Raw genomic sequence first — 144,179 nt, 5'->3', positions numbered from 1 at the left:
AAAATACCATGTGATTATGCAAGTAGAGATGGTGTTGCAATATCAGAAAGTGCTGAAATAAGTTTCTTTCAAGCAGTTCTTTCAGACAGCCTTTGAACTCTTTACTTCTTTTTTTTTTTGACATGGGCTGATGTGAATGGAAAATTCTAGGTAAATTTACAATGGAAAAAATTAAATGCTGACATGTAAGAAGGAGTATATTTAAGGGTGGGGGAGAGAGAGGACAATGAGATGGGGCTAAAGGCATGAAAGCTGTGCCATGTTTCCTCTCAATAGCCCTTCTTTTAGCAGAACAGCTGAGCCAGCTGTGGTGCAAGTCAGGCTGCTCCTGCACCCTCCGCTGGCTCTGGACTCTGGATGTTCTGAGCTCTGGCTGCAGCACTGATCACCTGCTCAAGAAAGTTTCAAAGGTCTGGAGGAAGATGCTATTAGAAGCCTTGTTTAACTATTACAAGATTAGTTAAGGATTTTGTGATACATAGTGAGTCTGGGTTATGTTTACCACAGCCACCCTGAGGAGTATATCTTTTAAACACGTACATGTGGATGTATAGAATTAAAGGAACAGTGGATATATTAATGCTTCCCCACTGACACTTGGTACAGTGCAGACCAGAAAGTGAGTCCCATGATTGTGGAGGCAGGGACTATATGCCTGTTTGCCTTTCTGTGCATATTTGCATCTTTTCTCATTGTAGAGTCTGGATTTGGAAAAGTACAAACCCACACTCAGCAAGTGGGATGTGCTTTTAAGTTTTCCGGTTTAGACTTGCCCATTGTGAATGTCTTATGATTTCTTGCATAATCCAGGATATAGAACTTCTCTGAATTACTTCCTGCATCATGTCTAATAGCTGTGGTTGTTAGCACAGTTTACAGCTTGCAGGGATGAAAAGTCTAGTAGGGCAGTTCGAAAGTTGGTCAAGGGGTTAAGTCTCCTCACAGCTAATATGCATTTGATTTTTAATATAAATTTCTCTAGTATTAACTTTCAGTGACTGGAGTTTTGTATAGCAGATTGAAGAGACAAGTTTATTTCTGCTTCTCTGGGATTGTCTCCAAACAAGTCCAAGTTTGTCTTGGTACTAGTCTATATTTAAAGCTAGTAGTGAGCTATCTTAACCCTGCAATGCTTCAAGTTGCTCTAGAATTTTATGTTCCAGGAAGTTTACATATTTAGACTCATGAAAACTCAGAAATGACTCAGTGCTTTGTCATACAATAATATGTGAAGCAGGGATATAGTTGCAGTCTTGAATGAACCAAGTTAGGTGTGTAATTCTGTTGAGGTCACTCAGCATGAGGTTTCATTTCCAAAGCACCTCTGCCAGATTTGTCAGGCATTTTTCATCAATGACATGACCATAAATGGATAACCTAATTAAATAATTTATCAAGACTGTGGAATTCAGACATTTATTAGGGCAGCATTAACACTGTCTGTAACCACTGCTAGCTTAGAACTTCAGAGGAAACAGCTTGCCCCAAGTGGGAGGTTCTGATTTAGAGGAGACCAACCCAGAGGAGTGTGGCTCCAACGGCATCTGAGGGATCGCTTTGGGTTCCAGCAGGCTGTGACTCTGTCCTGTCAGTCCATAGCTAAGCAGAACAGAGGAGGACCTTGGGAATATCCAAATGCAGATAGTAAATGAGCTGAATTATTATTTTTCATCTGTTTTCCAAATTCAGTAGTTATTTTCTTAGTAATTTGGTCAGATAAAACTGATTTTACTTTTTGTCTAAATCTCAGCTGGTATTGAGAGTGATTTCAGGTTATCACAGCAAATGGAGTGCTTCAGTATGGACAAACAGAACAAAGGTACATTGAGCTATTCCAAAAGTTTCTGAAATCCAGCCCTGCAGACTGCAATGTTGTCTTTTGTTATGCTGCAAGGAGTTAGCTTGAGATAGATTATACTGAATTCCAAATAGTCTCACTTATTAATATTAAGTGTTGGACAGCCTCCATGGCATATACTAGGGCTACAGAAAGAGAATATGACATTTAGAGATCACCTGTACCTTTAATACTGTAAAATGTGTGTGGATTATGATAAAAATAATTCCCTACCATTGTTATAATACAGAATCCTTGGAACTTAATACAGATTGTGTTTCTGATCCACTAATATGCTTACTGGGCTGCTCTGAACACCAAATAACGCAAGTCTTCCAGAATCTGTTTCAACAGATGTGTGTGTTCAGCTTATTCATATGCCTTCTAAATTTCTGAGTCATAATTACCTATGCAATAGTCAGCTGCTTATTTATAAGACTGTATTTCTTTCTTCCTCAGTGTACAACCTTATATTTGGCCATGTTGAAATTGTAAGTCTGGAAAGCTGATTTCTTGTACTGATTTTAAAATAAGTAGACAGCTATTGTGACACCTAGCATCAGACATTTCTGTTACATTTTAGAGGTTTTTCGTTTTTATACTCTTAAACACAAAAGAAAGCAAAGACAAATAGTAAAATAGCCAAAGGCCTAATGGTACAAAGTTAAAATAACTGCACCTTCAATAAGTAGAACCGAGATCTAGGAAGATGGCTGTCTTTAGAACAGGCTAATTCTTCGAGGAGGGCCTCTGACTTGAGTCCTCTAAATGGCAGATTTAGTAATATTAGACAACAGATAACAAGCCCCCCAAATGCCTTTAAGCAGCAGAGAAGACCCTGGAGATATTTAGTAGTATTTGCTTCCTTCTTTATACCGTTGTAGGCCAGCTGTCCTCTCAGCTTAAACCAATCCGAATAAATGTCTAATAGTTCATAATGAGGTATTAGCGGGTATTTACTTTCCAGGACTCTCTTAATCTCATGTCACACCAATTTGTAACCTAAGAGAGAGCCTATAAGAATGAAATGCATGATCACAGACCAGTTCATTTTCACCAATTAGCAAGAGACACCAGAATTAGACCTTAACATGACTCGTGCTCTAATGTTAGCCTGTCCTGGCATTATTTTAGTTGAGCTTTTACAATGGCAGAAAGCCTGTGGAACATGATCCTAAATTTTGCTTAAGGTATGCCGTGCTCTTAGAAGGGATACGGTATAAATGCATCTTCCCTGCTCCTGCCTGCATTACCTTGCACCTTGCCTGTCATCTGGTCCGCAATCCCAGCAAAGCCCTTCCCACGGCATTTACGCAGCTCCAGACTGGACTCATACAGCTCCTTTGTACCTGGGGCCATTCCGTGACCACTGGCTTGTGCAGCTGCACAATTGAGTGTCTTCTCCATAAGGCATTTATCTCTTTTGTTGAAACTGGGATTTCTAGAGAGCTGCCCATCAATAAAGTAAACCTAGTGATTTTCTGCAACTCACCAGCAACACTAAAATAGTTTATTTTTATTAGGGGGATCAGCAAATCTCTAAGACAGTTAAAGGACACATGAGATAATTTTAGTTAAGAACGTTCTACTGCCTTGTTTGGCATTAGGTTTTTCTGCAGCACCAGAAGTCAAATCACACTCAGGCCTGAAGCAACATCATCCCATCTGACACAATACCTACTAAAATCTGGTCATTTCTGTGTTACACTGAGTTCAAAGTTGCACAGAGATTCACAGCTGGGCTTAAAACAAGGTTAAAATGTGCTGGGAATGCCCTAGTCTGCTGTCCATAAATGGAGGAAATCTCTTTTACTTTCAGCTACACATTGTTTTCTATTCCTTAATACAAAAGTAGCCCCCTATATGTATCAGAATGTTAAGAGATTACCAAAATGCCTAAGTGACTTAGGACCCTGAATCATGTTGGCTTCCAATTAAATACTTAAAAGGCCTTTGAATGCCTATATCTGCGTTCATACCAGGGGAGTTATGCCCTGGTGTCACCGCTGCCCTTTGTTGCACACGTGAGTACAAGATGCTCTGCAGTTCCAGGATCTTCATTGCTCCAAACACAGAAATGTTTGAATAATGTGGTCATCACAAAATTATCTGAAGGTCCTATAAAGTAGTATCCCCTTAACTGCTGATCAAACTCTACAGAATAATACGTTATTCCTGGCTATTGAACTGCAAGGATGGTGAAAGGATAGGCTTTATTGAATTGGTGTAGCAAGAGTGCCCCTCCTGTGTTAGATCCACACAGAGACACAGCAGAAGGATAGATAAACCTGACTTCAGACTTCGGCTGCATCAATTTCGCTACATTTCCATAACCAGAGTACTAAGCCCTTAGTGACTGGCTGCGGTGATTAGATGCTCAGCAGTCTCTGACATCAGTTATGAGGAATCACAGAGGAGAGAACCTCTTGGTCAGACTTTTCTACCACAGAAGCTTGATGGCCATCCTGTGGTGCCTTTTTCTTTTGTTCTGAACAAGTGAATTTTTTTTCTAAGGACCTAATGAAGGCAGAATTAGGCTGAGAGCCTCATTCTCTGAACGCCTGAGGGCACATGAAGCAGGGATATAACAGGCGGGAAAGGTAGCCAAAAGCTGTTTTTGTGTCCTGTACTCAAAGGCCGAAGGTTAGAGCAGTCCCAAGTTCACCCTGGATGGCCTTTGGAAGCAAGGATTACTTATTACACAGGGATGTCTTGCCACATCATTTTCATCTTCCAAGCAGGCCTTGCACAGAGAATGCAAATGTGCCTACTTACACTGCTCAGGGGGTGTAAAGAGTGTAGTGTAAATGAGAGTGAGTCCCTGGGCGTTCAGAAAGGAATCTCCAGAGACATCTTCTGTCACACAGGCTTTTTACAGGGGAGTACACAGTCTGTTAAAACCCTCAAACTCTGCTGGCAGCGTAAAAGAAACTCCAAGCTGATTTCTTGTGCAGCAACCTAAAATGCACATCAGGTCAGTATATTTCACATTGCTATCACCATTCCAGCCATAGCAAAGCATTCGTATTGATCAGGATGAGTTGTACTAGCTGTTGACATTAACACAACTCTCACATAAGGATCCACAAGCAAATACGGAGCATAAGATGCCGTGGAAAACATTTTTGGCTCTGGCTTTTCACCCAACAAGGTGTCAATAATGTAACATTTCCTACTGTTGATTTATCCTGCTCCCAAATCACCACTAACCCAGGCAGGTGGGATCTCACCATCATAAAACCCGGTGTGACTGGCAAGCTATCTAAGCAGCAGAAGGAATGTGAACATTTTAGCAGACCCTGTTTTACATCTGAAGCATGGTGCAAAGTGTTAAAGAATATATTTTTCTTATGACTAAGTACTTGTCTTAGCTAAGTGTGTTGAGAAATCCTGGTAGGACTGAGCCATCAGTGTAGGTATGATTGCTTAAATTATGAAGGATCCTGAAGTGACTGCCTCCCAAGGGCCAGGTTGCAGAGCTGTCTGGAAGCAGGGGCAAGACAGAAGTGTCCTTGAGGAGGCCAGATACCAGCACTGTCACTGAATCATCTTCAGGAGTTTTATATCACACAGAGTCCATGAGGCTGGTTCTACACAACAAGCCCCAGTGCTCGTAGAGAGCAAGGAGCTTTCCCAGGGCTCTGTGCACACATCTGCACCAGAAGGATCAGCAGAGGCTCCAGGGCTTCTGCAAACAGAATCTACATGAGCAGATAACTCCATCTTGCCCATACTGGGAGGGGAGAGACTGCCAGTTCTTGATGATATTGGTAAAATAATTTAGGATCTAATATGATGCATCTTAGATGAAGTACGTGAGTGGCGAGGTCAGTTTGCATGTACTCGCACGTCAGCTGCCTGGGTGCCAGCAATGAAGCTCCGTGAGTCTGTGGCTACAGAGTTTGGCTATGGATGGTGAAGGCTACTAAATATTTGATAAACTTACTGTATTGGGGAAACACAATTCACAGATTTAACTGGAGTAACAGATGATACTCATGTACAACATCAACCCCATGTGCCCCATGCCATGGCTGTGCCAATCACAAAACATATTCCTTATTCATTATAGAGGGTTTGACTGACTACAGACATTAGGTTAGTGGACATCCATGTAAGACACACCAGTAAGGCTGTTACTCTGTGCAAACTTTTGAGACACCAGCATTATTGAACTTAGACAAAAAAGAGACTCGACTTTCAGACTCATGAACAACAGTTGGTGGTCTGTTATTTGAAGTGTTGCTCTTACTGTCCTTGGCCTTCTGAGCACCAGCTGAAAAGTCACAGAAGTGCAGGTCAGACATAAACTGAGCAGCTGCAGGAGGACACTTTGCTTCAAAGTATATGGATGGAAGGTTAAAGAGAAATAGATGTGCTACTTCATACCTTTAGGTTATCAAGACTGATGAAAATTGTGTTCTGTGGTAAAAGGATTTAGGATCATAAATTAAAATCCCATCAGAAGCATCACTTGCCCTACACACAAAGAATGTGCCATATTACAAGACCCTGAAAGAAATGCAAATGGCAGTGAAAAACAAATTTTAAAATATTAGGAAAATATTAATAATTATATTTCACATGGGTGGACCAGGTAGAAAATTGTTGAGGTTTTGTTCCTAAATCATTGTGAATCTCTTTCAATTAGTCCCTGAGTTTTGTTGCAAGAGCTGAAGAGCTAGATTCACAATTTTGGAATTGATCCAAGCCGTAGGTCTGGAAAAGCCGACTCCATGGCTTGTCCTGTGGAGATAGGCTGCTCTCACAAAAACTCGAGATGACTCTGTTGCAGCATCGATAAATTTTAAAGAACAACTAGAAGAAGGAAGACATTCCCCCCTCTAGCAAAAAAAAAAAAAAAAAAAAAAGTATTAGATGAAACAGTTTTAAGCTCTTTTCCTTCTTTCTTCATTCTTAGTTTCCAAATACTGCTGTTTGTGGAGGCGAGATGCTGTTTCCAGCAACAGCAAATGCCAATTTCAGACAGCATCCCTGTAGATGCCATGTGATGGTGGGGGAAAGGGATCTGTACTTGGCCAATACCAAACCGGGCTTGAAAATCTTCACCGGAAAGCTTTCAGGTAAGGTGTTCTGCAGTAGCGATCCCGTATTTTTATTCAATGGAGAATTTCACGTTTGGTGCCCACTTCTTTTCTTGCCCGTGTTACTTTAACAACGCGGGCGGCCGCTGGGAGCCCCGGGAGTGGCTCAGGTGAGCAGAGGTGCCGCACACGCCGCCGTGCCGTGCCGTGCCGTGCCGTGCCGTGCCGTGCCGTGCCGTGCCGTGCCGTGCCGTGCCGTGCCGGAGTCTGCCGTCTCCCTTCCCCCCCTCAATGTCCCGCTCTGCGCCCCGGGCCTGGCCGCGGTCCCCCCGTGCCCCTTCCCTGGCGGCGTGGGCGGGGAGCGCCCTCCCCCGGCGGGGCGGGGAGGTGCCGTCCCGCCGCTGCCGTCCCGGCTGGCGGGGGCGGACCGCGGCTGCCCCCCGCCTCCCGACCTCCCGCCGGGCGCCGGCTTTAAATGCGGGCGCGGCGCGGCGGCAGCGGCGCTCTCCGTCACCTCACGGTACCGGCCTCTGCCCCCGTAGCCGGCCGCCATGGTCGAGGCTTTCTGCGCCACCTGGAAGCTGGTGGACAGCCAGAACTTCGACGAGTATATGAAGGCTCTGGGTAGGTACGGCCGGGCGGCAGCCGCACGCTTAGGGGACCGGAATTTTGCACCCGCCTTAAAAAAAATAAAAAAAGAAAAAGCACCCCCACCCCCCCAGCCCCCCCCAGAGGTGTAGGAAAAGCATTCGCGTTAGTGGGGGAGGTTTGGGCGGCTGTGTCTCTATCAATAGAGTTAATTTGATGGGGGTCATTCAGCCGGGGGAGCCGGGGTGTGTTTGTCTGAGAGCCGTCCTGCTGGGGCGAGGCTCTGGGAGATGCCCCCGGGTTAGGGCAAGCGTATGAATGAAATGCTGCCTGCAGATAAACTGGAAATAAACGAGAAATCGTTATACTGGAATGATGAGGAATCGCAGAAGCGATTGTCACCCGTTCCGCGGCGCTGCTTGGGCTTGCCCGGGTTCCGTGTCACGGTCCTCGGAGGTAAGAGAGGACACGGAGCTACATCTCTCTGGGGAGAGTACCTATGGATACTTTAGGTATAAGGGCACAAGCGAAGCAGAAAGTAGCATTTCACTCTGACAGCTTAAAGCTGTAGAGCGGGAGAAGAGATTTCTGTACCTCAATGTGTGGGGAAAAGGATGTAAAAACCCGAATGTCTAATGGGTTTCTTTTTTCCCTTGATGGTCCAGGAGTGGGGTTTGCAACACGACAGGTGGGGAATGTGACTAAACCCACTGTGATCATCAGCAGCGAGGGGGACAAAGTAGTGATCAAGACTCAAAGCACTTTCAAAAACACAGAAATCTGCTTTAAACTTGGAGAGGAATTTGATGAAATTAGCCCCGATGACAGAAACTGCAAAGTAAGTGAACTCTCGGGCTGCAATGGTGTCTTTTTTACTCCTCTTCCACCCCATCCCCACGGCTATAATCTTTGGTAGGGTCAAAGGGAAAAAAAAGGTAACTTCTGCTACTGCCAGTTGTAGCACTGTGAAGGACAGGGGGAAAATAAAAACAAAGATGAGATTCCATCTTATTTGCACACTTACACCACATTTGTCTAAAGCCACATATCTGCCTTCCAATGTCAAAGAATTGTGTTAGCTGCCAGCTTCTTTCAAGCTAAATATCATTTGGCATAACTTTGTTTCCAGCTGAAATGGGGAAGTGCCTTCTTCCCTGCATCTTTAGGGGCTTAACATAAATGTTACCCCAAAGCATATCTGAAACAGTGGTTCTTGTAAAACTAGAACTCAAAGGAGACTACTTTTTTAATCCTCTGACACAAACAAGAATTGTATGGAGTTCATACTTAAAATAAGGATGATTCATGGACTTGGCTTTAAAATGGCGGGGACTACTTTATCATTCCAGATCCACATCCATCTATTGAAGAGAATTCAATAGAATAGTGCATGCTGAATGTGTGAGTAGAATCCCAAATACCCCAAATAAATGCAAGTCTTTGTGTTTCTTGGTATCTCACAGTCAGTTGTGACCCTGGATGGAGACAAGCTAGTGCACGTACAGAAGTGGGATGGCAAAGAGACAAACTTTGTGAGAGAAATAAAGGATGGCAAAATGGTAATGGTAAGTATAAAGCTCACTGAGCATTCACATACACTGCTAATACTCCTCACATTTATCTCAGGCTTTATCAACCGTGTTATTTATGCACAAACCCTTAAACTAATTGGTGGGGAAAACTAGCAGAGATTCTTCAAATATTTGTTTTGTATCTTGTTTTACTGACAGCTAAAGAATTGCTAGTAGTTTTAGGGAGCCCAGCTTGTGGATTCCCAGAGTGTATATGTTCTTTCTAGAATTTGTCTAAATACCCAAGCAAAATAAAGTCCTGGTAAGCTTGAAAAGATACAAAGTTCTTGATTATATAGGCAATGATCTGCTGCCAGTGCTAATTTAGATTGCTTTAGAAACTTGTTTTATATATGCAAGCATAAATAATATTTACACAGAATAGGTATTTCCATAGGAAAATAAAATTACAATACAGCAGGAGGTAATAGCATTTTCATATTTAATAATAAAGGGTTTATTCCTCCTATCTTGTTAAAAACTACAATAAACAGCAATTGTGTGAAGAAAAGTCTTGTTTTAAATTATTTTCCTGACTTTTCAGGAACAGGAGTATGGGGTGAATAGATGGTGTAAGTTATTATATTTGATGTCTAGGGTGGCCCTTCTCATGCTTGTTTTTGGGACAGAGATGTAACTTTAAAAAATAAAACTTCTCCAGCTATACTAATTTATGTGACTTGGCTGCTGGAGAAAACAAGTGAGCTTGTTTTCTAAGTACTTCAGAGAGTATGGATGGAGGCTTCCAAATAATTAAAACCTTGAAGTACACAGTCAGTGCAACACAATGTGACAAGCGATTCAAGGGAAAATGCATGCTTTGTTTTTGGGAACAGCAACACACATATATAGAAAACCTTTTCCTTTGGAATTTGAACACAGTGAGATGCCCTGTTCCACTTCAGGAAATATCTCCAAAGCTCACACACTGTAGTTACTGTTCTGCACAACTGCAGTTAATTAAAATATTTGGTAGTTCTAGCTATGTAACTGCACAGAATGCATTTATTTTAAGACAAGGTTCTCCTAAAGTATATGTCTATGCATAATGTTATAGTATAGAATATGGGTACAGAGGACTTGGACTTTGCACATTTTGCAATGCAATCAGCTTTGGGAAAATAAGTGTTAAAACTGTGTTTTTAAAATGCTATATTTAAGAAAATACTTTCATAAAATTAGAAAAATTAAACTGTCATTTCTAGTCTCATTTTGGTTGCCTTGTACATTGGCATTATGTGCTTCTTGGGTCTGAAAGAAGGAAGTTATGTTTATTACGGGCTCCATAACTTTGAGGGTTTGCATCTTGTTAATTTCAAACAGCAATAATCAAGACATACTTGTTTTTCTTTAAATTTCATAACATAAACCAACCTTGCTCTAGCATGGACTTTGGAATATGTGTTGTTATAGAAAATGGTCCAGCATCTAACATGTCTGTCTTTTCCTTGGACTTGCAGACTCTCACCTTTGGTGATGTGGTTGCTGTTCGTCACTATGAGAAAGCGTAGAGTTTACCTGACCTCTGTCCAGTTGTTACTTCTGCTGGATGGATTAATGGACCGTCCAGAATCGAACGTAGCTAAAGTGCACATTTCTGGCATGAAAAGTTAATAAAGAATTGTGGAGGGAGTGTGTTTTTTTAAAAAAACTTTATGCCATCAAATTGGCAAGGTTGTGCTGTATAGTGAAACACGTTAAACTTGGCATTAAATTTCTGAAACACTTGCCTCTTTTTTTTTACAGTAAATGGAGCATATTTGAATTGTTTTGGAATGCAGATAAAACAGAAATTAAAAAGTTTTTTAAACCTCTGCTCCTTTTGCGTTTAATCAGCTAATATTACAGTGTTCTGGAGGGAGTTATTGAAAGTTCCTTTTTCTGAGTTAACAGAAAAGCATCTGGTACACAACGCTGCAGCAGCCTCCCTCTGTCATGCAGAGCACATGGGAAATGAAAAATTACCTTCACTCTACTTCAGTGGCTTCTTTTTGCTGGAGAAATCTGAAGCCACTGTCTTCATATATGTAGGCAGAGAAGACAGAGGCTTAAGAAAATTTGAGCTCCCCTCTTCACTGGGAACTTGTTATCCAGTGCATGCTAAAGCCAATAGAGAGACAGCCTCTGTTGCGGGTGACCTCTAGTTTTGGTTTTAATAGTTATGAGAGTTTTTCATTTGTTTTGCCTTTTTTTTTTTTTTTTTTTTTTTTGCTAATATACAAAAGACTGAAGTAAAAAAACAAAGTGCAAAGGTTGAGGTGTTTCACAGGATGGGAAGAAAGGACCAATATGACAAAGGGCAGTACTGGGGGAACCTAAAGTACAAAACTTATCTTTCATCAGTCTCCACAGGGGTGGGAGGAAAACAAACAGAAAACAGTACAAGACAAACCTTCTGAGATTCCCCTCCCTGAGCTGTAGTTTCATAGCTAGTATGTATGGAGACAACAGTTTGTATTGTGAACAATTTAAAATAAAATTCTGCTTAAAAGAGAGAAATCAAAACCTTATTCCTGAAGAATATTCCTTAAAAGACCAGAGTGGGGAAAAACTGCCTTCACATAATTAGGAAAATTGGAACAAGTTGCTGGCAGCATGAAAGAGATTGTTTGGGAAGTCCATGTTTTCTGACACACTGACTCAGTAAGGGGACATGGAGATGCATCTACCAACAACCTTTCAAACAAAGGCAGAACTGAGCTTTGGCTTTTGTTGGTCTGTGGGCTGTGTGGCTGCAGAGGGTGGTTGGTGCAAGAAGGGTGTCCTGCCCAACTTTCCAGGCGTAACACTGCACTGTGCCATCCTTCAGATCTGCTATGTGGGATCACAGGCAGTAGCTTCTTGCTTCCCTGGATAGCTAGGCTAACACGGGTGGCTCACCTCACCTATCTGATAAAAGTTCAGGCACAAGTATGGCACCTAACCAACACAAATACAAAATTAAATGTTGCTAGCTTTCACAAAGAAGCGGCCTGAAAGGAACATCCAAGTCTGTTTTCTTAACTATGAGCCATTACAAATACATTTTATTTGGTGGATATTCATAGTTTTTAAAACCAGGAGCTAACTTTTTTCATCAGAGAAATGAAAAGTGGAATGTGTTCCAGTGGTATGGGGAGCTGCAGTCTCTGGGGCTGCTTCAGCTGCTATAGTGCAAGTGATGTTTAAACAGAATTTTCTACCCTTCAGTTTCATTAGCTTATTTAATCCTCAACTTCAGTACCTAATACAGCTTTCATCTGTCTCCCCTCCCTTGCTGCCTGTTTGCCCATGGGTGCATTTGCCACACAACTGTCCTTCCCAGCCACCTCTTCTCAGAAACATGAGCAGCTGTTTTTCTTTTGTCACTGAGGAAAACAGACGTGAGTCTCCAGTACTGGCATTCACCTTCATGAGAATTGATTTGTAGGGTCATTAATTAAAAAAAAAAACCAAAACCACAACTATTAAATATGAGGAAAGTAACTTAGAGACAGATTGTTAAGACTCGATTGACAAATAAACCTTAAATGGTAAATATTTTACATGACAGTCACTTCTAGACTAAGGTTACTTTTCCTACATACGGTTGTTCTGTAAGTCACATGAAACCATCATGAAGCTTATTGGTGAAGACTTTTGCTATTCTAAAGATGAACAACATTGATGTCAAATTAAATAAGGGAGAGAAAAAATGGTAAGTGGTACCTGCAAAGTGCCTGTGGCACAGCTCAGAGGACTGAAAAAATGAGGAAACTACTGACACATGGGACTGTCAGCTGCTCGTTAAATGGCTTTGCAAAGCCCTAGAAAGCAGATCTGAACAAAACAGCACAGTGAGCAGCGGGATGTTCAGGGGCAGCAACGGGATCCACATCATTATTCTGGTCTGCTCCTAAATCTGACAGGGAGTCCACTTCTTTCACTGGAAACTACCCTGACTTCAGCAATAAACAGCAGCTCCGTGACGATAAGGCCTTTAGCAATGGAGACCGGTATTTATGACACACCTCAGCATTTTGCTTAAGCTGTATTAAAGGTGTACTTGATGGCATATTTCACCACGTGTGTGTTCGTTTTGTGTGTGTGTGGTGGTGGTTGTTGTTTTTTTTTTTAATTTTAAAGCGAGTTAAGTATCCAGGATCCATTTTTGCAGGTATACTGTGAGAAACCTTCCTTCCTGAAGAAGCTTGAGACTCCTGTGGAGGCGGCCGAGCGCAGGTTGCTCGGGGCAGAGTCGGGCTGTGTGCGCCCCGGGGCCGCAGGCACAGCCCGGCCGGGGCGGGCAGCTGCGCTTCACGCTCCGGCTCTGCCGGTCGGTAGCACCAGCGGGGCCACGGCTGGCTCTGGTGGGAAGGATTCTTCAGCCACAGGTCCCGGCCTCTTCGGAAAGCCGCAACTCCCTTCTGGGTGCCCAGGGCTCGAAGGGACAGGCACCCGGCCACGGGTGCACCAGGCCACCGGCCTCAAAGCTGCCGGTGCCGTGAAGTCAGCCCTGCCCGCGGCCAGGCTGCCTCCTCAGCGCTGATCGGGGGCTGGCACCTCCTAAAGGCCACCCCGACTCCCGGCACGGCCGGTTGAAGGGGCAGCAGCTGCCCCCGCCGCCCCCCTCAGGCGTCGCTGCCCGGCAGCAAGCGAGGGGCCCCGGCTAAAAGTGGCTTTTGGCCTCCGGTGGTGCGGGCGGGGCGCGGTGGCGGTTTCCGGCAGTCCCGGAGAGGCAGCGAACGGCCGGGGCTTGCACAAGCCACCGCGGGCTGGCTCCTTTCCTCCGCGCTGGGACGGTCACATGAGCAGCCGTCGGCGGGCAGGGCGCTCCCGGGACGGCCAACATGGAGCTGCGGGGGGGACGCGCCGGCCGCTTGGCCCTCGGCCTGGCGCTGCTCTGCTCCGCGCTGGAGGCGCCGCCGGCCGGCCCGCAGCCCCGCTCCGCTGTGGGTGAGTCCGCCGGGAGCAGCGGCTGAGCGGGGCCGCCCCCGCACGGGGGTGACGGCGGGCAAGGGCCCGGCTGGGGCCGCCCGTGGAGAGGGGGGGAGGTGGGTGAAGGGCAGCCCGGCCCCGCTCGGCACCCGCGGTGCTTCCCCGGTCGCCGCCCGCCCCTCTGTGCTGCGAGCGCGGGGGAGCCCCGGTCTACGTGCTCCCCTCCGGCGCCTCCCTTCCCTCCGCTTCTCACTGCTGCCCGCACATAAACTGGTGCCATCGTGTTCCCCGTCCCAACTGGCTTCGGCTGCACGTGACTTTTAGATAACTAAATCCATCGCTGTTCAGGTGTGGGGGAGTGCCACGGGATCTAATTTGGTTAGCCAGGGTAGACCTGGCGCTCTGCCGGTGGCAGATGGGGTGAACCCTGCCCTGCCCTGGGCACAGTGTCCGCACTGCAAACAGTCAGGGTGGCTTCTGTGCTGTCAGCAAACACATGGTCTGCGTGGCGTGATCCCCCGTACTGTAGTGTACACAGGTGAGTGCTCCGAAATGGTTTCCACAGGATTTTCATTCCCTGTGTCTCATGTGCCCTGGACCAAACATGCCACGGAGTCCAGGCGTTTCCCTGTCGCCTGTTGGTAGGAGTCACAGTTTTGCAGATTTTGAAGGTTGCTGCTGGCTTTTGCTTCCTGAAATAAAACTCCTCGGGGTCCAGTCGTGTGCTCTGCCACAGGCTGAGCATGTGACCTTGGGAAAAACCAATTTATATCTGCCCCAGTTTCACAACCACTACTCCACTTTCCCAAGTGCTTTGAAACTGACATAAATAAATAAAACAATCTTATTTTACATAAAACCTGAAGGCTGTTAGTCTAATACAAGCTTAATCCATTTTGTTCACCATATTCCTGTACTTCTCAGCTGATCTTTCCCTGCAGTGCTAAGTACCAGTGGCTGAGAAGGTGTCAGCCTGGAGAGCAGTGAGTAAGTAGGCCTGACACACCTCTGTCTGGTGAGAAGCCTCATCTCTGCTACTGTGACTGCTGGGGAGAGAAACAGCTTTGAAATGTTTACACACGTGTTGTTTCTTGCCTTTCTTTCTAGATTGTGATCTTTTATGTTAGCTTCCAGCCAGGGAAAGTCTGGAAAAATAGTTAAAATGCAATTACCTCTCTTTTCAGGTGGAGTGGAGAAATCTTTCTGTCACCTCCTCTGCTCTCCAGTTTCCAGATTGGCATTAATGAAAAGGAGCTGATTTTCCAGTCCCTACCAACTGTCTGTTTTTTTTTTTTTTTTTTTTTTTTCCCCCCCTGCTGAATAGCTTAAACCTATGCCTCTGCTTCTGTTTTCAGTTTTTCTAAGTAGACTATGTGGATTGACTCTCATCGGGAAAGCAGAATTCACCCACACTTATCAGACAGGCTAATCGTCAATTTGTTGAATTTATGCTCCTTTACAAAACTTGAAAAAGGAATAGCAGTAGACAAACTGGAGCAAACTTGGCATTACCCATGTATATCCAGCTCATATGCAAATAATGCATTTTCTTTAATCTTTGTTTTCTGAAAACAGGGCAGTTCTGGCACGTATCTGACCTACATTTAGATCCGACTTACCACATTACCCCTGATCGCACCAAAGTTTGTTCTTCTTCCAAAGGAGCCAATGCCACTGACCCAGGCCCTTTTGGAGACTTTTTGTGTGATTCTCCATATGAACTTATTTTGTCAGCATTTGCATTCATGAAGGATTCAAAACAGCAGGTTTCATTCATGATTTGGACGGGGTAAGCGTTCAAGTGACTCTGCAGTTAAAGTTTTTAACAGCTGGACAACCATACAGTGCAGTAATTCACAAGGTTGTATTTACACCAACAGATCTGACTTTAGTATCTCACAAAGGCTACTTTTAAAATAGTCCCTTTAGCTGTCCAAATGGCCAAAAAGTGGAAGACTGAGTGAGAATATAAGGCCTCAGGAACAGATTTTGATCTCTGTAATAATCTCTGAACATTGTTGGACTGTTCATTGGGACTTTTACCACATGACTGTATTAGTGTAAGCTAATAGAAATGGTACTGGGAGGGTGGAACATGGAAAAAGCAAAAAGAAAAGTCAGAGGAATAACTGACTGGAATTAATTATGATGTGATGTATTGTATTTTGTAGGTCTTAAGTTTGTTAAATCTAAAGTGCATCCCTTTTTAGAAGATACCATTTAACTATCTTTTATTTGGTTCTGTGAGGTAACTAGAATCAAAATCAAATGTATGTGTATGAAGTTACCCTTCAGGTTCGGTGCCTGGATGAATTCTAGATCAGGGGCTAGTGGTGGAAGGATAGTGGTGTCATAGATGCTGTCTCCATTACTATCACTCATAGCTGCATGTGCTTCTAAAGAAAGTGTGGTTTCACAGCCCCTCATTGCAGTAGTTTGGATGTGTGTAGTCCCCTCTTGAGTAAAATATTTACCTTTTCTTTGCCCATGTTCCTTATTAGAAAATGGGCATAATAATTCTCTCTCACAGATGTGTTATCTGTGAGGCTTTGTGTGCTTTAGCAGTGCGACTGGAGAAAGAAGTGTGAAAGGGAGGCATATGAGTAGCTTGATAGTGCCATGCCTTGTTATTTCTAGATATTCGTGAAAGATAGCATTAATTTATGCTTTTGCCTTAGCAAAATTCTCCATTCTACCATCACATAATTTTTTATAGATCAACAGATAATTTATCAAAGAGATTAGTATCTTTGAGCGTTTATGAGAACTAGTTTGTTTGTCAATGACAGGGTCTTCTTTGCTGGGAAGTTTATGTATGTTGTGTCAATTTTGCTGGGGGAAATATGTGAAGACAAGTGATTAACTTATTTCACTTACATTATTATATTTCATTTTCAACAGGATGTTGTTAAAAGGGGAAAAAAGAACTTACAAGGTTGTGCAGATGACAGAAGATGTATAACCCAAACTGCACAGTAGCTCCAAATGATGGAGTTGAATTAAATTAATTTCTAAGAAATCTTAGTTATGTGAATCATAGGATAAACATTAGTCTACTTGGGGTTTTTTTTGTTTGTTTTAAAGCCTTTTCAGAAAGCTTTTCAGGCAATTCTGTGATTTAATTAACAAGGATATAGTTCATAGTATTACATGCTAGAATGTAGATGTGTTTGCGGAATTTTCTGCCTCATGTTGCTAATAAACCTGTGTTAATAAAACGTTTTCATTTTTCAGAGATAGCCCTCCTCATGTTCCTGTAAAAGAGCTCTCCACAAAATTGGTCATTAGCATCATTGGCAATATGAGCTCTACAATTCGTAATTTCTTTCCAGATCTTCAGGTTTTCCCAGCCTTGGGCAATCATGACTATTGGCCACAGGTAAAACACATTAGAAATTTGTTTCTAGATCATATTCAGTGTGTTTCTAACACTCAGAAAGCAGGTGTGAAAAAGAAGAGTTAAATCTGTGTAACTGTTATTCTGGAAACAGTATTCTACAATTCTCCAGTTAGTATTTAAAATTGTAGATAGTTCCAATCTAGAACAGAAAGTGCCTCTCTCTCTGTGTTAAGTTACCTAAGTAAACCTTGATGCCAGGTAAAATCTGTACATTGCCTGAGGCAATGCTGATCCTGCTAATCGTTCCCAATGGATTAGAACCACCAGGTCTCATCATAGTTAATACACACTTTATTTCTTGCTATGTAAGTCATGCATATGTGTACAATAACTTAATCTAACAGAAATTACTTCCTTAATAGATCTGAGAACATGTGTTAAGATTCAAGACCTACTGAAAATCTGTCTATTGAAATCACTGAAGTTTTTTTCATCAGACTAATGGCAGAATTTTTGTAATATACCCATCGTTTTGCTGCTTTTATTAAAAATATGTCTTTTTTTCTTTCCTTATTGGACACTTAGAAATATTTGCATTGGTGATTTACTGGATATGTGTGCCATTGCAGCTGAGGACAGTGCTTTTTTACTTTCAGTGTTCTGCGAATTATTTTTCTTGGCATAGCTCAAAAGTAAACAATTGCTTCATGTGTCCTTTAAAACATACTGTGGGTTGGTCTGTCAGCACGCAGAACTGAGAAGCAAATTCTGTCATTGGATCTGAGAGGATCAGAAGGAGCGGGTCAGCTAAAATATTTTGTTTGAAATGTGTAATGGGAATTCTGTAACACCCCTTCTTACCCCCAATGACTTTCGTTCCAGTTTGCTGTGGTGTTCATTAGACCTATCAGGGTATACCCTGGTGTAGTAGGTGATTGTATCATTGCTGGAGTTAGTGATTCCCATATCAGGGAGGTGCTCAAAGGGGACAAAGGGAAATGTGAGAGACAAAATAAGAGCTGAACATACCTTGGAAACAGGAGTGCACAAATAATGCTGAGACTTGAGTCTCTTTGCATTCATAGAATGGCAATATAGCTTCAGCTTGTTGTATACCCTGTCAGGCTGCCACATTGGTTCACCAGAAACCACCGGTATTTTGGTAAATAATACCTTAACTGAAGTCTCACTTAGTGTTTTGTTTTAATTTTGTTTTGTTTTTAGGAAGTCTTAACAGGCAATAGTTTGATATAGAAGAAAAAACTGTATACAGTAACCTTGTAGACAAAGAATATAATGACTTTTCCAACAAATATGAGTTTTGTTTTTAAAATTTAATCTGGAGATAGAAAAAAGATGGTCAAGAGAGGCAGATGGGCAGCAGATATTATTTTGAGACAGGCTGCTGACTGGAATAGCTGTTATAGTTCTCTCTGCACAAAGCCACACAGCAGTGTTTTTGTGATACTTGGCTTTGAAATGGCAGGTTTCACCGATGTGCAGAGCTGACACTTCTCTGTTACTGTTTGAAAAGGACCCCGGTATCAGAATTTCACCTCTATGGGGTCATTTCAGGTGGTTGGGTATTTTTTTTGGCTGTTGACAACATTTCTGTTTCTCATATGGACATAGTTGGCAAATGTCCCGTGGACTGGAAGCGATGTGGAGCAAGCCACACGCTAGAGGCTGTTCCAGAGCAAGTGTGAAAGCTGTGCACTCGCCATGCCCTGAAGAATTTTATTGCTCTCTGTTGTGTTCTAACCTGTCAGTCTTAAAAATTTAACAGTGTTGGGTGATTTTTCTTGCAGAACCTATTAAAAATACTACTCAAGTTAATCAAGCATTGGTGTACCTTTCAGGTCGTATATTGTGACCTAGGTCTTTCTCCATAGTCTTATTTGTTCCACATCCTTGCCTCTGCTTAAAACAAATTCTCAAACTGCTTTCTAATCCCCAAGTTCACAGAGCACTGACTTGCCTGGGTCCAAACTACCTTCAGTCCTTAACATAGCATCTTATCTAAGATCAGGTTTTGCTCTGCCTGTTAGTGTCTATTAGCTCTGGCTGAACTGGTATGGCTCAGAGCGTTCTGGATAACTCATATCTGTGCACTGCAAGCAAGAAATGTCTGAACAGGCTTCTGATTGCACTGCTCCTAGACAGAGATTTTGTGCCTAAGCCTCTAATAACATAGATTTAGTTTCAAAGATCTTAAAAAGGTCAAATTTTATGTTTAAGAAAACATGCACTGTAATACTGTGCCTATTTTTTGACCTTTGGTTGTTTTGTTTTGATCCAAGCAGGTATTTTAGGAAAGGCAAAGACAGGCTGGAATCGTCCTGTCAGGGTTAGACAAGAGCGTGGCTCTTCTCAGGCTGTGGCGCTTGGACATTGCTTGGCTCAGGCTGAAGAGTGCTACAGTCCTAATTAGAGCCCGTGGGAGAAAACATTGACAGAACTTTCTTTTGTGTTTTAAATGCTGTGTTACTAGGTTACAGGTTATCACGGAAATAGTTGTGAATTTCACCAGAATGTTTCCGAGAGCTGTAGTGGAGTTTTGAGGCGCTGCTATGAGCCCCAGTTTGCTTGAAAAATTAACCTGCTGTAAAGAAGCTTATGTTCAAGATTTTCTGCCAAGGCTCTTCATTTTTAGACTTCGAATCTTCAGTTTATATATTTATTAATTTTGCAGAATGTATGATTTTCTACTCTGCTGGGCTCCTAAAGCTTCAAATATTTCTGGCATTGGTATATCAATGCATTAACAAGGCCATACAGTCAGTTCTGACCAACTTTAGGCATTCGTTCCTGATCAGCAATACTGGATGTTCAAAAGTTTTTTTTTTTCCCTTTCCTGAGTTCCTCCTGGTGATGAATGGATACACTTTTGTGTTATGTGAGAGGGCAGGTGGGATAATTTAGTAATTTTTTTTGTCTGTGTGTCTGAATGGTAAAACTTAGGCAGGTTCTGCTCTCTGACAGGATCAGCTTCCTGTAACCACCAGTGAAGTTTACAATGCTGTAGCAGATTTCTGGAAACCTTGGCTGACTGATGAAGCGATCAATACCTTCAGAAAAGGTAAAAATATACCAGTAATGCATTATAAAGCTAGGACTTAGAGTACTGAGGTTTCTATTGATTTATCCCATTTGTTTAGCTAAGTCTCGTAGGATGAATTGGCACAATGGATTATTGTAATGCTTCTCCTGGAAGAGCTCACTTGTCTTTTTGAATAGCAATACTTACCGTCATGGTACATTTATTCTCTTCTGATGCAATAACTATTGCTTCTTGTAATGTGTACAGTATTATTTGGTTTGTACCAATGCATGTGAAATATTTATTTATTTATGATCTTATATCTTTTTAGCAAAGGACTGAAAAGTTCAGCACAATTTCCAATCCACTCAGACATCAGGGATGTGAAAGTTTAATTTATGGTTTTTGTGTCGTGAATGAGAATGAACTTTGGGTATAAGTGGAAGTAGAAACCCTAATAGGAAAAATAAAACTCGAAGGGGAAGTCCTTAAGTTAAGGGATATTGTTATAGCTCTGTTGCCATGGCTACGCTGAAGCCCATGATTTATGGAACTGCATCCACTGAAGAAGCTCTGTATGCCATGGAGGGTTTTTATGAGCTTGGATTGAAAAAAATGTGATCTTTGCTTTTCATCTTATTCCAGTCTGAAGTTAAATGACTTTCAAAATACAAGGCTACTAAACTCAAGCAGTTCTTCCTGGAGTAACCTATATGTTTGCACTATTTCCAGAAATGTGGACTTTTTAACAGTTACTTCATCTCTCAGTGTTGAAGAAATGTTAAAGGGCACTTCTTGTGTGTCAGTTGGATAATTGCATCTGAAAACTTTCAAGTAAAACACAAAGGCAATTACAAGAAAGAATTCATAAAAAAATTTAGTGTCAAGCTCTCCTACTAAAATGTTGCTAAAACCGAATCCTTAAGATGTTCTGTTGTGATAAGGTGCTGCATGGCTTGAATAAGCATGCCATTTTCCATTTTATTAGAAAGGTAAGGATGGGTATTTTGTCAGTGCTGGACTTTCATTCTGAAGTCACGCTTTGAAGCCTTTCATTTTTCAGATGATGTTCATCTCATTTTCACAGGTGGCTTCTACACACAGCTGTTTGAATCCAGTGATAGCTCTCAATCACTCAGGATAATCAGTCTGAACACAAATTTATATTACGGCCCCAACAGTGTAACTGTGAATATCACTGACCCAGCCGACCAGTTTGCCTGGCTGGAGGGAATATTAGAAACCTCTTCACAAAAGAAGGAAAAGGTAAGGGCTGTGAACAGAACCCATCAGCGTTATCTGTTTATACCTTGAAAAGAAAAAAAAGAGAAGTGAGTAGAGACAATGAAAATATAAACATTATTTTTTTCCCCAAGAATATGCTGAATTCACACACACAAACAAAATTCTACTTTTTTCACAGTATGATTTGAAACATTTTTACTGTTTTTATTTTGTATATGAAAACTGTCATGATTTATAGCTTTCAAAATGCCATTTCTAAGATATCATTATTATGAAATTGTAGTAACCATTTCCAAGTTATAGATGAAAGTATAAATTTCAAATGAAGGTGCTGATTGTGCTTTCTGTGTATAATTCCTTAGGTATATATAATAGGACATGTACCAATAGGATACTTGCCGTATGCAAGGAATACTACAGCTATCAGGGAGCATTACAATGAGAGACTGGTAAAGATTTTTCGCAAATACAGTAATGTTATTGTGGGGCAGTTTTTTGGACATACACATAGAGACAGTATCATGGTCCTGCTGGATGAAGAAGGTAATGATGCTACTTCATCTTTTTCTTCTTGATTAAAAGCAAATTAATACTTCCTTGCATGTTCTTACTGGTCAGCCTCTGTTATAAGTAACTGAAAACGGAAAGTGGGAAATATTGCTATTTATCTACAAGAGTTCAAGCCTCACACACTCCCAATTTTTCTCCAAAGAGAACCTTGCGTGGCAGACTGTCCTTTTCTGTTGAAGTCAGAAGAGACTCTCCAAGATTCTTGCTTTTTAAAATGAATGCTCATGGCTAGACAAGAATTTCTACTCTTTCCTCTCCGCTCCCTCAGTGACATGGGCAAATTATACTGGCCAGTTGCTATTGTGTAATGTGTCAAAGGGAATGTTCTCAGGCCAGCTAGACATGCTCTATGTTCTTGTGTTTCCTGCATCATTACTGTGCCTCTCTGCTGAGTTCCCTGCTGCTTCAAAGTTAATTAAGATAAGGGTAAGCAGGAGGCAGGGGAAAAAAAAAAGTCTCTGCCTGTTGCATCTCTTAGATCAGCTAATTTCCCTTCAAGAAAAGCACCCGGGTTTGAAACTTTTGTTTATTGCTTTGAAATCCCTTAGTGTTAAGCATGGGCATGGCCATATGGAGAACTCTAACACCTCTAACAGAGGAACTCTTAACGAGTAACTGGTTAAATATTTGTGTCTTTACCATAGAATAGTGGGAGGTGTGTTGCTTTGGTTTATGTAAAATACCCAAATATTAATTGGCTATTTTTTTTTTTTTTTTTTAATGAACTCATAAAAGCAATACACAGAACGCAAACCGGGGTAACAGTATTCTGAATAATTTACCTTTTTACATGGCATTATCATTAAATTAATCTTCAGTAAAAAGGAATCCAGCCATAGTGAAGGAACCTTGTTTTTATATTTTTTAAATGGTGTTCAAGGTAGTCTTATACCTGTGTATTTTGTACCTTTGCCCATTTGTGCATGAAACCAGCATCTCTACTGCAAATTTCACTGAGGACAGACTGATCTTGGTGCCTTGTCAAACTTGCATGTAGCTAAATACAGTTTGTGTTTATCTGTACTGTATTAGGCTGTCTCGTATTCATGCCATTTTCCTCTTGACAAAATTCCAGAGAATTCAAGATAAATGTAACAAACATTGTAGCCAACAGCAGTGTACTGAGATACAGAGCACAGTTTTATCTTCTCCAGAATAATCTATGAATTTCCAAGCTTTCAAAGCTTCTGCTCATACGTGGAGACTGATCTTGTGATCTCACTGCTGTGATGTTGTCAGAGAAAGGAATAGTTAGGGCTTCTTTTTTTTGTTCCACAGAGAACCTCTCAATATACTATGCATATGCTGTCTAATTAAAGCCTGTGTACATCCTCTTGTTTTGGTTGCTGTAAAGTTCTGTTTTCACGTACTAGGGGCTGGGCTAGTTGAGATGAGTGAAGTCAGGGTCAGGTGATGATACCGTGGTGTTTCAAATAACATCATAAATACATAAAGAAAAAAAAAAACTAACAACACGCAAAGTATAGCATGGAGACAGCAACCAAAAATTTTGAACATTTCTTCAGTAGAAATATGCAAAATACGGAGACCTTACATATAGGCAAGATCATTTTGCACAGCTAGTTGAATTGGTGGGAAGTCTCTAGTATAGAAAAATTTAAGTGGTACACATGGAATGTGTACTGTGGTATTTTACACAGATTTGGGTCTATCCAGTGAAACACAGTGATATAGCTAACCCAGGAAAAAAAGTGCTAATGTACTTAAGCCAGTTACTCTGGTTCTTGCTGTGTTGGTTCTTGCTGTGTTGGTTCTCTACAAAAAACATTTGCTTGAGAAAGAAGTGATTAGAAGGGAACAGTTTCCTCACCTTCCCTCTTGCTGCAGAAAAGCCAGTAAATTCCTTGTTTGTGGCACCTGCTGTAACCCCAGTGAAGAATGTGTGGCAACTGGAGTCCAATAACCCTGGTGTCAGATTGTATCAATATGATCTTCTTGATTACAGCTTGCTGGTAAGTAAAGATTTTAAAGCATTGTTTAAGACTTCAAATATAATGCCATTAAAAATTACAGCAAGATGTCAGTCTTTTTAGTATTATGTACATTGGTGGAACTTTGGTGCTTACTCTTTATTTTTCTTCTTGGGCAAAGGAAAGAAAATCTTGGTCAGTCTTTCTGTGCCTGCAGGACTACCCAATACTTTCTGTTCTGTATGAAATATTCTTACGTCATAGAATCAAAGAGTCAGAAATTTTCTGGGCAGAATCCTGAAACTATTTACAGGGAGCTCTGCAACAGTGAAAAAGGTTCACCGAAATCCTGGCCTTGTTTACATACCAATGTTTGCTGGTGAATCATTTTTAACCCTGTGATGTCTTTTGTAATCATGCACCTTTCTATATAGAGTTTATACTTTTTAAAGATAAATTTAGAAGCAAAAAAGTAGAATATTCTGTAGTCTCATGTGATTTTTTTGAAATAAATTAAATCCTGTATAATTGTTTTGGCTCTGAATGACTCGGATATTCTCTCTAATTCAGGGTAAAATCTTGACCTCACTGAGTTCAGTGACAACACATCCTGCAGCTTGACTGGTTTCTTTCTAGAGACCTGTGCTAATACAGGCTGCTCCTTTCTTCTGCACATTTCACTCCTGCATCTCCATCTCTCCCTTTCCCTTAAATTCTCCCTGGGCCATTATTTTTCTTTCCATTCCACCCCTCCAGCAGTGCCGGCAGAAGAGAGACTTCTAGTTCTCACCTTTCTGCCCCACTTCTAAAGCAGACATGAGCACAGTGGAGGATGGTTTCCAGTTGGGACAGGAAAGACCCCTAACACAGCCACTGCTGCCTTTTGTGGCTCCTTTTTGTTCTCCTCCCCATCCCCCCCCATTACTGCACTGCAAGTACCAGCTTTGGGTGTAAGCCCAGCTCTTGGGGTGGGACGTGACCTTCTATTCAGTTGTGAATAATGAGGAGTGACAGCTTCCTAATCAATAGGTCACTCTAGAGACTTAATGAAGCAGGGAAGAAAGCAATACAGCCGTGCCTATTTTTGTTTCCTCTTTATTTTATTTTATTTTATTTTTTTTTTAACTGTAGGATCTTTGGCAGTTTTACTTGGACCTCAGAGATGCCAACAAGAAAAATGAATCAAACTGGAAATTAGAATACATCCTGACTGAAGCTTACGGCATTGAAGATTTGAAGCCAGAAAGCCTATATGAAATGGCCAAGCAGTTGTCTCTGCCACACAGCATACTGTTTGAGCGGTATTACAGTAATTTCATTGTGAGTTACGACAAAACCCTTGTCTGTGAAGAGGGGTGCAAGGCCTGCCAGATATGTGCCATCCAATATTTGGATTACTCCTCGTACACAGATTGTATCAATCGTGAAGCAACATGGAGATGAAATCTCCGTGCAATTTATGCTGATAGTGACTTTAGCCTGTGATTTAAAGAACCTGCTTATCCTTTGCCTCAAGCAGGGACATGCTGAGAGGTAGCCTGTGGGACTTCTCTGAATTTCAAGGGTGCAATAAGTCTCCCCAGATCTTTCTTCTTGTAAACACATTTTCCTTCCACATCTAGATAAAAATTTATTTGCTGTGTAATAGTGGCCAGATACTTCGTTGTTGTTTCAGGTGTTCTTTGGAAATCCAAGTCTGTTCTCAGGGTGTGTAAACGTAGGCAATGCAATTTCAGGCAGGGGTTTGTATGGGGGCAGGCTTCAACCATCTGCTGTCACAATTTGCAAACTGAAATCTGCAAAACCCGCATTTGCGGAGATTGCAGTGCAGTTATGTTGTTGATACGATGCCAGTATTGGGCACCTTCCTGTGCCAAGTTTCCTTCTTAACCCCTTAAGCCCACCTCTGTTGAGGAGCATTTTCTAACAACAGCATAAAAGTAACTTAATGGAACACAAACTTCTGTCCTGTAAATACTAAATGCATTTTTTTCAAAAGTGTGTGTTTGCCCAGCACAAAGTGCTTTTTTCTTATAGGGCTATGTACATTGGTACTGCTATCAGGCAGTCTCCTGGTATGAGATTTTGCAGCAGGCCATGAATCAGGTTTAAATTGATCAACATCACTAGACATAGCATGTATGTTTCTGTGCAGCACAGGTAAACATGTACTTGCCATGGTGTTTCTCGCGTTTCTTTTTTCACAGAGCAGTCTAATACTTAATCTGAAGATTATCACAGGTATGAATTTACAATTGCACAGACCTGTTATTATTCTTCTTGTGGTTAAATGTGTGAATGAGAATATTAAGTAGGGCATTTATCTAGTGTATATAACCAAGAAGGACTTTTACTCATTTTTCTGTCACATCAAGAGCTATACTTTTGGAACCTTTGGTCAATGTACTGCCATACAGACCCTTCACTAGGTAATAGTATTCCAGGGTAACTGGAGCTGTAGAAGTGGTTATGAGAGAAATCCGATTGCTAACTGCTTATTTTTGTGAGAGTCAAGCCTTTACTGTAGCTGTTGAAGAATTTTCTGGTTTTGTTTTCACTCAAGGTTGAAAAACTTAGCAGAATATTTCCTGACAAATCTTCTAAGTCTGTAGTATTCATAACTGTAGAGGCAGACCCCTCAGGTTTGTCGTGCATCAGTCAACCACAGCGGTAATGGTTGGTTTGCTAAATATGCATTCAGAAACAAATCCTCTAGTGGCAGTAATGTTTAGAAATGCCATTAATAATGCACAGTAGGCAGTACTGTATTTTAAATTCTGTGCTTGGAGAGGGCATGGTGGGCACGTAAACTCTTCAGAGCTATCTGCTCTGGCTAATTTTGAATATATCTGGATATGTAAATAACCTGAGTTAAAGTGAGTTCTGTGCAGACTGTGACTGTGAGGATGTACCAGGAAGTTTCAGCCCTGAAAGCTGATGATTCTCTCTGTGTTGGATGTGTTTCTTCATTGGGTTTCTCAGGGTTTTTTTCATTACAAAATCCCTGTGTTACCAGTATCTGTTCTCCAAGGGCAAGCAAGGAAAGTTGTGGGCGGATAGCATAAGGGCAATTGCAGCTGATCGGATTGCTGAGCTTCCTACAATTTGCCAGATGGGTTTTGTTCAGTTCAGTCTTGTGCTTTGAACAACTGTCTCTTTTCTCATACTGGCTTGTTCCTGTGAGTTTTGTGACTTCTGTTTAAATTTAATACCTACAAGACATCATGGAAACTCTATGAAAATTATCTAGTTGTATTTTTCCATTAAGGAGTTCTTTATTACTGAACTTTAGGGAAAGCTGAAGCACAAGGCAGATTGGTAGCTGCAGAACCCTAGGAAAAGTCATATGCTGCTAAGGAGTTGTTGGGCATCTTGCTTCCTAGATTTCTTTTTTTGTGCATGTGTGTCAGTAGATGTTATTTAGTGAGCATGAACAAATAAATGCCTACAAATATCTAAATAGCAAACTATGATCCAGACATACCATTTTTTAATCTGGACTTCAATTGAAGCCAAGAGTTGGATGGCATCAGCCAAGGAGGTTTGTTTGTTTGTTTGTTTTAGCCAGAGATATATGTCCACTAGGGTTACATTTAGCCAGGGTATATCCTCCAAGATGCACCTGGTTGTGCAGGCTAGCATTCTCTGCTTCTCCTGTATGTAACTGTACTCATGCAAATGCAAGCCTAACTTGGCCAAGAAAGATCCAGGAATGTGTTTGACTGCATCATCTTGTAACACAGACATAAACCAAGGGGAAGGCTTCTAGGAATGTTACACTGTAAAAAACCAAGAGATAAATCACATGAACAATTTAGATGACACCTGGGTGTAAGGGGAAGTAGAAGGAGACCATCATATTTTTATTTCAGGTTCCAACTCCATGTATCTTCATTTCTTCATGTATCTATGAATGTTATAATGGTAAGTTATTCTTCCGTGACAGAAGCTTTTTGTAAAGAATCATGGAAAATGCCAAAGAGACATGACATGATAAAGTTGCTGACTCCTGTAAACCAGATTCCTGTTTCACTTTTCACATGATACTTTTTGGCCCCATCTTGCATGAAGGATTAGGGGGAATATTTGTAAGGTCGCATTTGACAGAAAGACAAATTACTCCCCTTAGTGAGTTAAAAAGCTTTTAATTTATCTACAATTAAACTTGAGGCAAATGAACAAGGAGAGTAATTTCTCAAATATTCTAGGATTTAATTTCCAGTTTTTGAAGGTAAGTAGTTTCCAAAGGAAGTACTCCTACTTCTTCATAGCAGTACTGCCATGTAGCACATCTTCTCTGGGTTTTAAATGGTTACTGGCTCTTGGAGATCATGTCACCTGATGAATCTGGAACCTTGTGGTAGATGCAGGTCTCAGCCCACATCCAGGGAATAACTGGAGCCTATGGAAGGAATCTTCAGAGTCCAGCTCAGCTAGCCAGCAGAAAAGGGATGTGATGGAAACAAAAGATCTATCCTTAAGCAGGCTGGTGTCTCCTTCCAGTTAGTTTCTGTGCTTTACTTCTCTGCTGGAGTTAACTGTCTGAGCTTATGTCTACATGAACAGGCACTGCAGCCTAATAGGAGTGCCTTCCTTAACAGGAGAGTTGGTTCTGAGGAACTGATGTGACTGCTGCACATTTCATTAGCAATTGGAGGATGTTAGATGTACCCTTGAAGTGCAGCTGCCAGCTGCCTTGCATCTGAAAGAGCATTGTCCAAGAGCACTCTGCAATACAAATGAAAGCACATTAAGTGGGGATGATCAGTAAAGTCTGTTCAAAGGTGTGCTCCCGATCCAAACTCAAGTGAAGGTGTGCTCAGAGGCCTGTGTTAATTGCTTTAGTTTGGGGCACTCAGTAGTGCCGGGATGTGATCTCATAATTTCTGTTGTTTGTCACTTGCCAGCCTGAAGAAATTGAAATGATTGGAGGAGATGGCCAGTAACTGAACATACTGTTAGTAAAATTTAAGTGGTGAATTTAAGTTGTCTAAAGACAGAAATAGGTAACTAAGTACATGTAGTCCCTTGTGGTCCATTTCCGGTATGGACAAATGCTGAGCACATAGCACCTTCAAGGGTAAGTATCTAGTTTAACACTATCATATAAGTTCCCTCTGTGGAAACACCACTCTCAAGAAGATGAGTTGTCACATCAGTCTAAGAATAAAACTTCTTGGAAGTCCCTCTTGTGCCCAGTCAAGAGGAATTATGACACTTTCAATGAAGAAGGGGACTGTAACTGTCTAAACAAGACTAGTTGCTTTCCTTCCTTGTTTTCTAAAAGCTGAAGACTAGCTTTTATGTGCTTACCACTACAGTTTTCAACAAGAAACTAGTGTTTTAGATAATTCACTTGTCATCTGTCAGCCACAGCTTTCTTGTTTTGCTGGAGGAAGGTCCTACCTCAGAATTCTACCAGTTTTGTTATTTGCTGGCCTGCAAAGAAGCCTAGTGTACAACGAATGTGGTGGGTTTTTTTTTCTTTTATACTGTGTGTGAAATATCACAGCTGTAGAAATTAAAAGCAAACATACAGAGGAAAAATAACTGAAAATGTTAACCATCTGTGTATGCTTTCTTAGTTTCTGATGGTTGTGGGAATGGCAAAGGCACCGTACTGAATAAACATTGCCAGTGTGCTACTGAACATGATACATCAATTCTTATGAAAATAGGTATCAGGAGAGTGGTCACAAGTAGGATGGAACATGCAGTAGGCAGATGACTGAAATTGTAACAAGGGAATCACTTAAAACCAAAAATGTTGAAAGCAAAACCACTGGAAATGTGGCAAAACCCAGCCCTAAGCACTTAGTGAAGCAGTGACAAGAGCACTGATGTGCTTACAGATGTGGCCAAATTATAGCTCTTTAAGTGCAACTTATATTGCCTTCAGTGGTAAAGCTATATTGAAAGACTGTCTGGAAAATGCCTTCTATTATCTGCATTTCTATCAAGTTGTGATCTGAATCTACCTGTCAAATGTGTTACAGGTAATTACAGAAATATTCCTCCATCATGTCTTCCAGTTTGCATTGGGTAAGAAAACTGGACATGCTGTTCTCATACCCTATAAACTATTTGTTAGATTTTAAAGCAACCACTCAGACATCATTAATAATTAAGCTGGACGAGTTTCAAGTGTGGAGCTGGGCAAAAAAAAAGTTCTTCCCATCCTCAAAAGCATCTTGAGACCTCAATATTTCCCACTGGAATAGAACCAAGATCTTGCTGAGGTATTAGGCAGGGAGATAAACGAACTGGGGATCTGCGCCTGAGCCTTCCACCTTCCCCTTCAAGCACTTGCTGTGCTTCTGTCATGGTGTTTAGGCTTTCTCCTTCTTCCTTGGAACTGAAAAAAATTCTAAATTAAAATTCTGATTGGAACTGTTGCATTTATATACAAAATTCTGATATTGTTACAGCATTTTCCACTGAAAACTGTTAAGCAGTTCTCAAGAATTTTTCCCACATGCTATGAAGTTTATTGGACACTTTGCCTGTCCAACGTGGTACATGCCAATGGATACACTCCAACAACATTTTTTGTACTATATAATGTATGACTTTTGATAGTTAATGTAGGCCAGGTGATCAGTTGGTAAAAACTGGCTTTGGAGCACTGGAATTAGTAGAGTGATGGATTAATGAATAAAGTAATGAATAAGCCTACTTCAGATTCAGGAATGGGTTTTCAAAAATACCTAAAAAATATTTCTGTGTGACATAATGCAGTCCCACCTGGAACTGAACAAGCAGACTTGGGTAGTGGCCGTAGAGGAGCTGTATCAGCACTGTGCTCTTCCTGAAATGATTCCCCCTGTAGCCCAGAGTGATGTGATAACACAGGTATCCTCTTTCCCCCTTCAAATCTACACTGGATATTTGCCTGTATAGTGTTGATTTATGGCATGTAAATATATACATACAGACTTACGTGTACAAATCCAAATGAATTGTGCTGCCAGGCCTTCTGGTTTGATGTTTGTGGACTATACATGGACAACCCTTCTGCTGTATTTCTAGGGATGTTGGGGCACTCCACATCTTGCGGATTCTAAAGTTTACAAGACAATTTAGAAATGCCCAAGGCTGCTAAAGGATGGCAATTTCTTCAGGCTCTTGTGTGAGCATTGAACCCAACATCTCCAATGTTCAGCCTAGCAGGATCTTCCTTCAAGCGGGGATGGTGATAAAAGCTGGTAGTTGTATCCCTCACATGCAGAAAGACTCTTCTTCCAGATGGATAGGGTATCTTAAAATGCTTGCATGCTGCTCTGGCTTTTTAATGCCTTATAAAAGGGGAACTATCAATTTTTAGATACTTTGAAAAGCTTTCCCTGGCCACTTTCTCATTCATATTTTGTTGGACATTTCTGGTAGAACTTGTCTCGTATATTGGTATATTTTACACCTATGAAAACTTCTATGTGCCACAGAACATTTTTAAACCAGTTGAAACTTAAGACTTTGGTAAAGTATCCATCTAAAAGATTCTGATGTTGTTGCAGCTGATTGCAATGAAGTGTGCATTTTACATAGCCTTGATTGAGTCACTGAAAAGGACGTTTAACTTAGTCTCACAGGAGGGAATATTTGATGTTGTTTTTACATCAACCCAGCTGAAACCTTCCAACATTTCTTACAGACTTTGTTGATAGCTAACAAGACATGTTTCAAGCTGTCTGTTCTTAAGAAATAAGAAAGTGGAAGTCTCTCTAAAAAAAAAAAAATCTAAATGAAAGTATTTATACAGAACTTGAAATTCTAGACAGGCACAGGATTTTGCTTAGAATAATTGCCAGTGTACAATGAAGGACTTTTCTATAGTATATTTTGTGTTTCTCCCCTCCTCCAATCCCCGTGGCCAAAGCAAATTTCTGCTGAGTGGTGTCAGAATACCATAGCAACTATCTTGTGACAGAGCTGAGGATGTTTTGTTCTGCAGAGGGCCCATTAATCACTTACATTGCCCCCAGCCCACAGTCCCATCCAATGTGATTCTGGGAATTTTCTGCTGAAAACTGTTGCTGAATATTTGTATGGATGAAGCAGTCCCCTCAGACAGGCCCATGGGGGAAGGGGACTGTGTTAATTGTCGTGTGTGAGGCTCTAGGGATGGACAGAGGGATTCCTATTGCCAGGAGACAGGAGTTTTCCCTTCGTCCCGTCGGGGGAAGGAGGAGCAGGGGAAGGGGAGTTTGCCTGGGAGCGCATCCGAGGCTGGTGGTGGGGCAGCTGAGGAGAGCACAACATGTCCTGTGGGCTAGTTTGGGTGTCCATCTGGGTGGTTTTCCATTGGGTGTGGGCACTGATGCTGGAGACCTGTGATTGTTCCACGCTGCCTCTGCTCCTTGCAGCCACACAAGCTCCCCACTCTCAGCAGCCACCACCCCTTTCCTCAGCCCATCTCTCTACTCGGGGTTTTTAAGTTACTCCTCTGAGGTGTCATGTTTTTCCCTGTCACCAAATCATATTTCCTCTTTTATTTAACTGCTAAATGCTATGACCTTTTTTTTTTTTCTTTTTTTTTTTTTTTTTTTTTTTGGTATCAGTTCAAATCAAATTTACAGTGGAGCCCATGGTTCAGAATATGCCAGCAATTAAGCTTTGACCCATCAAAACAGTCAAAAAGTTCCCACTTGCTCACTGCATTTACTTACTCACTGAGTTCATAAGACCTTCCAGCTAGAGCAGAAATTCAGCCTGTTGGAGTTTGTATTCTTGAATATATTTGCTGCTTGTGTCACAAACGGTGCCTCAAATAATTTTGAGAACTGAGAGTCCTGAAAAATGAATAATTAGGAAATCTGAATGTGGCTCATCCTGTATCCTGATTGTCAGTACTTACTCCAGATACGTAAACAATAAAAGCCTTAGAACAGAAAGTGTTTCTATACCTGAATCGTATTTGCTACTTTCATATAATTGTACAGAAAAACAATTGCTGTGTGATCAGTTGGGTAGATGCAAAAGTGGTTGGTTGTGCATGGAAGAGGGGTGGCCCTCAGCTGCCCCTGTCTTTTGGAGCACTGTTTGGATGGAAAATAGGATCCTATCTTACCTAATGATTTATGTGAAAACATGTCAGTGCTTCTCAATGCCTCGGAGGGGAAGTTTTCCCACAGAAATTTGCATATCTGCCCTAGCACTGTTTCGTGCCAGGCCACGTTTTTCTGCCACCTTTCTCTTTTGGTACAAAGATAACATGAGCAGTCAGGCCCTCACACTGCGCCATTTCCTTTGCAGATATACTGATTTCCTTTTGAGTCCCCTAACTGCATTCAGGGTCTCTTTGCTTTGCTTTCCCTCCCCAGCAGAGCTGAGGCTGTTTGAGAGAAACCCTGCCCCTTTGCCTCTAAGCTAGGGTATCATGCCCAGGAGAGGTGAAAATCTCTTGCTTCAGCTGCTGTTATTATACTACTGCTAAACAAAACTTCATGATAGGTGTGGTTTGTTTTTTATTGGACTGTGTCTCTGAAGCCCCTCTTCTTAGGTTTCTTTTCAGGTGGTACATTTTTCTAACACTTTGTATGTGTGTAGATAGGGTGACAAACCAGTGTCCTATCCTTAAATTGCAAAGGGTTTAGCTCTGTGTAGTGCCTTGCACATTCAGCTTGAAGAATAATTTCCATGCATGTCCTTTATTTAGTTATAAAAACCTTCTCTCAGTTTGTGCCAACATAAGGAGTGTTTAGTGTCTTTTTAGAAACCTGACTTCAGGAATTTTGTTTTGTTCACATATATGAGTGATGAGAGTGTACTCCTGAAGACATAGTTACTGGAAAAGAAAGCAAGGTATAGTAAAAATGCGAATTAACTGGTGTTAGTTGGCTAGGTGGACACATAGCTTGACATACTTAGAATTCAATGCAACTCCAGTGGAGTCAGGATGAAGTCTGCCTCTACATAATTTAACCCAGGCTTTGAGAGCACAAATAATACATAGACTGCAAACTATATTATCCATTCATTTTTTAGGGTGAAAAAAAGCCTTCAAATGCGAAACGTAGAACTAGAAATAGCAGTTTTATTTTAAACTTATTCTTTGTGTAACTAGACAGGTCCTATACTTGTTATATTCATTGCTTCAGTCAGTGCCTGCCCTTGTGGTTTTTGGTGTCTGGCCAATTTCTGTTTAAGAACATCCTCTTATTTTTGTTTGTCCAAACTTAATGAGGCATTGCCATTCGCTGGTATGCAAAATTATAAACCATTTGAATTTAGTGGTTAGAGAATAGCTTCTAAACTTTATATATACTATATGCAGTGCATGTAAAATCATGAAAAAAATCCTTTTTTTCCCCATTGCATGTCTCAGGGTGCTCAGAATCAGTTAAGAATTTCAGTTTCCCTGTACAGCTGTTACTAGTTACCTGATCTTTCTTTTTTACTGTTGCTCTCTCTGTTCTGCCTTCATTCATCTCCCTGTTATGAATTACTGGTGTTATGAAGAAGACACACTTTTAGTTTTGTTCAATGTTGTAAAATATTCACTAGTCATACAAGAATTTGTCCTGCTGCTAGCAGAAAGCAGCTCTATAAACAATGTGCTCCTTTGTTTGCCCTAAGCGTAGTAACAAATGGATTATGTGTAACAGCCATCTATAGGGCTTTTATTTCATCTCCATTCAGGCTCTGCGTGTTTTGCACTGCTTTTAATGAGGCTGCCTGAACTATGGTAACCCCACAGTACATTTGTAAGCAAGAGATATTAGATGAATCAGCCCCTTCCAGGACTGCATTATGAGGTGATCTGCTTTCATTACAGGATTTGTTTTATAGGTGGTAAAGCTCAGCAAGAGGACGCTGCAGGCACAAGCAGCGCTTACATGCTCTGTAAGGCCAAGTTCAGGGTCTGCATGAATGCGAATCTCCTTTCCCACAGTCAAATCTCCATTCCTTGTGTGGCTTGAAGCACAACCTTTCTTGTGCATGACCTCCCCTTCTGCTTGAGACTCATACTGGAATGATTGATAGTCTTTTATAAAATACTCCATAAAGAACTATTTTACTTCCCCATCAGCATGAAAGCTTGGGTCCCCACACACAAAACAAGCACGAAACCTAGCATCTCACAGCAGAATGAAAAGCCTCTTCTTCCTTCTGCCTTTCTGAAGTGTGAAGGTTTCCTCTCTGGAACTGGAAATGTTTATTCCCTGGCAATAGACAAAAACAACCAAACACATATTTATACAAGTACAGATATACACCTTCTTTTTCTCTCTGGAGGCCTGAGAGAGTTCTACTTTTTCTCCTTTGTTATTATTTTTTTTAACAATGTTTACATTTTTACCAGAGCAAACCAGGATTCACAAGTGTCATAGTGCCCTATTTAAGTATTTTATGGTTTCTTTGAATGTAATCTGTTCTCAAGATCTTCTGTTTATTCTGCTGCTCTTCAGTCACTATCAGAATCAAAACTGGGTAGTTTTTGCGTAGGCAATATTGTTACAATACAGAAGACAATTGTATTGCACAAAGTAGATAAAATAAAGGCCTTGTGGCAGCATACAGGCCTCATCTTCCTCCTCTCTGAACACATTTTTTGTATGTTGCTTGAAGTGTTTAATTTAAAAAAACAAAACAAAACAAACCATAGCTCAAGGAATTCTTGGCTTAGTAAATAGGGGACCTGGTGAAAAACTGGGGATGAGGGAATACATATATTAGATGCCATTACTTTGGATAACGCCCAGAACAGTACTAGAGATTCAAGCCTTGAAGAAGTCACTGTTGTTAAGTTTTTGGGTATTTAATGGCTGGGCAGTGGTTTTGGCAAGCAGTTTCTGGCAGTGAGGTAAAATCAAGCTGAAGTGTGACTTGCTAAATCTCAATGAGAATCCTGACAGCATAGGGTTACAGGTAACATCTTTTTCTCGTTGTAGTCTTTTCTAACTAGCAGCAGTGAGGAGCAAAGCCCTGAGATTAAAAATACCAAGAGAGGTCTTTACAGAATCACAGAATGTTAGGAATTGGAAGGGACCTCAAAAGATCATCTAGTCCAATCCCCCTGCCAGAGCAGGAACACTTAGATGAGGTTACACAGGACTGTGTTCAGGGGGGTTTTGAATGTCTTCAGAGAAAGAGACTCCACAACCCCCCTGGGCAGCCTGTTCCAGTGCTCTGTCACCCTCACTGAGAAGAAGTTACTTCTCAAATTTAAGTGGAACCTCTTGTGTTCCAGTTTGAACCCATTACCCCTTGTCTTACCATTGGTTGTCATCGAGAAGAGCCTGGCTCCATCCTCATGACACTCACATTTACAAACATTAATGAGGTCACCCCTCAGTCTCTTCTTCTCCAAACTAAAGAGCCCCAGCTCCCTCAGCCTTTCCTCATAAGGCAGATGCTCCACTCCCTTCATCATCTTTGTTGCCCTGCGCTGGACTCTCTCCAGCAGTTCCCCGTCCTTCTTGAACTGAGGGGCCCAGAACTGGACACAGCATTCCAGATGTGGTCTCACCAGGGCAGAGTAGGGGGGTAGGAGAACCTCTCTTGACCTACTAATCACCTCCCTTCTAATACACCCCAGGATGCCGTTGGCCTTCCTGGCCACAAGGGCACAGTGCTGGCTCATGGTCCTCCTGCTGTCCACCAGGACCCCCAGGTCCCTTTCCCCTACGCTGCTCTCTAATAGGTCATTCCCCAACTTATACTGGAACCTGCGGTTGTTCCTACCCAGATGCAAGACGCTACACTTGCCCTTGTTATATATCATTAAATTTTTCCCTGCCCAACTCTCCAGCCTGTCCAGGTCCTGCTGGATGGCAGCACAGCCTTCTGGCATGTCAGCCACTCCTCCCACCTTGGTGTCATCAGCAAAATTGCTGATAGTACACTCTATTCCCTCATCCAAATCGCTGATGAATATATTGAGTAATACTGGTCCCAGTACTGACCCTTGAGACACTCCACTAGATACAGGCCTCCAACTGGATTCTGCCCCAATGACCACGACTCTCTGGCTTCTTTCCTTCGGCCAGTTCACAGTCCACCTCACTACCCGATCATCCAGACCACACTTCCTCAGTTTAGCAGCAAGGATGCTGTGGGAGACTGTGTCAAATGCTTTGCTGAAGTCAAGGTAGACCACATCCACTGCTTTGCTGAGATTCTTTAATAATTCACAGAATCACAGCTCGCTATTAAAGAATCACAGCTTGTTATTTAAGGAAAATAAAACAGTCTAATGATGAAGATAAATTCACTAGCAAAGAAAACTGTTTGGGGAAAGACTTACCAATTTTCTAGGTGTTTTGGGGTTTTTTTGTTTCCTTTCAATAAAAAATCAACCCTAAATATTTCTTTTCCCAGCTCCATTTTGTGTAAAAGCATACAGTGGCAGGCTTATGGAATTCTCCAGCTAGGCTGAACAACCCAGAAAGCAACTTCTGTTCTCTTGAAGGAAAATGTTCATTACACTTCATGTGCATGCACTTTGTGCCTCTGAGCTGCAGAAACAGACAGCAGCTGCGTACTCTTGGGAAATGGCCTGAAATAGGAATAAGATTACAAATGTATTTGGAAGCACTTAAAAAGGCTGATGAAAAACTTGAGGGGAAGGTTTTTTTTAAATGAGTATCTGTGTTGCTGGGTGATAAGCATGGCTTTACTTAGTAGGGCTTTACTGTTTATTTGTACTTTCACTCTATGTTTTAATGAGTATAAAGGCATGCAGATCAAGTATCTGGGCACTTATTTCCATTATAATTAACAATTAATGAATTAATTTCCAACCTTTAATTAGATTTAATTTAAATACAGCACGTTTCAAACTCCAGACTCTGGAAGGCATTTAAAAGGAGAAAACTGCATGCTGACAGACACCTATTATGCAAGTTTAATTGACACCCTGTTTTGGGAAGTTGCATCTGAAAGGTAAATTGACTAGTACTTTGGAAGTCAATCAAGTTTTAAGGTGAGAGATGTTTCAGATAACATGGAGTGCTTAATCCTTTCCACTCCTTCTCTCCTTTCACTTAAAGTCTAGTATTTTCTTGGAAAAATCTGGTTATGTGCTTTCAGCATCTTGCCCCTCTGAAAATGAGCTGCAAATTTCCGTCGCTTTTCATTCCCCTGAATCTGTCAAGAGGCTGCAACTATTGTGAGCAACAAAGTGTTCGGATGTGTCACCCCAGGAGTCAGTCTTTGATGGGCTGAGTGAAGGCAGAATGAACACTGAAAATGTAAAGCTAGTTAACAAACACAAATCCTGTATTTACTACCCTCTACTGTGAAGGAACCTCAAATATTTAATAAGACCTTTCTATATCAGGTGTCTGGTGAGATCACACAACAAGCGTGAGAACTATTGTCTTTCTGTGGCAATCTATTAGTTATAAGAATGTAACTCATTTTCAAAATTAAAACTGAAAAGTCAATCATAAGCAATCACCAAATTTTGACTGAGGATTTTTTTTTTTTTTTTTTTTGCATTTGAAAATAGTATTTTTAGGCAAAATGAAATGTCAAAAGATGACAAAACCCACTGAATAAATGTTTCTCTTTAAATAGTAGGCATTTAGCTTGCTAACGAGGAACTTCCAACGAGGAACTGTGGAACAGTTGTAATGTTAAACTCCCTTCAGTTATCTGACATCATGGACCAACTTTCATGCTGATATTTATTTTAATATATCTGCCACTGAAGGCAACGAGACTGTGCTGATTTACATTAGTTGAGACCTGTTCCTCTATCCTCTGAAACAAAACCAATTTTGTTTTCTTCCTTCTCTGCTTATTTTTCTCGCCAGTTCCAATTTCACAAACCCATGTTCCACCAGATAATAGTCACCATCATCATCATCATCTCTGTGGGTCCAGGCAGGTGCCCCCCGGATGAGACGGGAAGCACGAGAGCTCTGGGCAGGCACTGGGGTGAGGGCTGGGAGCCATCTCTGTGCCGAGGGGGAGATCCCCTCAAGTTTCACGCTTGGCTGGCGCTTTGTTCACCCTTGAATGCTCCCGCTCAGAGCCTTTGTGCGGCGGCGGGGCCGAGGTGTGAGGCGGGCGGCAGCGAGGGCCGCGCCATGCCTGGACAGAGCATGACCAGTTTGGCTGCAGCCAGTCACCGCCGGGCTCGGCGTTACATCACCCTCAGCCCACAGCTTGGCCAGACGGAGCCAAACAGGCTCCTTGTTGTTTTTTCTCTTTTCATTAGCAAGAAGAAAGCCTGGGAAAAGAGCAGGGATCCCAGACCTTCCTTGAGAACAGCTGAATATTGTCTGCATGGTAATGAAGGGAACAAAACCACCAAACTCACAGGGCTCTCTGACCCTCCACAAGCTGGGAGGCACAAAAGCGGGGTGTGTAATTGGGATGAGTGGGCAAGGGCAGCGTGGCGTGGTGAGGAATCACCCCGCAGTCCCCCACCATGCCAGGGAGCTGCTCCTCCGCAGGACCTGTGGCAGCTTCTGGGAAAACCAAGGAGCCAGAGCGCATCCCTCATTCCTGTTTCTCAGGGTGAAGTCCCTACAATTGATCTGGGGACCCCGTGTCAATATAGTAGCACAGCAGCCAGTTCTCTTTCAAAAACATTGTAACACAGAGTGTCCATTTGTGGTTCCAGTTTTCTGTTCCACCCACCAGTTCAAGATGGGTACATACGCACAGCTTGTCCTTGTTTTTGCAAGCTGCTGATGTTATCTCAAGAGAAAGTGATAGCTTGTTTGTTCTGTTTTGAAATTCAAAAGAAGTTTAATTTTCCTCTTTGCAATGAGTCTTGGTTGTTGCTTCTTTCAAAAGTGGAAAAATGGACTGCGGAAAGCGAAGGATTCATATATACTTTGCACACCATGAGCACCTGGACCATTCCCATCTGCTGGGGGCAAGTCCAGCTCCTGTGAAATTTCTGCAGTCACAAACATCCATCTCTTGGCAGCCAGGCATAGTGTTCCTATGGAGAAACACTGTTGTCATGGGAAACTGTGATCATGGAGAGAAACAAGTTTTGTGAGGGATTAGGAGGCTTGTCTGTCTGTACTGTGAAGGCACGCAGCAACCTTGTACTCCCCTGAAAACCAGAGCAGAGCTTGGCTGTGGGGCAGTGAGCACTTGGAAGGCTTGTGCTGCTGGACTGTGCCACATCACACCTTTGCACAGGCTGAGGTCTTCTAGGACTCTCCAGGCAGGCGTGCTCCTCCATGCCTCACTTTGTTCCCTTGCTCCATTTCTGCTGCACGTGATATTCCTTCTAAAATGTCAATAAGGAGGATGTCATCTGGGTGGCTAGGAGGAACCCCATCTACCCTAGGGCATCTCTTGGCTGCAATGCAGTTGTGCTAGTAACAGTGACAATGTAAGCATTTATTTGAGTATTGAGATCGTATGTTGCACACCTCTGAGAATTATCAGAAACTCTCTTCTAATTTGCAGACACATTTTTTTAATCATCCCTCTTTTACTGTATGTTTTTGTGACAACATTGCTGAATAAGTTAAATTAGCCTTTCCTGTTTCCAATATTTAGCCTTCTACTGTATTTATGGGGGCAATCATTCCTTCCCAGACTTCTCTTGGAGAAGAGGAAAGGCAAAAAAACCCAAAAGCCAACCTCTTCCTGAAGCACCATTTAATGCGGTTCTTGTCTAGCCTATTCTTGAGGTTTAACCTGGCAGGTAGCAAAACACCACACAACTGTTTGCTCACCCACCCCCACAATGGGACAGGGGATAGAATCAGAAAAAAAAGTAAAACTCATAGTTTGAGTAAAAGGCAGTTTAGTAGGACAGAAAAGGGAAAATAATAATAATAATAGTGATACAAGAATACACAAAACAAATGATGCACAATGCAATTGCTCACCACCCACTGACCAATGCCCAGCTAGTCCCTAGCAGGGGCTGCTGCCCCCACAACCAACTTCCCCCAGTTTTATATGCTGAGCATGATGTCATATGGTATGGAATATCCCTTTGTCCTGTTTGGGTCAGCTAGCCTGGCTGTGCCTCCTCCCAGCTTCTTGTGCACCCCCAGCCTCCTCTCTGGCAGGGTAGTATGAGAAGTTGAAAAATCCTTAACTTAGTGTAAGAACTGCTCAGCAACAACTAAAACATCCGTGTGCTATCAACATTATTCTCATCCTAAATCCAAAACACAGGACTGTACCAGCTACTGGAAGAAAATTAACTCTATCCCAGCCAAACCCAGAACACCTATGCACACGGGTCTCCTTTTAGAGAAAACAACAATGTGGAGAAGAGTTGAATGCACATCAAGATCAGGCTCAAGAATGGAGTATGTAAATGTTAATTGCATACAAGACATTCAGGAGCTCAAGTGTTTCAGACTTCCTCTGATCTGTGCCACTTTTATCTCAACTTTTTGATCAGCACTGACCAGGATGGTGGACCAGAACTGTACCAGTGGTCTTTAAAGTGGCATGCAGACCTCTCCATCTCTGTTAGAATTGTTTTTCCTCATGTGGCCTAAAACTAACAGGCACTGCATAACATTGCCTCATAACTACCCTGTGACTGACCAACACAGCCAGGTTAACTCCATCTTTGTTACATGTTGTGTGGTGTGAAAGAGTGTAAAAGGTTTCCACAGAAATATGGAACTTTGTACATCCATTGAATATCTATTCATAAAGCCTTCCTGATCTCTGCAGCAATAGTTTTTTTCTACTAATGCATGAGATCCGAATATAGCCTGCATCATTACAAATGTTACCATGGTTACAGAATTATCCACTACTTCAAAGAAAAGTTGCTATAATTAAAACAAAGTCTTCATTCAAATGTGCTTTTACAAAGAAGGACCTCAGTGCATGTTCTCAGTTGTGATAGTACACTCTGACAGGCAGAAAATAGGAAGAATTGTCTCAGCTTCTTAGGCTACTGTGAGCTTGATGGTAATTAATTATGTAAATAGATGTGTGTTCGTTTCTGTTGACAAAACACGCTTGCTTTGCACATGAAGATGAATCATTGCTTCCCATAAGGAACCAAGTTTTGACCAAGTGTAGCAAATTTGCACATAACCTTTCAGGAGATTTCTTGGTAGTGCAAAGAGGGTTACAATCCATTATCTAAACATGTCAGCTCTTTAATGGTATTAGCCCAGTTAGAGCAAGGGCCTTAGAAATGTATTTTTTTACACTAAAATTTAATTTGACTGAACTAGAGACAAATAAAAGTAATGCCGAAGCATACTACAATCTGGTACATACCATATCTCTACTTCTCTCAAAGACCACCATTCTCTTAGTAAACTGTTAACAAGGATGTATTTTTCCTTATTTGGCTGAAAGATGATAAAACACAAAGGTAAGGCTTGGCCTCAGCAGATTTTCCCAAAGATTAAGAAAATGCTTCAATCAACTAAAACAGGCTGTACCAAAGCTTCTTTTTCATTCAAGAAGTATACATGGTGAGCCTGAAATAATTTTAGAGCAAATTTGCATGTTGGACAAAGCATTTCTTCAGCTTTCACATCCATGTGTAACTCTTTAGTGCCCTCCCATGTCCCAGTTTGGAAATGCCTACATCTGGTAGGGAAACCATTCATCTGTGGTTAAGAAAATAAATTTGTGATTTTATTCCTAAAATGAGATATTGCTGTTGGCTGTTTTATCTCCAAATTCAATATATTTGATTCAGAAGTGGGAAGCAGGTCATTTAGTTCATTTGGAGGAAGAGAAATTAAAGAGTACTAAAGGAGAGTGCGTGCGCCGCCTTTCTTTTTTTGGGTGTTTTTCTTCAGTGCTCATAATGATAGTGAATTCTCAGGGAAATATGTCAGAGAATGGCAAGTGGAAAAAAAGTTAAAGTTAATAGTTAAGCTCACCACTCTCCGGGCCAGTCAGAAATTCTTCCATCTGGGTTATTTAGCGTTGAACATGCTGTGTATGTTGTGCGTTGATCAAAAAAAGAAGAAACATAAGGGTGATGGAAGCAAGATACAGGAGGATGAAGGAGTTATTGTGTTTGCAGACGCACGAGATTCCCCTCATCAGCACTTTAGGGTGGCTTCACTGGCACTGCGGACAGCCAGGGCACCATATCTACATATCCACCCTGGGACTGGGTCCATGTAGCCTTCTTGTGTGCCACTGCAGTGCCAGTGCCATGCAAGGGCAAGAAGGTCTGATACACAGTGAAGATGTTCAGATTTCCTTAGACTTCTGGGAGTGATTATCTGAACTAGCTCTGGTCCTTGGTTGCAAAATTATTATCACTTCACATCCTTGGACAAGAGCTTCAATAATATTTACTTACACAGAATACATCTCATTTCCTTCCCCGTAAAGAAAAATTTCCCCATGTGTGACTCTCTCATCTGCCTGTCACATCCTCCCTACAGGAATGGAATTCACTGATAAATGAAGCTGCCAAATCGCAGTCTTTCTTTTCTCCTTGATAATATGTTCATAGATTTGATGAGCACTGTAACCAAAGCTGATGTGAGAGGTGTAAGCAGCATGAACTGTTTTGTTGTTGTTTGTTTGTTTTGTCCCTTCTTATTTCATTATAATTTTCTCATATAATTCTGTCATTGTAATTTTCTGGGTAGACAGAAATTTAAGTGTTTCTTTCCAGTGGGTTCCTTCTGCCATGCAATGTGTGCTAAAATAAGAATCTGTCCATCTGTCTTCCTTTGGTACACAGGTACTTTTTGCATGACTAAAATTGGATCTTGCATCCCGCAAGACATTTATATGGGTTAGCTTGTCTTAATATGCTTTAAAGACAAGTAAATGGAAGAAAGACAGACAGTAACTAGAATAAATAGGTCAAAGATTTCTTCATCCTTTAGATAATCCAGTTATTCTAAAAAGAAGCAGAAAGTAATCCTAAAAGCTGAGCTTATCCAAATCAATTATAAACATTACTTCAAAATCCCTCATGGATTTTATCTTGCATTTCAAAATATTTTTGCAACATTATGTATCTTGGTTAAAACAATCAAACAAACAAACGCACCCCCCCACCCCCCCCAACGAAAATGCAGAGCTTGTTTGTTGGCTACTGGAAGTTAACGTTTTCAAAAAGTGATTTGAAAATGTTCTTTTTCCAAGTATTTGGATTGGCGGTGCCACGCCTTAAGTGAAGATCTGCAGCATTTGTCAGAACATCCATTCACCAGGAGCTAGTTTATATTTTGGCCTTGACTACATGTGAATCTGTGCAGAGTTCACTTTAAGATCAATGCTTGAAGATATTCACATGCACTGCAGACATACTCAGAAGACATCTAGATAGATGTCTGCCCATAGTAGTCCAAAACTAGAAGAAACAGTGGGTTCCCTTCTCAGATAAGGCTGATTAGGAAAAGCATGTGTTTTTAAAAACTATTATTATTTTACTTTATTACACAACAAAGAAAACAGTATTCCAACAATGCACTGTGAAAAATAATCATATAATGTTTCAAAGTTTTGCTAAGAATGAATCAATACTATTATTTCTTGTATATTTTATAACATTCAGCCATTGACAGGATTTCCAGAGACATCACTACTAGTGAGCTCACCTTCCTCCAGCACCCGTGTTGCCTGGTCCTGCTGTCTGCCCATGGCCACTCTGAGTCCATTTTATCACTACACCACTGTGAAGCTGAAGCACCAAAACATATGAGAACTATTATGCTGGCATTTCTTTATCTCCAAAGACCAGGATAGTTTATCTGCCTTTTACTGAAGATAGATGTTGGGACACAGGGACATATTATAGAACCATAGAATCATTTTGGTTGGAAGAGATCCTCAGGATCATTGAGACTAACCAAAACCTAACTCTGGCACTAAACCATGTCCCTATATGTCTTTTAAACACCTCCAGGGATGGTGACTCCATCACTTCCCTGGGCAGCCTGTTCCAATGCCTGACAACCCTTTCTGTGATGAATTTCTTCCTAATATTGAATCTAAACCTCCCCTGGTGCAACTTGAGGCCATTTTCTCTTGTCCTATCTCTTGCTACTTGGGAGAAGAGACCAACACCCTCCATGCTACAACCTTCTTTCAGGTAGTTGTAGGCAGCAATAAAGTCTCCCCTCAGCCTCCTTCTCTCCAGGCTGAACAGCCCCAGTTCCCTCAACCACTCCTTATTATGGCTGCTATTTGCAACAATGGGAATTTTTTAGCTGTTGCTAAGTGTTCAAAATCAAGGTGTTGCGATAGTCAGCTAAATGTCATTAAAAGCTTCTGGGTTTAACAATAGGTCATTGCGAGGGATGAAGGTGAGAAAAGATCATGCTTCTGCAGGTATTCAGAGAGCTGAAATGAAAACAGCTTTCACCTAAAGTAAAGACACCGCCTGAATGGGTTTTCCTCTATGATGTTTTTGCAGATCTGTGGGATGCAGAATGACTGAAATAGCTGAGAGAAAAGTGTACAAGAGGCAATTAGAAACAGGTGTGGGTGAAAATGGAGAGAGAATTGTTGGTCTAAGTCTTGTTCAGAAAGGGATGTCGACCTGTGTGTTTAGAAACCTACCTTGCCATTTAACCATTTATCTTCCCTTCAGGAAAGGTGACTAAAAACACTTTTTGTAGTAAACTAATTTGTATCTAAAATATGCTGGACTCTACCAGAATACCTCCATTTGAAATGACTTACAAGACCCCAGACTCTTGGCTACCTTTTCAGGTCAGAAAGAGGTAATGTTGTCTTTTATTCGAAAGAGATCTGTTGTAATGCTGCATCTATAATGAAATACTATGAATTGTATAGTATTAGAGTGTTCCTTACTGCACTGGAGTGAGTTTCTAGACCACATGTTAAATGGGTGGCAAACAGCAAATGAGTCCATTGCCTGTTCCTCGCTAGACACTCAGCACACAGAAAACAGAATCACCACTATTCTGATTCCAGCTGAAAGTAGGAAAGATTAACCAAAATGTCCCAGAAGATGACCGTGATGTATTCTAAAGCAGTGTAGAAAATCCTGTAGATTTCTAAGTGTGTAAATATCTTGCTGTTACGATTTACAAATTAGACTCCTCAGTTCTGCTGGGAGCAGGCATGTTTCCAACTGTAGGGTTCTTAGACAGGTTATCTCACTTCTACAATCTCTTTGAATTTTCAGCATGAACAAGTTTTCAAATTGTAGTTGATTTATATTGGCAAAATACAGTTTCACTTTATTTTCTGGCAAGAAATGCTCTTGACTTCTTGGGTTGCAGCCTGAAGCTAGGAAATTCCATACAGGCTCTTAAACAAAACTAATTTAATGCTGTTCAAGCAGTGGCTGTGAAAGGGTGAGGCCCTATCTGTTGCTAAATTTCTCTGCTCTGCCCAGATTTTTGCTTTCTTAGAAAAGAGGCATTCTTTTTGAACTCCATGCTTGGGAAAACCCAATCATGATTTCACAAGGCAGAAGCACCCAAAGATCTCTGATGACATTCAGATCAAGGCTTGCCCTCAGATTTCGTCTATTACCCACTCATCACTTGCGATGTCTGTGGTTCACATCAGCTGAAACTGCCAGCTCTTGGGGATGCTCACCTGCTCTTCCTCACAAAGGCACAGAGCCTAATGCCACTAACTTTGTTTCAGCCTTTCCTTTCCTTAGGAAAGAGAGCTCTTTACTTTTTCATATGACACTGCTGTTTGCTGTTTGTTGAACAAAATAAATGTAGATTAAAAAAAGAGTTCAAGCACATAGGTTTATGTTGGAAACTTTGAATTGCAGTATATTTCACTCAGTGAAATGCAAAGAATTCCCCACCTCCAAAATATATATTCTTAATTATTTAAAGTCCCATACCATAGGGATTGATTTTTTTTTTCTCAAAAGCTAAAAGCTGTATTTTATATCTAGCATGCTGTGAATGATATAGTAATTAAAGATTTCAAAATGAAAATTAAATATAATGCAAAAAATAATTTGCTGAAACTCAATATCAATCATATAATAAGAAAATGCCATTGCGATGAGTCATCTAATTTACTGACCCAACAGTTTATAAAACTAAATTTCACTTCATATTGTGATAGATTAAATATAATTGTGTTTTTGTTTTAGGATCACTTATTCTTCTAGTTTGAAAAAGAACCTGAACATATTTCTGTATTACATTAACGCTGCATTAGAACTATATGTGGCATTACTGAGGTAAAACCAGCCCACCTTCACAACAGTTATGAGCAATTAATTTTCCTCAAAGCTGCAAATGTTAATGAGGGGTAAGAAGTACTTGTGAAAAGATATCTATTTATTACACACATAAACTAGATTATCTAGTACAATTCCACTAAATATATTTGAAATGTATTTTCATTACATTTAACATATATTTAATTATGAATGGTTTATAAATTAAATTATATTTCATATGAATGTCATACAAAATACACCTGTCTAAAAAGGAGATATTAGCAGCAGATGAGGGGGTTTGATCTGCTTTGGAAATAGATGGTACAGAAACACAGTTCCTTAGTGTTGCAATTGCCTGTGATGCGCTGGATGTTCAAAGGGAGCGTCCCCTCTACACATCACACAACCAAAGCTGTGTGGAGTAAATGTGTGGTGCTGATCATGCAACAGGACCATATGGGGAACCCCAGCTACCCAGGAGTCCTGGAAGAGATCACGGATTGGCCAGAAAACAGAGATTTTGGAGACCTGTCCAAGGAAGTAACTTGTGCCAAGAGGCCCCCAATACAGGAGAAGTATGCTGTCCTCACTGGTGGATCCTGTCATGGGGGAAACCATCAGAAGGGGAAAGAAGCTGCTGTGTGGAGTCTCACACAACGGGTTGCAGAAGTCACTGAAGGATAAGGGGAATCACATCATTCTGCAGAAGTGACAGCCATGCAGCTGGCCCTAGGGACTGCTGGATGAGAAAAGGGGCCAGTAGTCTATACTGACTCCTGAATGGTGGCAAATGCCCAGTGGAGGTGGCTACAGCAATGGAAACACACCAACTAGCAGTGCAGAAGTAAACTGACCTGTGCTGCTGCACTGTGCCAAGGCATTGCTGCTAAATAAATACTGCATACTCTCTTTGAAGCTTTGGTCTGAGTTTTCCTAGGTAACACTCCATTCTTTAAAATTGACTCAGAGATCGATCTTGCTTATTTCAATACTCTGATACATTTCACACATGCTGGGTCTTTACATATGAAAACAACTGCCTGAACCTTTGAATGAACAATAATGCAAGCTCATCCCCGCAACTTGTGTATATCTGCAGCTCTCCTGTATTCCAACAGATAGAATGTTTCAAAACAAAAAGAGTTCTTATCTTCCTATAAAGCGACAGAGACAATTCAGTTTTGGGATTAATATTTACGCAGCTCCTAAACATAACATACTTCAGAGCAGAGAGCACATGGAGAATGATGCAAACGAAAGCAGATGGCCTTCTCAAACTATTTGTTTCTGAACTTAAAAATATTATTTATAAAAATGTATTGTATGGAGATGAATTACAGAGGGACAAGTTGTATCTTCTGAAAAGTTCATGCTGATTGAGACAAGGGCAAGAAAATATAATTCCGCTAATCAAAATACTATAAGCATGTTGAAAATTAGAGCATCTTTATACTGAAACAACAGCATTCCTTGTGGAAATAAAATTTCAATTGCAACTCCCAAAAATCAATTTATCAATAATATTTATAGCAATACAATTAATATTGTTTAAGGACCTCACACATCTATGTGATGTGTAAAAAATACAGTCATCCCAGTTTTCGAGATGAGGAACTGAACAGTACAAATGGGAACACACAAAATCTCTGTTGAGCGAACAACTGAAGCTGTCTTTCCTGACAGGTTACCACCAGTCTGCTCTTCCTCTCTGATCTGCCACCTAAATATGCATGTATTTGTAGCATAGTTTTGACATATGTTGACATAACTGCACTTGGAGTTACTTACCATGCAAATAGATTACATTATCAGTGATGGCACTTAACCAGAACTGTATTGTACTTAACCTCTGTTTCTTCATGTTGTGACAGGTGGTGAGGAAATTGGGCTCAAGAATGACTTGAGCTGTACACAGATTCTTTGCACAATATTTTTGTCAGAAATACTGAAGGATCAGCATTTTGCTGAAGAAGTACCTTTAAAAAAAAAGGTGAACATCAGCTCCTTAGCCTCTCACATAATTAAGAGGAGTCAACTTCAGAAAGGATGCTGGACTGACACACAGCAACTTCTGGCCATTTGTGAGAGAGCACAAGACCTCCTCTGTGTCTCTTTAGCCATGACATATGCTCCACTGATGCTGCCAGATATTTAGGCCAGAGTTTGTGTGCTGTATCCTTTCAATAAAGTTACAGCCCTTCCTAAAATAGGCAAGAACGTGTTATTTAAAGCTGGTATTATTAATTGGAACAATACAATTTCCATAAGAGTAACATTCACTAAGGCACGTAAAAATGCCAGTGTTGCACTTTTAGTCTCTGAGAGTATGAAAGGATAACTATTTTATGCTAGTGAGCAAAATACATCTTAAATTTCATCAAATTGCTGTCTTTGTAGTTGTCTTTTTCTGGGGGCATGGTGCCAGAATTATGGGATGCAGAATAGTTGATCTAGTCATCTGTAAAATCATTCTTTAGGTACTTAAATATTAAAATAACTGTATCAATAAAGTAGCAGTATAAATAACAGCCAAAGCTAAATATTTTGTAATATTTCACTCCTTGTACCCAGGATAACTATGTGACAAGGGAGATCTAGCTTTCCTCTCACCTGTCCATAAGTTGTAGCTGTTCAAATAAATTTATCACCAAACAACATTAGTAATATATACCTGTGAGAGCTAAAAGTGGTTTATTTTTTCCCACTGTCATTGTTTCTTACTCCTGCAGTTTAGCTACAGCCTTTGGCTGAAGATACTACGTGTTTTTCTGCAGGATCTGAAGCTGAGATGTATGGTTCATACTTTGGATTAAATTTAGCTGGCCACAAAACTTTATTATAGAATCAGGCTACAGTAAGAATACATCTTTCATGATGCAGTCAGATGTAGACAGTGGGGTTAAAGGAGGTAGATGAATTAAGGATATTGAAATCCTTTTTTCTTTTCTTGAGGAAAGAAATTAAATATATGAAACAACTACTATCAGTTATGAGAAATGTTGGAGGTGAAAGGTTTCCAACTTTCCTGTTCCTTCAGAACAGAAGTTCAGGGTGGATTGCTTGTGTCACGTCTAGTACATAGCAGATAACTGCAAGCATAATGTAAGAAAACATATATTTGACAACCTTACATTAAAACTAAATAGAACAGTTTTTCAGCTGATATAGAAAGTTGTCTATCTATTGATTCTAATAGAGATTTACTGGTTTACATGTGGTTTGTCCTGAGAAAATGTTTCTTTGATTATCACTGAGTGCTGGAAGCTTTTACACATGGAGATGGAGCTGATCAATAGAATAAATATTTAACCTTCTTCAGAATATTTGCAGCCTGGATGTTGGTTCATCTTATGTCAGAGAATAAGCTAGTTTATAACACTCAGATCCTGGTCTGAGAGGTTTGAATCTGCTATTATTGTGGCAGATAAGAGAAGCTGCCTACCAGAGCAAAATGAAACTTCTGTCCCTTGATGGTGAACAGATATGGACTCTGATAGCAAATGCTCTTATTGCTGATGCTTACATTTGTTTCGGGTTAACTCAAGGTGCCAAAAATTATCAGAATGTTGCAGGCCAAGGCTGAAAGGTCTACATGGCAGGAATTCTCATTTTCTAGCCTGAGCAGCTCAGTCACTTTGGGCTTTGCCCCCATACCCACCTTTTCTCCCCCCGTGGGAGCAGGAGGAGTTCTATAGGGAGCCCAGCAGGGTGCACTAAGAGGCCATCGCACATGCAGCTGCTGGGAAATTGCACCGAGATCAAACGGCTGCAGGATTAATTTGTTTTCTGCTGTTTTTTTCTTTTTTATTTAATTAATTTATTTATTTTTAAAGGTGACTGTATTAATTTTGAAAACAACAGTACCTTTTATGAATGATCAACGTTGTCATGTAAGAAATTGCAGGGAACTTAACATATTCAAGCTGCCACTGTGCTGGATTGGATCACTTTCCTAAGAGAGGTGCTTTAAAAACAATTTCATTTTAAGAACACTCTATGATTGCAACAGAATCATAATGTGATTGAGGTCAGCAATTTTATCTCAAAGTAGGTCCCGCTAATCACTGGGTTTCATGTGTTATTGCTTGTGAGGAAGACTCTAATTATGTTTCTATCCTGTGAAGGGACTGGTTAACACAAAGAAATCTCATCTCCTTTTGTGATGTGCTCAGCCCAGCAGTTACTTTTGTTCTAAATCGGGCCTGGCAGCCTCTAGGGTAAATGATTGACATGTCAATGTGCTAACAGAAGCCAGAACCAATTCTCTTGTCTGACACCTCCTTTCCTTCTCCGAATATTAATGATGAGTGACCCCCTGAATGAATGAAACGTGCACACATCCCTCGTGGCTCTGTGCAGATGCTCAGAGATGACAGCAGGACTTGCCCAGGAGAGGACACAAAACCATAAAGCCATCTGGTATTCTGTAGTGAGCTTAATCTGTTCATTGACTTGGCCAAATGCTTGGTAAATCAAAAGTTGACAGGAAAGGATTAATAATATTTACGGTTAAAATACAATCAAAACACCCCAGAGAAAAATAGGAATCCTAGATGAATTCCTAGAGAAACACAAGAAGTACAGCTTGGATTTCTAGCTGAGAGGATGGACAAGAAAAACATAAAAAATATTTTAGTTAAGTAAGAGTCAAAACCCAGCAATTTGCTTTGATAGTGCCTTGAATTACCCTGTCATTGGTTTCAAATAACACAGGGTATTGATGATCACCACAGGCTTTTATAGTACTTTAGCACAATTTCCCAAAACTTCCAAATGAGCCAGCTTTGGAAGCCACTGCAGTCACTCAATATTTATCAGTTCATAATTAATATTCACTTGAGTCAAATCTTCTGCTCTTTCTTAGTCTGGATTATGTAATATTTATTGTTATATTACAGATTGATGGTATTAAATGTGTAGTCAGTCTGTTAAGACTGGGTGTTATAATGCATAATCAGGGAGCAGATTTATTTATTTGATCATGCAAATTTGATTTATTCCATCAATAAAATAGATTCCCTTTGATAGTGTATGAATAAAGATTTCCCACTTAAATGTTTCTAGTATCTCAGTCAGCAATTCTGCCACAATAGGCAACCAGAGAAAATCCATACTAACACGCAGTAGACTATTTCTCATTGTGAGGTCTAGATCCAGTTCAAAGAGAAAAAATATCTTTTCTTACTGGATTTTGCATCTCATCTTTTATCTCCACTACAGAAAAAATACAACCTATTTTCACCTCCAGTGCCTTTCTTATCTTTCAAAGATACTGTGGTTGAATACCCTTTGTATTTTCACAATATCCCAAAGATTGGCTATTCTTTTGAATCCCTACAGGAGATTCTTGTATTCATGCATCAAGCAACTTTTGCACTGACTATTGCAAACCTTTCCCCCAGCCACCTTTTCTGTTTTCTTCTATACCATATGAAAGTGCAACCAGATTTACCTGGTTGCTGCAAAATCATTTTGTCCTGCTGTTCAAATCCTTTTGTGTGGACCCACTTGGTTAACTAATTACGCTATTTCCCATCTTTCATATTCTTTCCTGTTACCCCAAAGGCCCATTGCAGTTCACCTCTCTTTTATTTATCAGCTGTTGATGTTGCTCCCATTTTCACTTTGCACGCCATACATCTCACCTAACTTTGCTGTCTAAGAGCTAAATGTCTGGTTTGAACCAGGTGCTTAAGTTCCACTTGTAGTTAGTGGAAAGGATGTGTTCCGAGCATGTTTGTTTCATCCCAGTCTAAGACAGCTATCGAAATTAATTGAGATGAATTGTCCTCTGAGTATTCTTTCCACACACAGGGAGTCTAGGCAACTAGTTTGGCCAGTGCCTTACAAAGTAGGTAAAATTAATACCAGTTTTAATCAGTTTGCCCAGAGTTTTCCCAAGTACTGTATTTCCCTTCTGCTTCAGAATCTTCTTTCTCTGTACCTTATCCTCCCTCCTGGAATCCATTTGATACTATTTTCTCTACTTAAGTGTGCTAATAAAATGTAGGTCTTTGAGAAAATACATAAATTGTTATTGCAAACACCTGCATAAAAATTAAATTAATTTTAAAATAAGTTTTTGTTGACTACTCAATGCTTCATACACTGAACTTTTGTTTCTAGAGTGTTGCCACATTTCTCTGAGAGAGTGCCTTTCTGCTTAGGGTATACATAGGGATTATTAAGGCAAGAGTGCTCAAGATTACAAATTAAAACAACAATTCACCTGAATTGCACCTGTCACAACAGCCCCACAGAGACAAGGTGTGCCTGATGGCCAGCCCTGTGGTGTGTAGACTGATAATTCAGGCCTTAGGGGGATATGATTTATTTAGGTGCAGTGTGAGAATTGTTTGGTTGGTTGGTTAGGTTTTTTAATTTGTTTTTAAGTTATCTTTCTGAATGGAACCCTTTCACTACATAGCAGCAACAAAATCAGTGATCAAAAATGGCCTGTAACATTTGTTTTTTCATTATATTATTTTAGAACAAAACATCTGAAAAAAAAATTTAAGTTGATAAAAATAGTAGTTTCTTTCTTTAATCTTGCATCTTAAAAATTATTATTTCTAAACACTTACAAAGAATCTCTCTGGGATTAGACCTTTGAAGGACAAAATTCAGCTGCAAGCATTTTTGTTTAATTTACGTTTTTATATACAAATGAAAACCTAAATCATAATTGTGCCATAGGAGCAAGGTTCATAAGAAAGTAGAACTGCATTTCACAGATTTATGACAATTCAATGATCAGTCTCACTGAAAAGCAAGTAAGGACTTTTCAGCTGTGGTTTGCTGTCTAATGGGTTGTGAACTTCCAGCTTAAGCAAGAGAAGATGATGAAATATTTAAATAATAGATAAATGCCTTTGTTAATGTTATTTTTCCAGAATTAAAAATATATCATAATTATCGTATTCCGATGGACAAAGGCACTAACTCACTTCAGTAAAAATGTTTGCTTTCTCTTGTGCATTCAGCTTTGAAACTCACAGAAAGAGCTTACTTTCTTCATAAAGTATTTGTAGGTTCCCTCTCTCAACTTACTGGATTCCTTTCTAATTATCTGCCCACCACAGTGTCCCGAACAAACCTCTGTAGGTAACACCAGATAGGTTCCCAGGGCTTGGACCTAGGAAAGCAGTTACTTATGTTTTCCACTTGGAGGATTATGTCTTGCAAAACCATTTTACTAGACCATGCTGTAAAAAGGAAACCTCTCTTTCATTTTCTAAATGATTTATTTTGTCTTTTTTTTTTTTTTTAAAAAAAACCCTGATGATAGTGAGCAGGTTCTCCTATAGGCTGTGCCAGCACAGCTTTCAGACAAGGTGGTACAGGTGCTGGAAACAGAATAGAGATCACTGAATTTTCTCACATTCTTGAGGGTAAATTCTGCCTGTGGAAGAGCAGATTAGGTGTGTGTACATATTAATTCTTCTGCCCAAGTCACTCTCAAAAAGGAAAAACAAACAAAAAAAAACCTGGCAGGAGAACAAAGTTCAGTCTGGGGATGCTTTTATCACAACAGAAATTCCAGGCGCCTCCAACAAAGAGAGATGCTATTAAATTAGTGCCAAATTATTGAAGGCCTGTCTGCATTATTCTCATATTGACTGCAAAGAGAATTTGTCTATTAGGATTAGGGTGGGTGTGGGGAGAGGACAAGTTTCCAACTGCCAGGGCTCAAGCAGAGGAACTATGCAGATGGGATAGGTCTCAGCTGAATAGTAGGGGGCATGTAGATCTGTGATGGATGCATTACACTATGGGATGCAGTGCACTTAACTTGTATCTCTCCAACGTTTGGAATAGGATGTTAGGTTGTTTACTGTCCACTGCTAGAGGAGAAAAAAAAAATTCCTGTTGCAATGAGACAGAGTGGTGCCCCCCAGAATGGAATTAACACAGTTTCAAATGGTCTTGACCACCAGAGAACGGCTTCTTCTGCTAAATGAGATCTTAACTTGCACTACTAAATTTGGTCTCCTAAATGAGCCCCTCTGACAAATTACTGCAAGACCAGAAGGAGCAGTATGGGAATGCAGCTTGGGCCATGGCTCTTCATGTCTGCTAACACTAAACTTTGAGATCCATGCCACAAGTATACTCATGACTTTCAGCAGGACGCCTACTCAGTGGCATCTGCATGGGAATAAGGGGTCTGTATGTGCCATGTCTAAAGAAAAAGAAGTCATGACAAATTCACTCAAATATAGGTAAACAACAGAGAAAAAGGAAAGGCAGAATGAACAAGTATTATACATGCCAGAGAGAAATGCTTTCTTCCATACAATTTTCTGCTGCCTAATAAATGTTAATTAGGTTTTGCAGTCTGGGGCTCTTTCAGAATTCAAATGAATACATTAACTATTGACAGCTATGAACAGCCTATGTGGAGTTATGAATGAAAATAATTTATTTACTGGCATGATGAAGTCTGGAAACTTTCAACAAAAGACAGCAATTAAGGGACACAGTACTAAAACCAAAGAGGAGGGGAGTAAAGAAGAACTATTACTGAAAAAAAAAATAAAAAAAATTCTGTTTTTTAAAAGGGTTGAACATGATTGATAAAAAAATGCAGCATGGATTTAAGGTTAGGGATCGAAGGGAGATAAGAAGCTTAAGTCCACTGCATTAGCACCAACTGGTGCTGTGCATACGCTCCCGTGACATCTGATGTAGCTGAGCTTGTATAACTGCACGGCAGACACAGGCACCAGCCAGGAAAAGGAAAGCAAACCATTTATCAGCTGGGCATGCCACAAACTGTGGCTTTCCAGTTTGTCCTACAGGTTAAGTAAAACTAATGAGAGCTTATCAGCGCCTTGATTAGATACAAGGCTGAGCATCAACCTTTTCCTGGCAGAATTAACCTTTCTACTGAGGAAGTGGTCCTGCTCTAGCTTACCTAAGTGGGTTGCTTTTGTTTGCAATTGAATTAAAATTAGTACAAGAGCTACTGTGAATATTCTTACTTGGATGGAAAGAAGGTTATTTCAAGTATTTAATTTCTGTTTATTTCTAAGTAAAAGAAGTAATACTTGATCAAAAAGACCCCAGCTCCTAGATAAGCATTGAAGAAAAATTGTTTAAAAAGCACTTTTTTGGTTAAACTGGTGCAATTTTGTGAACAGATAAGGTCTCATGTCTCAGTCTCTGGTGTCCTCATGCTAGCTAAATTCTTAACAACATATTCTTCAGAATAGTTCTGCTTGAGTAACGTTTATAGGAGCAGACTCTGTGTTTCTATGCTGACTGTGCTAACAAGAGTGTCAGCTGTGATTTTGGTTCTTGTGATATGGATTAGATCCAAGCTGAGTTTGATTTTTTTCCAAGTCAATTATGAATTATCTGAGAACCAAAGCAGCCAAATGAAATTGCTCTGAACTTGAAAGTGAAATTGAATTGCTTGATACTTAAGAAAGAAGACAATCTTGCTATTTTTAAGAGGTAGGAGACAAATTTATTTTGTGTTTCTGGTTATTCATAAGAAGATGCTCAGATACTGTGGTGAACAAAGGTCAGTTATTATAGATAAAGAGAAATTGGAGAGGAAGAAAATACACAACTGAAACATTTCCCAGGCTAGTTATTGTATAGCATGTCAAGCCGTGTACTACAAGCATGTTTCCTTATGCAAAAAAAAGCTAAAAACCACCACCAACAAAACCCCAAACCAAATCAAAGCAACAAACCAGCATCACTACAAAAATTATTTCTTGGGGCCTTGATGTATGAGAGAGATGAGTAGTCTGGGTTTACCACAGAAGCATAAAGCAACTTCTGAATCTTTTCCAGGTCTAATTTGCTTGGTGGTACTTTGCTTTCCTACCTCATGTCTTACTATCACTGCAATTGGAATAAATAACGTGTAAGGCTTAATAATAGCAGAGAAGAACATGCATCTCTTGACTAAAATAATTTTAATTTCAGCTACATCAGTAGAATAAAATGAAACAAGGACAGATATTCCTTCATCCTATCTACAGTACAACTTTCATTGTCTGCAGTTATACCACTGCAAAGGAGGTGAAATATGCTACAGTACTTTCTACTCTGAACGTGGGTTAAATGATTGAAAACTGTGTTGAGAGATCAGTAGATGAATTATATTGTGTCAACAATTTTTTACATCCCCAGAGATAAAGATCCATTTATAGTAAGGGCTAAGCATAACTGATGATTCATCCCAGCTGAAGGTAATGATAAAATGCCCTTTGACTTTAGTGGAGTAAAAATTTTATGTTAGAATATTTTTAATGAATTAGCTTTGGTTTTGTTCTTTCAGTGGAACAAAAATATGAGGGAAGCAAACAAATTATACCCGATATGCAGTTTCATTTATGAATCCATTGCATCTACTGTATCTTCATTTTATTTCCTTCATATGATACTTATAAGCAGAATTTTATTGATCTCCTTTTTATCATTCTCTCTGTATTTTCCTGGGAATAGATCTGCTTCTAAATCAGGCAGATATTGCACTTGTCATCAAATATTTAATGATTTTTCCAATCCATGTGTCTTGAAATAATTCTGAAAAAAGATTTATGTGTCCATTACTACAGTATTGTTTGCTCAGTGGCAAGGTAAAGTTTAAATAATGTAAGTGTGGCAGAATATGAAAAGATTTTTTAAAGCTGCAATTTGTCACAAGTTGAATTAGTAATATGTTATTTTATAAAACCCTATTTATTGTAACTCCTCTCACCTCCTTGCATACTGGAGTAGGATACACATTTTTCCCCTTCTGTGTTATGCACAAAATGTCATCAAAGTTTATTACTATTTAAATTTGGTTTTATCATCAAGGAGATATTACTCCTTCACTCCTGGCCTTCATATAACCATATTTTTTTTCTCATCAGACTTACCTATTATCAAGGATAATATTTCCTAATATTAAAATAAAGGGATTTTCAGCTATTGAGCATTTTATGTCACATGAAATGGATAGAAAATACAGTCCAGGAAGGCTGCATTAAACTAAATGAACCCTGTCCACAATATGCTTCCTTCCTACATTCTGTGCATTAAAGAAGAACTAATTATGCCAGTAATATCCAAGTAAAATTGCCAAGATTATGGCAGTGATCATGCTATTAGAAGAGAGGGAGACCAGCAGCATCAGCATTGATTTATGTGCAGATGCTAAATTTCTCTTCAGCATAGCATGTTGTAGAGAAAGGCCAGTTTTCACAGCCCCAAACCCAACCAATTCCACCACTGAAAGGGATTTTGTGTCTCAGTCATTCAAGACACCCCTTTCGTTTCTTCAGAGAATAAAAGGTTTAAGAATAAAAGATTGTTTCATTTCAGAATGCTGGAAATTTTGCCTATTCCAAAAAATGAGAAATCTAGATGAGTTGGGATCGAATCCTTAAAATTTGTGGATTATTTCTATTTTAAAGGAGGCAAGAGAGTCCATAAATAAAGACAGTTTCCTGTTGAGATAAACTTTTTAGAATTTTGTATTTAACGTAATCAGTTCATTGTCTCTTTCTCAGTGAGATCTTCTGAGAGACAGTAAAACAAGGCATGAAGTCTCTTACATATCTGTCCCGCTTGGGAGTAAGAAACTTTGCAGTGTACCTTGTAAGTTTTTCTTTAAAATCCCTCAGTCCTAGTGATGTGATGGTCAATTTATGGAAACTGGGAAGATCCCACATGAGCTTATGCTGTTTAGTCTTCATTCTGCTGAGATGTTTCTGTAATGATTTTCAGCTGAACTTGTTCAGTGAACAAGTTTTTCACATAAGCTGTAGGTCACATCACACGTACTCTTCTCTTCTAAACCAAAAGGCAGATGGTAGCCACAGAGATACCCAGAAGAAGCAACCAAAGGTGGCATGTGGAAACTTTGTCTAAGATTCAAGGAGGATGAAGTAAGCAATGTTCCGAGTTGAAAGATTTCTTGGCTCCTAAAGAGAGACTTAAAAGGCCTGCACAAACACCAACTTGTCATTGCCTAGCAAGAGGAACCCAGAAGATATAGCAAGGACTCAACAGTTGTTGTCCCTTGCCATCAGGGCTGCACATAAGAAGTTCTGGAGAGACAGCTTGGGCACATGTAACATGCTGCCTATGAGTGTGTTGGTTTGAGAAGATAAGCAAGTGCAACCTGAGAGAGATTATCACTTCTTCCATAAAGTCTCATGCTGAGTCTTGTTATACTAGTTTTCCAATTTGGCATTAACCGTTTGGGCTAGGGAGGCTCAGTTATCCCATTCTCTGGGGCACCTACAGCTATTTTGAAACAAAAGGCTGTTGAGACAATCATGAACATAACGTAAGCAAACAGTCCATGGAGAGGCAGCCGTGAAGAGGTCTTGCTTCAAACCCAATTAATTGCTCCAGAGAAATTTTATATATTTTCCTTATTTTTTGTTTTTGGAACTGAATAGGGTGAGTTTTTTTAATTGAAGTTTTATAGGACTAACCCTCAAGCAGACAAGCGCTAAGCAAGTGAATGTGGAGAGTTAAAACTCGGCGAAGTTAGAAGCAACTGTAACAGTTATCTAGTTAGCTTAATTAATGCTTCATTAATGTATACTGTCACTACTGGGAAATGACAGATACTTGTTAGTTTGTTTGCAGGAGAAGTCTGTGGCTTTAAACAATTTTCTTGAAAACTGTGACTCATATTTTTAGGCAGCACAGTGCCAAACAAGAGCCTGTGCAGGACAACCCTTATAACTGACTAGACTGTACACATTCACTGAGTGACCATTAATTTGAATAACCCAAGTATACTTTTGGTTAGATCAAAGTCAATATCAAAGTTAGTAACAGTATGTTCTTCCCAAGTAAAAAGTTTCTGTTTCATTTTAGCTTCCTAAAATATATGGGAAATGGGTTCAGATCAGGATTTGTTGTTTTCTGCAGCTGAAAGCTTCCTTGGATAATGTAAGATAATTTAATCAATGAATTAAAAAGACAAAGTTAACTGGCAAAATATAATACCAGATATACAGCATGCATCCCTTTCTAAAAAAAGTATATGGTATAAGAATCAGCACCTCCATACCTTGAACAAAACTATTGATACTGTTTCTAATTCTTTATCATTAAACAGTCAGTAATCTACAGAGCATGAAAATGAGAGCTATCAAAGACATCTCTAAATGCACTTCAAATGCTGACAATGCGGTATGTAGAGGTTCTTGTTCATCACAAAATGCAGTTTGTGTGGGCTATGTTCCATGGAAATTCTCTGTCTCAGCAGCTGTGAAAGTCTAGTTTGTATCAGCAAGAAAAAATCCATTTCACTGACCAGAAGGACTTTTCCAAAGATGGGGCAGAGGTTGATTTATGTTACTTTAAATGAAAGATATTTTTTTTACTGATTTCATTCAGAAATCAGTACTAAAATACAACTTCAATGGAATAGTCAAGAAAGCTGTGAAAAACTGCCTTGAAATAAAGATATTTTACATAGGTAGTTTCTTTTGAATAACCAAAGTTTTGCAGTTTCTGCCTCATCACATTTGCCAATTAGGGCGTGAACCTCCAGAGTGCTCCTGAAAGATCTCAAAGCCACAGACTTGCCATAGCACGAACAAGAAGGGGTGAGGGAGGAGAGAGAAGAAGGAAGGAAGGCACAGAGGAAGGAAGAAGGGAAGGAAGAAGGGACAGAAGGATGGATGGACGGATGGGTGGATGCTTTTTCAAACCCATCAGGAAAGAACAAAACACATCTTAATACTGCAATTTGCTCTCAGGCTTTTCAAGCCATTTTATCCAAACAAAGGTAGTATAAGGGACCTAGAGAATTTCTACATCACTTGTTGCAGGAGTTGCTGTCTGAAGCCCTATTTCCAAATACAAGATTTACTCTCTGTCCCTGTCAGACAGTCTTGATTACCGAGTTAGAGAAATTAATTCATGAGGAAAGGTTAAGGAGCTAAATACAAATAGCTTGGCTGCACGATGACAAAGACAGATGGGAACATCATAATAGGCTGCAGAGTACTATTGCACGGTGAAGAAAGGGCCTCTAGGGAAAGGCATAAAACATAATCTGGCTCATTTTGAGTCTTCCAATTCTCACCAGAACCATTATGGTGAAAAGGGAAGCAGGTGGCTGCTTTACATACCCTTTAGAAATTAAACAAGCCTCAGCAGAAGCACTTTGTCAGTTATGGGTTATTGTAGGAGTGTAATATTTGTCCTGCTCCTTTAGATCAAAGCTCTATCCAGCTGCAAATCCTGCTTCCTTCAATGCCACGAAGCAAATGCTGTGGAGCTGGGCAAATGCACAGTGTTCCTTCTCTTGGTATTCTGCTTCCCTGCAGTTTGTGGCATAGGGGTTTCTCAAGGCTTTCTTAAGACGATTATGTTTAACAACTACAAATTAAATTATCTCTCCATTAGTAATCTACTTTTAAACTCATAAATAATTTTGACATTGGGAGTGATTATCCCAGTTTAGTTGTGCATGGAGTGCAACTGTTGTCTAATCAGTAGATTGTATGTTCTTGGCTATTGTGTTGAAAGATAGAATAGTTGTCTTTCCAGTTGTACAGACCTTGAATTTAGGCTTTATTTCACTTGCCTGTTTTCCAAGCTCTATAGTCATGGCCTATGTGGTCTCTTCTCTCAGACTCTTCCCCTACCATTTCAAACTTCTTGTTATCTTTGTTGCCTTTCTTTGTCCCCTTCTTCAAGTCAACTATGTACTTTTAAGAGATTTTAGCCAGTGTGCACTCACTACTCAAGATGTGAGGCTGTCATGAAATCTGATCCTTTTGTTTGGGGATTTTTTTGACTACTGCAGAGCAGAGATTACATGTCCATAATTCTATAGTGTGATGCAGGATCTCTTACCTACATAGTTGTAGTAAACCATATTGTTTGTATTGGTGTGGTTGTTTTGTCCCAGTCTCTTACTTTGAGCACTGGATGTTGAAAACAGGTTATCCTCTGTCCTAGTCTAATATCTGTACATGTGCAGCAGAGAGAGATAACTCTTTTTCTTCTCTCCCACCGAGTACAAGGAAAAAGGTTTTTCTTTCTTCTTCCAAAGCTAAAGTTACATGGAAATGGTGGGTTTCAAAAGGGTAATTCTTGCCTTTGTCCAAGAGCCAAACCCACAGGATTTCTGGATTGGCAAGAATTCTTATTTTCTGTATTCCTTCTCTGTGTGAAGTAGCTTGCTGCATTCATCAACAGATAAGAGAAAGCAGAAGAGAACAGTGGAGGATTGCTGTGGGTGGAAGAGATGGAGAGAAGTAGTATATTTACACAGAGGAAGATGACAATTAGGTCAAGAGAAGGCAGTTCACCGCAACAATGCTTTTGGTAAAGTATCCACAAAAAATACCAACATATGGTGCAGAATGCACAGAGCATTGATAGGCGTAGCAGCTATTCAGCGCAGGTATAAAAGCAAAGTTCAGTTAAACCCATGTACAAGTTGCCTGCGTTTCCCAAGAGCTTTGTCAATAACTGCACAGACCTTTATTTTGTAATGAATATATCTTTAATCTGTGGAGCAGCAAATATGATTTCTAAAATCTCACTGATAAAGCCTCTTTGAAACCGAAAGGACTAGAAATTCCATTATGTCAATAACTTCCTAAACAAGCAGAACCTGTAGAAGAACATGTTCTCTCTAAAAATAAATCTTTTTTTGTTCAAAGATATTGACAACATTAGAAGAATACAGGAATCTGAGAAAAAAGTGCATTAGTATACATACATAGTTTGTGCTATTCAGTAGCTGTCATAGTATATTTAAAAACTGATGTTCAAGCAATTAACATATTAATGCTAACATCTCAAACTATAATTTAACCGAAGCTTTATGGCTGGGATACAATAAGGATAAGAAGATGTCTAACACATCTAACATCTAATAAGAAGATGTTCTCATTGTGCTTTAGGAAATGCAAAAGGGGGATGCAACCTGAACATCTCACAGTGCTCATTTCACTTTATAATCTTGCAGAGGCTTTCCAGAAAATACCTGTATTTTGATCCTTATGTATGTAAAAGAACATCTCCCATTGTTATCTTTGTGAGCTGCAAAACCCCAGATGTGTGAGAAAGGCTTCCCTAAGTAAAAACAAAACACTGCCTAAGATAATAATACATAAAATTGTTCAGGAAAAGCACATTTCAAATGAAATCCTAAATATAATTTATGATTTTCAACAAAATCATGTTATATATAATCACTCATACAGACAAAATAATGCACTTACATTGATAGCATTACAGTGGACACTGTGTGTAACATTTTCAAAATTATTAACAAGTGACTGAGTAATTTGTAGAAGCTACTTTTCCTAATAGAAATGCACCTTAACCTTCATGAAATACATTATAAATATAGACTTTGTCTAAATATTTTGGATTCCGTTTTTTAATGAAAAAAAGTCTAAAAGAGACATCTGTAACCTAAAAAAATATCAGTCCACCAAGCTTTTAGTTGCAGAGTATCAGCTATCACTTCTAACAAACTGCTTTCTCTAGGTCTCTGTTTTCCTGTAATCAAATTACAAATGGAAACTGTGGTTTTTTCATGATATATCATTGGATTCAGGCAAAGAGATCCACTGTAATTGGATATGCTCTTAAATTCTGTGCTTTCTTCCAATATCTGTCCTAGTGAGAAAAGAGACAAGTGTAGCATCAATGCCATCATTTCCAGAATTAATATTTGTTTTAGAAGGAAATTTATGTCCACAGACCTGAATGTCTTTAGTGTAATGATTTTGATTTGGAATGCTGAAATAAGACACTGATGAACATGAAGCTTTTTCTAGATTAAAGAAATTATTCATGAGCTATTTTTCTGTTTTCTCTACAAGAGCGATTCCAAACTCTCCTGGTTCACACGCAGTATTGTGAAAAAAGAAAGTTCAAATACTGCATGAAAATGCTTTCCTTTTGTAGAATATTATTTTAGGCATTCCTCATTTCAGGAGTTGTGGACTTCGTGATAAAAGAAAAAGGCCAAATATTAATTTGTAATTTCCATTTAAAAATCACTTGTATTTTTATACATTTCAGAAGTAAAAACAATGAAGTAGCTAATTACTGTTTTGCATGTTACTGAAACTACAAGAAATGCTGAAATACAGGTGATATTGGGATATATTTGTGTATGCCATATCCATGAATGTCTTAATTTTTAACTTGTCTGTTATTTTTTAAGTTCTTGGTAATTCTTTTCTATATGATGGAATATCCACCAATAAATGAGGCAGAAGGAAACAATTATCCACCACGTCACCACAACATTTTGTGTATTTAATTTTTGCTTTAGACAAAATCATGTCCTGTACTACTTCTTGTGCATCAGATTTACACATTTCGTCTTCACAGCCAGTCCCTTAAAAGTGTAACCTATTTGCAGTCTCCGATTTGGATTGACAAGGTCAAAAACTGCTTCCACTAACCTATCAGTTACAGCCTTCATTACTTGTTTTTAAATTTACTTACAAGTATCTTGTTCTGCCCTTTTTCTTGCAACAGTACAATTTTTGTGTATTTAGAATGTATCAAGATTTTTTATTTAAATTATTTTTTTCCAGATCTGTCTGCAAAGCATCTTCATTGTTCATTTTCAGGCTCTGCTTTCACAGAATCACAGACTTACAAATGTTAGGGATTGGAAGGGACTTCGAAAGATCATCTAGACCAATCCCCCTGCTGGAGCAGGAACACTTACATGAGGTCTTTACGAAGGAAACACAAAATTCACTGTTGGTGAATGTACAGGATCGGACTGAAAGGGCCAAGGGGAAATACCTTGGAGCACTGCTTTCAAAGCCAGGCTGTTGGACGTGTTAAGTTTTCACTGAAATCTGAGGAATGCAAAACAGAACATGCTGCTGGCATATTGACCTGCAGGCTGGCCGAGCCGAATCACCCTCAAGCTCAGAGGGCCTCATTTGATAACTTGCAGTACTAACAAGCACTAACTGTGACAAAAAGCATGTGTCTATAATCAAAGACACTTATTTTCCCTAGGACCATCTCAAGCTTAAGGACTAGCACCTAAAGCCTGAACACCATTTTCAGGGTCCAGCTTTACCTCAAGCAAGGCTGGACAGATCCACTTTGGCTGAATGTATTCCAATTTGGCTGCAGTGTCAGAGAAGCGTAATTAGTTTTGCTACCATAAAAGCAGCTCAAACAGCTCCCCTTTTCTGAGATACAGAGAAGTAGATTTTGTCAAGTAGAGGGAACTTGTTCATATTTATGAGTACCATTTTTTTCTGTGGTGATCATAAATGCATTTTCAAGGAAAAAAAAATCATTACTATTCACATACCTAAAAGAATCAACAAGGATTTTGATTTTAGAATATTGTTATTTGACTTCTCTTGAGGCAGTGTGCAATATTCCTAACGTGGAGAGAAAGATCCTGACAGCTATTTTGACAGTCGTGGAATACAAAGGACATGAAGTAAGCCTGGACAGATGGGTAGCATGTGTAGGTTCAGAGCCTGAGGCTGCTGCTCTTCGGAGAGCTGGGCACCGAATAGGACTATATTCAGAGTCAATGGCCTCTTTTCACTGACTGATGGAAATCCAAGTGAATTTCTGGGAGGAATCTCACAGAAAAAGATGTTTACATTTGGCCTTCATATTGTACTTACATGCACAGTAACTGTCACATGTGAAAACCCTGGGAAAGGTGAGACCTTGTGGAAGGGGGATTAATTTCACCCAGTGCTAGCTGATCTAAAAGGCTGACCTAAGCTTGCTGTCTGGGCTCCTTGTCAGAAGGAAAGGCAGCAAGAGAGAGAACATTCTCCAAAAGGTGGTTTCTCCTACTTACCTTAGACATCCATCTCAGTATGGAATGGGTGAATTGCCCCAGAGAGGCCTTTCCTCTTTTTTTTTTTTTTTTTTTTTTTTCAATCAGTGGTTAGACTGCTATCCCAGCCAAGATGTTTAATTTCTGATTGACTAAAGTAAATTGAACCCCATGGTATCTGTCTAAAGAGCAGAACATGTTTTATTGTTTCCTAGTTATGCCTGCATAATAACTTCTTGCACCATGTGTTTTGGTTATATTATTGCTTATACAATATTAAAAAAATATTCTTATACTTTGTCAATTCTTCAAATTAAAATGATGGAGAATAAAGTAATATTGATTGTTAACTATCTTTATCTTCTTAGCTTGCTTATGTAGTGTGTTTTCATGCAGATCAAAGCTTAACAGGAAGCATGAAATATTGCGATGCGTGGAACCAAGCAAATTATGCTTGCATGTGTCAAAAGATACAGAAGGTTTATTTATAAAGGTAAAGAAAACATTGGTCTTTCTAAGCAATGCATTTTTATTTCTTGCCATCTTCTTCAATAATTTCAAAGACTCTGGAAGTCTTCAGGCATTTTACAAGCATTATAAAGGCTACAAAAAAGGCTACAAAACATTACAGCAACAGTATTCCCCCCCCCCTTTTTTTTTTGTCTTTTCTCAATAAATCCCATTTGTTTATTTTCAAAATAGGTGTGATCCTCCTTTAGGTTGACTGTGTTGTACTTGGAGTGGGTTTTGCTATTAACTACAATAGGGCATAATTCTAGATAATCATCAGAGGTAGTCTGTATGTAGGAAAGTGTCCTGTTGCAGGCAGCCCAATGTGGGACTGTTGTGGTTTAACCAGTCAGGCAGCTAAACACCACACATAGATGTTCACTCATCCCTCCCACCCTCGGTGGGATGGGGGAATCAGGAAAAAAATGTTTAACTTCATGGGTTAAGATGACAGTTTAACAGGACAGAAAGTGAAATACTAATACTAATACTAATACTAATACTAATACTAATACTAATACTGATACTGATACTGATACTGATACTGATACTGATACTAATACTAATACAATAACAATAATAATTATAATAAAAGAATATATAAAACAAGTGATGCACAATGCAATTGCTCAGCACCCACTGGTTGATGCTCAACCTGTCCCTGAGTAGTGGTTCCCCCAGCCATCTTCCCCCAAAATATATACTGAGCATGATGTCACATGGTATGGAATATCCCTTTGGCCAGTTTGGGTCAGCTGTCCTGGTGGGGCCTCCTCGGAGATTCTTATGTACCTGACACAACATGAGAAACTGAAAAATCCTTGATTACTTAGCAACAACCGAAACTTTAGTGTGTTATCAACATTATTCTCATTCTGAATCCAAAATACAGCACTATACCAGCTGCTAGGAAGAAAAATAACTCTATCCCAGCCAAAACCAGGCAGGGATGCAACCCTATGAAATCAAATTTACTTTCTCTTTTCATGGGCTGGCACATCAGATCAGGTAAAGAAGCAAAAGATGCATACTTGGATTAAGTAGTGGGAGAGAAGAAAGCTACTATAAAGCTGGTTGATGAATGGGGTCATGGTTGGGAATAATCACAGGCAACTGGTAAGACAAATGAACAAAGAAACAATCAATTTTCCAACCTAAACAATTCTATGTTTCCAGAAACAAAAGGCCAGTGAAGGCTGTGCAAGACCTGAAAAAACTTGTGGTTTTTATGCCTTCTAAAGAGTCAAACTGTAAGCAGACAGTATCCATGGAGAGGGCATTGATGAATTGAACAAGCTATGGTTGGAGTGCAATGAGCTAGTGCTGGGAATTTGGCTGGGGTTTCCAGCTCTTGGAAGGCCACAGTGGAAGTGTTTGATCTGACAGGCAGGAACATCGGTTGGTCTGTACTACGGCATAGAAGCCTGGTACAACTGTGTATCCTGATGTCTTACAGCTGTGTGGTAAGAGTCCTAGAGTTGGTGCTCAACCATATCATACTGCATCGTACAATTTATGAGATATTTTATAGATCAAGAGCTTAATTCAGTGACTGGCACTTCACAGAGCATCTCTGAAGTCTTCAGTAGTGCCATGAGCATGTTATAGTTTTGGAGAGGGAAGTAGCAAGGTAGAAGCTACATTTGAATCAGGAGTACCTATGGAAAACTATGGAGTTCTGGGCTTTGAGCTTTCAGGTTGAGAGCTGTGACCATGGCATGTGTTTGTCTTCAGTTGTGTGCTCAGCTCTGTAAGACATGGCTTTTTAGAAGCATCCAAATGATCTAAGAACCCAAGTTCCTTTGACTGTAAAGTGCCTGGAGCACCTGCCTGTATCTTTTCATTGATTGAAAGAAGGCTGGGGAGAGAAGGGGCAGCACTGGTGTCTCTGCAAATATTTGATTTTCCCTTTGAAAAGTAGGTATGACTCTCAGAGTGGGACAGTGATTACATACTTGGAATGCGTATGTAATAAAACAACCCTTGTGATCAGTTAAAAAATGTATAAAAAAGCACTTGCCTTCAGGAAAGTTAATGTTCAAGTTTAATTTCCTCTGGAGAAAAATATCCATTCAGAGGAGTAGGAGAAGATAGAAAAGAATGAACAGGTTACTGTAAGAGTGTGGGGTCATCGTCATGTAATTCTAGACATTGTTGCAATAGCTGGAATATTAAATCTCACTGGGTGGAGAGATGCATTCAGACTGAGGGCAATCTATAGGGAAATAAGATTGAACTAATGAAAGTGTGCTCTCTCAGTACTATGTAAAGAATGTCTTCAATATTGTGCTCACTAAAATAGTGTCTCTGGGCAATGCAAGAATAATCATAGGTAGAAATTACACTTCCCTCTTAGAATCACATGAACAAGAATAAAACCCGTGTCTGAGAGAACATGATCTGTAGATTTCAGCAAGCCGTCTCACTCATAATGACATTTGAATATCTTTGGAGATTTCCTGACATAATGAGATTTTGGACTGGGTTAGAGGATGTCTTTATTTCCCTGAATCCTGTGGAATTGCTGATTACTGTCTGAATTTCTTCCCTGTTCATATTTGGTTTTGTGGAGGTTCTATATTGGAGTTGTTAAAACAATATATTTGACTACATCTATTCTGACAGAGCTACGAGATACACTTTCATTGAAAGACTTAACTAAAGTTTACTTAGGTGAAATAAGCCATGAGGATTATCCCTTCAATTTTCAGGACAAGACTGGAACAGTGCATGTTGTGTTTCTCTTTAGGAAAGAGAACTTGTGGGAAGTAATATTATCCTAAGGCAAAGCTCACAAAATAATTGAGGTTCAAGGGACCTCTGTATACCACCCACTCCAGTCCCTCAGCTCAGAGCAGGGCTGGCTATACCAGACCGCTCAGGGTCATGTCCAGCTAGCTGGGTTTGGTTTACGTTCAAAGAGATTCTACAGCCTCTCTGGACAACCTGTTCCTGTGTTTGATCACTCTCAGTTTTTATATGTAAGCCTTTTCTTATGTTTAAATGGAATTTTAATTTGTGCTCATTTCTTTTTGTCTCCCCCTGACAGAGGGTGCAGTCTGTTCCATCATCCAGGTCATACATGAAGATGTTAGTGTAGGACTGAGTATCAATGCTGGAGTACACCACTGCCCTGCCACCAGCTGGGCTTCATGCAGCTGATCACAATCCTTTGGCAGTTCAGCTGCAGGTCACTTCACTGTCCATTTATCTAGTCTGTAGTTCACCAGTTAATCTATGAGGTTTTTATGGGAGGTGGTATTGAAACTGTTACCAAAGCTGAGATAAAAAACATCCACTGTTCTCTTTTTGATTACCAAGTCAGTTATCTCAGATAGAAGGCAATCAGGTTGATAAAACATGATTTCCTCTCCATAAATCCACATTGACTATGCCCAGTCACCTTCTTGTCTTATCATATTTGGAAGTGGTTTCAAAGAGTAGTTGCCCCATCTCTTTCCCAGGGATCAAGGCAAGGCTGACAAGCCTTTAGTTCCCACAATCCTCCTTCTTGCTCTGCTTGAAGATGGAAGTGACATTTGCTTTCTTCCAGTTCTCAGGAAATCTCTCTAAATTGCTATGACTTTCAAAGACAGTGGCATCTTGGTGACACCTTCCAGCTCCCTCAGCACTTGTGGGAGCACCGTTCCCAAGGACTTGTGCATATTCAGTTTGTTTAAGTGTTTCCTAACCTGATCCTTTTCCATCAAGAGCAATTCTGCCTTGCTCCAGACTTTCCCAGTGGTCTCATGAACTCTGGGATTCTGAAGGCTGGCTTTCCTTGCAAAGATCAAGGCAAAGAAGGCCTTGGAAACCTCAGTCTTTTCCATATCCTTTGTCACTCTGTTCCCTGCTCCATTCAGCAGTAGGCCCATATTTTCCCTAGTCTTACTTTTGCTGCTGGTACACCTATCAAAGTTCTTCTTGTTGCCCTTTACATCCCTCAGCAGATTCAATTTCATGTGGACTTTGGCTTAATCCCATCCCTGCATGTATGGACACTGTCTCTACATTTCTCTGGCTCACCTGACACTGTTTCAACCTCTTCTACTCTTCCCTTTTATGTTTGTGTTTTGGCAAGAGCTCCTTACCCATTGATGCAAGTCTCCTGCTGTGTTTGCTTGATTTTTCTGCTCCACAGGATGGACCATTCCTTAGCTTGGAAGAAGCAGTCTTGAAAATCAACCATCTCTCCTGGACCTCTCTTCTCTGCAGGGTCATATGCCATGCGATTCTTCCAAGCAGGTACCGGAACATGGTAGTTTGCTCTCCTGATACCCAGGATTCTGTTTTTATCTTTATTTCTCCTCAAGATCCTGAATTCTGCCATCTCATGGTCACTGCAGCCAAGGCTGCCCTGATCTTCACATCCCTGGTCAGTTCCTCCTTTTTTGAGATAGGGGGTCCAGCAGAGTGGTCTTCCCTTGTCATCTCCTCAACTGCCTGTGTTAAGAAGTTTTTGTGAATGCATTCCAGAAACCTCCTGGATTGTTTATGTCCTTTTGTGTTGTCCTTCTAGCATACATCAGGATGGTTACAACGCCCTCATGAGAACCAGAGCTTGCAAACAAGGCTTCTTCCAGTTGTCTGAAGAAGACCCCATCTACTTTTTCCAGATGAGGCTTACTGATACTGGTCTGCATCCTGCCCAACACAACTTCACCTACGTTGATTTCTCCACTAATCCTGACTCATAAACTGTCAGCTGCCCCATCATCCATTCCTAGGCAGAGCTGCATGTATTTCTGCTGCTTTCTTATGTAAAGAGCAACTCCTCCTCCTTGCCTACCCACCCTGTCCTTTCTAAAGAGCCTGTGTTCATCTGTGGCTGTGTTCCAGTCATTTGAGCCTATCCTAGCAGGTCTCTGTGATCCTCATAAGATTGTAACCCTGCAAATGCACACGGACTTCTAGTTCCTCCTGTTTATTCCCCATGCTGTGCACGTTAGTGTATAGGCACTTCAGAGAGGTGCAGAATTCTGCTGATTTCCCAGAATCAGCCCCATAATCCTTGAAGTATATCTACATGGATAGCCACAGACAGACATAAGGTGCTTTTGCTCACCTTTTAACCCGAGGAACAAGATAGCTCTGATTCTAGCACTATTCAGATGTATTAGAGATTTGCTTGCACATTAAGAACTCTTCGTGCAGTAGTGTGCGTATTTGCCCATTCTAACTCAGCTCTTCAGCCTGTAGGCTGGCATGGGTTGCAGAGTGCAGCCATCTTCGTGTTCACTCATGCAGACCAGACTGCTGGAAAAACTGAAAAATACTGAAATTACATTTTGGCTACTTGTGATCAGGAGATATAACTTTAGCATCTTCCTCATAAATTTTAGAAGCGGGTTAATAAGATATATTACTAGTTAGGTACATATCTAACATTTTGATAAAGGAAATGGCAAAAAAACCCCTGTATCAAATAAGCTTAGTTTGAGAAAAAAGTCAAGGTTGTAGTCCCAGCTAGCTGCATCTCCTTAGATCATAGGATAATGAGGCATCTCTTTTCTTAGACATCTGAGCAGAATGAAGAAACTTCAACTAACTGTTCGAGGTCATGTGGTCAGTTTTCCTTCCTGGACGATTATATAAACATTTCTGGATTAGCTGCCACTAGCCCTATAAGTGTGTTTATTCATGTTTATGAAGAGATTTTGGTAATTATGCTTTGTCTCATCCAGTACCACTATTGGCTATACCACTGTACTATGCTATTGCCTGCAAAAAGAGAAGCTCTCAACTCCTGTTGAAGAGCTGTTAACATCGTCCTTGTCAGCTCTGTTTTATACACTTGCCTGTTCAGTTTATCCTTCCTGACTATATTACCATTTATTTCCATGTCGCCTAAATGAAATAAACTGCCCCATTTCTTTTTACAGATTGTAAGGCATCATGGTAGCCACCCACAGATGTCTGCCAGAACCCTGTTCTGACAGATACAGTGAAAGTCACCCAAACGGAAATGACAAGTGGTTTAATGTAAAGTTACTTGCAGTGTAATATACTGTAACCTTTCCTGCCCTTTCTGGAGGAAAAGACAGCTAATGGCCTGTGTATACCTCCCTTCCTAACAAGTCACAGGTATTTGAAATGGAAATGTAGAGACATTGTTTACTGTTTCATTTCTAGTAACTAGAAGTTCAATACATTTCTTTCTTCCTGTCCTACAGTGGTATTTCAGAGATGTCAATATCCTGATGTTGGCAAACTGACCAACATCAACAAGAAATAAGTGAGCGGGGACCTCAGGCCTCTACCACCAGAAGTATTTGATTCCATATAAAATGCTAATGTGCTAAAAAAAAAAAAAACTATACCTTCTTGCATATGGCTTATTATCTCTGTGTTCTTGCACTGCAATGCAGTCTAGTATGGTATCCTTGGGTCACTTTAAGCATATAAAATCTTATATAATATGGTACATATCCTCAGGTGTTACAACCTCTCCAAGTGGAGAAGCATATCCTAGATTGATCAAAATCATAGAATGTGTGTTCCCAGCATTGCTTGCAGAAGATTGAAGTAAAGCCAATTTAAAGCTCAAATGACTAGTTTGAGACAAAAATTTTGGAAGAACGTGGGTAAGTGTTGCTAGAAGCCCTTTTGTATTGTGCATTCATCCTCTTCTGGTTACATGAGAGTTTATTGTCTCCCATTTTCCTTGAGTACAGAGTTAAGAATCATGATTATGGACTCTGTCAGCTCCTTGCCCTTGCAACGTGTACTGCCTTTAAAATAGTGTACACTGAGAAAATCCCAAGGATCTTATAGAAATGGAAGATGTTACAGTTGCTCCCTTCCAAATGTTCTGGACCTTGGGATAACCTATACAGTTTGCCCACTGGGACATTTGCTTAATGTGCAAGCAAATTACCTGCACTAATATAAAAGGGAGAAAGATTTCACACATCTTATGGGACAACATGAACCAAATAGATAATCTAAAAGTCAAATTTGTAAACAATTTCTTTTCTACTTGAGGAAGTGGAAACTTGAACAATTTTTCTTCATATAATTTTAACTATCTTCTTTCTATTTAAAGACCAGTTGAAATCTCAGTTTATGTAGTTAATATCAATTACTGTTTGTAAGACTTGCAAAAGTGATTTTGTCAATAGATATGGAAATATATTCTGCAAAATCACAAGTTGTGAGGGTCAATTGCTCTGGTTAGTGATCTTTCTACACCTATTGCTGACAAGAGGGAAACTACAGAAACAAAAAAAAGCAAATGAACCTTGGTGATATTCAAAAGATAATCCAAGGACTTTTGATGATTAATGGAATAATTGCTGATAGTCTGCAGAGAGATATCTGGTTATCAGGTCTCCTTTTTTTCTAAGTGATTTGCTGCATGAAAATATAGGTGAAACCTCTAACGATGAATTTTGTAGTAATGTTTTTCATACATCCCACTGTTCTAATCAATATGTGGTGCAAAGAAGAGAAGAGGATAAAATTTTCATGTCTGAGAGTGTAGGAATTAATGACTGACAAATACTTATAAGAGAAGCACCATAAAAATCCCAAACCAGCTCACCTTTAAAATGCATCCTAGAAACTGATATGATTTAAAATTCTGCTTTTGCTGCTTTTATTCATCTTGTCCAAGATTGTCTGTAGATTTTCAGGGAACTTGCCATTTCACTGTGTGTCAGATACCATTTCTTAGGCTCTCAGCCTATCTTTTCTTTACTGCTCTAAAAATCTCTTTAGCTCTTCTTTAGAGCCTTTTCATGCCTTTGTCTTCATAGGTACTTCAGCCCTGCAGGTTCCTTCAGATGTTTACCACTGCTGATCAACATACGCCTGTAATGTGTAGTTCTAATGTATAACAAAAACACGTTCCTGGTGGCAGGGGAAGGATATTTCTCAGACTTAGTCAGAGAATTGGAAAAAAAAAAAATCAAATCCTAACTAGCCCTGTATCCTTTTGGGGAGGATTTTCCAAGGAAAGGTAATTGCTCCACACAGAAGAAAAGCATAACTCCTTTCTAAGCCTTTGGAATTCTCCTTCCTCAGTGTTCCATCTACTTCTGTAATCTTGCTGTGCTAAAGGACACCTACAAGACTCAAGTGTCAGCTTGAGACCAGCTAGTAGAAAACACATCTAAATGGAAAAGCACAGTTTTGCAATTAAACTTAAGTCTCTCCTTTAGTGTTGTCTCCTTCATTTCTCTTTCTTTAATTCTGCTTGAATTATTCTGACAAGGACTTCTGTAAACTCCCAAGATGCCAACCTGAAGTTGACAAGAATGGTGGCAAAAATACCTAAAGCACAAATTCTTTTGACAGCCTAACAGGAGTCTGTCGTCTGCTGGAATCACCTTTCATTTTTCCCCAGCACATTTCTTCTGTTCTGCCCCCTGCACGCACCTCAGTGACAGCCTGAGGGTGTCAGGCATAATTCTGCAAAGACAAAGAGAAGGAAAAGAAAATGCCAAGTGTCAAGTCTGTCCTGTGACCTCCTACTAGTATATAAACTGAAAATAGATATGGTGGGAAAGTGGCCTGTCAGGTCCTTAAGTCTTGATAGGCTTAGCTGGTTCCCAAGTGTTTTTGTAGCTACATTGGAGAGATATCTGCATTTAGGATATGACGCAGTGCCCACTGAAATCAATTAAACTCTTTATACTGACTCCAGTGGGCTGAAAGGTGACCCTGCTTTCCATTGTGAGAGTTCTGTATAAAAACAACCTACAGATGTGCAATTGTGAAGGATCAATACAAAAATCCTCATTCCACTAGCACATAAAAATGAGCAACAAGGGTCATTCTGAAGTTTTGTGTTAGAAACACAAGTTCAGTAAAGCTGGTTAGAAACATGTGAGCTCATAGACGTGCTGTTATAAAACAATAAAAGAAGCTTTTTGCAGTTACTACTGATGTAATTTCTACTGTTACTGATCCAATACTGCTTGATGTAGTTCTTCTGAAGAAAATGTTGGCTGCCATCACTAACTCTGATCACTCAGTTACATTGCCAATTAAGTCCAAGCAGTAATGTACAAAGGAAATGTAGATAAGCACACTATGAAAAAAGGGTAACTATGCAAAGATAAACTGCTGACTTTGATAAAAACTAATCAAACATGCAGCATTTAGTTAATACATCCCTTTGAATTTTTGCCATTCTAAGTGGTTTTTGTTTTAAAGCAGAAACCCTCCACTTCAGAAATGGAGAGCCAACTTTCTGCATCTGTATCCACTCAGTTTGCTATTCCTATCACGGTTACTTCCCTTCACTGCCATATGCCACAAATGCTGATGTGGATATGTCAGCTGTCTATGCAGAGAAAAAAAGTGAAAAAAATGGTAGATGCTAATAAACAAACTGATGATAGATGCTTGCTTTTTAATGTGAGTACTATGTTAAATTAGTTGATGTTATTTCTGCTTACATGTCATTAGTAGCTGGAGATTGCATGAGAAGGAGTTGTAGTGTGAAGTACAATGTCCCATAGGTTTGAAAGGTCAGTCTTAATTTTCCAAACATCTGGAAGTTTATTTTCAACACTTCAATGACAAATAAAATTCACTTGAACAAACTTGTCACATAAATAACTTGCAGTATTGAAGATACGAATTCAGAGTAAAATTTGGGGAAAATGTAGTCCCCCTCAGATAAAAAGAGCTAACGTACCCTGGCAGTCAGAAGCAGCTGGCTGGAGTGGCTGCAGCATTCTCAGATGGGAGATTTTATAAGTAACCAATAGCAGATACACACTTCCAGTGGGAATAATGTGATATGACTAATGTTAGTCCATAGTTTAATATTTATGTTCTATTGTATTTAATAATGTAGTAGTCCATGCATTAGCAGGGAACTGCACAAAGTGCAGTTAGATTCCTTGCAAAAGTCTTGGCAGTGGCTCTCACAATGTAACTGGTCACTTTGGAAGGAAGCAGATTGGAGTACTTGGCTTTTGTGCAGTCTGAACGCAAATGGCACAACTCACTGGGGCTGATGCGCAGGGACTCTGGGACACAGGACATTTTCCTGCAGCTGCTGACTCTACCTCCAGGTGAGTTCCTCACAGCTGCAGACTTCAGTGTAGTTATTGCAGCCACAACAATACCATAAGCTGGCAGTCCTCTTGCCTGGTGCAGCGGGCTTGGTGTGGGATATGCTGCTGAGAAGGGCAAGGGGCCACTGCGCAGTGGGTGCCAGTGGATACCAGGTCTGCCCTGCTCCCCTAGCCCAGCACTTACTGCCCTTTGCACTTGATAATTATGATACTTTTTTCCCCTAACTTAGCTTGCACTAGAATATTGTCTCATGCATTAGCTTTTTTCTTTCTTCTGCATTTTTCTTTTCTCATTTTGTTTTTTTTTTCATTCACCTTCATTCCTTCTTTTCCTGTGCCATCTGCCAGTCTACCTGGTGAAAAAGGAAAAAAAGGGGGGAGAGACTATTGGGGTGGGAGACAGGGACACAAACAAGAAGAAATTATGAGATAAAAATATAAGAATAATAAAAGAATAAGAGGAAATATGAAACAAGAAAGCAGCACATTTCAAAATCAAGCCTCTTTGATAAAAAGCACAAAATAAACTATTATAAAGAAACAAAAAATTTGCCTTCTTTTAAAATCAGCAGAATGCAACTAGCGGAAAAAAGATTATTTCTTTTTGAAGTTCCTCATCCCCATCTTTAGTACAAGTTTACTGGAAAATGGTCACTGCATTTTGACCAGGAAATTTGTTTAGATATCCAAAACTTAACAAAAAGATCTGTTCCTTTAAAACAAGAATGCTAGTGGATAGAACAAGATTTCTTTCACTTGTCCTTCGTCTGGCTAATGAAGGAATAATTTTCAGCACCGTCCACCATTTATTGCCTTAGACCTTTGGTTAATGCAGCTCATTTTCCTTTGTGTCAGTTTTCAAACAGGACATGTGCTGGATTGTCTTTAATCTGTATTTATGCCTAAACAGAACATACTGGGTTTTTTTACATTCAGTTTGAAATAGCCTCGTGATGGAGCAAATATCTAACTTACAGAAGAAATCTTTGGCTTGATTCTTATCTCTTCTATAAATCAGGGATAATTTTCCTAGGGTTAGTGACAGATGACAGGGGGAGGTGCTTGCTCCTGTTAAGCGTTTGTGATTTTTTCTAAGCAAGGCTTTGGTAACATAATCAGGAGCAGTGATAAATCCTTAACAGATATCTATTGTTCACAGTCAAATGGCCTTTTAGGTCAGCTGTGGAATTACCATGACTTACTAAGCAGTGGTATCTCTTCTATTCAGTGCCTGGTGTGGAGTGGTATGTTCCTGACAAGCAGAAGAAAATCCAATTATCTCCTTTTCTTTCTTGCTTCTTCAGGAAATGTTTCCATTTTTAATATGGCATCTGGCCATACAATACAGATGTTGGTGGGTTGTCTTTAAGAGATTTATATTTTTGTAACTCTTTTTCAGTTGTGAAAGACAGAAGCAATTTGCTGCTGCAGCTATCTGAAGAAAACAGCATTAAATCTGTGCCTGGACAGACTCTGTAGTATAATGTTGTGGAAAATGTCATAGAAAATATGCTATTGCATTTTTCGTTCCAATCCTCTTGGACCAGACAGCTCATCTTAGGAGAGTTGCTATGTATTGAATGACATCAAATTGGAGCTACCTGTCACTAAATGTTTATTTGAAGAGTAAACTATTACTTGCCTTTCACAAGCGAATTTTCAAAAATCCTTCAGAACTACATAAATGACCATAGAGCTTCAAGTTACAGGAGACATTTATTTCCTGAGTGTATGGAGACTTGTGTTACCCTTTTCTCTACAGTAGTGTATCTCAGACTATTTTGGATGATAAAACAACATTTCTGATAAAAACACACAACAAATTCTCAAACCTACTTAGGTGGTGTCCACACACGCTTTTTGTTTTTTGCTTATAGGTGTGTAACAGCATTGGGGTGTGAAAGATTTTCTTGTCTTTTTGTGTTGTTTTTGCTATTGCTTCATGGTAGAAACGAACTTGGCAGGTAGGAACTTGTTCGAAACCACATGTGTATCTCACCCAGACTTGGAAGCATAGAAATACTTCTGAATCAATCATTTTTGATACAGTCTCATTTGCTTTTGTGGTTATTTCCAGGGTAAAGTGCAGGAGAATCTGGCTGGATTCTTGCTACTTTAACAGCCAGTGTATTTTTCTGTTCTTTATAAATCATAATAAATGTAACTGGAAGGACTTTTGAGTCTCAACAGCTAGATTTTTTGTGGCAGAATAAATAGTGGCCTGAGAATATTTTTCATTATCTTCAAATGCCACAGGAACCCTCTGACCTTTAAATGTAAACTTTCAAATTTGCAGGAAGAGGTTTAGCCAAAAGATTCTCATTAACATTTGTGGCCATTAAAAAGCTGAATCCTTTTCTGCTGAACTAGAATTTACCTCCATGCCCCAGCGTATGAAGCCATATGATGAAAATCAGAGTAACCACTAATGCCAATTGTGCTTTCAGAACTCATTTTGCAAAGTTCTCTTACAACAGGCTCAGACATACCCTGGACTCATTTCATGTGGTCCTGATGGTATCCTGATCTGAGATGTTCAAAGATTCACTCAATGCTTCTGTGGTGCTAGAATATCAAAAACCTTTTGTCCAATAAGCAGAGTGTCTTTTTACAAGATATACTGCTCATTTGAAGAGTATTTCTCTCGAAAGGCAGAGAACCTGTGGAAGTACGCCTGCTGCTTCATTGGTAGCATTTTCTATACATTCAACTACATTTTCTGTGAACTTCTGACAAAATTTTCAGACTTTGGGAACACAGTTATTTCATCTGACGATTCCAGTTCTGCCTTTCCCTGAATTTCACCCATTCCTTGGCAGTAGGTTTCTTAGTTAGCAGTGGTATATCATGAATTCTTTTTATTTCACTATTAACAGTGAGGCAGTTAACCTTTTCATGAACATTGTGCTTTATAGATCCATATATTTTCAAGGCCGGAGGGACTGCTGTGTTAGTATAAGCTGACCTCCTGTGTTGCAGAAAGCATTCTTACTTACAGAAGTTTGAAAACTGAGTGAATTCCCTTACTTCCCAAGGACAGTACAAAAACTCTTCCTGGCTTTGTGGATCAAGACTTCATGTCTGCATGACATTTTCCTTGAACTCATGTGTAAAACCACGTAAATTTATTCCAGGTTTGGTGCTATCAGCTCAGTAAGATATTTCACTGAAATGAACTGAGAGGTAAAGGTCAGAAGAGAATGCCTGTGTTCAGAGTAGCTTACAGAGGTGTAAATTAGTGTGGGGGCACTTTTTGGCTACCTGAGAGTCTGGTCAAACACAGATCATACTTTATTTTTATTTACAGGACCTACAGGGTAAGGATTCAGGTTCTTTTTAGGCTCTGTTGGTAAACTTGGTGAGACTGAAAGAAAAGTTGGTAAAGTACCTCCCCAGTGTGAGGAGTCACCATGAGGCGCACACATCCTCCACTATGGCTACTGTAAAAAGGCTTAGTGAGAGTAAACCCTGCTGTTCCCTGGCCATATCAGGGTGTTGCCTCTTGATTCCATTTTTTCCCTACACTTCCAACTTGATGACAGGGACTGTTCAGAGCACTGGAACAGGCTGCCCAGGGAAGTTGTGGAGTCTCCTTCTCTGGAGACATTCAAAACCCGCCTGGACATGTTCCTGTGCGACCTCACCTAGGTGTTCCTGCTCCAGCAGGGGGATTGGACTAGATGATCTTTTGAGGTCCCTTCCAATCCCAAACATACTGTGATACTGTGATACTGTGATACTGTGAAATGAACTCACAATTTCTTCTCTTCAGCACAGAATAGGCTCAATCCTCTGATATCCTCAGGTGTTTGAGAGCACAGATCTTCTGCCCATTGTGCTCTGAGTCACCAAAAACAACAGTAGCAGATGCTGGGGTTTCTTCTTGAATTGGCTATGTTCAACAAACAGGGTCCCCTTTGCTGCTGAAAGCATTTCTGTGTACCTCAATACATGCCTTGCCTCTTCTGTGCAATGTCATTGCAGAGGAAGATTAGACACACAACCTATGATTTTTTTGGTGGTTGTTTAGCATCAAGTGTGAATCAAACAGTGCCTGGAAAGATCTCAGTAAAGTTTATGAAAAGTGTTCAACGGCCCTCTTATTTTGCACTTTTCCTTCTTAGAATTTCTCAGTGATAACAGGACCTAAGACTTAGGCAAAACTAAAAGCAGTTGCTGGCCTCTCTAATTAACAGATCAAGTGCAGGCATCCTTTTTACCTCCTACCACATCACAGCTCCACAAACAGTGTAACAGACAAAAGACAGCTAAATGTTTAACCTGGACTGAAAGTAAACATGTAATCCTACACTGTTGCTATTTAATAAGGCTTAAATTTATTTTCAGAAAGGCAGGTGTCCAGCACCATGTGAGATTCCCTGAGATACTGATGGCATCTGCATAGGTTGGCAGGTGGAACACAAGAGCTATGAGCAATCCACACCTTCCAGAGCAGCAGCTGAAGACTGGGTTCAATTACTGAAGGCATCTCAAAAGACTCAAAATGCAGGTGCTTTGGCAACTGAATTGGACCCTAAGTGACTGAATGAAGTTTAAGCTTAGCATTTTTAAGGGGCTAAAATCAAATCACCTGCAGCAGTGGTAGAATTAACTTCATTTCCAAAAGCAAATGTGTCAACATTTGTTACTGTTGAGCTGTTTCCATCATTGTTTTCAAACCAAACTGAAATTCTGTTGCCTGCTACCCTTGCTGTCTGTAAGACACCATGACAAAGAGCTCTCCATGTCTGCAAGTTTAGAAAATAAGGCAACCTTTCTGCCCATTCTGGTTTAATGACTTTCTATGGTGCCATTTATTTTGAAACAAGTTACAGCATAAGGCATTTTTTTGCTACTCGACAGCTTTTGGGTGTAGTCTGTTTTTGACTTAGTAAATAGATGAAGCTCTCAAACTGCCTGAATACTTTCATTCAAAAAAGACTAGAGACAAATTTAAGAGGCACCAATCTCCTTCATGCTTCAAAAATCACCAAATATATGCATGATGTGCCAAGTTTTCAACGAGAAAACTGGAAAATCCTAATGAAATTGCATCACCAAACATAGGCCATGTTAGTTATATTATCTTGCCACACAAGTATTTGTACATTATGCTGAACAAGCTGAAAATGCTGCCTTAGGAGAACAGTCTGACTTAAGCTTTATTCAACCGCTTTGCTTTCAGGCATTTTTTTAATATTTCAAAGTGACTGACAGAATCAAACCAAATTTGCAAACTCAGTCATTCAAAATGATATAAATAATGACCTTTAAGATCAGAATGGATAATTCTGAGAAAATTTCAGGGAAGTACTATATAGTTATGGTAGATGAAAATAACTGACTTTTACAAAGAGCAGGTGGTTTTATGGCTGCCATATATGGAAGGTAACATGAATGTTCATGAAGCATTCACCTGTAGGTTGTACCAAGTAATCTACTGATCAGTGGCTGTAACCAAGTCAATGATGAAAGATTTGTTATGTGTCTAGATGTGGGGATCAAACACTACCAGAAACAGGGTGGTGATATTGTAGGATCAATATCAGAAGCTGCATCCAGCTTGCAACTGGCAAAGTCACATATAACATTATTGCTGTGGGCATGATTAAAATTAAGCTTGCCCAGAGACCACTGAGAATACTACTACACTAAAAACTACCTATGAAACTGTTTATCAAACTGCATACCATGGGAAAAGTATCCTAAAGGAGATGCTATGTTAAAGAAAAAGTTGCCATGTGTCTTATCAAGAGCTAGGATGTGGTATGAATCGCTACATCTAAAGATGAAATGTGTGGTGCTGTCAGCAGCCATCCATGTCACCCAGACAGTAAAAGAGTCTTCCAGTGAAGAACTATTGAGTTACTTGCCCGCATGGACAAAGTAGGAGTTAAAAAATATTATAAAGAAATATCAGGAAATGAGAGATTGAAGCCAGGATATAGTAGTTCAAATACAAAATACTTACTTGCTTGGTACAAAAAGAGCTCTAAACATACATAAACATGATAAATAGTTAGAAAGACACACAGACAAACAGAGGGATAAGTCAAGGAGAGTAATAAGCTACAGAAAACTTTGCAAAGGCTGGATTTCAGCAACAGAAGAGAATTCTTTATGAAACAAAGCACTGCAGTCAGATGAAAGCTGCAACATATTCTAAAAGCAGAGATTTTAAAGCTGGAGATACTGACATTCCCAAAAATCACTATTAAAGAGAAGAAAACATGTCCCCAGATTTGTCAAAGGAGTTTCAGAAGAACCTTCACAGCAGTGAACCCACTCTACACCATCTCTCCCATCAGGATTCGAAGAAAAGAGCTGATATTAGCTCGAACGGTGCTCAACTTCCTGAGCTGTAAACGGAATGAGGCTTACCAAAGTCACAAGCAACTTTGTGCAGCCAGACCAAAAAATACTTGGTTTCCAATGCAGTGAACTTAGCAGTTATTCTGGCATAGGCAATGCTGGTACTATAAAACAGCTGAGATTCATCATTCTACATTACATCCACATGTGGCTTTCATCCATCTGCTGCATGTGCTGGTATGTGTTCAAGGACAAAACTTATCATCTTCTACTTAGATATGCAAGTTTGGATATTGACTTGAAGAAAGCCAAGGCACAGATTGTCACTGGGAGCTTTTCAGACTTACATGTCATTCTCATACTTGCATTAAAAATGATTTAATGAATAATTTTGTTCCATGACTGCATTCATCCATTTTTAATAAAATGAGCATTCATTCCAAACTTAGCATTCTTCAGCATTTTGTATTAATTCTCTACTGAAATTTTGGACTGTTTAATGTCCTAACTCATCATTTGACTAAGCTTACTGAAACTATTGGCTCACTTATGAATTCATTATCTTTTATTTCCTACATATCTCTGATATGCAAATTTTTATAGAAGTGAAATATGTCTAACTGCTTTGCTCCCAGTTAATGCAGTATTAATATAACAATGACATTCATTACATTTCTAGATACCTTTTTACTTATAGTAAATTAATGTTTGAACTTGCTTGATGGAGCACTGCAGTTGCCTAAGTTTAATTTTGGGGCTGGCTTTATTTTTTTCTGAATTAGTACAGCTGTTAAGATAATGTAAAGTGAAACTTTTAATTTTGTGTATAATCTGTTTGTGAAATGCTGATTTTTCTAAATCATGGGTTAATTATTTGAACCTAGAATTTCTCCTCTGGAAGTCTGCCTATTCCAACAGTGAAAATGGCGTGTAAAGACCTCATGTACATAGAAGAGGAAAGCCCATCAAAATACCATCCCCATTACGCTAATGTCCCGTGCACACTCTTCGCTTCATATGGTACATCTGAAGTGTTTTAAATGCCAGAGGTTGAAAGAATAGAGGTTGTGCAGCCAAAAAAAGAAGAGAGATTTTACCTGAGACTTTATACCAGTCTCCAAATAAAGAAATAAATTATTCTGTCAGTCTATAGTAGTTAAGATAAAAAACAACGGGCTAAATTGCAGCAAGTGATAGATAGGCAAGACACTGGGAAAAATGCACTGCACAGACACTGAAGTTCTGGGACAGAGAAGCTGTGGAGTATCTGCTGTTGAAGGTTCTTAAATACCTCTCAGACAAACATCTGTCAGGATGGGGGATAGATAAACTAGGCAATCTCGTAAAATCCCTTCCAGTTTTATTTTTTATAATTCTGTGAGTAGGCTTGTCATACTGAAATATTTCTCTGATTAAGGTCTGATGCTCTCCCTTGTCTGCTGTAAGGCTATTTATCCTTATGTTGTTAGAGACCTATGATGATGAATAAAAGACAGATGACTAGTTTTCTTTCAGAAGCCAATTTTTCAGCTGGTCGGCATCTGAAGTTGCAGACACATTTCCAACAGAGCTCAGCTCTAGAAGATCCCTTGTTTCAGTTATAATGGGACTTTCTAGGCCAAGCATCCTGAGATTTTCCACAAATATGCTTAAGTAAAGATCACCATCATGCTTAGGCACGTGACTGCATTCCCATAACTCACCTAGTTACAGAACAGCATCTGAGGTGACTCCTCAACCTCATGTGGCTTCCACTGAAGTTTAAACTGAGAAGTTTTACCAGCCGCTTGCAGTGAGAAAAGATCATGCATGAGATCAGTTGCTAAGTCTCAGCTGTTGTGGTCAACAAATGACTTCAAAGATTAACTCACATTGAAGAAAATATTTCAGGAGTCCAGGAGCCTAACACTAACTGATACTGTTCCTTAGGTATCCACATTAAGCCACTGTAGAGGCACACTATGAAGCTTGATCTGACCACCTATAATTGTGCTTATACTCTTAAAATATTTGAATGAGGTTTCTAAATGGGTTCTGAAAATGAGACCTAGACTTTGAACTCAGCTGCTTTTGATTTAGGTGTCATTTAAGTGCTTTTGAGAAAGACATATTTAGCCGGTTTCAAAATCTTCAAGAACATGCTTAATTATAAGCACCTACATAAACACTGCTGAAGAGGAATGGATGAGAGCATATATTCCTGGTTACGTGTTCTTTTAAACATATTTCTCCTCTATTTAGCTAAGAAAGACAAACTTACTTGGAAATGTGATCCTATATGCACAGCTGTCCTGAGGGAATACCCAGAGCAGGATGCTGATTACAATGTAAATGAAGTCAAAGACTATAGCAAGAGCCATCTAGAGTCCTAAACCACTCCCCAGAAAGTGAGGTGCGAACCACCATTGGTCTTAATAAAGTTATTTCCTTATCCACCATCTAGTATTTAGATGGAGGGTCCTGGTGGACAGCAGAATGACCATGAGCCAGCACTGTGCCCTTGTGGCCAAGAAAGCCAATGGTATCCTGGGGTGTATTAGAAGGGGGGTGGTTAGTAGGTCAAGAGAGGTTCTCCTCACCCTCTGGTGAGACCGCGCCTGGAATACTGTGTCCAGTTCTGGGCCCCTCAGTTCAAGAAGGACAAGGAACTGCTGGAGAGAGTCCAGCGCAGGGAAACAAAGATGATTAAGGGAGTGGAGAAGAAAGGCTGAGGGAGCTGGGTCTCTTTAGCTTGGAGAAGGCTGAGGGGTGACCTCATTAATATTTATAAATACGTAAAGGGTGAGCATCATGAGGATGGAGCCAGGCTCTTCTCAGTGACAACCAATGATAAGACAAGGGGAAATGGGTGCAAACTGGAACACAGGAGGTTCCACTTAAATTTGAGAAGAAACTTCTTTATGGTGAGGGTGACAGAACACTGGAACAGGCTGCCCAGGGGGATTGTGGAGTCTCCTTCTCTGGAGACATTCAAAACCCGCCTGGACACATTCCTGTATAACCTCATCTAGGTTCCTGCTCCGGCAGGGGGATTGGACTAGATGATCTTTCAAGGTCCCTTCCAATCCCTAACATTCTGTGATTTAGTTTGTTTAGTTTTATTCCTGTGTTTTGTTCCTGAACGTCCTCGTCTATTGCTGATTGTAAACAATTTAATTCTGAATGTGAATTAGCATCTCTGATATCAAACACCTACACAAATATCTCTGTCTCTTATTTGCTTTATTTTTATTTCAAATCAGGTGCCTAACTGAATTGCTTGTGGGTCTGCAGGTTGTTGGGATTTTAATTGTATGAAGTTCAGACAAAAGTGACTGTAAAAGCATCAAAGAAAAAAATAATAGTTTGTAAGTACGAGTGAAAAGATGCTGAGATTTACATAATGGATTTAGTCAGGCACCCCTACTGTTTTATAGAAGGAAAAGTGCATGTGCACAATAAATAAATTACACTGTGCCATCAGTATGTTGTATCTAACTGCATTAGTGGCTCAATTTTTCCCCTCTTGGATTAGGATGACATATTGGAAAACACATATTTCTTCATTATACTATTTAAACAGTTTGATAAATCTGCTTATAGATGACAGAAACATTTCTTATTGCTCCTACCAAGTTATTTATATTTAAACTAAATCTTTCATGTGTTTACATGCAGGATCTCAAAATATTGAAAAAAATGTTATTGTCATAATAAGCCTCATCTGTAACTTGGCTAAAACATGACCAAGATCTTGTTCTTCGATGTATTCTACCTTGAGGCTGCCTTGCTGCACATGCTTCTTGTAGTGCCCCCCCTTCTACACCTACTCAGTCCAGGAAAGAGCTGTGTAAACCACCTCCTTCATGATGAGGGAATTTTGATCTGTTTCAACAATTCATTGCAAAATCATTTTTTTGAAATGCTGTTAATATTCTGCGGATTTCACTGTAATGTGGCAAAGTACCAGTTAGAAATTGTTAAACTATTGAATCCATTTTTTTATGGAGACTGAACCTTGCTTTGAAAAGGAAGTGTACAGAAATTGGATTGGTTTTAATGAAACTAATATATTTGGCTTCCAGATTTTTTATCCTCTTCCTCCACATTTTTCCCTGTGTTTTTCTGTGGGTTTTTTTGTTCTTAAAAGGGTAAGAAGATGAATGGCTTAAATACGGTCAAAAATGGGGTAAACAAAAAAAAATGGAACAATACAGAAAATTTTCAGATAAAAGCCTATTTTAAAAAAAATCCTTAGAATTAACCTTTCCTGTAGTTTCAACATTGTTAATATTTTAATTTTGGCCAGCTCACCTCTTTCATCTGTTCATGTTTCTCAATACGTGAGAAAAACTAATATATGCATATGTTTCCTTCGCAAAAGAAAAACTAAACAAATTAAGGAATGTGTTACTGGAGGTTACAGACGGGATGTATTATGGATTTGATTTTGCAAGACACTGAATGCCTGGAGCTTGCTTTGCACTGAGTGAATTTAAGGCACTTGTCACATGATCTACTCTTTTATTAGCTTAGTTCCAGCGGAAAAGGTAGAACAGTAGCATCTGAAATGGGAAACGATGGCAGGAAAAGTCTGGTTGTTGATTCCTTAGGGGTGATGGAAACAGCTGTTCTCAAAGGATCTCTGCTGAGGAATATGTAAGTAATATAAAGGAAGATAGCCACAGCAAAGGAAAATGAAGATTTAAGAATAATAGAAAATAGGAAAAAAAAGCAAAAAGTATTTCTGGAGCAGTAACTGCTCTAAAAAAAATGTTACCAACCCAGATGAATCACATCCATGTAAGGGGGCTAATTTAAAGGCATTTTATCAGACAAAGAGAAATAAGCATTTCTAGAGTGACTCAGTCCTTTGGCAGTCTACGTATCTTTCTCTCATTTGAGGCACCTCAAGGTACAGAGTGAAAATCAGATGGACTAAAGCTGGGCCACAATGACAGAGCAATATCAGACTGGTCCTTCCAACTGTTTCTGCCTTAAACTATGCTACTGGCGGTCTGGTACCCAGCTCAGTAAGGACTGGTGTTTCTGTCTGCCCTTCCAGCCATCCATACTGCAGACATTTTGAGTTTGGGCAGCTATGAAGAAGTAGGTAAAACTTGACCCTTACTTGGCAAAAAGAAGGGATCTGGTGAAGAACTGAAAAACCCTATTAAACCCTGTAAAAACAAAAAGCTCCCTTTAGCACCCAAAGAAAGATGATTTTGCCACCTAATGAACCGCTCGCTGCAAAGACTCGTGCTCAAAACATGCTCATAGCTGAGGGCTCCCTCCTGCTGTCGAGGTCATCTGTTTAATCTGATGATGGCCCACAGAAAATGCAGGGTATCATTTAAATGTTTTTATGAGTATCTTTATTTGCCTTGGAACACATACTATACTTCCCGCTGGTGTATTCCCCACATATATCCTCCATATAGCTCAGTGATCTCTGTGCCTTTTCAATAATTCAGGCTGTGTACTTTGGCTATGTCATTGTGGGAAGGAAGCCCAATGCAGTATTAAAGAATTAAAGAGCTGCACTTCCTATAGGAAGGAGGAGAAGGTACGTATTATGGGCTCTCCCGTGTTTGCCATATCTTTGTGTAAGCTTGATTTTCAAGCGTATTTGCATCAGAAAGGTCCAGTCCCTCAGACAAAGGTCAAATGTTCTTCAGGGATAACTCTTCCTGAAAGCAGACTGCAGAATCAAACTTTCCTGTGTGAAAAATGGCATATTTTCTCACTGAAATATTCAATATACAGAAGCAGGATATTTTTGCCCTTTGCAATATAGTGCAACTGCAGACATGCTGCCTCCAATACGAGACAAAAAAAAGAGGGTTGCTTTATTTTATTCCCAGGTTTTTAAGCTCACAGTGGTTCACGTTTAGAAATTCAGTCAGAAGAGAGGATTGCAAGTATAGACAACGCTTGATGAACAACGTCTCACCACTGGCATGACCCAGAGATTTACACGGACCCTTGGCCTGACTCTCGTAGGATGCTCCGCGGGGGCTTTTGTGCGGCTCCGCAGACCGAGGGTCCCCGTACCCCCTGGGCCACTGCCCTCCTCTGCCCCTCGCCCTCCCCGCAGGGCAACCACCATCTTTATCGGCGCAACCTCTGGCGCAACCCGCCGCGGAGCGGCTCTGCGCAACGGCACCCACCCCCGGCGCGGAGATCCGCGGTGCGCCCGCAGCCCCCCGCCCGCGGCGGCGGAGCGCAGCAGGGCCGCGTGTGCAGCGCCGACCCCCCGCGGGGGCGGCTCCCGCGTGGCGTTTTGGCTCCGCGGCTGAGGGCAGGTGCCGCTGGGCGGGTGCGCGCCTGGGCGGGTGCATGTGCGTGTGCGTGTGTGAGTGTGCAAGGCGGGGCCGTGCAGCAGGCAGCTCCGCGCCGGCTGGTGCCATCTGGGAGCCGGGGCGTGGAGCGGAGGAGGGCGCAGGAGGGGGACGAGCATCCTCAAGGCCGAGGCTCCGTTTGTCTTTCCGGGCTCGGCGCCGGTGAGCGAGAGGCTCTTCGGTACCGGCGAAGTACCTGCGGATCGGCTTGCCTTCTCCTCGCTTTATTTTTTTGCTTGTTGTTGTGTGGCTTTTTTTTTTTTTTTTAAACCCTCCCTGATATTCAGGGAGACGCTTTCGAAGCGGGGCGAGCGCTCATCTTACGTAAATGGTGCTGCTTTGGGGAGGGCAGCCCCCCTGCCAGCCCCGGGCCGGGGGAGCGTCCCCGGGCGCGGCTCGCCCTGCCTAGCGGCCGGGCCCCTCGCTGCAGCCCGGCCTGAGATCCACACCGGCACCGGCGGGGGCGGGCGGCGAGCGGCAGCCGGCAGCCCGCACCCCCGTCCCGGCAGGTTTCAGCGCCTCCACGGACCGACTGCGGGGATGATGCGGCGCGTCGGACCCCGCGGCGGGGAGGGCGCTATGTCAGAGAGATAACGCGCCTCCGCCAGCAGCCCGGGGGCCGTCTCGGTGCCAGCCCCCTCCCCGGGACCCGGCTGCCTGGAAGCCGCTCCCTTCTCGACGGCCGGACTGGCAGCGGCGGCGGGGCCGGGGAGCGGCGGGGCGAGGTCCGGCGGGGTGGGGGAGCGGCGGCCGGCCGCGCCGGGGCACCCCGCCTCCGGGGGGCAAGCGCCCGGGAGGCTGAGGAGCGCAGACAGCAGAAGCGGGGTGGAGGAGGAGGGCAGCGCCATGACTCATTTGCAGGCAGGTCTCTCCCCGGAGACTCTGGAAAAAGCCCGGCTGGAGCTGAACGAGAACCCCGACACCTTACACCAGGACATCCAGGAGGTGCGGGACATGGTGATCACTCGGCCCGACATCGGCTTCCTCCGCACCGACGACGCCTTCATCCTGCGGTTCCTGCGGGCCAGGAAGTTTCAGCACTTCGAGGCGTTTCGCCTCCTGGCCCAGTACTTTGAATATCGCCAGCAGAACCTGGACATGTTCAAGAGCTTCAAGGCCACAGACCCGGGTATCAAGCAGGCGCTGAAGGATGGGTTCCCTGGCGGGCTGGCCAACCTGGACCACTACGGCAGGAAGATCCTCGTCCTTTTTGCTGCCAACTGGGACCAGAGCAGGTAAATGCAGAGCCACTCACCGCCTTAACCCCTTCTTTTCCCGGGCAATGCGTGGGAAAAGCTATGCCAGAGCAGGGAGAGGGTGGGTGGGCAGCAGGAACACACCCAGCTCTGCCCACAAGGGGCTGGACAGCAGCCTGGAAGGCAGAGGGAGAAGAGAAGGAAGGAATGTATTTGTGACTTAAGGCCTTTTCAAGCTTCTTATCCTTTAGGGTCTGAATTTCAGGAGGAAAGTAGGAGCTGCTTGGGTGCTCTTCTCAGCTGGCTGATATGAGGTTTACAGCCTTTTGCCTCCCCTTAGCCAAAGTGAACTGGCATGGTAGATGATGTGCTTACTCCTCTGACAAAGCCTGTTTGTGATCCCTGTGTTGGTCTTTCTGCTTCAGCACACACACAGTTGCTCAGGTGCACAGGAGAAAGTGGGAGATGCTGTGTGTAAAACGGGAGTATCCATCATGGCTTTTGAGCTGAAAAGTTTGCCTGTGCAGGAAGCTGAGGCCCCGAATTCTTTGTGCTAAAGACAGCTCTTCGTGAACCACCTGGAAATGCCAGGGTAGAAGTTACAGTAACCTCTTACCCACTCACAGTAATCTCTTCTTTCCCCCACTCACACTGCTCTAAGTGTGAATTCTCTGCATAGTAGGATCCAAGTACGCAAAGCTTTGGAAGCAAATTCAAGGAAGCTAATGCAGTCCCCAGAACAATTTCTGATCCTTTTTGGGACTACCATAGCCTGAAGATGACTTAGCAGGCCGACCCAAGAGCTGTCTCCCATCAAGGCCCTTTCTTTTAGCAATCGACTTGATATTATGTGACACTATTTTGTTATTCTAAATAGCTCACTGGGTGTCATGCCCAATTTCTCCTGCAGTCTAAAATTACACAAAAATTGCTTGATTTTCAGCATATGTAAATGAATGAATCCATTCAGAGTGAAGTCTAAAGGCTATTCCTGTGAACACTGCATCATATCCCTAGGCTCCTAACCTGAGAGCAGGTTTAGTATCTGGAGTGCTTCTTAGTGAGAAAAATTACAATCTTGCTAGTTACGTTCACATAAACCCAAACTGTCTTTTGTGCAGTCAGCTCAGGCTGGGGAGAGGCAGTGCTGAGTGCTCAGTGCAGATGTCCCAAGCTCAGCTATTTTGAAACATGAGGAGGTCATGAACAGCTAGCAGTGTGGATAAATGACAAAATCTTGGGAACCGACATACTTAAGCTGACCCTTTAAGTGCTTGTGTAGCTGTCCTCTTGCAGGTTGTGTTGATAACCATTGCAGGGAGTGATCCCACATTTCCCTTCAGCAGTCGGTGTTACAGCAAGGGATGGGTCTCTGCCCAAAGCACCGCTGGCCCACCGTGGCCACCTTCTCCGGACAGGGTGGCCACATCCACACTGCCCACAGGGAGAGTTTCATGGCCCTTGCTAACCTGTGAATCATGCCTGGGGACTGGAAGAAAGCTGTCTGGCACAAGTCAAAACTGCATACGACCAAGCTAACAACTGGGGCCAGGTTCCTTTCCCTGCCTTGGTTTTCTGGCAGATGGATCCAAAGAAGCTGAGTGAGGAAGCAGTGGTGATGAGGCTAAGGACTGAGTGGGCTTCCTCTCCCATATAAGGACCTTCTTTATTTCCCATGTAATGACCAGGTCAACTTTTTATTTTTAAAAACAGCTCCACAGATTCTTAAAAATCTCAAAACAAGGAATTAGCAAAGAAATGGATGGTTAGGCCTTTTATTAAGTCATACATCTACCATGAAGAAGTTACCTTGTTAAACATAGTGTGAAATGCTGTCATTTCTCATTAACGGAAAAAACCCCAAAGCTTTAGGTGACACTTTTCAGATCATTAGTTCCTAGTGAAAAAAATCACCAAGAATTCAAAATCAGAGGTAAATTATCATTAAAGAAATAATTGGCATGCGAGAAGGTGAGGTTTATTTTCTTCTTAATTGTGGATGTGCTGATATTTAAACTACATGAGGTCAGCCGACACAACAGTAAATTTATTATGATATTTTTCTTGAAGTCCCTTTGGTAAAATTATTTTTTCTGATATAATAGGGAAGTGACTGGGGTACACAGGATTACCCAATGGCCATGTTTGCAGCTGGGCCCCTATTGGTCTTCAGCACTGCTCGCCCATGGTACGACTGTCCTCCAGAGCGAGGGATTTGTTTTCAGAGGGATCACTCAGACAAAGGGGAGAGAGCTGTGGGGAGTGGCTTGCTCCAAGGCACATGACAAGTCAGTGACAGATCTGGGAATGGAGCTAGGTCACTCTCTTTTCTAATTAATTTAGTGTCTTCCATTATCTGATGTTCAGCAGCTGAACCCGGGGAGCATTGTCTCTGGAACATATACTAGAACTGCTACGCAATATGTCTCAAGCTTATGCCTTAACTGACTTGAGACCTTTCTTACAATACGTAAACCCGTGCTCCTCTTACAGCAACCCTGGGAGGATTACTTTTTGAAGTGTGTCTTGTTAGGACCTCTTTATATGCTTCAAAAACTAAGTTAATAGAGCACAGCAAGTCTCCAAATTTATAATGTGTTTATAACTTATTACAGCTAGCATGTAACAATTAGAAATAAAAAGTTCCAATTTGTTATTTAAATGAATAGCAGACATACTCTAGATGATTTATATAGCATCAGCAGCCTATGATTTTCGTAGTTCCAATTAGAAAGAGAAGGGTGGGAGGCAGAAAATTCCTATGGTAAAACAAGCCTGTATACTAGATGTTAAATCACTAAATTTAAGCAGGGCCTGAAAACTGTACCAAATGTCCTGCCATCTGAACAACTAAATCAGACATGTATTTAAAACAAACAAACAAAAGAGGAAAGGTGAAGGACAACGTATTGAGTGGCCCAGCAGCTTTTCAATGGGACCCTGCCGAACTCTCCACCCTGTCTCTGATGTGAGGAAAGTGAAGACAGGTGGCATTCCTGCCAGGAGGCTGAAGAGCACTTGAGGAGGCATCAGCCCTCCCTATTAGCTTCTAGATTGTTTATTCATAACTGCATTTGGCTTGTAGGTGTGTATGTGCATTTGAAGACTCCCTTTTCTTAATGTGTCCAGCTGGTGGAGGTTTTTTCCAGTTAACAGCAGAATTAGCTTCAGCTCTCAACAGCAAGTGATCTGTTGTCATGCATGTTCTTCTATATTCTTCATGGCACTCGTACACAAATTCCCTAGGAAAATCAGTCTATTTTGATGATACTTATTTGAAATCTTTCTCTGCAGTTATTTTCCTAGAAAGTGCATTAGAAAAGCTCAGTAGAAAATTGCAGTAGTGCCTAGTTCCTGTCTGTGTCACGGTGACCCAGTCAGCTCACACCATCCTCAGTGAATATGGAAATCCTCTGCGCTCCTTACTGTTAGCTTTGCTGTTGCATCAGATGATTTACAGCAGGGCAAAGATGGAATCTACTGTTTTGCTTTCAAAACTCTGCTTTCATGTGCAGAAGTGCTAGAAACTTTTCCTTCCATTAACCGAAAATTTAAATTCTGTATCTATTAGGAGGCTGGTCTGCTCCTCAGCTCACTGTTAAACACAGGTGAGTTGGCAGGGTATTTTTCAAGCTCTGATGGAGACAGTGTGACAAAATAAATAGTAATTCTAACAATAATAACATATTAACAATAACATAACACTTGGTTAATAGAGTCAATTTTGGTTTCAAAGTAATATCTTTCAAATAATAATTATTAACTACTGCAAACACTATCATTTTTTCTGCAGTTTCTCCTGATGACTGATGCTGTCTTATTGTTTCTCAAATTTCTCACACGTATCCATATCTGCCTGTTAGCACTTGTATTTAGACTGTGAGTGTTTTGGCTAGAGATCTTTCCGATCAATATTAATGTAAAATTTAGATCAGTTGAATCATCATCTGTGGCTGTGACAGTTAGACACCACGTTAACAGAAGGAGTAATGAACATTGTTACATCTGAATCTAAAAGCTAATCTGGTAAAATATTTGAAGCAGTTTCTATTTCTCTATAATTTTTGTAACACTGGTAGTGCTTTTTCTTTTTAGAATAAGGGCCTCCAGGGCATACTACGACTGTTTAAGCAGAATACCTGTAAGAGAAGTTTCAATATCAATCTTTTCAGCATTCAAATCTGTACCCAATCTGATGAACAAAGGAGATCTGAGGCATCATTTCTAGGTACTACTTTGTGTATCTTTAGGGCTCTTGTTTCACTGAAATTCAAAAGATATTAAGCCAAAGCAGTAGGTTAGAAATGGGATGATGGCTCAGAGACTTGACCAGTTTTCTCTTTTAAACCACAGTGGCACAAGAGCTCATTTAACAGAAAACTTTACTTGTCCAAAGGTTGATGGGCTTAAAATACAGATTGTGCATTCCTTACATGTTTGGGACCTTCAGGAGACAAGTAGCTTAAATTTAAGCAAAGGAGAGTTATCATTTATCTCTTCTAGTTAACAGTTTGCATCCTGAGAGGCAGACTCATGCCGCTCCATTTTAAGTCTCAAAATAACTTGAAATTTCTTCATATCGAGGAGGAGATGACAAATAGCAATGGAGATAGTAGGATAACTCTGCCAAATCAGATTATTTGTTATTCAGTGCAAATGTGAATTGACTGGAACCAGAATCTGGTTAAACAAATGATACGGTGGATGCCACCTATTGTCAAGAACATAAAATATGGAAAACAGCTGACATGGCTGGATTTGACTTGAGACATCTGTACCCTGCATTCTTCCTGTCTCTTTCTGTTGGCTTGGTGGAAATCACAGTGGCCTCTGGGAATGAAGAGGATGCACAGACCACATAACCAAGAGGTGAAGGTGGAAGATCACGGTGAAGTATTACCAAGAGTTGATAGTAATGTCTTCCAGACTGTTTTTACCAGAAATCCTTGGAAATACTTTGAATCTGCTCATGTCCCATAGAAAATTCTCAAAGAACATTTCTGTAAAGGGGGAGTTGCTGCCATGGTTAAATTATAAGAGACTAGGATACTCAGTTAATTGTTTGAGCTGTTCTGTTATTGACAAGTCAAGACCTCATTGAGGCATTACCCTAGAAAGCTCTGTTGCTGTCATCATAGAAATGGTAGCAATCCCAAAGCATTTGAAAGAATCATTGTCAGTGTGGCTATTAACTTGTCAAACCTTCCCAGGCTCATTGCTTTAAAGTCAACCTGAATGAAGAATTTCAAGAGGTAGCAGAGTGTGTCTGCACACCAGTCCCCACCTCCTTTGAACTCAAGCTGGGAGTCACATAGGAGAGGAACATTAAGAGTGCATTATATATGTGATAACATATTTCCAGAATTTGTTATTCGCATTAACAACTGAGCTAAAAAAGTTGCCTAAGCTCTCCATTGAATTAAGCATGGTCCTATAAATAGAGGGCATTTAAATTAACTGTGAGTTCTCGATTATCCCAGCAATTAGTAATACTTTGCTGGCTACAATATGGCTTGTAAAAGTTTGTTTAAACAAGTGAATGCAACTGAATTTAGCTATAAATAAATAAGGATTTATTTTTACACAACCTAACTCCAGGTTACTATAGCTACTGCATCAAATCAGGCCTGGTGTACCCTACATACCTGACAGCACTGGAGCAGTCATTGTAAAACTGGGGCCAGGCCAAAATGGGTAGCTTGTTGTCCCCTAACATGATGTTACTTAGCACAGAGTGGTAAGAATAGAACAATACCATCTTCCCCTCAGGCTGAACACCATGGTCTCTTAAAATTTAATGCTAATGTGTTGAAATTTTTTTTTTTCCCTCTTTAAAGTAGAAAGGCACTCAAAGCCATCTTGGATCAAATTTATTTCACACTCACTAGCTTATCTGTTTTTTCTCACTTTTGCTTGGTTATATTTCTATATCTATATGGAAAGTAATTTCAGCATGGAATAAAAATTTCAGCAACACAATCTGAAGTAATTTTCCCTGTCTTCTTTTTACATATTTCATTTCCTGAAAGTCCAGCCAAGGATGAAGCATGTTATGGCAGAGCCTGTGCATCCTAATGCTGACGTGAACAGTAGTAGCAGTGAAGTGAAATGTTGGACAACATGGAGATTGAGTGAATTGAAGATGAATCTTTATGCAAATAACTCTGTGCTTTGTGAAAGCTTCAGTATAGTTTCTCTAATCATGTTTCGTTTGCTTGGGCTGTTCAGCTGATACTTTCAGTACTCAGCTTGCCATTCACAGCACCTAAGATTACATCCATCACACCAGATTTACATTTCTGGCTTGCCTCAGCATGTCCCCAGAGGAAAAGCTGCTTTAAATATCCACTTATGGGTTTGTCTTGCTTGCCTGGTTTTCTGTTCTGTACTTAAGTAAGGTATCAAAACCAAGAGAAGAGGTCCATTACAAAATGAAGAATAGCTCTTATCTTCAACTAATTGCCGCAAAGGGTATTTGAGGGGGTAAGCCTGGTTGTTAGTGACATGTCCTTATAGACTCCTGATATAGTTTTTAGACTTAAAGAGGACTTCAGTTACCTTCCTCTGACAGAAGGTGTTCGTGCTTGCTTTTATCTAGATGTGTGTTCTTCAGGACTTGTTTTCATAGAGAGGACAACCTTGTGTCTTTTTCAGTGAGTAAACACAGAATATAATAATTGGTGTTGGGGACTATTTCTTACACTAAGCAAAGCTGCAATGAGAGTTACAGTGATGTTGAATATGCCATAGACCATTGGTTACTCTTTGTGATGGCTGAAATCCTGTTCTCAGTGATGCCTGACAGTTTTCCTGTTGACTTGAATGGATCCAGAATATAATTAGGTATATTTGTGTTTACATGTACACATTTATATATGTATCAGGTATATATAAAAGCATTTTATAGCCAGTCTTAGAGACTTGATCTGCCTCATAAACAAATAATTTTTATGTCTAATGCACCAGATTTCTATCAGTCTTGTACCAATAGGGAGCTGTTAATCCAAGGCATGTGATGTCCTCTTAACTCCCTAGAGAGGACATTAGAGATCTACATCAGCAACTTGGGACTCATCTTCTTGGACTGGATGTAGGGTGCTTGCAGCAGCTTTCTGCTTCATGGAGCTCTTTTCCTGGAGAATGAGATCCTCTGAATGGGGCAGCATAAATATAAAGTGAGTTTGAGGCTAATTTTAGGATTTGAGTATTTCTGATGTCTGTTTCTTGCATGAAGTCTGATAGATTATTTTCACACTGAAGCATTAGCTGCTCTCCCAGTGTCTCAGCTGATGTAATTGCCTTCCCAGTGTGACGTTTCCCATGGAAAGGCCTCTTACAGGGTGTATCTCCATCTAATTTCATTAAGCGATTAAAAATCAGTACTTCTGAGACCTCCACCACCTGGTGGAGGTAACTAGGGTTTGAAGGCAGTTGGCCACTCTCTGAGCTCAACCCTGACCCTCAACATGGCTCTGTAAACCTCCTTGCCTCAGGCTAAGCACCTGTTTTAATCTCGGTGCTGACAGTTGTGCAAAATGCATCTTGTACAGGGGATTTTTAGTTCCCATGTTGATTATGTGCCTTCCACTGTCCATGCACCAGTGTTGCACTGGATACGTAGACTGGTCTGCAGATACACTAGGCAAAATAAGACCTTTTTAGTGCCCGAATAACTGTCTATAGTCTTCACTTTGCCCAACACTCCCCACATGTCCCATTATTCATGTGCAAACTTGCTTGGGAAAGAGCTGATGAATGATTTCATTTTTTCTCAGGTCGTTCCTCGCACTGTGGCCCTGGAGATGTTTGTTTGCTTATCCAGAGGCCTCAGCAGCAACGGTGGCATTTTCCCCACATGTCCAGCAGTTGGACTTGGGGGAGCTGCTCTGCCTGGGGACCCGGGGAGCATCAGCCACACTGTGCCGGAGATGTTGGCTCTGCCACGCCAGCCCTGTGCCCCTGGGCGGGTTTGCTCAGGACAGGTGGGATGCTCCAGGTTTGCTTCACTGTGCCTACTACAAAAACGTGATCCTGGCCTAACAGTTCTTTGATTATCAAATCGCACTAACAGGGATCCATGTTTTGAATCAACATAGTTCTCAAAATCCTGAGTCTCCACCATGCTGCATATGTAGCAAAGTTCATGTGTACCTATTTAGAAATTACATTAAATTATACTGAATTCTACTTGCTTTAATACAATGAGTACACTGTTCCGCTGTGTATATAACTACATTTTGAAAGTGTCTACAAAAGGGAATAACACAAATGAAATTAATCTGCTCTAGCTGACTTCTCACATCTTTCCATCATTTTTTTTCAGCCAACTAAAACTCAATGAACTTCCCAAATATGCATTCCTAGAAAAGGGACTAGAAAAGGACTCTCTTAATGTCAGTCTTAACACAAGTGAACAAGAGAAAAGGTCTTTTCCCCAGAAAACATCTGGGGAAGCATTGTTTTGTAAGATTCTTCCCTTCATTTTGGAGATCCTTATTTTGCTTTGAATTTGGTTTTGTTGATTGGCATAAAAGTTCTTTTATTTACTCCTTTCCTTTTCACTTTTCTGAGATTAATTTTTTTTCTGAGGTCAAAGGTTTACAGGAAGTTTGGTATGCTTCCTCTTTTTTGTTCAAGTTTTTTCAGCTGGGAGAGGAAACAGAGCAAGAAAAATTCTTGTCTGTGATTTTCCTATGGAAATCCTCAAAATGCTAAAATTCTCTATTTTCTTTTGGCAGAAAGAAAAAAAAGAAGACCATTGGAATTTTGTCCATGGGGGAAAAAAGGACACACCTTTAAACCCATTTGAAGACTTTTACAGGGTCTTATTTAAAAATATCTGCACAAACACTGAAGACAACTCTTTCTTTTGTTCCTGGAATATTTTCTTCTCTGATATTTTTTCTGGTATAACATTCTAATGCCACACCTGAAACTGTGGTGTGGACTGGAAAATTGACATCTGTTTCTGTAACCATTTATCTTACTTTTAAAAAGGATTTTTAGGTATAAAACATAGTTAGCCTGGAAAACATAAACAGTTAAACTGCTACTTTCATATATCTTAAAAAACCCCCACCCCCCACATAATTCAAATGTTTCACTTTTTTTTTTTAAATTTATTTTTTTCTTTTTAATGCAACAAGCTAAACTGCAGGGTGATTAATAACTGTATTATATGACACTCTAAAGATGACATTGCGGTATATATTTAAGCTATTCAGCTGCTGTATTAGGTCCTTTAGCTTCAACAAAAGAAAGGTTATCTTCAACAGGGCTTGGCAATATGGAATTATGTCTTCTTCAATCTAAGAAAAGATTATGTGCATATGTGTAAACCACATAATTACATGTTGTAGGTGGCATCTTTCTAAATCCAAATTTAACATAGAAAATTCTAGGACTGTTGAATACTTACTCCTGAAACCACATAATTTGTGTATACAAAGTACTCAGTACTCAGAAGGCAGTTAAGTAACTCTTAAAAATTTGCTATTGCTCTTAACCAGAAGTACCTCAAAGCCTTAGTGTGTGTTACTTTCTGCTTTCAAGATACTTTAGTAATCAGCCTTCTGTAAACCTTTTGTAGATGTAAGAGAAAACGTTACCCAGAGAGAGGGACAAGGGGAACATGTGGAAATCTCCTTTTTCTGTGATAATTTTGTAGAAGCTGTTATTTCAATACTTTGGAAAAATATAGGAGGAAATTTTGTATCTAGGCTTCTGGTGTTAAGGTTGAGGTTTTGGTATTGTTATGGTTTTAGAAAAATACAATTTTCATAGATATGTTTTGTACAGACATTTAAGAAAATGCATAGATATTAAAGCAGATTAGGAGACTACAGAAGATTTCAAATTTGCTTTGGTGTGTTAATATTGTAGTTTGTTCTGGCTGGCTGATGGTCTAGATGTACATAATCCTGCTCAAGAGGATGAGTTCAACTAACTGAGCTTTTGAGACTTTCCCAGCTTTACATACCCACATGACTTCTGAGGATATGTTTGCACTCCTTTGATTTAAACTTTTAACGCACAGTACAAAGGAAGAACGCTCAGAACTTCTCCATGTCTGTAGTCGTTGCTCCTTTCCTAACCAAATCTCTCCTTAACATTCACAGGTACACGCTGGTGGATATTTTGCGCGCCATACTTCTTTCTTTAGAAGCCATGATAGAAGACCCTGAGCTTCAAGTGAATGGATTTGTTTTGATTATAGACTGGAGCAACTTCACCTTCAAGCAGGCCTCCAAACTCACACCAAGCATGCTTAGATTAGCCATAGAGGGCCTTCAGGTAACCTTATTTTCTTTCTTTTACTAATTTACCTTTACTTTACAGTTCGTTACAAATCTGGGTGGTTAAAAAAAACCCAAACGAAACAAAAATTCAAGAACTTCTGAGCAGCAAGGCTATTGACACCTTAAAGTATGAGTGAACAGGCAAGCTGCGGTGGCACAAGCTTAATGCATGGGCTCAGTCAGCCAGCTGCAGTAACTCCTCACATGGAGGCTCCTTCTTTGCCATAAATAAGAGGTAACTTTTCTGTCTTCATTCCAAAGCGGCTGTCTTACTGTAAATTCAGACTGTAGCTTCTGCAGCAGCAAGTTAGAAGTAATCAGTTTATCTTGTTATTTTGCACAGGGCTAATGAAATATGGATTGCTCCTGCCATGCCAAGTTGTTTTTTTTGTTGATTCCATTGGAGACAGGCTCTACCTCATTTGTCCTGAAAAAGCATGGGGCACTGTGATTAGACAGTTAGCTGGGGCTGTTTACTTACTCGAAGTTCAGCATGTGCTTGGCTTTTTTGCTGGGTCAGGATTAATTTGAGCAGCAGCTTCTGGGACTGAGTGCACAGTGTTCTAAATGTCTTTCTGCTTATTGTGAATGCACTTTGCATGGCACAGGCACATTGGTGGAAAGCATACTACATAACTCTTTACTGTCTCCTATGATCTTTAATGTTTATTAAAATGAAAAACTAGAATCTCTAAAGTAGTTGTTTGCTGTGTAAGCTTGAGTCGCTATGTTAAATATACCAGTAATTCACTCCCGTGGCAGTGTGCCTTGGTTTTACAAGGACATATATTCCTTTTCTGTGATGTTTTTATCATTTATACATTTTTATTATTCATAAACCAAAATAACAGCCTGATTTTTGAACTTCTTCAGTTTGATATTGCTATTTTTGAAGAAACTTGTATAGCAGTACTATGGAGTTTTGATCTAAATCTTTAAATGGCTTAGCCAGTATTCAGCCTGCTGTTGCACACAGAAGGGTAGTGGCAGTCCTGAGACAAAGATCTCAGTTTTCATTTTGTTGTGTTTCCTTATGCAACGGCATGATTTCATGGTCTTGAGAACTATACCAGAAGGCAGCAGTGGGATCTGTACTCTAATAGTGCTACATTTCTTTTTGATGCTTTAAAAGTGGTTCTTTTTGTGTGCTATTTTTCAAAGTTAGCCATTGTTTACTTGTTTAGAACACTAATAAATACTTTAGTAGTCTTTATTTTTAAATGGTGATGTTTCTTCTTGGACATTAATCAGATATGGTTGTTTTGAGGAAAGCTGCAGTGGATAATTGCATCTGAATATATGATGGATGACCTACCTAACTTCAGATTGTCTCTGAGACTCTGTTTTCTCCTGACATTGGTTGGTTCATTATTGAGTTGAGGTGAAGTCAATTGGCTTAATTTCTGCATGGCCCCAGCTTTGTATGTTTGAATATCCTGAATGAGATGGTGGCCAGCACCCAGGGTACCATTTTTTCCCCACTGTCTTCAGTCTTCTTGACTCCAGAGGTGTAAAACAGGGCATGAAATGCTTCAGAAGAGGGAATGAGAAAGCACTAAAATGACAAATGTGTGATAAAACTCTCCCAACGCTTGAGGAATCTGTTGTAATCCATGACAGGTATTGTAATCCGTAAGCAGTAACTTTTTCAAGGCCTTTCAGCACAAATCTTTTGAAGAAATCAATTAGTTGGGCTCTCATAATACAATGTTTAATTTTCTGTGGAGAACCACTGAGGGAATGAGGGATAAAATTCTTATACTAGCAAAACTGACTGACTCTCTAGTGATATTTTCCCAGTAGTATTTAATTTCTTTTTTTTTTTTTTTTTCCTTTTTCTTTACTTAGACATTTTTCTGTGTAAAAATATATTAGAATCAATGGAAAGGACTAAAGACAACTGTACTGAGCATCTTGGAGGGAGAAGCTCGCTTCAAAAACAGTTGTCATCAGGAAGGACATAAGAGCAAAGCATGGTGGAAAGGTGGTAGAGAGACACCTTAGGCAAGGCATGGGTTTATTTGCAACTTCTTGAAAGATTTCATGCCTGGAATCCCTTACCCTCAACAGAAGTGGACAGAAGTGTGTAGCAGAAGCATAATTCTAAATGATGTCCAAGTAAAAAGTGCTTAGTCAGGTGGTATGAAGAACAACTCACATACACTGTTTATTTATGATCGTTGCAAATACTCTCTGTTTAATCAGAGAAATGGAATTTACTTTGGCTTATAAGATTTAACAGGTCTCAAGATACTGAACCTTACCATTTGGGGAATTCAAATATTTGTGTTACTTGGGTGGAAAGGGAGAGGGAAAGTGGGATTAGTGACCACTGAATTTGATGTTAACCAAATCCCTTTGCTTCCTGAATAAAATCTACTAAATTTGCATTATATTTGCTTAGCTTCCATGGTGAGCAGAATATTCAATATGGTAACTACCAAAAAGAGTTGATTCCAAGCTATGGTGTTTCTAGGCTCTTCACAACTGCTTATTTTTTAGGAAATTCCTTTTGATAGTAAGGTAAGTAAATATGTAGTTTTCTACTGAAGACAAGTTCTGCTATACAGTTCGTCTGCATATATATGTTAAATGGGAGTATGAAAAGAATCATACCTCTGACTGACTGGTATACATTAGAAAAACCTCATAGGTAGCTGTTTTCAGGAAAAGAGCCTTTTGACCATGGAATTTTTAATGTTAAAGCACAGTGCTTTACTGTAAACTAATGTGAATTTCCAGCATATCCATCCAACAGTGCTGTCCCAACCAATTTATGCAGTGTAGGTCAGTGCTGAATTTTAAATCAGATGGTTTTGCTAGCCAAAAAGTAAAATCCTTCTGTGGAGGTTAAGGCACTCAGCTGGGACTCTTGATGCTCCAGTCCTAACTCATACACTGGCCTTGCATTTTTGGAAAAAAAAGGAGCAATACTCTTCCCTGTGGATGCTGCTTGCTACAGGATTTATGTTGCTCTTCATTAGTGAGAAGGAGGATTTGCACTTAGAGCCCCTGCACCTTGTCTAGTGAAGAATAAGAGCATGAGCAAATGCAACACACAATACTTTTTATTTTCTGAGTGGGGTCTGTCTGGATTAGGTGCCTAAGACTACTTAAGAGCTCAGAGCTGTGAAACATGAGCAGAAGGAAAACATTATTTGAGACATGAGACTGAAAACCCTGCCCTGACTTTGGCACCTTGTGTTGGCTCTTCCCAGTGTATTCAATGCGTGGGTGTTTGTGAATCCCAGTCTTTAGGTGCCCATTTCTCCCCATTCATTGATTTCTGTAAGCCAAGCACTGATTTTGGGCTTGTGAAGGAGCTTATGTTACTCTAGCAGCTGGGTTCCTGAAAGCAGGGAGTGTTACAGCATTGTGCGCTACAACATCTGAGTGACTTGTATAAGTCCCTCTCCTACAAAATTTTACCTCTTTCACCAGCAGAGGGTTGCAATCTGCATGCTTCAGCTACTTTTCCCATAGAAAGGAGAACTCTTGATTACTCAGAAGAAAACCAGTCCTAACTTTCCACAGACAGTGATGAACTCTAAGCTCTTACCACACAAGAATGACAACTCAATGTTATGGCCTGATAAATATACATGTGAAAATATTATCTCAATACATAATATTGGTCAAGAAAACAAATCAAATGTTAGGATCTTTAAAGAAGGGAAGGGAGAGCAGGGACATGGTGAAGCCACCACAAAAATCTGTCCTACTGCTTCAATCTTCTATATTGTGAATGCTTCTGATTTTCTGTCTCAGAAAGACTACTGCAGGACTGGAGAAGGGCAAAAAAAGCCAAAAGATATGGGCTGGTTTCTGTATAAGGAACAACTAAGTTGGCTGGAATTCTTCTTGATGGAAGAAGAAAAACTGTGGAGGGAAACTACAGGAATCTATAAAACCATAAGATCACAGGATAATTCAGGTTGGAAGAGACCTCAGGAGATCAGCAAGTCCGACCTCTTGCATAAAGCAGGATCCTTTATGAGGTCAGACCAGGATACAAACAAAGTCATGCGTGGCTAGAGAGAGTGGACAAGCTGCAGATGTTCTTGGTTACCTCCATTTTAAGAAATGGGCATCATCAGATGATACTAGCAATATGCCTGGCTCTTTATGTGACACAGTGATTCTTTGTACAATATCTGGGTAAACTGTTGAACTCCTTGCCATGGGAAATTCTGGGTGCTAAAAGTTGATAATTATCTTCAGGGAAAATGGATATATTTGTGTAAGAGAAATGAACTGAGGATTACTAAATATGTAAAAACTACAACGAAGTTCAGAATTCCTCATGCTGTACATAGTTGGAGATGAGGTGAATGCTAAGTGGAAAGATCATATATGCTGTCTGCATTGTATCTGCTTTAGGCTCTCATTTTTGGCCTCTGTTAATGACAGGATATTGGGTTAGATGGATTTCTGGTGGGAGATAATTAAGTCAATTGTATATTCTACGCCCTCCTTCCCCCATTTAATAACCTTTCATTTTGCTGCTCCTGACACTCTCATGGCCCCTTCTGCCCAAACCCTGATCTGGGAACACTTCAGCAGACGGAGGGAGGAGATTCTGGGTATGATTCTTTTCTTGGTGGTAATCCTTCTATAGCTACATATATATATATATGTATCAAGAGAGCATTGTTTTCACAAAGCAGGTAAAAACAGTTTCAAGGACTGAAAATTCCATTTGAAAATTATAATGAAAGTTGATGTTTAGTATTAACTCTGATGGACAGCTTTGGTGATAATTGTAGGTGAGCTTTGCAAAATGGAAGGTTGTGGGTATGCATAAAACACTAAGTGGTTAACTGATATTGAGGATTCTAAAATCTAGAACACTAAATCCTTCCTAAATACTCCATTTCTATTTAGCTCATCATAGTATTTGCATACATGACAGATTTTTTTTTCCATGTTGTCATTCAGGCAGGCTGGACCTTCAAAAGCTTTGCAAAACTGCGTAGTTTTTGGTGGCTGAATATTAATGCTTGTCCTTTAGGTAAAAAGCTGGGGGAAAAGAGATGATACACATTTAAACTGGGAGCCGAACATATGCGGACCATCAGTGTTGTTGCAGAAGACAGAAGACTCCTGCTTTTGGGTTGAGGATGTTTACAGGCAGAGAAAGCGACAGTGTTGTGGGGGACAAGGCAGGTCTTTCAATTGATTGTGACATTTTTTATAACAAAGGAAGTCTTGATAAGCTAAAACAAACTTGTTACTGTGAACAGGAAAGCAAAATAGAAAGAACACAAAGACAGCATGCTTGCAGCTGCTATTGCTATCCAAAACATCTTTCAAACAGCTTTCTTGTGAGTTGTAAGGACAATATCCTCAATCAGATTTGCTGCAGCAGTGTGAGGTGAAAGTAATAGAGACTAGAGCATGTACAATCTGGTGATGAAAGGGACAGGACTTCCTACTCCCATTTTCTTTAAGAATTAACTTATCTTACAGGGAATCTTATCCGAACATTGTTGTTGGCTCACCTTTCTATTTAGACATCCACAGACCGTGCTTAAATTTCGCTGTCTAGTTCTGGACTACATCTATACAACCAGCAGGTTGCAGTGTCAAGAACTCATAAGTTGGGAACTAACATCCAGAACTAAGGATGCCTCTGAAAACAGTGTTTTGACTTCATATAATTACATGGTCACAGGCTCTGTGCAGCACATAAGATTGTTAATAATGAGCTTAAGGAACAGTTACTCAGTACTAGCAATGAGTAACAGTGAGCAGCAAACCACAAAAAAGCAAGACTTAAATGCCTTTGCATCCAAACTTAAAACCATAAAAACACTCATTTGGTGCTTGAGTTTCTGCCAGTTTTTGAGAATAGGATCCTGACACTCCACATAGTGCTTGGGAGGCTATTAAAAAGTAGCAGGCTCAAGCTTTTAATGGAAGCATCTTTGCTTTCAGGTGGGCTAGTAAGTCGCATAGCTGCTTTCATTCAGTCTTTCGTCAAAGAATTAAGCTGTATGTAAATGGTAGAGCCCCCTGAGCCCAGGACCAGCACAGAAAGTGGAGGAATGTGCTTGTAAACAGCACAGTTTTGTACCAGTCCAATGCATGTTCTGTAGCAGCAGCAGAATGGGATATTTTTCCTAAGAGCTTGTTATTTTACAAGAGTTTCCATATATTTGATCTCTAGTTGTAAAAAGTCCATCAAAAAGGCTTACTAGCAATTTGCTGTGGAAACAGGGTGGATTGGAAGTGATTGTTAGTTCTATTATAGCTCCTCACCTGCTGTCTGGATGGGCTTAACCTGCCAGGTGAGAAAGGAGTTGTTGGCCAGAGCTCGAATTCAGTTGCTTACAGGCATGTCTGTGTAGATATAGCCATTATTCAGTGCGGTCTCAGCTGCTAACCTATTTTCTGAAGACAGACTAATTAATTTTCTTGCCAGATTCTTTTATGATGCTCATCAATAAAAAATCCTTGAATGCCTTTCCAATGGTAATTTGTTTATTCTCACACACACACTTTTAAGACAGGGGGATGCTATTATCTCTTCTTTTTTTTTTTTTTTTTTTTTTTTTTTTCCTAGCCAAGAGCTGTTCCACTGGAAGATTACTATTTAAAGTGTCTGTTAATTTGGGGTGCCCACTGTGACAGGCCATGGTCTGATTTTCACTCACCTTTTATGTGTTTGGAGTCCAGCTGCCATTAATTTTTGATCAGGAGGATTTAAGACTTCTAAAGTCTTGATGCTGAACCTCCATGCCAGGAGCCCGAATTCTCACATGGCCTAAATTTAGAGCTTCTTATTAGATGCTCTTTGAATGCATGTAACACTGTGTGGGCTTCCATCTCTTTGAGATAAATGGCAAGTAGCAGGAAACTGAACTTTCACCCCCAGAAACTCTGCCGTGTGGCATTGTACTGAAAATGCTTAATGGAGTTAAATATCCACCACCCAAACACTGCCACTGCAGCTAGCGGAGTAACTGCCAACAGTAGGTTGTCACCTCCATGTAAACCCACACAAGAAAGAGAGTGGGCACTTTGCCAGGGTTTTGCAGATGCGTGCCATAAGCAAGGCGGGATTAGTTGTGAGGATCTTGGCTTTCATTCAGGTGCTTTGATCTAAGCGGCACAGACTCTTCTGCCCGTTCCTCCTGCCCTCTGAGCAGCCTTTGCCCCAGTCTACCACTTTCACAGTTGCTCATCCCACTCCTGTTCACATTGCCTTACTTTGTATTAGTCTTCAGTGATGTGTTTTTTTTGTCTCAGTGTCCTGATGTCATGCTCCAAAACAGTCAAAATGGGTGATTGCATGGCATGTTAAGTTCATCTTAGACTTCTTCAGAGATCTCAACCTCACTGTCCAAATGCCCTCCACATCTGGCATTTAATCAGCTTCACATCTGCCAACTTCAAATCTCCTCTTAACCGGTGTTCCCATTACTCTTTGTACCACTCTGGAAAGCAGCACTAGAGGGTTGAGTTCTGATCTGTTCACATATCAAGTCCTTTGGCCACCAGGCTGTTATGGAATCAGTCCTTGGAACTCAGTGCTCATGGGTGTGGGTAGATGTTAGAAGCTTCTGGGGATGTAGTGGAATGACATGGCATGATTTTTGTATCTGAAGTTTTATTTCAATAGATTAGCCATGATTAGTGTAGAACCCAATGAAAATGCTCATAGTTGACATTTTTCCATCAGTTCTGCCAACAGAGAAAAGCATCCAATTACAATTATTGTAGCTTGAGAGAAAGAAAATAGAAGAGATTCTTCTTGTGCATGCAGACTGCCTCTTTCATAAGCTTTTGCTAAATGCTAACCACTTTTCTCTTTTATTTCTTTTTACTGGGAAATGGAATCTATCTGTGTTAAACAAAGACAGTGACTGAATTGCCTGAATAAGCTGAGAAACTAATATTATGCTAAAGTGAGGGACACCAATATGAGAAAAGAAGGGCTTGTAGCACAAACTCGGTGTAGGGAATTAACTCTTGGCACTGTGATTGACTTGCCGTTGTCTCTGGTAGGCTACAGTTCAACAACTGTATGGTTATAACCATTCCTCAGCTTCAAAATATATAATTATTTTTGGATGTGTTTTTTCTCAGTCAAGATCTAAATATTTCTTTTTACTTCAAGACCATGAAAGGAAAAAAATAGTATTCTTCCTTGTAAGGTCACTCAGAAATAAAACTAATTTGTTCTAAATTGTAATGTCAGAGACAGTAGACATGTTTTAAGATCATAGTTCACCTTTCTGCTAAGGCAAGATTATCTCGTGCATTATATTTCCTTATATTTCACACAGTTTAATTTAAAGTCTCAAAGGCAGGTCTGGCACTTTCTTTGGAAACCTTTCTAGACTGCTTGCTCTTCAGATTTCCTCTTGGTATTAATCCTAATTTCTCTATTTCAAAATGTCACCTCCTATAAGACCCTTTGCTATTTCACCATGCGCTGTTGAGTCCAAAGCAGGAATTGCTGTGTGACTCTCAATATCCCAAAGAAAAAATTGTTTGATGGAATATCTATCTGCACCAGCAAGGAGCTGGAATTAGGACCTGGAGATGGTCTTCCTGTCTTGTTCGCCACTGAGGACACTGTGATATGAAAATCGGTGGGATCCTCTTTGTTTGGGGAGCTTACATTTACTTTTTTTGCCATTTCCTGTGTTATCAATCCATTTTATATACACAACTTTCAGGTTTATCTCATAAGGTTATGCTGGATCATTTTTGGAACTATTTTCTGAAATCAGTCTAACCTTTGCTCTCTGTGATGCTTATAAATTCTCTGTGATCTTATTAGGCTGTGCACAGTTGGCTTTGTGTTATTGTCTTCAGTACATTCTACCTTTGCACGTAGTCCCTGTGATACCAGCTAAGCCTTCAGTGCCCATTCTGCAAAACAAGAGTGTATTTTTTGGTGATTTTTGTTTATATTCCTTAGCAAGTGTTCAGCTCCTATAACAATTATTTTTATGAATCTAATTTGACTTTGGTTATAAGCAAAATTTTGACTTTGGTTATAAGTAATTGCTGTACAGGAAAAACACTTCTAGGATATTTGATTAGTGTTGAAAAACAGAAATAAGAAACTTCTCTAGGGGGAAGCACCATAAAAATGTGAAAACATATGTCTGGTGATGATTTCTCTCATTTCATGTTTCATGATCGTAAAAAAATTAAGAAAATGCGGTTCTCATGTTTTAATGGGTATAACTAGGTTTAAAGAAGTGCTACTCTGGTGATGTAAAGTACTGCAGGAACTTAACATTTAGGTGTATAACACATAAAGAAAATTAAATTTCTTAAGAAAAATTCAGTATGAACTTTTTCTAAAACATATTCCAACTTGTATAATATATTTATTTCAAAATACTCCACCCCAAAACCTCAGGCAAAATGCATTTCTCCAGTCATTTCCTGCATATTTTGCAAAGATCAGTGTACGTTCTTAGAAAACATTTCTAACTTATTATATGGAAGGGGAAAATAGTGCTTGCAATCTTTTCCACTGTCTTCTGTAATAAAAAAGATAGAGCACCAATATTTTGTTTATATGTGATGAATATACAAACATGGATATCAGCTGAAATCTGAGGTGGCTGCACATATCAGCCTATTAGTGGAAATTTAGACATACATTCAGTCCAAAAAACGGAATATAACTCCAGCACCTGACACTGAGAAAGTCTTCTGTCAGCATCTTACCCACAACAGTTCTGGCTATGTTGGAGTGCTTGCTGGTTCTCATGGCTCACATTTTATGTTGTCCCTCACAGTACAGGCTTGAATTCTGACTAAAAAAATGTGTTTTGAGCCCCGTTATTTTGTGGGACTGACTCCAATACCTCACGGTGGCATTGGAAAAGGCAATCTTTAATCACAGATCAAAGATTGTGTTTTCAAATGTATTTGTTAATTTCTTGTGCTTTTAAGTTGGTTCTTTAGAGTCTGTTACATCTGTTAGAATCATTTTGGGGAGGGCTTTTTGTCGAAGAAAAACTTGATTTCAACCCTTTGCACTTCTCTCATTGAAAACATTGTCTGGAAGGAGAAAGTGGTTCTGCTGTGATTCAGGAGAGAGCGTCCAAAGGTATGTTTAAACTGCAGTTGTCATCTTTACCTGATGTTGCATTGAATGTGCCTTATTACCAACAAAATCTGAGTTTGTTGGGAGGTGCCTTCATCCTGCACTACGCCATTTGACTGAAGGTATCATTTAGAGCACTGCACTTTCTGGCTGAAGGCCACCATGCTAAATCTGAAGGATCCAGGATAAATCATCAAGGACTGGTAGTTCTCCAGCGTTCTTGAAAAATTTTGCAAGGTACAGCAAGTCCTGTGTGGTCTGCAGCAGATCTTTCACACCTTCATACAAAAGAAGCCATAGAGTATACTCCAGATACCAGTGAGTGCATATAGAAACAGTGGACACAGTCACTAATTCAAGTGCAGTAATTAAAAACTTCAGGAGGGATTTTCAACCTACAGGAGAGTATATGGTGAAAATGTAGCTTGATTTTGGGAGGAAGATGGAAAAGATTTTGAAGGGTAGTGCTTAGCAGAGGAGAAGAACACAGAAAGGATGTTAGGAGAAGACAGGGTAGTTATGAAGGACAGGGCAGGATATAGGGCAGAGTGGAGAGCTAAAAACAGCCCTTCTGATTAGATTTTGAACTGTTTCAAAGTAGACAATTCCATTTCCTATTTTCTGTCTGTTCCCAATCTCATTGAGTAAGTTGTCATTTCTAAAATTAATTTTTAAAAGCTGTACTGTGATACCATTACGAAATAAAGATTAACATTTTTAGAATTGTAGCTAACATATACCTGCAAAAATTAGCCTGTCATGCTGCTGATCTTATCAGTCCCCTCTAATTCTAGTCAGTAAGCAGAGTGCCATTACATGGTGACTTTGACAGACCAAATGTGCCTTGCAACTCTGTTCTTCCTTGAATCCTTACTCCACTTTCCAGAAGAACTATACAGGTTGCCTGTATACCTCCAGCAATGGATATCCATTATGAGCAGATGCAGTTAAATCATTACGATTGATGAGGGATTATATATCAGTCAGGAACTGGCTGAGCCCCTTAACCACTTATTTTCCCATCCTTTATTTTTGGGGGTTTTAGAGATACAGAATTGCAAGCAAGGTTTGATGTATGTTTTGGGCATTAGCTGAGCTCCATTGGGTTATACTTTTCAAAGCTTTTTGTTAGGAATATTGAGCAACTGATTTTCACTAGAAAACCTGAGGCCATTTTCATACTATTGCTATCAGTATGATCCAATTCTGTTCTCCACAGAAATTCAGCAGGGGTGCAATTTAATGAGACCAGTGAAAGGAATCTGACCGCTCTATTTATAGCACACTAATTGATCAGGGTAGCCATGATAGGAGGAAACTTCAGAGAAAATCAATGCAGTATCAAATGAAAGTAGCACTCAAGCCTTTAAAGAGAGCTGCATGGAAAGCCAATTAAGAATGAATCCATTAGACAAACCATGGGAACAGCTTGGACCATGTGTGTTCTTACTTTAAGTTGTAGAAATGAAATCACGCTGAGCAGCATCTTACTTGCAAGGTGGGCCTTACTTTATATTTTCTTCTTCATTCTGTTGATATTCTGTCCCATTAAATCTTCTTGATGAATTGCTTTACTTTCATATGGCTACTGTAAACATCATCTTTTAAGAGCTCTGCTTTGACAACCTTATGCTTTTGTTGTTATGAGCTCTGATGTCCCACCCTGAGGATGGTAGCCCCAGTGTGTAGCAGAACTGGGCAGCCTTTTGGCTGTGTGTCCAACAGTCAGACACAGTCCTAGGTCTCATGGCTTTCACTTAAATGCAGGAGAAGGTGGTCTGTCTACCTCCATTCTCATTCCTGTCATCCAGCTACTTGTAATCATAGCAGATACACAAAGCATAACTATTTGTACTCATTTCCATGGTTTCTTAAATCTATGTAATGGATCTTTGCTTCCTTTTCTAATTGCATTTTTTCCTCATGATATCTGCTAAAGTCCTGAGCAATCCCCTGTGCTCCATCCTCGAGTATTTTGGTTTTGTGGCAGGTATTTGCCTTTACTCAGTGTATCTCCATACCATAGGGCTGACTGCCTTTCAGAACATTGCTTTTGGGTTGCTCTAGAAGGATAGAGCAAGCAATAAACTATCATAAAGGCATTTTAGCAGTAACTTACCTCAGAAAGAGCCGAAAGGGGAATGCACGTATCCTTTGGTGACTTTAAATGTGCTTTTTGTTCTTGTGTTTGTACATACACAAAACTTTTATCTCTTCTAAAAAAGATGACAAACACAGTGAGGTGGAGAATCACTACTTGTGCCTTACAGACAAACCTGTCCAAGCTAGTAATTTGTGTCTCCTTCCCTTCAATGATTAAATGTGCTTGCAATTAAATGGATAAAACCCTTCCTTCATTTTACGGCATGTGGGATACAGTGCTTAGGTTCATTTTCTGAGGAAGAATGCACATTTTTTTAGTAGGATAATCAAAAAGGCATGGCATCATGAAGTAGTTGCATGAATAATTCTGTTTTTCTGCTGCTGAATGGAAAAAAGAGTAAATAATCTCTACCTTCCATCAACAGTTAATTTATGTGGGCTAAATTTATATAATACCAATAGCTAAGCATCTTAATAGTGCTACATTTTCTGTTGATTCAGTTTTGAGCATATGTAGTAGTGTGGAGTTGTGGCTTAATTAGCTAGATGAATAATGTCAGAAATATTGCCAATTATCAATATGATCTTCATCTTTCATTAAGCCCCAGTTGGGAATCCAGTTCCCAATGACATCAACAGTTGCTGTGGTGAACTTTCATAAGCTAGTCTTTAATCTTTCATTAAATCACAGGCTAGGAAAGCAGACATGAGGACTGAGATGAAAAAAACATGCATTTGCAGCACTAATGTCTTCTCAGAACAAAAAAAAAGACATGCCTCTGTTTTTTTTTTTTGTGGGAAAAAAAAAAATTCCTGCGTTGGTGACCACACTCTCTTGGCCATGTGTATCATCTAAGCAACACCAGGAAAGTAGAATTTCCAGGTTGTAAAGAGAGCTAAAATATGTGGGCCTTGAGAGAGGTCAAAATCAAATATGACACTGGCACTAGGGCCTGAATATGATGAATGACTCAGCTCCGTTATGAGCAGTGTTTGAGAATGGAGGTAAGGGTGCAAAGTTTAGCAGCTCATCTTCTTGCTACATGGGGCTTACAAGGTGGACATTTTCCAGAGAACAGGCTGTGATTTTAAATTGTATAGGAGGAGCTGGAGAAGTGAAGTCTCCATGTGAGCTACCAGCAGAGAGATGATGCTTGGGCACACACTTGAGGTGTTGGGTGCCCTGGCTGACACATGGGGAGAAGAGAGAGGGAGAGAGAGCAGAATGCTTTGGGGCCCTTGTGGGTTTAGGGGTTCTTCTGAGAAACAACTCAGAGTTGAGAGGGCAAATAGAAACTGGGTTGCGACTGACAAGTTCCTGAGCATTTTGTGCACTGAGCTGAGGCTGGAAGAGTGGAAGTACGTGTGTCACTATTGCAGGCCAAAAAGGTGCCACCTATAACTGTCATTTTAGAACACCTCCTCCAAATAGCAGTTTGGGTCAATATGTAACTGTCTCATTCCATGCTATTTGGTCTACTGAGAGAAAATTCATCTTCCCCATGAACCTAAAATGCTAATGTCATTGCAGCATTATGGCTCTAAGAATAGCATCACTGTAGCTGTTGTTGGCACAGGTTGTCTCAGCGGTTTGTTTCCACCCAGGTCTTGGTCTACCAGTGCAAAGCTCTGCCCCCTGTTTCCTTGTCCTTGATGAGTCCTGGCCCCTGACTGGGACCAAATGTTGAGCCAGCACTTCCATGCATTCATGTTTTCTGTGGTATGGCTTCTTTTTGGGAAAAGAAGTGGAATTGCAATTTCATATTTGTTTTCCTACACTAGAAATGGGAAAGCCATAATTTTACACTTTGAAAATGGAAAAGACTTTAAAGAAGCAGTAGGGAATAGAGCCACAACTGCTTTGTTTTATTTTGCAAGTACATTAATTGAAAAAAATCCCAGGAAATAGAAAAGCAGAATCTGGAGGGATTTCCCCCCCACCCCAATTTTTAAGTTGGGATTGATTTTCTTTAAAGTTGTGCTCGCAAAGCTTTTATGCTTTCCCTGAAGCTTTTCCTTCCTGGAAAATATTTTCACAATTTTAACTTAGTCAAAAGTAGTGCATTAAGCTATAATTTATGTTGCCAAGCATTATTTCCCAAGGTCCTGCCTTCTTACATGTAGCAGCACACTGGTGAAGTTGCAGAATAGAATATCTTTGCCCAGGCTGCAAAACGAGAAGTTGTCCGTGAGGGCACTCTGTCATGTTTTCCTACCAGCACCAAGTTTGCACTTATGTTCCTGAGAAATAGCATTTGCATGGATGACAGACTGTCACAAAGCTGGGACATAGGTTATTGCTGTGAGATGGGAGCCTTTTGGAGTTCTTCTGAGTCACTGACACCATCTGTCCCCCTTCCTGAGGTACGGCTGGATGGAGCCAGTGGAGCCCTGGCATGCCATTCGGCTTTTTATTTGGCATTCCTGAGCTTGCACCAGTCTCAAGCTGATGGGGAGGTTGATTTAGGAAAACTTCTTTTGTTCCATGCTCTGCAGCTAATGCCAGGCATAATCTTTGATCCATGTATTGTATTGCAGGAGTCATGTCTTGCTGCAAAGCAGATGTTTTCAAAATGATTGTTTTTGCTATTAATGCATCACATTGGTCTAGGTGTTGCTTGCTTCTCACCCCTCCTTGTTCAGAAATCTGATTGTTTTTGAACACACAATAAAAACTAAAAAGGGGATTTAGTCAGATTCAGTCAGGATTCATGTGGATTGCAATTCTGGTTGCCCAAAAAGTGTCAGCCTGGTTTCCTTCTCTGCTTTTGCCGGTGGAAGACATGTTCTTGTGCTTTCTCTCTTGGGTTTGACCCTTTCCACACACAGTGAAATTCACAGCCCTGGCCTCATCAAAAACAAATTGATCAAACCACCCCAACCCTTAAATTGAGTAATTTTTAGACAACAAAAAGTGTGGCAGTAGACTAGTAAAGACAAAGGGGTCAGATTCCCCACACCACTCTGTGTGTGGGCTGTTAGTCTTGCAGCGGGACCTGTGGTTTTAGAGGAGAACGTGACTTTACAGATATTCCCAAGGATGTGAGTTTACTGTCTGAGTGCGTTGTGGGGATTGCTGTAGCACTACAGAAAATAAAAACAGAGAGAATTTGAGCTCAGTGTGCTTTCAGCCAAGTAACATGATGAGTGAGGCTTGGCTGTGGAAGACAGAACAAGTGGAGGGGTGTACATTTGGGTACAGGGATGACAGTGAAAAGCACGTAAGTGAAGGGAGCTGTCGTGATGTTCAGTGGGAAGACAGCAGGGGAAATGAGGCCTGAAGTCTTTGGGATGGTAAAAGTTGACCTACAGCATTGAAAACCTGGGGAGGACAGTTTGCACAGAATGGGGAGACTGGGGAGGAGGTAGAGAAAATGGGTGGTACAGCAACTAAGGGCATCTCATTTCTTGAGCATTAACAATAAAAAAGATACAGGATAAAGAGTGAGTTATTTCACAGTGGAAGATACTGTAGTGCGTTTATATGCTAAAGAAAAGGAGGAGTGAAAATAGGAGCCGTCAGTGCAAGAAAATGTCATCAAGAGTACAATTAGAGGAGTTGGTGCTGAAAAATCAAATCTCTGAGTTGTTTTTCAGATAACAGGCGAGTATTTTGGGGGCAGATGAGGCCCAGGCCATGGAGTGTGACTCAGGGGTAGAGGTTCATGTTTGGGTGTGTTGTTTGTTTTGCCCTCATTTTCAGAGTCCTAAAATAGATCTCACTTCCCTTAGTATTATATAACAGTGAGTCAAACCCAGCTTTTAAACATCGCTAATTAGTTTTAACAATCACATTTCTAGTCAACACGTTTAATGTAATGAATGCTGCTCTCCATCCTTGCCGAAAAGGCTCAAAGGTTTCCTGCAGTGAGGGTGCAGGTACCTTTCACCAAAAGTGACCCAAGCCTCTGCCACCCTTTTCCATCCTCTTGAGCTAGGCAAGATGCTCCAGTGCAGGAGGTCAGAACTTTCCCATCTGTAATGCTTATGCCTTTCTGTGTCTTTACGCTTTCTCTTCCCCTATGCCCATCTGCAGGCTCCTGCAAGCTCTGGTGTAGCCTCCTGTGCTCCTGAAGCCCTGCGGCTTCGGAGAGCTGGCGGTGCTCACTTGTCCAGAGAGATCACCAGAGATGGTGTCAATTTGATGTGTATTTAAACAAAGCTAGGCACCACAGGTTGGACAGAGTTACTTGCTTGTATTTCAAAATGTTGGCTTTTGGTCTGATTCTTGCTTCAGGCATTATTTCAGATCTCACATCTGAAGACGAAATATCTTCTCTACCTGGCTGGGAGCCATGTCTTGGGCAATGCAGTATGATCTTCACTGGGAATACTTTTCATCTGCAGAAATGGTAGATGATGCACTTAGCTGCCCACATGCTTTGATAGCAAATAGCATCTGTAATTTTTACTGCTTTGTGTAGTAATGAAAAACACACCCTGGTATGATGGATATGGATCAGGCAGGAATCATATTTTATGTGGACTATATAAAACTGTATACAGTCTGCTTATCGCCCCACAGTACTTTTATTTTATAAACTTGGTGCTCTAGTGAAATGCACATTGCATGCTTTTTGCATTGATGCTGGGTTATATTAATCTGTCACCACTCGTTTAACAATAGCACTTTAGAAAAGATAATTTAATTTTTTGTGAATGCATCTACATCTATATTTACTTATGTGTCAAAAAAACACGACGAGAGAGAACTTTATTCCAAAAAACACTTGTAAATTGATTTTTCTTCTGTGAAACAGAAGACCATGAAAAGGTCATGATCACATTATTTATTTACTATGCATTCATCTTCTCTGTTAGCCTAGCCCCTATTCCAATTGAGGCTGTGCAGTTCATCCTGCTGATGATAGGGGATACATTGTTTTAATTATTGTTCTTGTTAAGCCTGTTATACAGAAAAAGCCTTTGATACATACTCAATAGTGGAGAACTGTTTCCAGACAGGTACATTGTTTTGAAAAAGGAAAATTTCAGAGCCCAGATGAGTTACTCTTTAAGACCATCAGAAATAACTATTAGTGTCAACTTTTACAACCCTACACCTTAATTATTGTTTACTTTGGATTTGTTAATTGTGTAATCAGATGGACCTGATTCTCATCCGATGCAGAGTCTAGCTCTTCAGAAGCAGCTGTGTTGCTGTAGCTGAGGTTCTCCAAAACCCCTCCCTGCTCTCACCAGATCTGCTGGTCAGTAAGCGCTGGTGTGTCTCACTTGCAGCTGATGTTAAGAGCTGGGCTCTTTCTGCTCCTTCACTTTCCCCAAGTACCAATTTCATTATTGATCCCAGTCTTTTAAGGTTGAAATCTTTGAGTTACCTACTGAGTTAATGGGAATAAGGACAGAACTTACTTAGCACTTAAATATATGGTACATTGCTCAGTCCTGTAGGAAAGGAACTGGCATGTGAAGACCTGGTGGATAAGAGAGTATTATTAAATATTTTTCTTGGAGTATTGTTATATCTTTCAGCCATTTCTAGTCTGCATTTCAGACTATACAAAATAGGCACAACAGAAGTTTAAACAACAGACAGAATGAATAGAAGCATGTGTGTGATACTAATTTTCTTAAAAAAAAGCTAATCAGTAGAGGTCACTGCAGTGGATGGAAAGAGCTCGCAGGACTCCTTAATGTGTATTTACACAATAGACCTCATAGTGCTTGAGTAGCCACTCTGTTTAATTAGTGGTATTTAAGAGATTTAATCTGTGTAACTGATAGATTTTAAAAGGTCTATAGCTTACATTTGAAAGTTAATAAGTTTGCTTGGTATGAAACATAAAAATTTTAAATTACTTCATATTTTCATGAGTTTCTTGCTGTTTTATAATGGGCAGCTGCCAGTGAATGTCTCTGAGAGAGTGTAACTATGTCTATAGTTATAAAATAGACATGCCCATGGCTGCTCCCTGCTGCTGGTGTGGCTGTGTCCTGGCTATTAATGTTTTTGTTAACCTAAACAGATAGCTACATCCAAAGAGCATTTTGGAAACGGTGACTGATTTCTGCTTGTCTTCCAAATTGTTTGGAAAGTGCTAGGTGGCTTTGACTTCAACTGTTTCACAGTATATATGAGTTTTTCCTCTGTTAGCGCTTCTGGATGCTGTTAAATGCCCAGTATAAATGCTGCTTGGGTTTTGTAAAAATTTTTTTGTGTATCTTGGTATTTTTTGTGGTACATTTTTGTATGGCAAAGCCTGTATCTGTAGTCAGAGATTATGGAATACACCTGATGCAGTCAAATTGGTGCAAGTCTCCGGTGAGTTCAAGTCAGTGAGCTGTATGTGAAGAACATTGCTTTGGAGATCTTTGCACTTACCCTTGAAGGCTGGTGGAGCAGGACTGGAATGTCAGACCCACTTGCTATTAACTTTTATGGATCTTCTCAGGGTTAGGTGTTTGTAGTGATGACACAGTCACATCTTGCATTGAATAAATTGTCATGTCAGGTGTTTTTCAATGCTTGGTGACACTTTGAGGCAGCTGGATGCTGCACTGAAAATGCTGGAGTCAGCTCAAAGTATAGAGAGAATTAAGACAGGCAGAATGAGATTATTCGAGTTGTTATTTGACCAAGACATTGGTGTTAATACTTCTGCTACACAATGGCACCATGGGACTTTATACACCCAGAAGTGGTCAAGATCTCAGCTGCCTTTTTTCTGCTGGAAGCTGTTGACTCCGGCAAGCACAACAATTCTGTCCAACTGTGCTGGAGCTTTGGGGCAGAGCTGAGTCCAAAGGAGAGGAATGAGTTGCTGAAGTGCCACCACCGTTGTGCAGCACTGTGGCTTCCACCTGGAGGTTAACCTGCATGGCCTTGCTTCACACTTGAGGTCTGTCACAGTCACAGAACTGGGTGATGAAGTTTCCAGCAGTGTAACAGCTCAAAATAACAAAGCAATCTGTTTGAATACTGAGGGTGTCTTGGGACACATGGATAGTGCTTGTCTGTAATTTATTTCGTCATGTAACTCTCCATATCAGGTCTGCATGAAATTCCATTTCTGATCCTGGTGTAATCTTACATTTTGTATGATCATGGCAAATAAGAGAGTGGAATCTGTTAGCATAGCTCCAAGGTGCTGCATTCATATGCACAAAAACAAGGGCACTATAGTTCTTTTAAAAAAAGTTTAAGCAGCAACATTGTAACCTTTGACACTACAGCTTTTCTAAGAAGAGTTGCAAATATTCCATCAAGACTAAATGAAAATGTTTATGTAAAATGTTTCCCTTGTAGAGATTTTTTCTTACCGTAGACAAATATCAAATGGGTCAAAACTGAAATGTTTCAGTTTGGGAAGGCTGCCAGTATTGAGTGGAACATTCAGGCACCTCACGTCCCCGTTTACCTCTAGGCTGCATCATGTTCCTGTCTCCAGGAGAGAATACTGTGCACCGTAGGAAAAATATTTCAACTGAATAATGTTGTCTTTGTAAGGAAATGGAAGCTTCGAGCACTCAAACTACAGCTCTTAGGGCAGTAGTAATAGCTAGCAAACATTTTAAGATTATTCCTCCCTGCGCTTTTTTTTTTTTTTTTTAATGTCTTCCTTCCTCGCCTCCATTCTGTATTTCCGTGAACTCAGATTCTAAGGTTGCCTTTGCCTTTTGTATACTGGCAGTTTTAGCTACTGCATTCTTATCACAAACCACTTAAATATTGATGCTGCTTTTAATTTTAGCGCTGAAAGGCTGTAGCGGATATGATGATGCAGGAATTTGTGATCAGAAAATGGAAGACTTTTTAACACTTTGGCTATGTGTGAAGGTTTATCAGCTGGGCGCCAAAATGAGCAAAGCTGACCGGAGTACTGCTTTAAATTATCTATTTCAGTAAATACACAACCAGGATCTTTAAATGGTTAAGCATACAGCTGGTATCTGATATCTAGAATGTGGCTCCAAATGTTGTTCATTCAGGATGAAAGCAGATATTATAGATCTGTAGTATTACAATGCACACATATTTACCCATCAGCAGATTTATTTGCCTGAGTTAAAAAAAAGAAGAGTAACAATGCAACATAATAAAAATAATCTTGTGGTTATTCCAAGTGGTACTTTTTACATTTAAGGGAGTTTAAATGAATTATCTGTCCATTTCTTATTTCCATGTGTGCTGGCAGTAGGGAGCTTGCCTGCATTTGGCTGATTAATTGGCCCTTGCTTGATCTGTTTTCCATTTTTTTTTTTTTAATGCGTAGTTTATTCTAGTGCTTTCCCTTTTTAATATGGTAACATCAAATTTGCTCAAGGTCTGTGAATAATGTAGATTAAAAGTCAAGCAGCAGCAGCTCTAATGCATAATTGATCTACCAGTTGGACACAAAGAACCGATTCTGGTTCCTAGATAGGAAATGCCTTCCTTTTTTGTTTTGTGCTGATAGTTTGAGCTTTTAAATCTGTTTTAAATTAAAATGAATAGTCTACTGGAAACTGACAAATTATCCATGGTAATAAATTATTTAAGAGATTAATTTGATGTTTGAGGTGTCATGATTTTTATACACAGACACACAGACACAGTTTGACACATTCTTTTTAGATTTCGGTGCAGTTCTGGTTACTGGTACTTGAAAATACCATATGTCTAGCAAATATTGTACACTTTGGGTCTGTATTTGTCTCTTGCTGTGACCCTATGCCTGTTAGTACCTAACACGAGATTTTGCTTGCTTAAACTATTTTTTGTAGAGGTGAAAGAGCTTTGTGACATACTCTCCAGATACTCTCAGCAACTGCATCCCTTTGTGAATGGACAGGTTGGAAAAGGCCATTTCTACTTACATTAACCTTGGCTCTGATTTTGCTTCAGCTTGTCATATGTCACTTTTCTTAGTTGCTGAGGAATGACTCTCGGCTGTTCAGTTAAGTGGGGGCAGAAGCTTGTTTAAGTTTAAGGTTTAATGATACTCTCACTGAAGTGAGGAGTTGTGTATTTTTGGGCTCTGTTTGAGGTACACGTGGTGGTCACAGCAGGGTTATTTGCAGCTGTAGCCTGAATGACAAGTGGATGATGGTTGCACTGTTGTGTGACTAATAGCATGTATGTGCTGGGTGGCGTGGCATGATGCAGTGTGTGGTGCTAATGGGCTAGAGACAAGCGACAGCCATCACGGTGTCCCTCTCTTCCATTAAGTCCATTCAGGTGTGCCACATGTCATCGTTCCTCTACTGGGGATTTAATTCTCTTGTTAGCGTCAACCACTAATGTTGGAGTGATAGCAATATAAGAAAGCAGAAAATTTAAGCCATGCTGTGAAAGAGGACTGCAAATCAGAAGGTGGTCAAGTCAGAAAAGTAGAAAGAAAGGAGGAAAAAGTAGGGTCTTTTTGTGCACACTCTTAAGCTGTCTGTAAAAAATAGGTTACACTGTTTTGGTATACTGCATTGGACTTAAGATGCTACAATTTGAATAACATTTTAAGAGTAGAGCAATAAATATTTTACAAACTAGTTATAAACATTTTAAGATATTACATATGCAACAGCAGTATCTTTTGTTACATGATGCTATATTTGCAAAAAGACATAATTTCAGATGCAACTGTCCTTTATTAGGTTGGTAGACCTAAGAGCGTAGCAGTAAACAGTCAGTCTCAAAATGGAAGTTGAACTTATTTCCTAGAGGTTTTGTTAATGAATGGAGTTAATCTGAGTGTTTCAGGCTTTTCCTGGTCTGTGAGCTGCCTGTGTTGCCCTCTGTGACATTTCCAAAAAGCTGGGCTCACAGGTGGGTGTTGAGGCAGAATTGGGGGAGCAGTGCATTCCCAGCCTGTGGAAGCTGTTCATGTTGTGCAGACAGCTTGGCTGTAGCTGCATTTTGTAAATCCTGGTTCAGAGAGTGTGATGCATGAAGCTTCTGAGTTTTCAAGTGAGGTAAGCCTTCATTTAGGTGGAGTAAGCTGTGCACATTTTCAGCAGTCACTTGTGATGAAAAGTTGAGTGATCTTAAGCAAGCCAAGCAGCTTGATTACATTACATAAGGTAAATATTAACTTCTACCCACAAATCAGTTTTTATTGAGTTTCAGAAGTCTGTCATCACATTGATTACTTTGGCTGACAATGAACTTCAAAAAGTAGCACAGATCTGGGAAGTGAACTGTTTTTGGAAAATACCAGCTAAAAAGACCTCATGTAACCTCAGTGATTTTATATCAGTGTCTCACTTGTTCACTACTGTGCACTGCTACATGGTTTCCTTAGGACCCTCTTGTGTGTTGATTTGCACCCATTGCCTCTCGTCCCATCACTGGGCACCACTGATAAGAGCCTCGTGCTGGCTTCTTATACCCTCCCTTCAGGTATTATATATGTTGATAAGTTCTGCCCTGAGTTTTGTCTCCTCTATGCTGGACATTCCCAACTCTCAGCCTCTGCTGACATGAGAGGTGCTCCAATCGCTTAGTCATAATCATGGCCCTTTGCTGGACTCTCTCCTGTATGTCCCTGATTGCTTTGTGCTGTGAAGCCCAGCACTGGACCTGGTGCTCCAGATGGTTTCAGAGTTGAGTTCTTTTTCTCTGTGAGTATCTGTGTAATGTAGACTGAGACTACTGTTATTTTCTCTTGCTGTGAATAGATTCACATGCATTCCACTTTTATCTTAGCAAGAAGAGATCTGCATGTCTGATTTTGATCTTGCAACTCCTTGGACATGAATTTTCAAGGGTTCTGAAGTGTGAGTTTGGAATAGCCTACCATCACATTCCTTCATTACTGGCACATCCTGATAGTATAGCACAATAAACATATTAGCTTTGTCATAGATATGCATGATAAAAAAAAAAAATATTTATGTGCCCTTTGTTTTTTTTACTGGCAGAGTTTCCTCTGTAGCAGCTAACACAGAAACAGCCATGCTTATATGGCTTTAAAAAGACAGAGAATTAATGTCTGAAGTTAGAATTCAACAACAGTGATTTATGATCCTCTAGAGTAATAACCAGAATGACAGTTCTCCTCCAAACAATATTGAAATTCCCTGGGCTCCCAGGAGCATTTTACATGTGTACCACCAGCAGTTGTTCAGGAGTGTGGAAGAAGAGGGAAGCTGAGGTGGAGTTTATCTCGTAGAAAACCATGTCTCTTCAAACACCTTTGTAAAGATGAAGCATAGCTGAACAGTTCAGACTGCGGCTTTCTTGAAGATGAAAGGCTGAAATAAATCTCTGTATTGTGTATTGTGGCAAAGACATTTGAACTGTTTTTTGGAACTGGAAATAGTTTTGTACTGCCGGGAACTGACCTCCTGAAAATTTGTATGCTGCATAATTCATGGTACCTCTACTTTTAATTAAATATAATACTTATTAATGGATCTCAAGTCAGTTATTCAATTTCCTCAGTAATTTAGAGCTTAATTATGCAGCATTCTAGATCTTGGTGGCTGTCCTCAGCTGATTTTTCTTAAATCACTGTCCCTCCAATTTTACAGTTCAGTTTAATTCTCAGGACTCTCATTTTCATAGAGTGACAGATTAAAGTTGGATGGCTAAAATGATTACTGTTCTTAGTGCCTACCGCAGTGATAGAAATTGACTTCTTATAGTATGAGGAAACATATGGCTTATGAAATAATTCTTGGATCACTACAGTTTTTAGTCTATTGTATTATTGTAAAATGAAATTGCTAAAGTGGTAATCCAATTTTAGTGCATCCTGTCTGAAACTGAGAATTGCATTTTTGGAGGAGATTTAGATAATAAAATTTGTAGGCAACGGTTTGGAAGTTTTCCATTTCCAGGGGAAAAAACTGAATATTCTGGTTGGAGAGTTGGTATCTTAACTCAGTAACTTGTTGACACTGCAAAACTACACAGTGTTGTTTGAAAGCTGCCGTAACAAGGAAACTTGCATTTTTGCTTCTGTGCAGTATCTCTGTTCACCCTGTCCATCCACAGACCTGTGCACCCTGTCGCCTGTACAGGTATACTGGTATACCATTAAGGATAGTCAGTTCACTGTAGATTCTTGCAAATTTTGGCAGAAGCAATCCAGAATGAAAAATCCATAGGTTGGCTATGGTTCTGCTGGGAAATTGTCAGTTGGGATGATCTGCAGAAATTATGTGGAAGGCACAAGATTTGGTATTTACTTCTCCTATTTGAGTTTAGGTCTGCAAAATCAGTCTTGATTTGTGACTATAAAACATGGGTCCTCCATGTAGGAATAATTTACGTTTCTCTTTCTTTGCCTTTCACTGCAAGTTTTGAGGAGGGACCAGAAGAGGAACACAGTGAATATATTTTTCTCTTGTGCCTCTTAGTATTTTGTCTATATCCCTCCCTGAATTAATTTTAATTTAGTCTCTCCTGTTTTCCTCTGCTCCTTGCTTTCATCTTATTTCTATGGCTTCTGCCTGGTCATTGTTTCTTTCAGTCCTTGTCTTAACATTATCCTAAGGTTTCCCTTCCTTCTGCAATGAAGGAAATGTGAGATAGCACAAGAGATTGCATTTTGATTCAATAAAACAGAGTGAATAAGTGTGGCTCCCCTAAGGAAATTCTAGATAAGGTGCTATTTAATCTACTCACATTTGGAAGTGGTCAGGCACGAGGGGAGAAGGGGCTATCTGATAACTACTGATGCTCCTCTTTGAAATGGCCTCAGGGCTGTGGGAAGCTTTGTGCATGATGAAAAGCAACATGACAGTAATCCTGTGGTCAATGGTCTCAGCAGAGACCATGGGCTCTTTGGGCATCAGGGTAGGCTCACTGACTAAAAGAGGGTGACTTCAGGAAGAGGGTGGCACAAGGTGAGATGCTGGTGTGGCATTTCATCTCCACCTGTACTGGCTAAAGACTTTTGACTTCAGAAATTTAAGTATGACATTTTTATGAACAATAATTCCCAGCATTATTTTTTTTTCCACCAGCATTATGAAAGTATTGTTACTATATTTATGTACAACAGTTTGTAGTATAGCAGGTTGTTTTCCATTTGTCTATAATCTTAATCTAATAAGACATTCACAAGCTGTCTGGAAAATGTTTTTTTCTTTTTTTCCCCTTATGGGAATTTCCATAGAGGAAATCACCATCTGATAATTGCCTATTGTAAAGGATGATTTTCATCACGGGAAAAGAAAATAGTATAAAAAAGCCTACTTCTACCATCTTTCCTTCTGTTTTTCTGGCAATGCCGACTTGGAAATGCTGTGAAAAAGTTTTTGGTTTTTTCCTCCCTTTTTAATATCTCACAGTCCAAATAAAGTGTTACTTAGAATTAAAAAAGAGACAGAGTTTGTATATAAAAATAAAATTGTCCTTGGAAAACAGCATTTTTCATTTCCTCTTTAAAAAGAAAACCTTCCTTTTTCCAGGTTCAAACTAAACAAATGAGCCAAGGGAAAAAATATGTAAAACTCCAAGCCTCTGTCAAAACAAGCAAAAATTGCTGGAAGAATTTCACACGATGTCTAATTAAAACTTTAAAAAAATCAGATCAAAACCTCTTGAAGTTAATTTGCAAAAATAAAGTATTTCCAAAGAAAATGAGAGGTTTTATACAAAATACTTTCTTTATTAAGCCCATCTAATAAAAAAAAATGAGAGGGATCTGAGCCCTTTATCCAAATAGTAGAAGCACAAAATCTATATAGACATTTAATTTTATTATATTTATATATAAACTTGCAGACACATGTGGTCAGATGGCTTTTAAATCCCTATCCACCTAATTAATTTAACCAATATTTAATTTTTATGGGTAGCATAGTGAAATGAAAGATGGAAGATTATTTGAAATTAAAAGAGAAACTGCAGTAAAAAGAGCAATATTCTCACTGGATGGATACCATCTCCTCATCTCATTCAATTTAACATATTTCTCTATGAGCTGTAAGATAAAGTGACTAATAGAAATGAAAAGGAGGATTGCCAAAAGTCAAATTGCTTCACTGGAAGCTTCTTAAAAAAATGACAACATCCAGTTCTAGATAATTAAATCTTGTTTTGTAGGAATGTCACTGAATGATGTTAATTTGCCTTTAGGTAGTGCTCTTTTGGTTAAACACAGTAACAAAAATTTATTTGGGCACTTTTTGTCTGAGGAATGGTTCAACATTGTTTAATAAAAATGAAAACCTCAATTCGGGAGAGAGCAACATCATAGCCTTACAGAAGGAAATCACTAATGCAGCAATTCCAGGGATCAAGCAAAATTTTGCCGCCATTCAAAACTGAAACATTTTTTGATCTGAACCATAAGAAGCCTTAACACAGAGGGGCAGAGGTGAGATCTCCTGTTGTTACAGACAACCTGACTGTCAGCTTCCTCATAATTTAATAATCTTTGTCTCAAAATGAGCTATGTTGCTTTGTCTCCCCTGAACTTGTGGATGTTTGGTGATTCAAATCTGTCTAGTGCTTTCCAGTCTGACTTGTTCAGGCTGAGCTTTTTATCACTTGTTTGGGTGTCAGCATTGTCCTTTGTTTTGAAAGGGTTTTTCCTCACCTCTTGTTATTCTCCCTAGTGTTTTTATAGATAGCATCTGCCTTTCAGTATTGGTTTTCATAAACAAAACAATTCACATTATTCTAGACTCCACAAATACACTTTTCAGTCTCTTTATCATCCAGCTATAGCACTGGATATGGTCCCAGTCTAAGGTCATGCGTTTGGCACAGATGATCAGTCTTGACAAACAAGTTACTTTGTTTTGAGACATTGCAATTACCCTTGTAACAGTTGGATACCTGCAGGAATTTTGGTATTAGAAATGCCTTGTTCTTTCATACCTTCAGTGAAAGTTACAGTTCAGGAACAAGACTTGGTTTTCCTTTCCTGATGTGGATGGCTCTGGTAATTCAACTCTTGTAGTACTAAGTAAAATATTCCTTCTAATCAGAGCTTTTCTTTCTCTGATTTTACATATTTCCTCTTTAACATACTAAAAATTAAGTTTAGTTGTGCTGCATCTTGCATCAGATAGAATATTTTTGTATCTTTCTAGTGGACCTTTCCATTATGAAGACTATTTTGGTTCATCATAGTGATTTTTTTTTTCTCCCTGAACAGCCTGACTTTTTTTGAACAGCTGGAGGAGACCTGAGATAATTACCTTCAGGCATAACTCTTAAGTGACATTTAAGATACTAATAATTTGATGTGCTATCATCTTTGAACTTATAATTTTTGTTATGAAGATACAGTTTGCACAGTCTTGACTCTCTAGCTTCTTGTTGCCTGCAGATGCTACACCCTGAATTAAAAACAGGGCTCATGCACAGTCTTAAGGACAGTGTGTGAGGTGTTAGTGATATTTCTCTAGCCAGTCCTTTGAAGGATGCCTCTAAACTGTCCACAAAGGTGGTTTCACTGCCCGTAAGGACAGCAAACCCTCAAACATGACCTCAGAGAATATGTGCGCAAGCACTGTCACAGTGTTAGTATGTGGCAAAGTGTGTCCAGACGGGCCATGTGCAGGTGATGTGCAGCACACTTGTGAGGGCTTGATGTGGCTGGGCTGCCAGTGCATCTATGGGCACACAGTGATCCCAGCAGATTTTAAGACTGCACTTCTAAGAGCTGTGCAAACACAGCTTCAGTACTGACTTCAGTACTGATGTCAGCTAGGGGAGCTAAGTCTTTAAAATTAGACTTCAGAGGTTTAAATGTAGACATGGTACCCGAGGAGGGAGGAATGCTGTGAGCTTTAAGAAGTTCTTTAAGATTTTGCATTTGGTAATGATGAAAAAGGTGAGGCACTTTTATTATCTCTATGCTAACAGTTCCGACACCACTAAGAAGACTCACACTGATTTTTGGTAGGGGTTTGGCACTTTCCTCTCTTAGATACTGTTGAAAATGTCATATACTGGTTTTGCTGTTACTACATGTGCTGTAAGAATTTCCGTGGGCCACAGTGGAGAGCAGGACCCTCTATAAAACCCTGAGAGCTGGCTCAGGTGATGGCAGAGCCCAGCACAGGGTGGGATGTGGTGGCCAGCAAACAGAAACCTGGCTTCCTAGCATGTGCCATGGGCAGCAGCAGGCAGCAGCAGCTGGGTCCTTGGAGAGGAACCTTCTGGAGACAGGTCGTATAAATTATGCACAGCAGAGAGCTAAAACTGCTGTGCTGTGGGTGAGCAAAACTGTGTAATGGGAGATGGAAACCCAGTGAGGCAGTTTGCTTGGGGTCATTCTCCAGTGCTGGCTTATAGATGTTTGAGGAGAGGGCAGTTAGTGCCGTGCTCTAGTAGTCACCCTGACCTGCAAACAGCAGTGTCAGGGTCTGCCTCTTCCTTGGCAGCCCACTGTTAATTGCCACTTGTAAGCCTTGTATCACATGGACTGTGGTCTCTTGTAGTAACTACGTGCTTGCCTGATTCTGTGGAGTGGCTATGTCCCAAACTGTTCATCAGAGGTACACTTAGGTTGTGTTCTGCTGCATAATCAGAGGTTATTGTGAACACTAAACAAATCCACACACTGTATATATATATATAATCAGTTCTTTTTAGTGGTTTCGTAATACCCTATCAGATTTATCACTTCTCCAGTCAAATGCACAGCTCACTTCATGGCTGATCTCCATTTCTTAGTGTTTTCCGGCATGGGATTGCTCTTTCTTAGAATTCATATGATTCATGGGTTACAGGCTTTTCTGTTGAAGTGCAATATGTCTACAGAGACAGTTGTGACTGCCACCATGCTTGTGACTTAATCTATGCAAAAACCTCCAAGAATCAGTGATTTGGAAGAAATTCCTACCTGCTGTTTGTGTAGGATGGCCATATGGCAAATCCTCGTGTGGAAGTCAGATACGTCTGAGAAAAGCCAGACAACCTTCTGATACTTTCTCCAGCAGATGTAGCTGCTTATTCCACTTTTTAATTTTCTCGCCAGGTGCTGTTGAGATTGAGCTTTGGATCTGCATTCAGCAGCTTTTGAATTCTAGTCTGTGTATACTGCAGGATCGTTCTGACAAATTTACATTTTCCAGACCCAGATTTTGGGAGTTCCTAATTACACCTTAGGAAATGCTCCTGAATTTGAGCACCTCAGATCAGTTACAGAAGTAGATAAATACCCAACTTATTTAGTCAGTTCTGGAAAATGCCTTTAAACTGTTGAAAAACACTGAGACAAATTGGCTTTTAATATTAAGCGACATCTTCTGTTTGAGAATCATTCCACATATTTTCATGACTCTTAATGTAAATGCATTCCAAGATGCAGAAAAAGACAGTGGAAATGTCAAAGTGGTACTTGAGAGGGATACTGCTTTTACCTGCTAGAAATTTAGCATCTTCAGAAATAACTGAGTATTGACAAGCCATCCATTCTGAGCCCACAGTAGCATACAAATACTTGTTGCCTACTGAGGTCTTCTCATTCACAGATTGTCCTCAGCTTCTGTGTGAGACATCTTGTGAGCAATAAAGAACCGACATTTCATAACTTGGTGTGTCTAAGTTTTAGGGCGCTTGTATTAATTTGAAAGCTTATAAAATCATGCAAGAAGGCATGCAACCAGGAACAGCTGGTTTGCTTTTCTGTCTTCCGTAGTGCCTACATTATAAAAGCTGTTACCATCCAGTTAACACAGTTGACCCCCTATAAGGGGGGTCAAACACAGTTACCATCCAGTGTTAACTGTGAAGATTTCTTTGAAGACATCTAGATGAAACTAGTAAAAGATGTCTTCTGCAGCTCTGGTGTATGCTCCTTTGTGCATGGTACATGGCATGCTGCACCGGGCTTCTTTGCTGGAGCAGCAGCCATGATAAACCACATAAACACAACCTTCTGTAGATGAATGGTATCTCCTGCAACTGGAGGTTAAGGTGTCATCCAATAATTTATCCTTCCTAATGGATTTGTTTGATTGCTGTGATAAGGACATAATTTACTACCCTTTGTACATCAGAGGTTGTGTTCTCAAAATGAAGTTTGGGGATTTACGATATTGAACAGGTGAATTACATGTCAAATTATCAACCATCCTGTTTGACATTTAGTCAGCACCAAAAGGAACCAGGCATTTAGCAAGATGAGGCTTCTGTAGCACAGTCTTTCAATAGGATTGTTTTATTTCAAGGCTGTTGTTAATCAAATGTTTCTAGAGAAAATCTGTAAAACAGGCTGTTAATTGCATTGACTATTGTGCTGTGGCCAGCCGTATATTAGTGGTGTATGTTGTAGCTGTTACCCTTCCTGTAAATATTGTCAAGGCTTTACCTCCTTGATTGAAAATATTTCATCTGGTAATCCACCAAGTCATTTCAGTTTGGAGGCAGGTGGCACCCTGAGGTAAAGACTCCCTGGGTTAGGAGTGCCTGCCAGTATTTGAAGGGTATTTTTGAGAGGAGCGAGACACCTTCATTATTCCCACAGCTCAGTACACGTTCGCAGAACTAAGGAGGTTTCTTGGCATGTGCACTTTTTCAAAGTATATTCCTATCTGGAAACATTTTATTAAAGATTTCCTTCCTACAGTTCCTGCCTTCCTTTTCTGATGGTTCTCTATTGGTTGATATAGCTTAAGATTTTTTCTTGGCCTTTTTTTTTACTGTGTGCTCTGTGACATTAAATCAGTATGCTTCAAATGCTGCTTTGTGGATTGTATCTAGACGGTTGGATGCTTCTGTATGGGCTGCTGTCTTGTCTCCTGAGGAGACAAAATATATCTATTTGCATGGAGTGACCTGTCTCACCATTTGATTGCCTCTTTTTGAGCCTTGATTCCACTGGCACAGACCTGAAGCTGCCTTGACTGCATCCATGCAGGAGGAGAAGGAGGTGTAGCTGGGAAGCATGTCCTCATTTGTACCTGTGTTGTCAAACTGGAGTTGCTGCTGCTGTGAGAAACCTGGTTTTGGTCTAAATGACTACTGTGGCTGCCTAGATGGACCACCTGTTGAATAAGGTTCAAATGAAAACCATTAATTTAATGCCTATATACACAAACATGGAGAAAGTTCTGACATAACTCGTGATAACAAAAAAAGATGTGTGTTAGTTTACAAACCTGTTTCCACCTCTTATTTCCTTGCTCGGTGCTGTAACTCTAGGCAGCACAGGAGATGGGAGCAGCTTATTGCATTGAGTGTATGATCAACCAGGCAAAGACAAAATGAGGACACAGAATGAATTTGGCAATGGTGTTCCAGGACAGAGTGTCTGCCCTCTTCAAACTGCCAAACCCTTTGGCATATGCTCTTGACTTGGCAAGTGAAAATGCAGATCAGAATCTTTCCTAGTGAGTTGTCTGTCCCTTGTGTTTTTCAGTAACAGAAAAGTTACTGCTTCAATACAGATGCTCTATCCTTACATTTAAGGTCCCAGAAGGCCTCTGACTATGTGACAAGAATTACTGTCATGGATATTGCATAACAGCTTATGCATAATGTTTAATGTATTCTTAGTTTTATGAAATATGGATAATATTTGAGACATTTTGAGTAGTAGTTTAGATTTACACTTTCTTTTTAAGGTGGAAACAATAGGTACATTTCTAGTGCTTCTCAATGACACTGGAAGAGTTGAAATAGTTACTATTAAAAATGAATAAAACCCATAGGAGTGGAAAAGAGAAAAATACATTGCATTGATGGATTATGGGAAAACCATAAATGTTTTAAGCATTTCTGGAGATTAGAAATGCTGTACCTTTACTTGAATACCATAGCTGTCTCAGCATCCTTCCTCACTCCTCTGTCCAGAGTGTGTTGCTGCTTGATGTGGAAGGTTGGAACTCAACTGAAAGGACAGAATTTTGAAGAATGTTTTTTTTCCTGTTTAAGGTTTATTATTAAAATGAAAGCATTCAGAAAAAAAATGATGTGTGTGCAACTTCTGTTAAGAGTCAACTCACATTGTGTGTATTTGTTTTGTGACACACAGGACAGTTTTCCAGCTCGGTTTGGAGGAATACATTTCGTCAACCAGCCATGGTATATCCATGCCCTCTACACAGTTATACGACCCTTTTTAAAGGAGAAGACACGAAAAAGGGTACTCTTCTGTTTAATTGTCCATTACCTGGCAGTCGTAATGAGCAGATGCATCATACTCTAATAAAGTAGATACACACAATATATCAGCTTGATATTGGTGGAAAGTATTTAAATACATCTGCACTGCAAAGAGTGTCTTTAACTGTTTTAGAAACTTATGCAGCGTTATCCTTTAAGGACACAGTCATGCAGTGCACTTAAGTGTATTTTGAAATGTAAGCATATGCTTTCTTCTGGCTTAAATGATAAATATTGTCAACATTGTGGTTTCTGTTAAGATTCTATTCTATTCTATTCTATTCTATTCTATTCTATTCTATTCTATTCTATTCTATTCTATTCTATTCTATTCTATTCTATTCTATTCTATTCTATTCTATTCTATTCTATTCTATTCTATTCTATTCTCTGTTTGTGTCTTTCTTTTAATAACAGAGGTAGTGAGTGTGAAGTCCTTTCCTTGTGTGATTTCCCTGACATTAGTATGAACTGAAATACATAGCTGGTGTATAGTAGTTTGCAAATAATGGTTTTAATGAAAACCCATGAAAGGAAATTTGTGTGCATGCATCTGTGCATAAGCACGAGCAGTCTCTGAGATATTGCTGAATTTGCAGCATTTGCATCACTGCAATAAATTAGAGCTTGGTGGTGATAGCACATAGAATGATATTTTTTCTGTAACACAAAATTTGTCATCCAGGAAAACACAATCAGCATAGTGTACAAAGCAACTACAAATAATGTGATTTTTTTTTTTTCTTTTTTTAAATGAGATCAGCTCTCTAAGTGATTCTATATTTTCTCTCCTCAAACACAGCATACAAGGCCACAATGATTCTTGGTGTTCAGCTGTTTTTTACTGACAGATTATGCTTGAGAGACCTCTGGTATTCACAGATTTTGAACTATAGATCACAAAGCCTTTTATGTAATAACTGTTACAAATATGTAAATGGAAACCCATTTTACAGGATTCAGTTGCACTCTGTTGACTACAGCTTCAACAAAGAACATTATAGTGCCAGATATGTTTGAAGCCTTTTTAAGTCAAGTGTTAAATATGCATAACCAGGAGTAAACTACAGCTCATGGGTATGTTACAACATTAAAAATAAGTGACAAGGCAGTTGGTAACGGGTGCTTATCAGTTAGCTTCTAAATTCCCATTTAGACACCTGAATTAGTGGCATACATTTCCAGAAACACTGACATTTACGACTGTTATTATCAATACTGACTGTCTATAAGAAGTAGACAGGTGGTTAAATATTGATTTAGAGTCCAAAACTTAGTGTCAAAATGTGAAAGTTGTGCCCAGCACATAAAATTTTAAATCAACTTTAAAAAAAACTGTAAGAGACAGAACAAATGATTGTGAAAAAAATCCCAAACCCAACAGAATTATCTTCAGAATTCTATCAGGCTTGTTATTTATGTATTGTGTTTATCCTAAATTATTTTACACTTTTTAATATCTCTGGTAGATTTGCAACTGCTAGCTGTATTCAGATAAAGGTAGTACTAGGCATGTATGAAAACTATTGCTAAAAAGTGAAACATTAATTTTGAAAGGCACCGTAAGCAAATTACTTTTACCATTAATATTTGTTCCTTTACACAAGGATCAATTCCTTTCTGAGGTGGAAGAACATTATTGGGTTTGCATGGTCATAGTAAGCTTCTTGTCTCCACAGCTGACTGGAAGATGGGCTGAAATAAGCAACATGAAACAAGCATATAGTTGGTCTTTTTGTCTTTCTGCCTTTTTAAATTTAACTCTTGATAAATCATGAGACTGGGAGCAGAATGCCATTCCTGCTGTTTAATTGTATGGCACTTTCTGGCAGGGCACTGGCCAGTGCCAGCCGGTGCTTTCTTGGATGTTGCCTAGTAACAATTTTGGGGATGGTGTGGACCAGTGAGCAGTATGGCTGAGATGAGCTTGTTCTGGAGGTGAAAGGGCTTTAACCATCTGCATATGAACTGTGCCACAGCACTCACTCCCAGTCCCAAAGAGTGAATCCTGGCCCATCTTACTTGCTAGTCTAGAAATAGCTGCTGTGAGTTGTCTGTGTAACCATACCAAGAGCAGCCATTTCCTCCCAGTGGAAGACCTGCAGGGCCCACGTGTCTGTGGGAGAAGGTCGTCCAAATCCAGAGGTGCTCTGTTTCTAGTGCTCATCAGTCAAACATTCCAGATCCAGAAGGACAAACAATAAGGTTAAACCTAAACATAAATACAAGTATTCATATACATATATGTCATAATAATATACATATATAAAGATGTGAAGCATAGTTGATAATCAGTCTACCTAAACACTGGTGGAAGATATCAAATAGTACATCAACTATTTCCTCATTGTTATCATAGAAATTATTTTACTGTTATTATTTACTTCATATATTGTCAAGTGTGGATGGTAGTTACCAGTACCACCATATTAAGGAAGAAAATTCTTCCAGTGGAGTTTTCATTACACTGCACTATTTATCTTATTTATGGGACTAATGGTTCAATGCTGAAAGTCAATATATAGTCCTTAATGTATACAGTGAATATTAATTTTATTTATGATTTATGTTCTTTCCTTATTCACCCAATTTAATTCACAGGATTAGAGAAAGCAAATAACAAGAGATAGGCAGTCTGTCTGTCTAATTTTCAGTCCATGTAGTTACCAGACATCAGTTCTTACCCTCCTTAGGCCCCTTGTGATGTAAACATTTTAATTCATTTATACTTTAATCACTTTGTCTGTTTATGAACATAATATGACTGTGCTTAAGACAGAGGTGATCTCTGTGAGCCCAACACAGCCAGAATACTGAAACTGCCCAATATCCTCTAATAATGATGATGTAATTTGGGTTTTAATGATATTGCTTTGGTTTTACCTGCATGTGTACATACAGATATTCCTGCATGGTAATAACCTCAACAGCCTGCATCAGCTAATACACCCTGAGATCCTGCCTTCAGAGTTTGGAGGAATGTTGCCACCCTATGACATGGGGACATGGGCAAGAACACTGCTTGACCATGAATACGACGATGACAGTGAATGCAATGCGGACTCCTACAATGCTCCTGCAAAGGATATAGAAAAGGACCTCTCTCCCAAATCCATGAAAAGGTGGGTTAAAGGTTCTGTGGTCTTCTAGTATTGCTATAAGATTAATGTTTGCCATCTCCCTCTTTTATGAAGCTGCAGATAGTTCCTTCAGTTTATTATATATGAGGACCCTTTTTTTTTCCCTTTTCTTAATATCACAGTTGGTTATAGGTCATAGTGTTGATTACTACCCATGAGAGTTGTGACCTCAGTGCAGCTAATTGTTTGGTGCCATGTAGGTAGTGTGTTTGGAATAGACTGATATCCCACCCTAGCCTATGGTACGTATTAGAGAAACAGTGCTAGCTGGAGTGAGCCTCAGTGCAGAATATAAATTTGGGCCAATTATCCAGCTGGGCAGTGATGATAACTCTTACCTTCCTCCATCTCACAGCCCAGTGCCTGATATCTACAAGCCTGTAGGTGCCAGGACATTTACAGCATCTGAACTATCAGTCACAGTGACTGCACACAACATGAGAAAAAGTAGTGAGGAGAACCAGGACAAATATCAGTGCCCATCATTATACTCAAGTCTGGCAAAAATCCTAGCGTTCTGATGTTCTTCTCTTTGAGAAGACATAGTGTAATTGCTTACTGCATTTAAAGTCTAGGGAGAAGTTATTATAGTTACCTCTTCAGTAACTATGGAAGCAGTGAGATGATTCACTTGGATGGGGTAAATCTGGGGTAGCAGAAGGGAGAGGGAAAAGGTTACAGCAGGGTGATAGAAAAGGTAGAGCAGGACAACAAAAGTTAGAGAACAGCTCATAAGGGGTAGGCCTAGCAGTGAATCAGGAGAGAACAAACAGAGCAGAAAACAATATATGAAGTCATTAAAATTAAGTCAGAATATGCTAAGCTGAGAGTTCAGTTTCAGGAGATGGCATTTGATGCAAAAGAGAGAGGCACTCTGGAAGCAGATGAAACAGGATAAAATATTTTCAGACTACTCAGCCAGGAAGATGATTTTGGCTGGAAAACAGAGGACACAGATTAAGGAGGACAGTGCAGTTTGAAAGGGAGGTATTTTTGGGGAAATAGAGAGGAAAAAACAGGAGATTGTCACAGGAATAAAAAAAGAAGAAAAGCAGTGAAGTTTAAGGATTTTGTGTTGAAAAATACCCATACAGCGCAAGTGGGAAATAGGGAGAAACCGGATGGGAATGAATTAGGATAAGGAGAATCTAAAAAAGGTCCTGAAGCCTTATGACAAAGATGCAGTTAACACATGTAATGAAGAAAATGAGACAGCAAAGAGCCAGAGGAAGTGAAAAAGTGAGCAATACATTTATATATGAATTGCCTATAATGCAGGAGTTATGAGACAATAAAGAAGATATCTTGGAGAGAAGGGTGGAATTTAGCACCTGAAATGCAGAAGTCTTACTGTTGCAAAGTGAAGACATCCGAATAAATAGATTCATCCAAGGATGCAGCAAAAAAACACGAGAAGGCCTGTGACAAGACCCTTTGGAGCAGACTTTTCCAGACTATCCTGGGCAAGCACATTATTAAATAGAAAACAAGTGGATTGACAAGATTCTGGATTCTTCCTCAAAGAATGCTTTCTCACGGTTGCCTCTTCTCATTTAACTTGTGCTTGAAAAATCCTTCATGCAGAATTACACTACATTCTTTCAGACTGGCATAGCTGACACAGTGAGTGACATACTGCAGAAAATAAGCATGTTGAAATTCATATCTATATTATATTTAGCTGAAATTTCCTTACCTTCTTCACATTCTTTTTTTCAGTTAACATGTCTGCAGTGCCTTCTGGAATCCTTCTTCCCTGCTGTTGGGTGTAAAAAGTACTAAAAGTAGACTTTCTGTGCTAGTACCGAGTAGAAGGGAGTGGTAGTAAGATGGACAGAAAGTCCCGGTACTTTGATTTATTAAATGCACAGACTGTGTTAAAATGGACTTAGAAAAGTTAAGGTAAAACAAATAAACCCTATTTAATGAAAAATTAAATTTAACTTGAATTTGGCACCTGATGGATTGTTTCACTCAGTTTAAAACCACAGTCAGTGTGGTATATTACTACAGAAGAAGGTTTTTAACATATAAAAAACCATGACAGTAAGTCAATGAAAGTGCTTAACTTCATAGAACAAATTTCACAGGCATCTAGCAGATCTTCAACAATTATCTTGTTTAATTTGGCTTGCAATTTTAAAATTGGTTTATTGCTCTGAAATAATATCCTTCTTAAACCTGCTGAGAATTCACTTATTTGTTGCTCATTTTTACTCCTATATGATCTAGTCATGCTCCTTCAGATCTCCTTGAACTTTTGATGTGTCCAGCCATGACTCTCACAGCTGAGTCACCCAGGTGGAGCTGCCCGGACCTGAATCCTGTTTTCAGCTAACCCCACAGGGCAAATGTCTGTGTTGATCAGCTTTGCAAAGTATCTGTGTGTGGCTTTGGTTCCTCACCTCTGCAATGGGACTTTGTAGTACAACTCTGTCCTACTGTATTTTCTGAGAATTTGTTCAGTAGTGTCTGTAAAGTTATTTGAGAGATATAGATAGAAGGTGCTATAGACTTAAACAAATGTTGTTCCTTTTACATGCCTCCATTCATGAATTGCTGCTGAAAGGAATGAAACATGACAATAGATGTTGATTTTAAACTGATTGAAAATTATTTCTCCTTCTTCAAGGCATTTAAACTCCTGAGCTTACAGCCCATAGACCAGGATTTGTGCAGTTCCATTTTCACATCTGTCTTGGCATCAGAGGCCCTGGGAATTTATGGCCAAAAATGCCTCACTGGGAATTTGAACCCAGGTTTGCAGTATTTCCAGCTCACTTTCACTTCCCCGGATGAGAACTAGGAAAAGGCTCATTCTCCTATTAGTACTTGCATTCGATTTGGACTCCTTCAAAACTAATATGCTTCCACAGCATTTATTTATCTTGATGAACCAGATTTTCTAGGAGTACAGCTTCCCACCAGAAAATTTTCAATCAGCTTTGCATTGGCATGGTACCTCGTGAAGATTTTAAAAAGCATCCTTAATTCAGTGATTTAGTTTTCTGCCCGAGGAACTGACCAGTGTTCTAGATTAGGGTTATTGTACAGTTTTAATTAAAACTTTTAAATTATGTTTATCACAAGAGAGACCATAAAATTTTTAAATCTGTTTTTCTTGATTTTAGCATTAGTAAGAGAATGGCTAAGTATTATCAGAAAATATATTTGTGTTTTAAGTCTTCACGTAGGCTTTATTTCAGATATTTTTTCTTGAGTTTTTGAAGGTTTTATTTAGATTTTTTGAGAAAGACCAAATTGTCTTTTGCTATCAGCCTCATCCATTGGTTTCAGTGGATGATGCTGGTTTATAAAAGTGGGGAATTGACTCTGTATCTTAGAAGAGAACAGAATTAGTAAAGGTTTTTCTCTGTGCTGTTGCTCTCCAAATGGGCAGATCTGTAGCAATGCTGCAGTTAGAGTGTGTTTCCACTGATCAAAAATAGAATCCTACATGGTAGAGATGTACACATGCACTAGCCATCTCAAGACTTTACAGAGGGAGAAAGGTTTTTCTAGCATAAGATTTGTCTCACTAAAGGAAACATCTAACAAGGGTTGCATTTATTGTACCTCAGAAGTGTCTGCTTTTTGACAAAGTGAGACAAAGGTGATGTAAGACCCACCTTAACACTTTGGACTTGGTTTTTAATGGAACATTTGATTTTGCTGGAGGTTGCGGTTTCCTCTTTTACCCTCACACATGGCTGTTGCAGAGTACCAGTACCAGTGTTATGCTTCTGTGCTGAATCAGAGAATCTGGAGAAACGTTGCAGTCATCACTGAATTTGTCCTTACCATCCTTCTCTGCTCTGTTTAGTTGAGCTGATAAGTGAGTTTGACAGATGTGTCCATTGCTCCAGAAATCCTGCTGGCCATGGCAGGACTACCTGGGCTTGGCTTAGGAACTCGCAGTGTTGCGCTTAAGTGTCATTCAGAAAAGGAGCAACTCGTCCTTCCAGCTAACACATGCCACTGATTGCAGTGTGCCATTAGCCAGCTGGGTGGCTGAATTGTACCTTCTTTACCAGCCCAGTGCCATATAGCCTCCTGATAGAGAGGGTCAGCGCTTACATCAATACAAGAGACAGCTTAGTTTGCCCTCTGTTGTGTGCTGAGGATGCACCTTGTTTCACTGAAGAAAATAGGATATGCTGTACTCTACCTTTTGCTCCTATATCCACAGACCAGCAGTGAGCCTGTTAAAGCCATATAATTATTCCATGAGGGTATTTTCTGACTGTTTGCAATGATCAGATGCTCAGGTAGTGCTGTACCACTATTTTTAAGCCCTGGCAGAAATTAAAATAAACACAAAAAAAGCTGAGGTTTACCCTCATTTTCCTTGATCTATAAATGTCAAATAAACATGTTATCCTCCGCAGGTCTCAGTCGGTTGTGGATCCTGGGGTGCTGAAACGCATGGATAAGAACGAGGAAGAAAACATGCAGCCTTTGCTTTCACTTGACTAACAGTTTCTGAGCATTGAACATGAACTGAGGTGGAAGGCACTGCCTCTCAGCAGCAAGCAAACCTTTGGGAAAGAGTGTACCAGCTGGAATCCTATTTACTCATGTTAATGTAGCATAATGGCATCAGGCAGCAGGTTTTACTATTCTGCCTGAATTTTGGATGCCCTGGGGTGAAGAAGAAGAGGAGAAAAAGGAAAATAAAATGACATAAAAAATAAAGAGGAATCAATAATTTATTCTGTAAGTGCCAACTTGTTTGTAAATACAATATAATCCTCCAATTTGACTTTGTAAGTTATGGTAAACAAATGGTATGGAACTGAGCGACTATTAAATATGTCAATGAAGTGCACCATAAAAAAGAGAAGAAAACGTGTGTGCGCTCACACATGCACACACATACACAGAGAGAAACACATACTGAACAAGGAAAAGTATCAAAGCCAATTAAATGTTGTCCTTCTTATAGGAAGCCATATTGCAGCTAGCATATTGACTGCTGTTTTGTTTTCTCTCTGCAATGCTTGTGTAGTGTGCAGAGAAAAAGAGGGAATATTAGAACTTGGAGATGCTGCAATCAGTCAAATATTTCCTAACTGTAGGAATTGATTTCCCAAATAACATTGTGGCTTAGGATTGTGATTTACCATAAACCATGTAGCATTGTGAAAAAGGTAAGAGATGAACTGGAACCAACTCTTTGACAGCCTTGTTGTTTGGCTGTATGGATCTGTGAGGTTTCTTCCTTAACTTTTCATTTAGAGTTCGCAAGTAAACTGTCTTGTTACCCTAATCTGGGTATTGTAGTGTGGGCCACATTGGAGTTACTTCTCTTGCATTTTGGGTGCACATCAAGAATTTTTCCAGAACTCTGTTCTCCGCTGGAATGAGAAAATAGTCCTCTAAATAGAGTGTAATAACCAATATTCAAAAGTAAAGCCTGGCAGCAGAGGTGGAAAATCAATCACTGAATACTGTGCACTAGGAGAGTGGATACATATATATTTTTACCAATCTCTGACAAGCATACAAGGTGACATTGTTAAACAAGTATATTTAATTGAAGGTTTGTACAAGAAATCATGCCTATTCAATGTACTTAGATATATTATAGATTGTATATTGAGACAATGTCATTATTAAGATAGTAAAACTTTCCATAAGACAACAGCATCCCACTCCAAGCAAAGATTAGTATAAGTTGTAGTCAAACATCTCAGCCTATGTGTTTAGGACATTTTTCTTTTGGTTGTAATGTGACTGTATATATTGAACATGTGCCATAATAGAGAAATACATTTTACCTCAAAAGGACAACAAGTTTCACTAGGGATTAGGTAAATAATATGAAACACAGGGGCTGTGTCATCTTTGTTGTGTGCTGGCTGATGTGTGTGCAGCCTGTTGTATGCCAAGACAAGAATGTAATTTCTTATTAGGACTTAACTCTGCAATGAGGGTGAGAAGACACAGGTTGCCCACCAAGACATGTGGATAGTTAGAGGCATTGTAAGACCATGTCTGGGCAGTGCAGGGATTAGTTAAGAATACACTGACCACAGCGGAGGAAATAGTTTGCAGCAACCCCACCTCTCAAGTGCCAGAGTTTAAAGAATTTCTTCCATCCACTTCAGTGATCACTGAAGTTTCAAAGTCACCAGTTGTAGGTCACCTCTCACTGCCCAGGATGATTGCAGCTGTAAGACTGAGTAGACTGGGATGAGTTAAGAGTGAGCGGAGAGTGCAATCTTGGAGGCATGACATCTCAGAGTTTAGCTGCGGCTCCTGTGGTGGCAGCTTTGGCATTTCTCAGGGCTGAGACAACTGTGTCTCTTCCAGCACCACCCTTGGTTAGCCCAGGCAGCACACAGATAAAGCTTTCCTACTTTGCAGTTCATTCACAGCAGTGATAAATAGAGTATGCCCCAACATATGATTTCAATGCAGGAACTTGTGTGAGCAAGTCATCACCTTTCTGCTCTCCTAATTATGTTTTCATGATACATGTCATGAAATGCAAAGAGAAAAGATATGGAGCCTGAATGTCTTTTCAGTCTGTCCTACAAGTGTTCATAGTAGAAACTGTTGTAATACTACTTCTGTGGTATGAGAGACTTGAAAGACTGATGAATCCTTACGTATTATTTTCTTCAGTCCTATTTTTTGCATACCTTGTAACATCATGCTGGATAGGTGAGATGTGTCTCTAGGGTTTGCATAAGTGCCATATTTGAATGTATGTTATACACACCCACACTTATGGTTACTAGAATAGTGTATTGTCATTGATCTGATTTTTAAACCCTTTCAGATAAAACTCTAACATCATTAGATTCTTTTTCCTTGTGAGGGCTTCAGTATTTAGTCAGTATTCCATATGTTTGCAAACTGTGACACAGTGCTGATCAAAATCTTGATGGATGCTTTTGGATACATGGGCCCAACCTTGGTGTAAACCAGCACATTGCTGATTTTAGAGTACACCAGCTATCTGGTCAGAAAATGCAAATGCCTCTTAGATCCCCACAGAACATCTTTGCAGGAAAGTGTATCTGCTCAGCTGTATGAAGCTTAAAATTTGTTTTGAAGCTTAAAAATTTGTTGTGTTTGCAAATCCTTTATTTATGCACTTACTTGTAATTTATGTAATGTTTTCTGATGCCTGATTTCAGCTTCAATTTAATGTGTATTAATATATTCTTTCCAGAAAGTCAAAGTAGTATATATTATAATTTTGTGTAACTGCGACCTCATCTCTCACTAAGAATAATGTGCTTTTTCAATAAGATCCTCAGTGTTAAAGAGTTGGGCTACAGGTCTTTGCAGCCGTGACTTTTATTTTGCTGAAGCAAATTCTAGTAGTGATATCTGCAGTTGTGATATTGGCTAAGAATATGAAAATGGTTAAGAAAACTAATTATCCTTTACACACTCTCAGTATTCTTTGAAGGCATTTCTCTTTTACACATCAGGGTCCATAAAGGATTTCCACCTTTCTCTTGCTTCTTGTAGAAAATCTTTATAGGTAGGTCAATTTTTAATGGATTAAATTTGGACTGAAAACTTTTTCCAGTCTTTATTATTATTATCATAAGAATTGATGTCTAATTTTTATAGCAGAACTGAAGTGCTAAAAATAGAATTCAAATGCGTGGGAGGAGTTTCTCTTAATTTCTTACCTTTGTTGTATATTCAGTAGAATAAACCTTGTTGTAATTATGCATGCTGATATGCATATAAAAAAATCTTGCAATATGAGGATCTTAGTGGAAAAACTGGACACACCTGTCCAAGCAACTAAGTGAAAAAAGGGAAAAAAAAAAGTGTAAAAATTGATAGTTTCAGACCTTTGGCATGATCTAAAAATGTCACCTTTCTTGATGTCTCTTCCATGAAATAATGCTTAAAAATATATAGAAAAGTTATGGAAACCCAAAGCCTTCCTCCTGCCATCAGAAATGTCCATAGTCTCTTGGCTTTATAAAGACAGGTAATCAGTCCCACTAAGTTCCAACAAATACACAGGCTCCAATAGTTTTTAGCTGTAAAATATCTTTAAGAAATTCTTACAAAAATGTAAATTTACTGTATAGTAAATTGAAAAAGATGTTTTCCACTCTGCAAACATGCTGTGCCTAGTCACATACATAAACTGAACACAGAATTAAAGAAAACAGTTGTAGAAGGGACCTCAAGAGTTCATTGATATATGGAGAAACAGATTCACTTTAATGTGTCTCTTAAATAATTGTTTTAGCTTGGTACCTTGCATGGAATGCTCCTTGTATTATTTAATCACAGTCACAGCAA

General features: G+C 39.9%; 3 protein-coding genes across 3 annotated transcripts; all 3 read left to right on the top strand.

The window, feature by feature from the left end:
- Positions 1 to 7,348: 7,348 nt before the first annotated feature.
- FABP7 (fatty acid binding protein 7) lies at positions 7,349 to 10,856 on the top strand. The gene is made up of 4 exons (XM_082048399.1): positions 7,349 to 7,506; positions 8,136 to 8,308; positions 8,934 to 9,035; positions 10,502 to 10,856. Exons 1-4 carry the CDS (start codon positions 7,434 to 7,436, stop codon positions 10,550 to 10,552), a joined length of 399 nt encoding a protein of 132 aa, XP_081904525.1. The 5' UTR covers positions 7,349 to 7,433; the 3' UTR covers positions 10,553 to 10,856.
- A 2,879-nt stretch (positions 10,857 to 13,735) lies between these two features.
- Positions 13,736 to 32,987, top strand: SMPDL3A (sphingomyelin phosphodiesterase acid like 3A). Its single transcript, XM_082047834.1, has 8 exons — positions 13,736 to 13,955; positions 15,513 to 15,726; positions 17,172 to 17,316; positions 20,260 to 20,356; positions 21,405 to 21,583; positions 21,925 to 22,105; positions 23,981 to 24,105; positions 25,195 to 32,987. The coding sequence occupies exons 1-8, from the start codon at positions 13,850 to 13,852 to the stop codon at positions 25,504 to 25,506; spliced, it is 1,359 nt and encodes a 452-aa protein (XP_081903960.1). The 5' UTR covers positions 13,736 to 13,849; the 3' UTR covers positions 25,507 to 32,987.
- A 56,923-nt stretch (positions 32,988 to 89,910) lies between these two features.
- On the top strand, positions 89,911 to 140,369 carry CLVS2 (clavesin 2; the record flags this gene model as incomplete). Its single annotated transcript, XM_082049009.1, has 5 exons — positions 89,911 to 90,299; positions 100,379 to 100,553; positions 132,623 to 132,733; positions 135,655 to 135,875; positions 140,282 to 140,369. The coding sequence occupies 5 exons, from the start codon at positions 89,911 to 89,913 to the stop codon at positions 140,367 to 140,369; spliced, it is 984 nt and encodes a 327-aa protein (XP_081905135.1).
- Positions 140,370 to 144,179: the final 3,810 nt, after the last annotated feature.

This window comes from Streptopelia decaocto (genome assembly GCF_964273445.1).
Source record: "Streptopelia decaocto genome assembly, chromosome: 3".
Lineage (NCBI taxonomy): Eukaryota > Metazoa > Chordata > Aves > Columbiformes > Columbidae > Streptopelia > Streptopelia decaocto.
This window is presented reverse-complemented; position numbering and strand designations above follow the sequence as displayed.

Bases quoted from the DNA above. Each gene is read 5' to 3' on its own strand.
- FABP7 (XM_082048399.1), top strand. From the start codon at position 7,434: ATGGTCGAGGCTTTCTGCGCCACCTGGAAGCTGGTGGACAGCCAGAAC. The intron at 7,507-8,135 runs GTAGGTACGGCC...TTGATGGTCCAG, and splicing joins CGAGTATATGAAGGCTCTGG to GAGTGGGGTTTGCAACACGA. The intron at 9,036-10,501 runs GTAAGTATAAAG...TTGGACTTGCAG, and splicing joins AGGATGGCAAAATGGTAATG to ACTCTCACCTTTGGTGATGT.
- SMPDL3A (XM_082047834.1), top strand. From the start codon at position 13,850: ATGGAGCTGCGGGGGGGACGCGCCGGCCGCTTGGCCCTCGGCCTGGCG. The intron at 15,727-17,171 runs GTAAGCGTTCAA...TTCATTTTTCAG, and splicing joins TCATTCATGATTTGGACGGG to AGATAGCCCTCCTCATGTTC. The intron at 21,584-21,924 runs GTAAGGGCTGTG...ATAATTCCTTAG, and splicing joins CTTCACAAAAGAAGGAAAAG to GTATATATAATAGGACATGT.